Genomic DNA, 144,179 nt, shown 5'->3' with positions numbered 1-144,179 from the left:
TATGTTGATTATGATTCAACTGCGATTAAATTATTTTCTCGAAGTAATTTGATCGATTCTCTAACAACTGTTGGACCTAGATACTGTGATTGATCAATGCACAACCTATGATATTTCAATTATAAAGATAAACAATATAATGCAGAAAAATAAATAACACATATACCAGAAATTTTATTAACGAGGAAACCGCAAATGCAGAAAATTCCCGGAACCTAGTCCAGATTGAATACCAAATTGTATTAAGTCGTTACATACACTAGCCTACGACCAATTAACTTCGGTCTGAATGTATTTGAGCCCGAACTCAGTCTCCCACTGATTCAGGTACAATCGCGCTCCTTACACCTCTTGAATCCAGCAGGACTCTGAGCAATTGATTCCATTAGACGGTCTCACACCAACTAAGAGTTTATTCAACTCAATTGAAGACTTTAAACCAAATCTTCCTCTCATTGATAAAGCCTATGATTGATTTCCTTATTTACGATCTAAACAGATGATCAGATCAAACGATATATCCAGGTGATGAAAATCGATAGCAACTTAGATAAAAGTCTGGCTACACTCAAAATACGGACTTATGTAACCTGAAGTATAGCCTAGATTATTATTCACCTCACAAGTATAAAACTTGAGGAATCAACAAAGTATGAGATGAAGATACTTTGTACTATCTATCTTGATTGATAGAGCAAGGCTCTACAAACAATCAAGATCAGGATGCTCAAGTTATCAAGATAAAAGATAACTGGACCTGGCTTCACAAATTTAGATACAACTAGGACACACCAAAAAGTAGTGTCAGGATCCAAAGATCCTAGTTGCCAAGAGTTCCCCCTTATATAAACTTCAAAGCTTAGATTGCTTTAGGTTTAAGCTAAGATAGCTTTGGAACCAATCAATCAATATTCACCGTTAGATGAAAACTTTGAATCTTATTCACATATACAAGATATACACTATGGTTAGGTAAACCGTAAACGAACCATGTATAAAGACTATGTTCAACATGGTTAGCTGAAACTAGCCGATTTGAACTACGGCAACTTCCAAATTTTTGACAAAGAACTTGAAAGGCCCAGCGTCCCATTCACATATCTTAATTACGCCCGGGTTGATAACTGGACCGAGTCCCCATGCCTGGACGGGCGGAGAAGTGACTGGGTGCAGAAAGGTTGTTTAACCAGACTTACTTGTGTTCGGAATCTGCGGATGAACGTCGACGGGCTTTCTCCAGGTAATTGAGTTACATTGGTAAGTTGTTGACACGACAACATGTAATCTTCAAAGTTGGACGGCTTGTTGGAAATTCTTCCGGGTATCGACACCGGTAAAGGGGATACTCCCAATTTCGCTTTGTTGCCATGTACTTATGAGCACCCCAGAATCATGTTGTAATTTGAGAGTTCTTTGAAAATGTGGAATTTTCCATGTGTTAGAGCGTCTCTCACCTTAATTTCAAGGTTGATGTAGCCATATGCGTCTATTGCTTCTCCTTCCAAGTTTTTGACCACAATTGGGGTGTGGGTAGCCTCCTGCTTTGAAATTCCCGCAGCTCTCAGAGTATTGATGGTAACGATATTGAAGTCAGAGGCAGCGTCAATAAATATGTTATCAAGCTCGGCGTCCCTCAGATAAACCGTGGTCAGTAGTCCCCAGTTGTATTTTCCAGCACTGCCTCCTGAGAGAGCTTGGGGTTCTGGAGTGGTTTCTTTAATAGGAAAAAGTCGCTTGCCCGACACAACGCAATTAAGGGATGTAAATATATCTTGACGCTACGCCTTGGATAAATAAAGGATCTCGCGCACATGTTCCATCATGAATTGCACGGTTTTGTGAGCAGAGTCCCCAGAGAGCATGCAACTCCTGACTGGAAGAGGATCTCTGTGAACTCCCTCATTACCCAGTTTAAGTTCCCCTATCTCCACCTTTTCTTTGAAAATACGCTTTAATCTATTGCAATCACTGGTCGGGTGATGGACAAACCTGTGGTAGCGGAAATACCTAGGGTTTGCCATTTCCTCTCAAGTTGGTGGGCGCCTGATAGGAGGCATTTTGATGGCATCATCTTGGATCCATGCTTCCAAGAGTTTAATTACTTCTTCCATTGGGAACGGGAAATTTAAGGCTTTTTCTCCGTCTTCTTGATGTTGCACGGGAGCCTTAGATGTGGCCTTTCGCGGTGGAGCCATCTGATGCGCTGGCACTGCGCGCTTCGATTGTTGTTCTATTACTGGAGCCTTCCTTTTCCCTCTTTCACTTATCACGCTCACGGAGGGGCCAGTGTTATATTGGTTGTTGATGAGACGTCTATTTCCTCGAGTTTCGTGTGCATCTTCAACCTTGGCTAGCCTGGTTCTTTCCAACAAGGCTGGTGCTGTTGTGACTGACCGTTTAGCAGCCTCATGAAGTTTGGAGAACGTATGGAATCGCAGATTCTCCAGTAAGGAACGGAAGATGGGAAATATTCCACTGATGCAAGAATCCACTAATTTTTGTTCGGTCACTTTGGGTTGTGACAATCCAGCGCTTGAATCCTGAATTTTTTGACATAATCATTTGGATGTTCATTGTTTCGTTGAAACTTCCTTCCCAAATATGAGAAAGTAATTTGCTCAGACACAAAGAAGTACCATGTCACCCCAGTTGGATATGTTGCTTGGTGCAATGTTGTTGTACCAGGTGTATGCTCTTCCGGTAAGTGACTTAGAAAACTCCCTCAAACGGAGAACATGGTTGTATTCGTGCTCGCCCAAGGATTCCAAAAATAGAGAGACATGTTCACGCGCATTACCGGGCCGTCATATAAGGAGAATTGAGGAGAATATTACCCTCTCAGAAGAGGAATTCTTTGTACTTCAGGATGATACGGGGGTTGATGCTGATGTATGTCTGCAGAATTGCTTTTGTCTCGGTTTCGAAAAAGTCTTTCAAAATATCTCGTGTGACAAAATTGGATGGTTGATTCCTCTCTGTTGGAGCCCCTGAATGAGTCTCTTCATCTACAAAGGTGCGCTTTGCTGAGGCATCGGCGCCAGGAGTATTAACGGTGTTCCTCATTGGCTCTGGTTGGCGTGATTCTTGTGGTAGCCTCCCTGATAGCGTCTTGGGAAAAAGAAACACCTCTTTTTGAGTCGAAGCCATAATCATGTGAGACCTAGCAAGAACTTCCTGTCTTTCCATCAAATCAACAATGGTAATATGAGATCGGCCCATTCTGGCTCCCCAGTCTCTCGTTCTGATGGTGGAGTAGCAGCGGCTCTGGTGACGGTTGGAGGTGTCACATTTGAAGAAACGTTGGGAGGGCGGTAGCGGCCCTGGCTCTGGTGACCGGAGGTGTAGCACCTGAAGGAACATTTTCCGCGGCAGTAGCTCTGGCTCTGGTGACCAAAGGTGTAACGCCTGAAGGAGCGTTCTCCGCACCGCTGGTGTCGAGAGGTGGCGTATTAACGCCACTAGAAGGAACGCTAATACCGAGAATAGTTTCAGCACTAGTGTTTTCATGGTTTTTTCACTAGTGGAAAATGGGGTTTCTATGACCCACATCAGAGACCCTCAATAATAGTAGTTGTACCGTTGATCAAAGATATCCGTCTCTGATATAATAAAAACACGGAGAAATTCCGAGATGACTAGTAGCCGTCTCTGAATAATTACTATTTTTCCCTAAAATTGCTGCCGATCCCGCGACCCATGGAAACCTATTTAGGTGTAATAATTTTTTATTATTTGATAGAGTGTATAAATACATGTTTCTCTTTCCCATTTCTCATCTCAGTTTATCTTTCTTCTTCTCTCTCTCTCGGTCTCCTCCTCATGCGATCTTATCCATCTTCTTCATCCTCACCACCAAATCGAGACTGAAAAAACCCTCAAAAGAAATCAATTAAATCGTTGCTCTTAAACATAGCCCCTTTCCCCGTCAGGAAGAAATCCATCTATTATTCTTGAAGCATCTTCTTCTTTTCATCTTTGCGGTTAAGGAGAAAACTGAAGCTAGAAAGATCGTGACGAGATGTTGAAATTGAAAGAAGAGGAGTTGGAGATTAAAGGGAAAGAACAGCTGAAACTTAAATTGAGTTGACGAAATTGCAGAAGTTGAAGGAATTTAATCCTACTGTGGTATAGCTTTCTTCATCTCTGGTTTTTAAATTTAGGGTTCATAAATTTTTGATAACGGGTTTCCATATCTTGATCTTGATTTGCTGAATCATAGTTTCTGATTAGGGGTTTTGACTTTTAGATAAAAAGTTTTCGTTTATTGATCATGAATTGTTGAAATAGAAGTTTTGATTTAGGGTTTGAGTTTTGAGTTTTGATCTTGATATTTGATTTCTTCTAGACTTAAGGTTTGGCTAATTGATAAATTCTGGATTAAGGGTTTCAATTTCTTGATCTTAGATTTCTGAATCTGGGTTTAATTTTGATTTGGGGATTTTTTTTTTGTAGGTGCGGAGTCTTCCACTGGTTCAATCTCTGAGAGAGAAAGAAGCAGAAGAACCCAGAGATGAAGAAACCATCATCATCTTATGTTTTATGGTGTAAAGGTCAATGGGCTGAGGTTAAAAAAGAGAACCCAGATGCAGAATTCAAAGAAGTTTCAAACATTTTAGGATCCAAATGGAAGAATGTAACTGAAGAAGATAAAAAACTATATGAAGAGGAAAAATCTGATAGAGAAGCTTACTTGCAGATTGTTGGCAAAGAAAAGCGCGAGAACGAGGCTATGAAGCTACTCGAAGAGGATCAGGAACAGAAAACTGCAATGGAATTGCTTGAACAGTACTTGCAGTTCAAGCAAAAAGGTGCAGCATAAGACAAGGATGGAAAGAAAAATAAGTAAGCAATGTGAACACTTGATTACGCATTTTGCGAGAATTTTCGATATCGAGTTGAACTGTTTTTAACTCTTGTTGTTTGTAAGATTTGTAGGAAGGAGCGGGATCAATTGAAGCCGAAAATGCCATTGACAACATTCATAAGCAGGGAGCTTTACTGATGCTTAAGAAGAATGAGAAAACTGAAAACATAATCAAGGTTTGTTTGTTCATCCATTCGACGAAATTTGTAAATTGTTGTGGAATTGGAGTCTAATGCAGTGTGTAATTGCAGAAAACGAAAGTGAACCAACAGAAGAAAAAGAAGCTTAAGGGTGAAACCATTGCAGTAGACCCTGATAAACCAAAGAGGCATGCTTCCTCATTCATTCTATTCAGGCAAAATTTCGTTTGTCGAACTTGCGAGTTTCGGCTTAGATGTTGTTATATGTGAATTGGGGTTTTGTAATGGTTTTGATTTTGGCAATGCAGCAAATAGGCAAGGAAGAACTTGATCCATGACAGGAAAGGCATCAGCAATGTGACTATCAATGCATTGATTTTTTGAAAATCTCATAGAAGTTTTACCCATGAGAAAGAAAGGTGACTGATCTTTCTAACTTGGACAATCCTAATTTACGCGTATAAGACAATTATGTTTTGCAAAATAATGTTGAAATGGATTCTTGTTTTTTCTCATTGTGTCGACTGTTTATTTGCTGCACAGTAACTAGACTGAAAATTGAGCTCATATTGGAGGTCAACTGTTTATTATATGTCAACCCAGTTTTTAGTTCAAACTGGAGGTCTTTAACCTCAGATTTACTAAAATATTTTAGTCATACACCAAATAAGTAATCTTGGTTAGTCTGCAGAAAAATTAGTGACAGGGGAAAAGCTAAGACTCATACCAAAATACTGATGTCACCATGTTCCAAGAATTGCAAATTACAGAGTTACTTTCATTTTTGTCTTCTTATCAGAACCTTGCACCTGAATTGTGCAGTTAACATCAAGGAGAATACAAGGAGGTGGGAATATTGGAAATGCTTGTGCTGCTCCCTTGGGTATGATCCACAACTATAGAGCTGAGATGATTAAACTATAACATGTGGCTTATTTAAAAGATAATCTTCCTTTACTTTAATTATACTCCCATCTGGTTTGAATTAATAAGACCTTATGCTGGTATATATGCTACTTGTGAGTGAAAGTATACAAGTTATTTTTGATCTGTGAAATATGAAGGTAGATAGTAATAAATGAGCTCACTTATAATCTTTTACCTCATAACTTAACTTAACTAGTTAATAAGCTGACTGCATAACATTTTCGAGGTTTTTTGATTATTATTCGTAATTCCTACAACTGTCATGTAGCTCATTTGGACATAACTTGTCTTGTAGCTCATCTGGTAATGTTGCTTTCTAATACATAGGACCATCCATTGATCCAAATATTCCATGGTGATTACTATGGAAGTTTAGTTCTAAAACCTTGACTTACTTACATTGTACATGTTTTATTTTGATGTTTTTGTTTCATGTTAATCATGAAAGTATCATTAGAATGGTAATGCAAGTTTTAACTCTTTTTTGCTACAGCTTTGAGTATTGTGCTGGTTATTTAGATTATAACACAGACTTTTGGGTACAGGAAAGAATGGATATATAGTTCTTCTTTTGTTTGACGTATTTCTCAGGTTACTCCACTGTCCATTGTTAGGGTTCTTAGAATGAAATTTATTTTCCTAGAATATTACTCATTATTACTATTTTTCTATGATGTACTGAGATTCGTCATGGAAAATGGTGACAAGGGTTGCGAGGTTGTTTTCTCAACTGCAGAGTAAGATGTCATGTGCTTCTTTGAGAGTAATTTGTTCATCTTTGCAGCCTGTACGTATTATTCAGGACTGTTCATCTTTGCATCTTGTATTATTCAGGACTGTTATCTATCCCTTCTGAATTATTATGTTTTGATATGTAGGTTCTATTGATATCCCGGTTACTTTGGAGCTTACACCATAGTGAGAGGCATGGTATTCTCAAGGCATGTTTTATATGTTTCTTTTGGTTTGGAATTAGCTCTGCAGCTTTAAAATTTCGATTCTTGCCTATCACACATTGTCGGAACGTCGTCTATTAGTTGAGCATGTCGTTAGAACTTACTAGCTAGCTTGGACATGTGTTGTTCTGAACTAAGAATTTCATTCTTATGTGTAATTTAAACCCAATGAATGAAAGAATGGAAGTTGAATTCTCAATTGGAGTTTAAATTTGAGTTAAATTTCAATTTCAATTTGACTTCGACTTGACTTTGTTGTGACTTTGACTTCCATTTGATTTGACTTTGACTTGGACTTGAGTTCAATTTGACTTGACTTGACTTTGATGCAGTCAGATTTTTCAGATTTAGCCATTCAGGCATTTCAGCAAATCTGAATTTATATTTTTTTATATTATAATTTAAATCTGAGACCCACGGTTAAGGGTCTGTACCTCGTTACCCTTAAAATACATCATTATTTTGAGACCCACGACTTAAGGTCGTACGAGACAGCGACGCTTTATCAGAGACCCCAACAGAGACGGTTGGAAGTAGTCATATAATATGTATATATGACTTGTTCTGACGGTCGCGAAACTTCTGTTTTCCACTAGTGTTTGTGGACCCGGACCTGAGCTCTACCATCTTGAAATTGGGAATGAAAAGTGAACTTGGAAATTATTATTGCAACCAGAAGATCAATCTCCCACTGTGGTCGCCAATTGTTTGTGGGTCAAAACTGTTTCTGCTGATTTTGGTAATTTTGGGTGTGTGGATGAGAAACAAATCTAAACCCAAAACAATGTACTGCACGTGAGTACTTTTGATTTGAGAGATCAATCTGTACAATTCTGGCATAAACCAAGAAATGCCTGTTCCGGGCTTGCTTCGGTTACAAAGTGAAAGATAAGGGTTGGTCTTAGGGAGGGAAGCGAAGAAAGTGTTGAGACCAGAATCTTTGATTATGAAGGTGTGGTTTTTTATGACTTGTATCAGAAAATAGAACTGGCTAGCTGTCTGAAAAGCTATCAGGTGATTTCTGAATGTTGTATTTTTCTCCTGACCAAAACTTGTTGTTTGGTGAAAATAGGTGAAGCCTGTTTATACAAGTCATATTGAAACGTACCCTGGTCTCGTAGGAAGTAGAAACGATTAAGTGGTGGAAGAATGGGGTAACGTGTAACTGTCAGACATTATGCTTCCATGATGAAGGAAGTGAATTCGTGTAATTGTCAGACATTATGCCTCCATGATGAAGGAAGTGAATTCGTTACACCGTTACTTTTCACCGCCACTAATTGTCCCGTTTCATGACACTTTCTTGTAACGGGCGCATTTGCACGCCGCACGCTGTAAGCCGCCATACCAATACCCTGATGAGCATCCCCATTTTGTGACATGTTTGATGTCTCGAGTGTTTTCGTGGAAAACGTGTAGGAAAATAGCATCCGCCAGACCAATACCCTTCCTCAAAGTCAAGGGACTTACCGCAGGAAAATATCATGTGATGTTATTAGGCTCGTTTTGGATGGTCTCCTAAAACTTGCCACAGGCCTGTCAGTTCGATAGCGAACTCGGACGGCCGAGATTGCATCCTGTGAGGAAGGGTGGTCGTTGATTATGGCCACCATACGTTGGCGCCTGATAATGGCACAGTGATGATTTGATGTACGCCAGTGGCAATGTGGCACGACTAGCGTGTCTCGCGCATGCTAGTGGCACGGTGGTGCAAGTGGTGCCTGGCGTAGCCATGGCCATTAGATCTAGGCAGCTGGTCGCCTGAAACTTGCCAGAAGTCTGTCAGTTCGGTGGAGAACTTGAATGGTTGAGATTGCATCCCATGAGGAAGGATGGTCATTAATTATGGCAATATATTGTTGTATACCAAAGTGGTGCCATTGGCATAGCGGTGTCTGGCATAGCGACATGCTAGTGGCGTTGTAGCATGGACAAAGCTAAGATTTGGCTTCTTGGCCAAATTTAGGGCTTGGAGGCATGGACAAGGCTAGGGTTTGGCGTCGTGTCCAAAGGTTAGGGTTTGCCGGCATAGCTGTCATAGTTAGCACATGCTAGTGGCACGAAGTAGCGTCTGGCGTAGCCATGGCCGCTAGACTTTCGCACCTCGGTGTTGGACCCGCACGTGGCGTGGCAACATTGGCCATGTTGACACATCAATCCCAACGCTCTGGGAAACGTTATTTGGATTTGGTTGGCGTAACAACTTTGCCCAAATTAGGGTTTGGCATGTCGAAACCCTAATTAGTGCGTGTGGCATTCGGCCGCGGCATGGCGATACTTTTGTGAAAATGGTGCCATAGCTATCCAAAGGAGTTATGGCAAGGCCATAGTGTGGAAACGACCACAAGAGTAGGGATTTCCATGGGTGGCTATGATATAGCGCCAACCCTAGGGCTTCCTGGTCTCACACGACTCGTGGCATGTTGTGGGGTCGAAGTGGCACAATTTGTGCCATAGCTGGAAATTAGGGCTTTGGTTAATGCATAGACGTGCTTTTGACCAGAAAACCCTAATCTTAAGATTTTCATGGCGTTAGCCACGAACAGGAGGTAGGTTAGCACATAGGGCGCTTTTTATGGAATGTTTATACGAAGTGGCATGTTTTGCATGTTACTGCGAGAGTGGCATGTTGGCATACCGACCAATATGTTGTTGTGGTAGGGCGTGTTTGGCTTTCCAGTTAGTATGGTGGCACGGCAGGGTGCGTTTGGCTTTTAACGTATGGTGGCAACTTTAGAGATACTTGATTGGCCAAGAAGAAGGGTCGGACAAACATAAGGCGCCGCCACACCTCTAGTTCTTGTGGCGCATTTAAAGTGACCTGATTGGTTGGTAGGAAGGAGAGGGTCCGGACAAGCATGGACGCGGCTACACTTCTGGTGTGAGTGTGGCAGCTTTAAAGCAACCCGATTAGTCGATGGGAGATGGGGCCGGCAAGTATGGGCCCAACCACAATTTATGTGCGTGTGGCGAGTTTAAAGCGACCTTATTGGTCAAGGGAAATAGGGTCGATTTTAGGATGGGGTGTGGCCAATGGAAAGTGGCGTCAAGGCGTGGCCACGCCTCCCTTTGCTGTTGCGGCTCCCTGTTTTCTGGGCAAGGTTTTGCACCTACTAATCCATGGAAGATTAATCACCTAGTTTTCCTAGGCTTACTTTCGATAAGAAAGGTCTGGTATATTGCGCAAGGCGCAAAAGTAATTGATTGAATCCTATGTGTTGACACAGAGTTCTTTAAGTTCATTCCCAGAGAGCAGCATGCTTTCTGATCGAATACTTTATGCAAAGACCTTATCCTTGATATTTGAAAATTTGTGCTACTCTGCTATGAGTGAACACAAATTTTCATGCAATATCAACATTAAGGGTTCAGGCGGGGAACATATCATAGAAAGCATTCAAAGAAACTTATAGTAAGCGAATATAGGCAAGGCGCCGAAATTTACAGAAAGTCTGGGATGGTTGCTACATCCGCCAGTATGGATAAATTTCATGTAAGTATATTGAACGGCTCAATAAATATACCAGTGGAGAGATTAACACGCATGGATATGTTTCCTTACAGAGTGACGTCACATCAGATGTAAGGTTTTACGATTTTAACCCTAAGCTAAAAACCACCATCAACAACTTGATACAAAGATTAGTAGTGTTCACCTCAAGAATAAATATCTTCAAAACACCATTTTCCCTTGAGAATCAAACCAAATGATGAGATACGGAAGCTTATAATTGATATAAATTGAAACTGATAACTTGAAATGGATAAATAATCAACCAAATTAGTTTCTTTTATCTTTTGAATAAAGGAAAATACTAAAAATAGAGATTTTTCTCTAATAACTTATCGTTTCTCCCCAATATCAATTAGAGACTAAAAGATACTACGAGGCATTTACTTGAGGCTCTAGAATTAGATGATCTAATCCTCCCTAGAGATAAAAATTAGGTTTGAAAGAAGAGAACCTCTCATTCTTCACGCAGTGTTCTAAAACATGACTAAATTCCTTCCCTAACCTTATATCTTCTAATTTATACTAGCACCAAGGGCATACTCGGCATATTCAAAGTATTTCAAAGATGGAATATAAATGGAGCTTCAATATCTATATGAGACATCCACAATACATCATGCACTTACAAATTACCATAACCTCCATGGAAAAAAATCTAAAGTTGCACTCCATCGCAAAAAGGTGTCTTTAACTATGCCAATTAACATTTGATAAATAACATATTGTCCCAAATTATGGAAAAATGATCAAATCTTTAAATTGCTTTGAAATGACGAAGGTACTAAGTACACCACAATTTTTTCTATATCAACCTACATAAGACACACCTTTAGTAATCTAATACAGACAAGTACTCTCAAAGAGATTACTTTTCAACAAGGTAGCACTAGGTATATAAAATAGGTACATAACTTAACCTAACTATTAGGATCAAACTTGAGTGTTAGACTAACGTACTTAGTGCTTACTTTATTATAACTTAATTATAATCATAATGCGAAAAGTAAAGTAAAAGCACATAACAAGAGTTTTTTAACGAGGAAATCGCAAATGCATAAAACCCCCGGAACCTAGTTCGGTTTTGAATGCTCACAGAATTAAGCCGCTATACAAAGACTACTACAAACTTTGTATAATTGAGACCAAGTAAGCTGACTCAGTTCCTTCAGTATCCCTGTGCCTAATACCAATCTGGTTTTCGCACGTCTAAGATAGAGTCAACTATCTTAAGTTTCTTCACCCGTTGTGAAGACTTCCAGCACCCAACTCCTTTGGATCGTATTCCGAAACTGTAAATGAATTACATATTTTCGGTAAACACTCTATCAATATTCCAGATCAACAAGTTAATCAGAGATATGTTGAGTTACATAGGCTCTTCTGTTAAATCAATATAAACTCCTTTATATCAGTTTGGATCAATCCAAGATTAATATTACCGAAATAATCAAACTTTAGTTCACAATATATCATATTTGGATGTTGAACAAACTTGTCAGATTCCAGTCAATCAAGTGTGCACGAAGTATAATACAAAGATCAAAATATTAATAAAGAAAATCTTCAAATCTTCAGTCTTCAATGTACCTGCACAAACAACATGATTCTCTTGTGATTGATCACGTACAGAGCGAAGTCTATTAGCACTGGTTAACCACAAGTCATATCTTCAGATCTTCAGTGAATAAAGATCAGATCTAAAATTGTTAAACCTTGATCTAGTTCGAGTGACCTTATATCAGAAGAGAGGATCACAGGATAAACAAACTAAGTGAAATCAAGATTCAATTCTAACGTTATTCAATCAAATCAATAATAGAAAACTAAAATAACAATACGATTTAGTTTCCCACCAAAGGTACTACTAAAATCTTTTTGATCACAAAGAAGTCTTTAAATGAAAAGCACATATGATATTTTACCTCATTGGATTACTTTCCTCTTCGAGAGAGTATTACGAGAATACTACCAGTAGGATTTCCTCACACTAACAATATAAATGAAGTCTCTGTGTTACGGCACAAGTTTGCAAGAAGAACAAACTTCACTATTTTTTATGATTTCCAAAACCGAAAATATGCAAATATATGCAATAAATACCAATTTACGGTTTTCACTTAAATCCAACTATCGTCCAACTAATATACCGAAATCTCTCATGGATAACAACTCAATATTAGCTAGCACACAAGTATATTTTACTAATGTATTATCCATAAATATGCTTTAGTTATTGTGAAATTAAAGACATAAACTCCGAATATCAAAAGATATTATGGAATATTTCGGTTCAGGATCTCATCTTGAGTATCAAGGAAAATACTTGAGTATTAAGTAATAAGAGTTCAACACATATTTAAAATATTATATCGACATTAACGAACTTTCCGTATTAACCAAAACATATTTTGATGTTTATGTAAACCCTAAAGTAATAGAAAAATCGGAAACACGTTTCATAAATGGTTCAATATGAATCAGTTTTGTTATAGATCCGGACTCGTCCTAGGGTGGATCCTTGGTTAAGGGATCGATCCTGGAATAGATCCTTTGATTCCTTTCAACTACGAAACAAATTTGCAAGTCTTCTGCCAGAAACTCATGTAATTAAACATGGTTTTCTAGGCATGGACTCAACCCAAAGTTCAGCACAATAAATTAGTAACAAGAGTTATGTCGTATTTACGAAGTTCAAACAATAGACATTATACTTCGTAATTCGATATACCAAAGTTGTATGAAACAACTAGTATATACTTCCTTGACACTTTGATCATACTAGAATAATAAAGTTACCAATACTAGAAATGTATAAATATAACTTTGGATGCTATGTTTTCAATATAAATAACTTGAAAGAAATGTAAATAGAAATGGAAACAAATCAAGTCTGTATCACTAACCTCGAACACAAGGATGGTGTATACATTAATATCGATATGTCTTCAGGTTTTTCGATGTAACACGAGTTTGTCTAGATATTTCTAATGTTCATAATCTAACCTAACGAAGTTAACTCTAGTAATCTAATAAAGAAGCTTCGATTTTTGGAGCTAAAATATGATAACCAAACATGACATACCAACATTTGGCGGGCTCAACCGAGCAATATTCTAACATGTTTGTCCAATTTCCTCTTGTTAAGTGGTTTTTGCGCATACCCATGTCATCATTCGTATGAGAATCTGGTTAATTTCAAAATTTGGGTTGGTTCGTTTGTGGTGATGAGGATGGTTTCTATACTTGGTACACTGAGCTTGTTAATGGTCTCTCAAGATCTCACCAATCCCTATCAAAAGAAATTGAATTAGGGAAGCAACATATTAGGAGCTTTTTCTTCTCTTGAACTTTGTTTTTTTTATTTGTCTATTTTTTGTAGATTTTCTTTTTAGTTTTTTCTTTGTTACATATAAATTCTTTGTACATTAATAAAATCTTCTCTTCGTATCCAAGAATAAAAATATTTAGTTTTCTTCTACCGCTTGAATAGATCACGCCACTTTAAGGGCAGAGGGTTATTCGTCTTTATAAAACATGATAATATGATGGTTTTTTAACTTTAGAAATGAAGAAGATGTTTTTATTATTTATTTATTTTTTAAAGAAGTAGCTCGTTAAAACTTTAACGTCCATCAGATCAACGTGTAATAAAACAACAAAAAAAGTAAAACATGTTCACAGGTCACAACAAAAATCATAACTGAATACGCATTGGTAAGTTATACCCAACCAGAAGGACACATCTTGTCAATAGAAACTAGCAGAAAACTAAATCTCTTTATAAATCAAAGTACGAGTGTACAGCCAAAACTGGGATATGATGTTCTCAACTTTATCAACATATACGCCTTGCGCTGAATTTTTTTTTTCTCATATGTGGAAAATATCATGGAATTATCAACAAAATCACTCATATCATAATATTTTGGTAATTTCCAATCTTTAGCCTTGCATTTGAGGTTGAGAAAGCGCTGGAAAAATTAGTGCACTTTTTAATTGGCAGTAACTTACCATTATCTTTTAAAATAAATCATCTATCATGGGACTCAAGCCTAGGTAAATATCGTAATTTACAATGCATGTTCACACACGGCCATTATTATATGACAAGACTTCCCTATAGTTATAACTTTCACCTCTTCCCTTTATAATGCACTGTGCATTTTCCTTTCCTCCACACTCGCAACAACTTCATCAATTTCCCCTTGAAGTGCCTCATAGATTTGTTTGAATATTTCCAATTTTTGCTCCCACTCCTCCCCTTGAAGTAATTCTTTGTTGGGTGGCTCTATTCCTCCAAGTTTAAGAGCTTTGTCAAAAATCAGACTAATGCCATCATCGGCTAAAATCAATCCACATTCATAAGAATGCATTCCCTATTTTTATTCGAGTATTTCCCTTGAGTAATAAAATGAGGTCCTTACCCATAATTGTCAAAACCATTTGAAAACGCCAGGGATACCAAAATACACCACCAACTTTTTCTTAGGAAATCTGTATGGATAAACGCAACACAACTCTGAGAGTAAAAACTCAATAAAGAAAAGTGGCTAGAGTTATATCTCTCTCTCTTGTTGTTAGAACATTTACAGAATTGAATCTGTGAACCTAACTACAAAGAGAGTTCTTGGATGGTACAAAAGACCAATGTCCAAGGATCTATCAAGTATTATCCAACTAACATTAATAGTATTAGTTAGAGAATCGATCAAATTACTTCGAGAAAATAATTTAATCGCAGTTGAATCATAATCGACATAGTTTTTAAATATACAAAATACAATTACTTGAACCGTTCGTGAGTTGGCTGAGTATAGTATGCGTACCGGTTTGCAAACTTATATGCAATAACTGAGTTCCGGAGTCTACAGAACTTATCAGTTCATAAACCGGTTTGCAGACTTATGCAATTCCGAGTTCCGGACTATACAGAACTTTTCAGTTCACGTACCGGTTTGCAAACTTTGTTCTAACTCAAAGTTCCAGAGTCTATAAAACTTTTTTGGTTCACGTACCGGTTTGCAAACTTAGGAACTTTGCCGGTTCCGGAGTTCACAGAACATTCAGCTTGCGTACCGGTTTGGGTACTAAACTGGTTCTAGAACATAAAATTGTTTTGGCTCGCATGCTGGTTTGATTATTTAACCTGGTTCCCTTACTACAGTTCTACAATGGTTTGTATACGAATATACATACCTATCAGTATCATGAAACAAAAAGATTTTCCCATGATGTACATACAAATATGCATATCACACAAATCTGAAAGTCGATATATAGCTACTCCGCTACGTGTACGAATACATGTAATACGGCTTCAGACATATAACAGTTTTCTCAGTTTGTAGGACTGATAACACTGTATTGTATTCCGAATATAGTAGTTCTATATTTCTCTAAATCGATTCCAAACATTCCTGAATAACATCAATGACATATATCATTGTTCCAAACTATTTTCTAATAATAAACTTGAATCATAATTTGGTTCCGAACAATAAATTGTTCTCCACCGAATTTGATCAAGTATGAACAAATGTTCATTATGCTTACTCATTATATTTCTAGAAATTCGTAAACTTTCTCGCCTCGAAATTCTTGTCTGTGCAAGCTAGTCTAATTAGTTATGCGACAATCGTCTCAAAGATGGAAAAGTGAACATAACTTGAGAAATAGGTGGTTCAGTATTCACTTACCTTTTCTTGATGAAGTTCTCTAAAAGCTTCGTTTGATCTTCGCCTTCAAACGGTAGAACGCAAATGATGATTGGTTCGTTTCTCAACTCCATTATCCTAGACCGGGACTTAACTAATTGTATACTAGAAATCAAGATATAGTTTTGAAAACTAAATTTGACAACAAGCTTGATATAGCAACACTTGTGATTTCGACTGATAAGTGCTCTAACAATCTCTCCCTTTGTCAATTTTAGTAACAAAACTATTTAATATATATGGATGACAAAAATAAAGTTTTGAAAAAACTTCTCGATCCATCATGTATTCTTGATTTCCTTGGTTTCTCCAACTATTCTTGAACTCTTCGTCGTTTAAAGTAACAATGATTTTTAACGTGTTTAACTCAGCATCGTTGTTATTGAAGAACCGATTCCATAGCGATAACAACTCTTTGAAAAACAAATATTCTCAATCGTTGTTATACAGAAACATAGTATTATTATCTTTTCTCCAAAGTTCAATTGTATCTCAACTCTGAAGTAATACTATGGTGATATATTTCTCCCCCTTAATCAATACTTACATCTTTTGTTTAATAGGTAAACCTATTGCTTAAATGATTCACTTCCCCTTACATAATGATCCGTAAACCATATGTATATAGTATGAAACTACTAATAATGCTCCCCCTTTTTGTCAATATAATTAACGAAGGTACAAAAATTGCGGGATGATAATTTCAAGTTTTAAGGAAGATGGAGATACTACATAATAATATAGTTAAAATGCAACTCCTCATATTAACTTATTTAGATGGTATCACATATTAATAAATAGCTAGCGCTCATCCTAGGAGATTAAAAAGATACAAGCATCCCCTTTATAATTACACAACCACACTCCCCACAAAGATATAGCAATTAAGAACAAGTTCATTTAAGAACTCTCCCCCACAAAATGTCATTCTCGAGAGAACAACATGAGTGATCTTAATTTCGTGAAAAAGAAGGATTTTGGACATTAACAAATCACAAGGATTAGTATCAATGGTATCGAGATAAATTAATCTCAAGGCTAGTTACGAAAAACGAGAAAATTTTACTCGATTTTACTCAACATAAGAGAATATTACGGAGTGTGTGAAGCAGCAAAACACAAAAGTGTGATCAAAAAAATCAATACTGCGAGAAAAATCTCAAAGAGTTTTTTCTATTTTCCGTCTATAAAGCATAATAGATTTAACTTCTGAGCATATATGAAATATTAGCTCGATTCACGAGAACGTAAAAGCACAAATATTCCATAAGAATTTTGCAATAATTAAACAAATAATGATTACATACTGCAAGTTCATCTTCCAACAACTCTTTAAATAAATAAATATAAAAACATGCAAGATGAAAAACGTTGGAAATAGCTATGTATAATCACAATCTTTGTTATACCAAACCCTAGTTATTCTTCTCAAGAATAAATTCCTCAAAAGAAGTATCCTAGATAACAAAAGAAAATCAAGTGAAATCTAATAACAAGATCTTATAAAAAAAACTTAGACTTCGTCTATTTCATCATACTTTTCTGCAACTCTATCAAAGAATGACTCTCCAACATCTTTTACCCATTGAATGGTTAACATGTTGTGCTCCTGGCGCAGTACAGCTTCCTTTCGATTCACAATACGAATGTGCTTCTTTAGGGTTGTATATTCAGAGATCAACCTTTTATGGTTCCTAATCATGACTTTTTGCTTTTCGATTATCTTGAACTGACTATTGAAGAGCTGATTTAATTGCAACTGAAGGTTAGAAATTTCAATATTAGAGTCATGTTGACCATGAGTTATATCCCTGAAGGAATCAACAATCCAGGAGTTATGTTGTTGTATTGATCCAATCCTTTTTTCCATTCTTTCATGGCAAGAACTTCCTTCCTTAGATTCATCTTCATTGAGATTGATGGTTTCACGAGGTCTTTTTGAGCCTTCAATTCTTGTTGAAGGACGAAATTTTGAGTCTCAACTAATTATTCATTCAAGTGAGGGTACGTCAATAATAAGAGTTCTCTACCTTTTTTTATAAGGAAAACTTAACTCATTAATGAGATACGCGAACCGGTTCAAAAAAACTGGTTTGCCAACTACGGTCCGAGACTGAAGGTATTTGCAGGTTTGACAGCAAGCAGGTTTTCAACTCAACAAACTTCGAGTAAGAGTCCCCAAAGAATCGGAGCACTTGGAAGAACTGCAGAAGAAGGTACTAGAATAAGAGACCCACCAATTGTAAAATATTTAATCCTTTCTTACAAAAAGTAACAAGGGTTACTTGAACAAGAATCAGACTTGAGAAATCTCGACATCACAGATTGTAACTTTCAAGTTAGCTTCAAGGACATATCTGTTGAGATTAGCCAACAGAATGAGACAAAATCTCACCACTGGTATCAGTGGGTGATACTTCGAGATTTACTTTCTTGTAACATCTCTTGTGACTTATTTCTTTTCTTCTGTTACGTTTTTTATGAGGTTTCGATCTAACTTCATGTGCAGTAAGGAAGTTTGAAAAATCCTCCTTCTTAAAACGTTTTTTTGAAGAAAATTTTCCTTGGGAATCAAGACGAGGACCTCTTGAGATACGTTTCGGGGAATCAGAATCACTTGGATTCCATTTTCTAAACTTAGATCTGCAAGAAGTACTTCCACTATCGGTACAAGCACTGATATTTGTAGTGCAATTAGGTATTATATTATGAAAGTAACTTTGTTTATGGAGTTTTCATGTGGAATCACCCATATTACTCCTCCCATAAGTTTTGTGGTCTTTTGCGGAGACAAAATCCATTACAGACAGATTTTTTACCTCTTCGATTGCAAAGTTAAGCAATTTTTGGATATTAGAAATCAGTTTCTTTCTAAAATAACAATTTAGAGCAACATGATTGTTCTTACCACAGTGTGAACAGAATTGTGGAATATAAACCTTTGTTGCATTGTTTTTACACACAACTTCGTTAGGTGTTGGAAGGTTACGAGAACGTTTTTTTCCAGACATCTCCTCAAAAGTAACTTTACCAATGCACGTTAGTGTTACAGGAACTGTAACAACAGGCAGTGAGTTAATTCTACTTTTTAAAACAGAGTTTTCTTCTTTCAAAGCATGACACTGTTTCTGAGAAAATAAAAAATCTGCGAAAGGTTTCTCTTTATCCACACAAAGACTGTCATCTTCCAATTTGTGAGACTTGAGCAAACATTCTTCTATAATTAGACTTTCTCTAAGGGTATCTTCAAGTATACTAATCTTTTCATCCCGATCAGTAATATCTTATTCAAATCTGTGCATATCCTTGGAGAGATTGTCAATATAACCAGAGAGTTCACACTCCCTTTCAAGGGATTTATCAAGCTCATACGAAACATGAGTACATCTTCCTTCAAGATCTCTAATTCTACAGATTTGGAGATCGATGAACTCAACGGCATTTTTTAGAATTCTGGTAAGTTCCAACTCAGTAATTAAGGGAAGCATATCATCAGAAACTGGCAACATGGTATCTTTTCCTCTGGGTTCGGAAGAATCAACTAAGGAGTTATCTTTTGAGGTAAGTCCCAAGCATTTGGAATAATCAAAACTGTTGGAGACATGTTTGTACGTGAATACAGATTCTAAAAGATTTTTTCAAACAAAGACTTATTAGGTCTTAACGTGTTTTCCTGCTCTGATACCAACTGAAAACGCCAGGGTACCAAAATACACCACCAACTTTTTCTTAGGCAATCTGTATGGACAAACTCAACAAAAGTCCGAGAGTAAAAACTCAATCAAGGAAAGTGCCTAGAGTTATATATATTTCTATCTCTTGTTGTTAGAACGATTACATAATTGATTCTGTGAACCTAACTACAAAGAGAGTTCTTGGACGGTACCAAAGACCAATGTCCAAGGATCAATCAAGTCTTATCCAACTAACAAATTTGGATCTAGATATTGTGATTGATCAATGCACAACCTGTGATATTTCAATTATAAAGATAAACAATATGATGCGGAAAAGAAATAACACAGATACCATAAATTTTGTTAACGAGGAAACCGCGAATGCATAAAAACCCTAGGACCTAGTCAGATTAAACACCAAACTGTATTAATCCACTATAGACACTAGATTATTACCAATTAACTTCGATCTCGAATGTAGTTGAGCCAGAAATCAGTCTCCCACTTATTCAGGTACAATCACGCTCCTTACGCCTCTAGAATCCCAACATGATTCCCCGCAATTGATTCTCTTAGACAGTCTCACACGAACTAAGAGTTGATTCAACTCAATTGAACAATTTAAACCAAATATTCCTCCCACAGATTAAGCCTATGATTGATTTCATGATTTATGATATAAACATATGATCACATCAAAAGATATATCCAGGTGATGGAAATCGATAGCAACTTAGACAAAAGTCTGGCTATCCTCAAAATATGAACTTATACAACCCGATGTGCAACCTATATTATTATTCACCTCACAAATATAAAACTTGCGGAATCAACAAAGTATGAGGCGAATATACTTTGTTGATTACTATCTAACTTGATTGATGGAGCAAGGCTCTACAAACAATCATGATCAGGATACTCAATTTATAAAGATAAAATATAACTGGACCTGGCTTCACAAAGGGTTTCTGGAGAGGACGACTCTAGATACAACTAGAACACACCAAAAAGTATTGTCAGGACTCAAACATCCCAGTTGCCAAGAGTTCCCCGTTTCCCTTATATAGACTTAAAAGCCTAGGTTGCTTTAGGTTTAAGCTAAGATAGCTTTGGGACCAAATAATCATTATTCACCGTTAGATGAAAGCTTTGAATCTTATTCACATATACAAGCTATACACTATGGTTAGGTAAACCGTATTTGAACCGTGTATAAAGACTATGTTCAACATGGTTAGCCGAAACTAGCCGATTTGAACTTGAAAGCTTAACACTCATTTTCATGTTCACAAGACATTAATATTGATTCACAGTCATGTGATCAAATGAGTCTAGTGTTAATTAGAGATTTGATCAAATGCAAATTACTTCGAGGAAATAACTTAATCGCAATTGAATCATAACCGACATAGTTTGTAAATGTACAAAGAACAATTACTTGAACCGTCCGTGAATCGGCTGAGTCACAGTACGTAGACCGATTTGCAAACTTATATGCAATAACTAAGTTCCAGAGTCTACAGAAATTCTCAGTTCATAAACCGGTGTGCAAACTTATGCAATTACCGAGTTCCGGACTCTGCAAAACTTTTCAGTTCACGTACCGGTTTGCAAAATTTGAACTAACTCAAAGTTCCGAGTCTACAGAAATTTTTAATTCACGTACCGGTTTGCAAAGTTAGGAACTTTTCCGGTTCCGGAGTTCACTGAACATTCGTCTTGCGTACCGGTTTGGGTACTAAACTGGTTCTAGAACATATAACTTTTTTGGCTCGCATACCGGTTTGATTATTTAACCCGGTTCCCTTACCATAGTTCTACAATGGTTTGTATACGAATACCTATGTGTATCACGAAACAAACATATTTTCCCATGATGTACACACGAATATTCATATCACACAAATTTGAAAGTCGATATATAGTTATTCCGCTACATGTACGAATACATGTAATACGGCTTCATACATATAACAGTTTTCTCAGTTTGTAAAACGGATAACACTGTATTGTATTCTGAATATATTAGTTCTATATTTCTCTAAATCGATCCGAAACATTCCTGAATAACATCAATGACACATATCACTGTTCCAAGCTATTTTCGAATGATTTCTTGAATCATGATTTGGTTCCGAACAGAAATTGTTCTCCAACGAATTTGATCAAGTATGAACAAATGTTCATTAAGCTTAGTCATTATATTTCGATAAATTTGTAAACTAAATAATTAGTTCTCGACTTGAAATTCTTATCTACGCAAGCTAGTCTAATTAGTTATACGACAATCGTCTCAAAGATAGAAAAGTGAATATAACTTGAGAAATAGGTGGTTCAATCTTCACTTACCTTTTTTTGATGAAGTTCTCCAAAAGCTTCGGTTGATCTTCGCTTTCAAACTGTAGAACGCAAATGAGGACTGGTTCGTTTCTCAACTCCACTATCCTAGACCGAGAATTAACTAATTGTAGACTAGAAACCAATACATACTTTTGACAACTAAATTTGACAACAAGCTTGGTATAGCAACACTTGTGAGTTCGACCGAGCAATTCTCTAACACCGATGACCGATGACCGAAGATAAAAAGATATTTATACATATCGAGTTCTTTAAAAATCAAAAGATCCAAATGGGTCTCATAAAGCAGAAGAATAAAGAGAATTTTAATAAGGTGCCACAATTTCAATTTCATGTTTAAGAAAGTGCCATTATTTTTTTTCAGAATTAAAGTATCATCAGTTTGACCTTTTCCATCCAGTTTTTTTAAAAGTTGGTTAGCATCCGTTTTAACGCATAGGTGGCAGATATTCATTTTAGTAAAAGGTATTTATGCCATTGAATCGTCTTACTATAATCAAGTGAAATAAATTCACATATATCATAGAGAGTCAATATCGAGTTAAATTGTGAGTCGGAGCTAGGAGCTAAATCGTGACTAAAAGAAACTCGCAACCTAAGTAAAGGACAACAAACCGATGGAAATTCAACCTTTTGGTATGAGCTAAAAAGGCTTTGCAACTGTTGTACGTCAGTAGTGATTAGTGATGCATATCGAGAGAATTGATGGTGTTGGTTACTGCAAACAGGAGAGAAAATTGGTTATGGAGTTTCCACAAACAGCGGATGTGCAGAGATGATCAAGAGGTGCATTTTAGTTGTTGCATTCAACAATCAACCCCTTTTATTTATTTTTTTCACATGCAAATTGAATTTAACCACAACCCATTTATCCTAACACTACCATGACTCTTCAATTCAAGCCAATTCATTCACAAAATACTAAGCCAATTCTCTGCAAATTTCAATTATCTACGGCTTCAAATCTCCGTCGGTGGTAATCGAAGAGTAGATTTCTACTGACCTGAGATCTTAAACTAGGTACAAGTATGGGATTCACTCCATTGACTTCATCTGAAATTCGATAAATTTCATTGACGAGATCCCAATTTTACCCAATTTTACTACCAATTTCAAATTAAGAAGCTTCTTTTGTTTCCTTAACAATAGAAGAATATGTAATTAAGTCTCAATTTACATCCTCTTCACAACCTCCACCCGATCCCCACCACCACCACAACCCTAATCCTACCTTAAAATGATTCTGGTTTTTTTTGTTGATGATTTTTGTTTGAAAATTAGGTTTTGGAACTTGTACCAACTGCTCAAACTCAAAAACAACTTAAAGTCAACTTAAGAAATGTAGGGATTTTTAATAAATCAATACAGAGGGAGGGTCTTTTCATTTAAAGAGATCGGAGAAGAAGAAGGGGGGGCTATGGTACAAAGTCTCTCTATGAAGAGATATTTGTGTTGAAGACATAAACTTAATTTAGGATTTTGGTTCACCGTTAAAACCTAAGTGAATAGTGGTATCTAATGGACACGAATGAAATCGGGATTTTCCTCTTTATGTTTTTTTATGGTTGCAAGCCTTTAAGGATTGTGAAGGGTAAATAGGTGAAGATGAATAATTTCTTGACTTGTTCAACGATTATAGACGGGTTTGGTGGGCCCTGACGAAATATATAACGGTTGTGGCATTTTATTAATTCTGAAATAAACTGTGGCATTTTCTTAAACCGGAAAATGGAAGTGTGGAATTTTCTTAAAATTCTCAAGAATAAAAAGACCGGGGCTATAAGCACACCACCAACTTTTCTTTCAGCAACCTTTATGGACTAAACTCAAATACAATTCTGAGAGTTACAATTTAATGAATCTTAATCAAGGAATTATATAAAGAGTTTATATCTCTTTCTCTCATAATCAATAGTAAAACAGAAACAAGTATGTGAACCTGATTATACCGTGAAAGTACTTGGACGATCCCAAAGATCAATATCCAAGATCAATCAAGTCGTATCCAAATAACAAGGATGGATATATCTACTTTGATTGATTAACGTATAAACTGTGATATTTTAATTATATAGATAAACAAATATAATGCATAAAAGAAATAATACAAACACCGGAAGTTTTGTTAACGAGGAAACCGCAACCACAAAAAAACCTCGTGACCTCGTCCATATTTGAACACCAAACTGTATTAAGCCGCTACGGACTCTAGCCTACTATCAATAACTTCGGACTGGAATGTAGTATAGACCGAACCCACCGTCACAACGATTCAGTTAAAGTCCCGCTCCTTACGCTTCTTGAATCTCGCAAGACTCTCCGCAATTGATTCCCTGAGATGACATCCTTTACAGCTAGGGCTGCACATGGGCGGGTATGGGCGGGTATAAGCTAAAACCAACCTCGCACCCACAGACTGCGGGTTTTTTTTTCATAACCAACCCCGCACCCACAAACAGCGGGCGGGTTTTGTTACCCGCCCGCTACGGGTTGGGCGGGTATGGGTTTAAACGGGTTTAAACCCGCTTTATATTCAAGTATTTAGAGTAACTTCTATTCTCCTTGATTAAGTGAGAAAAAAAAAAACCAAAACCTCCAAAATATTCATATCTAGGAAGTTCACAGATGAATATAAGTGTTGAATCTGTTGATTTTTCGATTGTTGTCGATTTCTGGTGAAGATTCGAAGTTGTTGTTGTCGATTTCTGGTGAAGATTTCTGGTAATTGTCATTCGTAGGTAAAAAAGAAGAACTGAGGAGGAAGAAGAGGAGAGGCCGAACAGAGAGAAGAGTTTAGAAAGTGAATGAGGGTTATCAGTTATCCTATCTACTAGTATTAGGGTTTCATAATGGACGACTAGGATTAGTTTTATCTAATGGTATATAATCTGCGGGTTTTTTGGGCGGGTATGGGCGGGTATTAGCTTAAACCAACCTCGCACCCACAGACATCGTTTTTTTTTTTTCATAACCAACCCCGCACCCACAACGGGCGGGTATGGATTAAAAACCCACGGATTTAGCGGGTATGGGTGGGTTTGGGTATCGTGGGCGGGTCTTGTGCAGCCCTATTTACAGCCTTAGAGTTGCTTCAACCTAAGTGAAGACTTTAAACCAATATGTATCCCATAGATAATCCTATTTTGATTTCCGTTTGATTGTTATATCATGTGAGATAGGGTATCGTTTGCAGTAGACTAGGTCCAGCAAACCTCAAAATCTGGTACTTACGACTTCCCAGAGAGCAGTCTAGATTATTATTCACCTCACAAGAAAAACTTACTTGATATCAATTAAGAATATCATGATATAGGTAATGTCTTGCGTTATCACAAAGTTCGAGACAAAGAACTTTGTGATTTTTATCAATCAATAGTAACAAGATCAGGATACATGAACTATCAAATATAAAATAGTTGGACCTGGCTTCACGAATCCTCTAGTGAAGTCTTTAAGTCGTTAAACCTAATTATGTTTCTCTATAAAACTGGAAACCTGGGTTAAGAAAGAATTAACTCTAATTAGCAACTAGGACACACGAAAGTATCAGGATTAAATTTCCCAGCTGCTCGAGCTTCTCTTTATATAGACTTAGTAATCAAGCAAACATTTTTCACCGTTAGATGAAATTTGTCTTGAGATTCAAGCTAAAATGACTTGGTAATCAAGTGACCATCCTCCACCATTAGATGGTTTATATTGAGATAAACACAAATTTCAAGCTAAAATGACTTGGTAATCAAGTGATCATTCTCCACCATTAGATGGTTTATCTTGAGATAAACGCAAATAGAATATACACTTGGATAAGGATGAACAATAACCAAACTGTGTACAATGAGTTTTTTCAAGAAAAATTAACCAAAGTTAGCCATACGAACATAATAAGCTTAGGCATTTTTGTTAGAGAATTGCTCGGTCGAACTCACAAGTGTTGCTATCTCAAGCTTGTTTTCAAATTTAGTTGTCAAAACTATATCTTGATTTCTAATCTATAATTAGTTAAGTCTCGGATTAGGATAGAAATATGTAGTCGAGAATAGGAGATCACTGCGTTCTACCGTTTAAAGTCGAAGATCAACCGAAGCTTTTGGATAACTTCTTTAACAAAAGGTAAGTGAAGACTGAACCACCTATTTCTCAAGTTATATTCATTTTTCTATCTATGAGACGTTGTCGCATGACTAATTAGACTATCGTAAGCATATCAAGAATTTCGAGTCAAGTTTATCTTGGTAATTAGTTTTTGAAATATATATATGACTAAGATTAATGAACATTTATTCATACTTGATGAATTTCAGTTAAGAACAATTTACTGTTTATAATCTAAATTGTGATTCAATATTATCATTGAAAAATATCCTAGAACAGGGATATGTGTCGTTGATGTTATTTGGGAATGTTTCGAATTGATTTAGAGAGAAATATAGAACTACTGGAAATCTGGATACAGGACAATATGCATACCCGTTTCACAAACTGGAAAAACTGTTATAGGTCCGGAGCCGCCGTACATGTACTCAGTACATGTACCGGCACAATTATATGTCGACAGTTAGTACACATACCTGGTATCCATACCACAAAAAGTATGTGAACTCGTGAACCTGGAATGGTACACATACCTAATATGCATACCGAAAAAGAACTGTTGGTTTTGAAACCTGTGTGGTATCCATAGCCTATACGCAAACCGGAAAAGTTCTGTAAGTTGAGGAACTTCTATTTGTCTTAAGGGTACACATATGTGGTACATGTACCATGAAAAATATAGTCACGGACAAGGAAGAGTACATGTACCTGGTACACGTACTTGCCCTGTCGAATATTTTCAGATGCACATAAAATGATTTCTGTGAGATAATTAGCATTTGAATAAATCTATAAGAACACTATATAGACATGATTGATCACATTATAACCTAAGGTTATGACTCAAACTTAAAGTCTTAAATGTTATATGAAAATGATTAAGCTTATAGTTCAATCGGCTAGTTTTGGCCAACCATCTATGAAAAATGTCTTTATACACGGTTCGGTTACGGTTCATCCTAACCAGAGTGTGTTCGAGCACTGCTCGGTCAAACTCGCAAGCGTTGCTATATCAAGCTTGTTTGTCAAGTTTAGTTGGTCAAAACTATATACTTTATTTATAGTGTACTTATAGCTGTGTCTCGGATTAGGATAAAATGTGCAGTTGAGATTTAGACTTCATGGATTCATCAATTGAATAAGAAAATCTACTGAGGAGCTTGGAGGAACTTCATCAACAAAAGGTATGTGGAGACTAAAACTTATCTATCATTCATAAGTCTATTATATTCTATCTTCTCATGACACTAAGTCGAACAGATATATAGACTTTTTCATTATACACATTTGATATTTCGATCCGAGTTTAACTCGCTTATTTATTTCTGGAAATATGTGTTGGAAGTTTTTCGCTTTATCTATGTTCATCATATTCTTGACGAGTTTAGTCGGAAACAATTTATTTGTTGGAAACTAAATATTATGTCAATAGATGATCATGTGAAAATTACCTTGAACATCTTCTATGATTTGCGTGAGATAGTCATTTCATGTTAACTTGGGAAATTTCATATTGATCATTCAATCACTTGAAAATTACTTGAAGCTAATGGTTTGTGTGAGACAACCATTGTCGTCTTCCAAGGATATTACAATGATTGAAACGAGAGTTTAGAACTATTACCCATGTCTGGATACAACATGCTTAACTACAAAGTTTTCTGCCAACTATGGAGCCAATTGTCCTGAAAAGGCCTCGGCATAATGTAGCGTTCCTTGCCTCTTGTGAGACTAGTTTCTGGCATAACAGCCCAGCATACTATCCTGCCCGAGTACAAGTGAACCATCCCTAGTTACTCTTAACTACAAAGTTTTCTGCCAACTCTGGAGCTAATTGTGCTGAAAAGGCCTCGACATAATGTAGACGTTCTTTGCCCTGAATTGATTGATATGAAGGATGTGAATTGCTTTAATTCTACCCTTTCACTGTTTGTACAACAGTTGAAGAAAACTCTTAGACGGAGAAAAAGAAAGTCTCGTAAAAAGTCCTCACCATCAATCAGTGAAATGGATAAGAAAGTTCACAAAGACTATGATAATAGAACTTGTTCCAAGTGCTACATATGTGGTCATCATATCTCTAGTTTTCCCAATAAGGAGGTTTGTGAGAAAAACAAAGCATGGACGGAAATTCTCGACTACTGTCCCGAGGAAGAAGCCTGTGAATGTTTTCTCACATCCTTTGCTGATAATCACACTTGTCTTTCCAACAACTCTGATTATTCCATGATAAAAAATATAACTTCCCCAAAAGAGAAGATTGATCTCTTGACCAAATATTTGTACTCAATGAAGAGTATGTTTCAACAGGAGAATGAAGCCTGGATTAAAAGGATCGAAAATCTGGAATGTCAACTGAAAAAATTAAGACAAGCAAATGCAATATCTTGCAACCCTGATTACAATAGGAAGAATCGATTCACCTCGAAAAACTATTTTAAGCTCAATCAATATATTACTCCTAATAACATGTCACGTTCAAGCTTTTCTTTTAAAAAGAAAGGCGTGATAAAATACAAGGGCACAACAAATCCTGAGTCTTCCTTGTGTAAAAACCAGGATCACCTAAAGATGGATTGCATAAAGATTCTTGAAAACCTTCTTCTATTAATTTACTTTATCAGAAGAAGAGAAGGAAATCTCATAAGAAATCAACATCACTTCCGAAAGATATATTCAGAATCATTCATATTTTGCAAAAATCGATAAACAGAGCATTCAGAACATTGCAGGAAAGGAAGATGTTCTCTTTTGGACATTCCTCCATAAAGAGAAATCAGAGACATGGAATAAGGAAATTATCCTCACCTCCTGGATGGGAGAAATTACAAGTTGTAATATTTTCTGAGATTTTTCTTGTTTTTACCTTGGACAAGAACCATAATCTTCAAGAGGGGTGTGGAAAAGGTTCATGATGGTTCATCTTGAGCTAAACGAGAATTTATTCTCATGATTAACTTTTTTGTGTATCTTCTTCTTGTGCTCTAAGTTCGCTTATTGAGCGAAGAACCGGTTCCTGTATTTCTGTTCGTAAAAATTGCATGCACACATCCTGGGTATGTGTATAGAGTTTGATTGACGAAGCCCTGTTGGGATATCCAAAATTCTTTTAGGGTTTTGGTCAAGGGTTATTTTGGAAATTTATTCCTTACTTTTTTCCTTTTTAAGGTTGAAGGTTTCATTTCTTCAACAAGAATTTCATTTACTTTTAATCATGTCCTCATCAATTCTTTCCAGTAAAGAAGATGATGTCTGGACTGTTCTCTTTCCCTCTAGGAAAGTTCGTTTTGATTCTCCTGATAGTAAGTTAAGTCAAGACAAACGTGATTCCTCTTCTAATATGAATCCTTAAATCTCGCAATTTGATAAGCTCTCACTAACTATGAATCTTGTTTTGGAACAAGTACATGCCTTGAAGAATGAAATTGAATCTTCAACCAAAAGACTTGAGGATAAGATCGATAATCTCGAATCCAGGATTGATCTAATTGAAGATGATCTTGATGAATATAGGGAATATGAGAAGAGTCTTCAAAGTACGTGAAATGTCTTTTGTTCATTGTTAAAATAATGTCTGGCTAGGAAACTTCTTATGAGAATTTATTCTTATGTTTAAGAAGGATAACTAGGGTTTGGAATAGCATTACTTGTGATTACACATAGCTATTTCAATGATTTTCATTTGCAATGTTTTTAGATTTATTTATTTAAATTTTAAAGTTATTTGGAAGATAATTTTTGCAGTATTTAATCCTTTTGATTTCATATATTGCAAATTGCTTATGAGATATATGTGTTTACGTTCGTGAACTGTGATTATCTCGTATATGCTCAAAAGTTAAGTCTATTGTGTCATTATGCAAATATTGATAAAAGATAGAATGAACTTTTGAAACTATTCCGCAGTATTGATCTTTCCCCGATCTACTTTTATGTGAAACTATTGTATGGCTCCGTAAGTTTTCTTATGTTGAGCGTTTCCGATTAAATTAATCAATAAGGTCTTCTTATAGTTAATTTATTCGAGTTTACTGGATACAAATCCATGTGATTTGTTAATGTCCAAATAAATCCTTCTTTTCTTGTAAACGTAAGGTCGCTCGTGTTGTTCTCTTGGGAATGACATCAAATGGGGGAGAGTTCTTAATTGAACTTGTGCTTAATGGCCATATATTTGTGGGGACCGCAGCTGTGGAATATTGTAGGAGTTATCTTGTATCTTTACAAACTCCTAGATGAATACACTCAGTTCCGACTATGTGAAATCTTCGAAACAAAGTTGATATGTTCTCTTTTAGTCGTGAAGTATCTTTTTGAAAATTTTATTATGATCCCGTAGTTTTCGTACTTTTCAGGGGGAGAATTATTTTGTAGTTCACACTACATACATATGGTTGACGGATCATTACGTAAGAGGGAGTGCTTTTCATTGTAAGATGAAGTATTGACTAAAGGGGAGTGATACATATCACCATAGTATTATTTCAAAGTTGTGATACAATTGGACTTTGATTATCTATAATAATATTATGACATTGTATAACAATGATTGAGAATATTTGTTATCTTATTGTTATGGCTACGGATCTTCAACAATGATATTTCTGAATTGAACACGTTCGGAATCGCTGAAGTACTTGGAGTAGCGAAGAATTCAAGGAATGTTGAAGATCCAAGGAAATCAAGCATGATGGATGAGAAGCTACAAAGTTTATTTATTTTGTAATCCATATGTATTGATAGTTTTGTCACTAAAATTGATAAAAGGGGAGATTGTTAGAGCACTGCTCGGTCGAACTCTCAAACGTTTCTATGTCAAGCTTGTTTTTCAAGTTTAGTTGATCAAAACTCTATACTTGATTTCTAGTCTACTTATAGCTATGTCTCGGATTAGGATATAATGTGTAGTTGAGCTTTAGATTTCATGGCGTTCACCAATTGATTACGAATATCTACTGAGGAGCTTGGAGGAACTTCATCAACAAAAGGTATGTGGAGACTAAAAATTATTTATCACTCAGAAGTCTATTCTATTCTATCTTCTAATGAGACCAAGTCGTATAGCTATATAGGCTTTTTCATTATACACATTTTGCAATGACCTGTCCCTCTACTGATAATGTTCCCACTTAGCCACTGCGGTTATCCGGTAGTGTGGGGTTTTCAACGGGCATCGTTGTAGTTATCCAGCAACAACTTCCCAGGAGGTCACCCATCCCTGGATTTCTCCCGCCCGAGCACGCTTAACTACAAAGTTTTCTGCCAACTCGGGATCCAATTGTCCTGAAAAGGCCTCGGCATAATGTAGACGTTCCTTGCCTCTTGTGAGACCAGTTTCTGGCATAACAGCCCAGCATACTATCCCGCCCGAGCACAAGTGAACCATCCCAAGTTACGCTTAACTACAAAGTTTTCTGCCAACTCTGGAGACAATTGTGCTGAAAAGGCCTCGGCATAATGTAGACGTTCCTTGCCTCTTGTGAGACGCCTCTTATGAGACCATTTTCTGGCATAACAGCCCAACATACTATCCCGCCCGGGCACAAGTGAACCATCCCTAGTTGTATCCCAATTAATACTGATATTGTTCCCACTTACCCACTGCGGTTATCCAGCAGTGTCGGATTTTTTAACGCAAGTTGTATCCCAATTAATACCGATATTGTTCCCACTTACCCACTGCGGTTATCCAGCAATGTCGGATTTTTTAACAACACTACTACAGTCATCCAGCAGCAGCTTCCCGAGATGTCACTCATCTTGTGACTACTCCCGGCCGAGCACGCTTAACTGAGAAGTTTTTTTTCCACAACTTAGTCAAGTGAACCCATCAGGCCTCGGTGTTAGGAAAGGACAAATCATTACTTATATTCCATTCGACCAACCACCGCCGAATATCTGGGTATTACACATTTGATATTTCGAGCCGAGTTTAACTCGCTTATCTATTTCTCGAAATATGTGTTGGAAGATTTTTACTTTAGCTATGTTCATCATATTCTTGATGAGTTTAGTTGGAAACAATTTATTTGTTGGAAACTAAATATTATGTCAACAGATGATCATGTGAAAATTACCTTGAACATCTTATATGATTTGTGTGAGACAGTCATTTGATGTTAATTTGGGAAATTTCGTATTGATCATTCAATCACTTGAAAATTACTTAAAGCTAATGGTTTGTGTGAGACAACCATTGTCGTCTTCCAAGGATATTACAATGATTGAAACGAGAGTTTAGGACTATTACCCATGTCTGGATACAATACGGTATGCATACTATATTGTGATGATCCAGGTCCAGAACTCTTGTTTGCGTACCTAGTATGTGAACGGATTTACCTGAGAAGGTACGCAAATCTTGTTTGCATAGATAGTATGCAAAAGGGGTTTACCTGAGTTGGGTCCGGAGCGGTTGTTCGCCAACCGGGTTTGCGAACGGCTTGACTATGCCAAGGTCCAAAGCTGTTGTTCGCGTACTTGGTTGGCGAACACAGTGGTGAAGTTCTAGAATCTGTTATGTACAATTCGCATACTCATGAACTAAAATATTTATGATCTAGGGAATGCAATCTTTGCAAACCGTGGAGTAATGTTCATGAATTGGTTCTTGTATAAGTACTTTTTACGATTACGAATTAAACCGATTTCTATTCATTTTTTTCATATATATTTCTATGAGATAGTGAACAATTGAACAACTCTAATTGAAACACAATTAGATTCATTTGATTATCTTTCATGATTGATTTATATTCATATTTGATCTAGAAGTGTTAGATAAATACGGCTAAGACAAAAGTGTTCATAAGGCTAACTTCGGTTAACTGTTATTGATCCAACTCAATGTACACGTTTAGGTACGGTAACCCATATCTAAATGAAAGTATATTTCATTTGTGTGTAACAATCTAACCATCTAACTTTGGATATTGATTGATTTATTTTTAAGTAGACTTAGCTTGAATCTTAAATCAGGTTTTCATCTAATGGTGAATATTGAATGTTTTGTTACTAAGGTATCTTAGCTTTGTTTAAAAGACTATATAATGGAGAACTCTAGCAACTGGAAAATCTAATCCCCACACTTCTTTGTGTTCCTAGTTGCGTACTAGAGTCGATTCTCTTTTAACCTAGTTTTTCCAAAACCATTATAGGTTAACGGCTTGAAGATTTCATTGGGATTTGTGTAGCCAGATCCAACTATTTTCTCTGTACTTGCGTGTTCTTATCTTAATTGTTCTATCATATTGAGTTTTATCTTCTCTAATATTTACTCGAGATTTATCTACGATAGGTAAGATATAAAAAGTAATCATAACAGTTATTCGTCTCAAAATCTTGTGATTTTGTAATAACTTTTCTTGTTAATCATTTGGGTTACTGTGAGGTGATTAATATTTCTAGGATGATCTTCGGGAGTATAAGACCGGATTATTAATTGGTTCATGTTCACCTTGATTTATCAAAAGAAGGAACAAAAACCGAATAAAGAATAAACATATTTGTGGGAGACAGATTTGTTTATAAATCTTCGACTTTGGATCGTAGAAACTCTTATTTATGGGTGAGATCAGCTAAGGGAATCAAGTGCGCAGAATCCGACGTGGTTCTAGAGGTGTAAGGAACGCGACTATACCTTAATCAGTGTGAGACTTGGTTAGGGCTCAACTACATTTCAGTTCAAAGTTAACTTGTAGTAGGCTAGAGTCTGTAGCAGTTTAATACAGTATGGTGTTCAAATCTAGACTAGGTCCTGGTTGTTGTTTTTTTTGCATCTGCGGTTTCCTCGCTAACAAAACTTCTGGTGTCTGTGTTATTTCTTTTCCGTATTATATTTTTATATAATTGAAATATCACATGTTGTGCGTAGTTCAATCAGTTGATAAATCCGACCTTGTTTGTTGGATATAACTTGATTGACACTTGGGCATTGGTCTTTGGTAACGTCCAAGTTATTTCTCATATCAATCAAGCTCGCAGATTTCTATCTGTTTGATTTTCTGATTGTATTGAGAAAGAGATATAAACTCTTTGATATAATTCTTGATTGAGTCTCGCTTTTAAGTTGGTGCTCTCCGAATTAAGTTGGAGTTTGGTCCATACAAATTGCCGAACTAATTATTGGGTATGGTTGTTATAGCCCCACTTTTTCAGAGTGTATATCTTGATATGTCAATCACATTCTAAAGATTCATCTGACGGTGGATATTGTTTGCTTGGTTCCAAAGCTATCTTAGCTTAAACCTAAATCAACCTATATTTTGAAAGTCTATATAAGGGGGACCTCAATCAACTGGAATCTTTGAATCCTGAAACTATTCTTGTGTGTCCTAATTGTAAACTAGAGTCGTCATCTCCTTCAAACCCTTTTCTGGTTTAGCGATTAAAAATACTTCATAGGGATTCGTGAAGTCAGGTCCAACTATCATTTATCTTGATAGTTCGCGTATCCTGATCTTGTTTGATTGTTGAGATACTCTCTCAAACAATATAGATAGAAATCGCAAAGTTCTTTTAGTATCAGACTTTGTGATTCCACAGGTTTAATACTTGTGAGGTGGATAATAATCTAGGATGCTCTTCGAAAGCATAAGTCCGGATTTTGAGGTTAGCTGGACTTTGTCTATTGCTATTGGTTTCCAGTCTCACCTTGATCTACAATCAACAAATATATAACACATATATGATTATCTGAGGAAGGAAGTTTGGTTTAAAGTCTTCAATTGAGTTGAAGCAACTTTTAGGTAGTAAATGACATCAGCTAAGGGAATCAATTGCGCAGAGTCCTGCTGAGATTCAAGAGGCGTAAGGAACGCGACTGTAACTGAATTGATGTGAGGGTTTAATTCAGTCTCAAATACATTCCAGTTCAAAGTTAATTGTTTTAGGCTAGTGTCCGTAGCGGCTTAATATAGTTTGGTGTCAAATCTGGACTAGGTCCTGGGGTTTTTCAGCATTTGCGGTTTCCTCGTTAACAAAATTTCTGGTGTATGTATTATTTGTTTTCCGCATTATATTGTTTATCTTTATAATTGAAATATCACAGGTTGCACATAAATCAATCAAAGTAGATACATCCATCCTTGTTTTTTTGGATACGACTTGATTGATTCTTGGATATTGATATTTGGAATCGTCCAAGTACTCTCACACATAAATCAGGTTCACGGACTTGTGTCTGTAAACTTTCTGATTGTGGGAAAAAGATATATAACTCTAAATATTATTCATTGATTGAGATTCGTTAAGTTGAACTCTCAGAATTGTATTTAAGTTTGTCCATACAGGTTCCCAAAGAAAAAATTGGTGGTGTATTTTGGTACCCCCGCGTTTCAATTTTTATCAAACACTTTAGACTTGAAATTTTCAGGGGTACCAAAATGCACCACTAACTTTTTCTTAGGAAATCTGTATGGACAAACTCAGCACAACTCTGAGAGTTAAAACTCAATCAAAGAAAGTGCCTAGAGTTATATCTCTCTCTCTTGTTTTTAGAACGTTTACAGAATTGAATCCGTGAACCTAAATACAAAGAGAGTTCTTGGACGGTTCCAAAGATCAATGTCCAAGGATCAATCAAGTCTTATCCAAATAACAAGGTTGGACCTAGATAATGTGATTGATCAACGCACAACCTGTGATATTTTAATTATAAAGATGAACAATAATGCGGAAAAAGAAACAACACATGCACCAGAAATTTTGTTAACGAGGAAACCGCAAATGCAGAAAAACATCGGGACCTAGTCCAGATTGAACACCAAACTGTATTAAGCTTCTACAGACACTAGGATACTACCAATTAACTTCGGTCTGGAATGTAGTTGAACCCGAATTCAGTCTCCCACTTATTCAGGTACATTCGCGCTCCTTACTGTTAGAGCAATGCTCGGTCGAACTCGTGCTATCTCAAGCATGTTTTTCAATGTTAGTGATCAAAACTATAAGTCTTGATTTCTAGTCTACTTATATCTAAGTCTCGGACTAGGATGGAAAGAGACTCCATGGTAATCATCATAAAAAGACGAAGAACTACTCAAGGAACTAGTGGAACTTCATCGAATAAAAGGTATGCGGAGACTTGAACTTATCTATCACTCAAAAGTCTATCTACTTTATCTCCTATCTTGAGACAAAAGTCGATTTTCTATATAGACTTTGATTATGCATATTTGCTATTTCGAGCCGAGTTTATATCTCTTATATATTTCTCGAAATATGTGTTGGTAAGCTTTCGCTTTGGCCAAGTTCATCTTTACTAGTGACAAAAATCATATTAAGTTTCAATTACTTGAAAATTTCTTTGACGAATAATAGTGTGTGAACAACAATTATATAACGTCCTCTAAGAATGTTTCAATGATTGAAATAAGAGTTTATATTACATAACCATGGTTGGATATAAACACTGTGCGGTAACTCATACGTGTATAAGTCCTTATTCCTTGAACCAAAGTATGCGTACTTTCCTGCTCAGGAAAACCGGAACAAGAGTCCGCGTACGAAGTCCGCGTACTGTCGGAGGTTCTCATCCAGAGAATTTCTGCTGGAGTTTGTGATAGACACATTTTTGTGTCTGAATTGTCCCCAGTGTCTCTATTGCTAGTGCTTGATTTTGTACTTATTATGGTGTTTTTATGTTTGTGTAGGTATTTTTGGAGAAATACACTTGTGTGGAAAAAGTTGCTCAAAAAGTGTTATTTGGACCCCTGGAGGACATTTGCTATACGGACCCCAGATTTGGCTAAGGGTCACCCAAGGTTATACGTATCCCAAATTCATCCTCAACACCAAAATTTGTCCTCAGCACCTCATTTGAACACCTACTATTTACGTTCCACGGACGGATATGGGGCGACCTTCTTCTTCTTCCACATTTAAACAACAGAATTTGGCGGGAAATTTGGCAGCGGAAGAACAATATTAGGGTTTGAGATTTGACCTTGTTTCAGTGAGATTAAAGGGCTGTAATCAAATGGGTTTAATCCTTTGGGCCAGACAGGCGTGTTATGGGTGCTTAGTTTGGCTGGATATTCCGTTCGAAGTGAAACATGGAGAGTTAACCAAGTCACCTGCGATTTCTTCTGGCACTGATTCAGACGAGATTCCATTGGATTTTTCTCTTAGTTTGGATATATACCATCCTGTTACATCACAATAGGATTGGTAAGTGCTTTGAATTCGATCATAGGGGAAGATTTCATGTAATCTCGACTAAAACAGGGCATGCACATTCTCGGGAAACTTCTGCGATATTTTGAGAAGGTCTGTGTGTATTTTCAGCGTGCTAAAACTCTTATGGAGCGTGTATGATGCTGTTGGGAGTGTATAGAGTACATGAAGACGCGTATATGAGCTGCAAAAGGAAATTATTCTCGTGACAGGAAGAAGAGAATAAATGGAGTTAATGAAGATTATATGGAGTTATTACAACGATTTTTAGGCCCTGTATAGTATATAAAGAGTGTTCGGTGGTCATAGAACGGGAACAGAGAGTTTGGGAAGGCTTTGGAACATCACATAGGCGAAACACGATCATAAGAAAAACCTGCTGCTGCTGCTGCCATTGAAGAACACGAAGAACATAGACCCACAGAAGCAGTCATTTTTGCTACAGTATTTGCGGATGCTCAGCGACAGTCTTAGAGCTACAGTAACAGTGACACATCCTATGTATCGTTCTTTGGTTTGCAACAAATATAAGCGTCACAAACCCGGTTTTGAATTATTTCTCCCTTTTCACCATTTGTAAACACCATTTGAGCAATGAAATTAACTTTTGAGCGTGTTTCCGACATGACAATGAGCTAAATCTCTCACAACCAAGGCAATGAGGAAGCTATTTACGCATGAATAATTGGTAACTATTTTATTTTCTCTAATTTATAATTTATAATTCACTCAATCACTTGTTTTGCGGAGTTTTAAATTGTTTGCATAATTTTCTTAATTAGTTGTGATTCAATCTGATAGGTTTGTTTAGTCAATTGATAATCTATGCTTAGGGAATACAATTGATATTTGAGAATTTGCCTGATTATTTGTGAATTAAGAAATAAGGGATTTAAAAGACAATTAGAGTTTTGAATTATTTGCCATAATTTATTCATGTGTGATAGTGGAATAAGTGTCTTGGTTATTCCTAATAATCTTGAATTGAGTTTTGTTTGTTTTTAAGTTTCATTAAATCTAAAATCTTTTGCTTTCACAAGTCTCAACGAACCTATTACTACTACAACAATATGAAATCACATCAGTTTGTGGACTGAAAACAAACTTATTCCGGGTACTTAAGTTCGCGTACCACGTCCGCGTACTTAAGTTGATTATTTTCTAAAAGAAGATTATTCGTGAACTTAAACTTATATAAACTAAGGAATGCAAGTTTGCAAACCGTGGCTAAAGAGTTCATGAATCGATTCGAGTGACTCAAATCGTTTTTGCTTCGATTGTGTCTTGTATACTTTATAAGATCTAAGCAATTGAACAACTCTATAACTAGTTTATTTGAGTCATTTGAACTAGTTATGGTAAAGAAGAATATGGTTGATATGAAAGTGCTCATATGGCTAACCATTTGGTTAACTACTGTTGAGTCAACTAGATGTACATGTTTGGGTACGGTTACACAAACCTAAATAAACGTGCATTTCATTTTTGTGTAACAAGCTAAATTTCGATCTAACGGTTTAAAGATATTAGCTTGAGTCTAATCAGGTTTTCATCTAACGGTGAATATTGAATGCTTTGTTACTAAGCTAACATTGATTGCAAACCCTGATTTGAAAGACTATATAAGGGAGAACTCTAACAACTGGGAAGCCTAATTCCCACACATCATGTGTGATTCTAGTTGTATTATCTAGAGTCGATTCTCCTTTAACCTTAGGTTTCCATCGAGACCTTGTAGGTTAACGACTTGAAGACTTCATTGGGATTGTGAAGCCAGATCGAATAGTACTTTATCCGATAGGAAATATATAAAAGAAGTCACAAACATCTTCGTCTCATCGTTTGTGATTCCGCAATATCTTCTTTCTCTAGTCGATTAAGATTATTGTGAGGTGATTGATAACACTGAGTTGTTCTTCGGGAATATAAGTCTGGTTTATCAATTGGTTCTTGTTCACCTTGATTTATCAAAATACGGGAAAAAAAATCGTAGGTATTTCTGTGGGAGACAGATTTATCTATTATCGTATACTTTTTTGTGTGATACATATTTATTTACTAAAGTCTTCGACTTTGAGTCGTAGCAACTCTTAGTTGTGGGTGAGATCAGCTAAGGGAATCAAGTGCATAGTATCATGCTGGGATCAGAGACGTAAGGAGCGTAACTGTACCTTGGATCATGTGAGATTGATTGAGGTTCAACTACAGTCCAGGCCGAAGTTAGTTTGTAGTAGGTTAGTGTCTGTAGCGGCTTAATACATTGTGTGTTCACTCTGGACTTACCGGGGTTTTTCTTCATTTGCGGTTTCCTCGTTAACAAAATTTCTGGTGTCTGTGTTATTTATTTTCCGCATTATATTTGTTTATCTAATTGAAATATCACAGGTTGTGCGTTGAGTCGATCAATTGGGAAATCCAAACTTTGGTTGTTGATTGAAATTGATTGATCCTTGAACATTGGTCTTTGGTACCGTTCAAGTGATTTCTCTTGTATTAAATTAGACTCGCAGATTTCTATTTGCTTGAGTAAGTATTGAATCGAGAAAGTGAGATATAACTCTTTGATATACTTTTATTAAGATTGAGTATGACTATCTAGTTGATTCTCTTAAAAGTATATTAGAGTTAGTCCATACAGATTGCTAATCGAAATATTGGGTGTGGTTGTTAGACTCCCACTTTTTCAATTGGTATCAGAGCAGGCAAAAACGCTTAAAGACCTTACAAGTCTGTGTTTGTAGCGATCTGACTCTATGGACAGGAATTATATCTCCATAAACGCACCACCAGTCTTCGATGGCTCAAACTACCTATGGTGAAAAATTGTTATGCGTGCTTTTCTTCAAGCTCGTGATTTTCAAACATGGGTACGTGTTGTTAATGGATATGATCCTCCGGTTAATATAAAAGGCGATGTATTTATACCCAAAGATATTGGTAGATATATTCCATAAGAAATCCTTTCTACAAAGAAAAATTTTGACGGCTTAAATGCTATCATACATGCCATTACCCCAGATCTTCAACACCGTGTGACTACGTGCACTAAGTCTAAAGAAGCATGGGTTATCTTAGAAACTGTATTTGAAGGACCAGTGAGAAATAAGCTAGGCTTCAAAACCTAAATTCTTATTGGGAAAACCTTCGCATGGCTGATGAAGAAACTTGTAATGAGTTTAATCACAAAGTGTCTGAAATTGTTAATGCATCTTTTGCATTGGGTAAGACCATTCCTGAAAAAGACATTGTGATGAAAATTCTCAGATGTCTGCCATATATATATGATTCTAAGAAGCATTCCATAGTTTAAGGAAATAATCTCGCAACTCTATCTAGAAATACTCTGGTTGGGAAGCTAAAGATCTTTGATCATGAGCATATGTCCAAGTCCAGTAAGGATGTTGCTTTCAAAGCACTAAAGAACACTAAATTACTTGACAAAATTAAAAGTGTTTATACCTCTGAAGATGATTTTTCAAAGGCTGATTCATAAGATGAAGATCTTGACAAGTCAGTTTCGTTGATCACAAGACAATTTAGGGATCTTCTTTTGAAGAGAAGTAAACGGTTATCCAGAGATAAATCCAAGTAATCAGATAAACCACATAATCGTGTTCCTCCTAAAATTATGGATAATGATGAAACTAATGACGAGGATATGCCTCAGTGCTTTAAGTGTAAAGGCTTTGGTCATTTTTCTAATGAGTGTCCAAATCGAAAGAAATACACTGGGAATAAAGGTCTTTCTGCAACTCTTGATGAAATGTCTGACAACTATGATTCTAATGAAGACGAAAAATCAAGTGTTGCACTTCTTTGTGAAAATATTTATTTTGATAATTGTAGCAATACATACATCAATCTTGATATTCTTTCAGAAAAACACTCAACCAATCTGGAAGACGAAACTGACCTTTCTGTTGGAAACTCTGTGAATAATGTTTCAGGTTCAACTATGTGTCTAGCAGCTTGCACATCTCATATGCCTGAGTTATATTCAAGGTTGACGTGCTTGTACTGTTCATTCAAAGGTCACGAACTATCAAAGTGTTACAAGTACAAACACAAATTGAGACATGTCAACAAACTTCAACGAAGAGAAAATCGATTAGCAAACAAGATCAAACTTGTTCGAAAGACCGCTGAGGTATGTAAGATTTTATCTTCGTCTAAGAAGTTAGTTTCCAAGAATAAAACAAGACCATTAGAGAAGAAAGTATGGTTCAGTCGTTTTGATAGACAAAGGTATATGGATTCCTCGCAAGAGGAACATAGTGGAAAGATTGTTGTTCACAGCAACACAACTTGATTGTGTTGATTTGTAGATCTTGTCTCATGTACCTGATCAAAAGAGACAAGGTTGTGCACCTCTCAGGTTTTAGGAAAAGTTTGCTTTCATCTTTTCGTAGTATTGTTTTTGGAATTCCCTGTCTATCAATAAAGGAGGGTTATTCTTGATAATTCTACTCTCTCTAGGGTTTGTGACTTCCTCTCACAAACCCATACGCTTATGGATACTCCAAGCATCATGTCTTCTGATGGAAAAGATGTTAATATGATTGTCAATCCATAAACCATGAAGGAAAAAGATAAATCTTTGTTTCCTCCAACTTTGAAAAGGAAAAGAAGGAATGTGATGAAGCCAAGAGTTGTTCCTTCAAATTCTCAGAAGTTTTCTGATGTTCTTGAAGTGTTGAAGGAGACACGAAAGGAGATTCAAAAAATAAAGGTTTTTTTTCTTAAGACTCATGAGATTCAGAAGGCTCTGGTTCAACATTAGTCAAGAAGGTTTATTGATATTAACTCCTATTTTCATGAACCTTATGTCCCAATGGCTGTTGACGACAAGGAGTTCGGGGACGACAAAGAATTCTTCAAAGGTCTTAACATCTAGTAAATCTCCTTATGAGAATTTTATTCTTGTGTTTTTTAGGAAGAATAACTAGTGTTTGGAATAGCCATTATTGTGATTACACATAGCTATGTCCAACGTTTTCATCTTCATTGTTTTTTAGGTTTATTTGTTTAAATTCTAAAAGTTGTTTGGAAGATGATTTTTGCAGTATTAATAGTTATGGTTTTATATATTGCAAACTTATTATGGGATATGTGTGTTTGCGTCCGTGAACTATGATTGTCCGATACCTTGTTAAAAGTTAAGTCTTTCGTATGTCGATATGCATGTATTGATAAAAGAATGAATGAACTTTTGACATTACAAAAGTTTTAAGCCTATTATATGTCATTATGCAAATATTGATGGAAGATAGGTTGAACTTAGGTTTAAAAGGATTATGTCTATTGTGCAAATAGTGATGGAAAATATAATGAATCCTTGTCTATTTCGCAGTATTTATCTTCCCTGATCCATATTTTATGTATATATTGTGCGGCTCCGTAAGTTCTCTTATGTTGATCATTTTCGATTGAATTAATCATGGGTTCTCTTGTGGTTAATCTAATTGAGTATTTTTGGATTCAAATTCATATTCGTATGTGATTTGTTAAGTCCAAAGAAATCCTTCTTTTCTTGTAAAAGTAAGGTCGCTCTTGTTTTTCTTTCGAGAATGACCTTTTATGGGGGAGAGTTCTTAATTGAACTTGCGCTTATTTGACAAATCTTTGTAGGGAGTGCTGCTGTGGAATATTATAGGGGTTATCTTGTATATTTATAAACTTCTTGATGAAAGCATTTAGCTTCGGCTATACGATTACATCTAAAAAGTTTATATGTGCTTTCTTTTGTTCATGAAATGTCTCTATGAAAATTTCATTAGGATCCCACTAGTTTTTATACCTTTGCCAATTTTATTGACCAAAAGGGGGAGAATTAATGTGTGGTTCACACTACAAATACATATGGTTTTCGGATCATTATGTAAGGGGGAGTGGTTTCCATGTGAGATGGAGTATTGACTAAGGGGGAGTGATACATATCACCATAGTATTGTTATCGAAGTTGTGTTACAACTTTGATGTCGTGTAATAATACTATGACATTGTATAACAATGATTGAGAATTATTGTTCTCTCATTGTTATGGATACGGATTTTCAACAACGGTGATATTATACTTACAACCTTTGGGATCATTGGAGTACTTGGAAGTGACGAAGATTTCGAGCAATGTTGAAGAACCAAGAAGATCAGGCATGTGGGAGAAGCTACAAAAGTTTATTATCTATTTTTGTATTTCATATGTATTGATAGTTTTGTCACTAAAATTGACAAAGGGGGAGATTGTTAGAGCACTGCTCGTTCGAACTCGCATGTGTTGCCATCTCAAGCATGTTTGTCAATGTTAGTGATCAAAACTATAAGTCTTGATTTCTAGTTTACTTATAGCTAAGTCTCGGACTAGGATAAAAAGTGTAGTTGAGCTCAAGACTCCACGGCGATCATCATACAAAGACGAAGAACTACTCAACTAACTAGTGGAACTTCATCGACTAAAAGGTATGTGGATACTTGAACTTATCTATCACTCAAAAGTCTATCTACTCTATCTCCTATCTTCAGACAAAATTCATTTTGCTATATAGACTTTGGTTATGCACATTTGCTATTTCGAGTCGAGTTTATCTCGCTTATTTCTCGAGATATGTGTTTGTAAGCTTTCGCTTTTTCCAAGTTCATCTTTACTAGTGACGAAAGTCATATTAAGTTTCAATTACTTGAAAATTGCTTTGACGAAAAATAGTGTGCGAACAACAACTATATAACGTCCTCTAAGAATGTTTCAATGATTGAAATGAGAGTTTAGATTGTATAACCATGGTTGGATATAAACACTGTGTGGTAACTCATACGTGTATAAGTCCTTATTCCTTGAACCAAAGTATGCGTACTTTGCTGCTCAGGAAAACCGGAACTAGAGACCGCGTACCAAGTCCGCATACTGTCCGAGGTTCTCTTCCCGAGAATTTCTGCTGGAGTTTGTGAATTGGAAACAAACTTATTCCGGGTACTTAAGTTCGCGTACTTAAGTTGGTTATTTTCTAAAAACGATTATTCTTGAACTTAAACTTATATAAACTAAGGAATGCAAGTTTGCAAACCGTGGCTATAAAGTTCATGAATCGATTCGAGTGAATCAAATCGTTTTTGCTTCGATTGTGTCTTGTGTAATTTATAAGATCTAAGCAATTGAACAACTCTCTAACTAATTCATTTGAGTCATTTGGACTAGTTATGGTAAAGAAGAATATGGTTGATATGAAAGTGCTCATATGGCTAACCATTTGGTTAACTACTGTTGAACCAACTAGATGTACATGTTTGGGTACGGTTACACAAACCTAAATAAACGTGCATTTTATTTGTGTGTAACAAGCTAAGTTTCGATCTAACAGTTGAAAGATATTAGCTTGAATCTAATTAAGTTTTCATCTAACAGTGAATATTGAATGCTTTGTTACTAAGCTAACATTGATTCCAAACCCTGATTTGAAAAACTATATAAGGGAGAACTCTAGCAACTGAGAAACCTAATCCCCACACCTCATGTATGATACTAGTTGTATTATCTAGATTCGATTCTCCTTTAACCTTAGGTTTCTATCGAGACCCTGTAGGTTAACGAATTGAAGACTTCATTGGGATTGTGAAGCCAGACCGATACTACTTTCTTGTAGTTGTGTGATCTGATCTTGCTGTTTCTATCGTACTAAGTAAAATCGTAAGATTGGCTTGAGATTGATTTATCCGATAGGAAAGATATAAAAGAAGTCACAAACATCTTCGACTCATTGTTTGTGATTCTGCGGTATCTTTTTTCGCTAGTCGATTAAGATTATTGTGAGGTGATTGATAATACTGAGCTGTTCTTCAGGAATATAAGTCTGGTTTATCAATTGGTCCATGTTCACCTTGATTTATAAAAAGACGAAACAAAAGCTCGTAGGTGTTTCTGTGGGAGACAGATTTATCTATTATCGTAGTCTTTTCTGTGTGATACATATTTATTTATTAAAGTCTTCGACTTTGGGTCGTACCAACTCTTAGTTATGGGTGAGATCATCTAAGGGAATCAAGTGCGTAGTATCCTGCTGGGATCAGATACGTAAGGAGCGCAAATGTACCTTGGATCAGTGTGAGATTGATTGGGGTTCAACTACAGTCCAAACCGAAGTTAGTTTGTAGTAGGCTAGTGTTTGTAGCGACTTAATACAGTGTGTGTTCAATCTGGACTAGGTCCCGCGGTTTTTCTGCGTTTACAGTTTCCTCGTTAACAAAATTTCTGGTGTATGTGTTATTTCTTTTCCGCATTATATTTGTTCATATAATTGAAATATCACAGGTTGTGCGTTGATTCGATAAATTGGGTAATCCAACCTTTGGTTGTTGATTGGAATTGATTGATCCTTGAATATTGGTCTTTGGTACCACTCAAGTGATTTCTCTTGTATTGAATTAGACTCGCAGATTTCTATTTGCTTGAGTAAGTATTGAATCGATAAAGTGAGATATAACTCTTTGATATACTTTTTTTAAGATTGAGTCTGACTGTCTAGTTGATTCTCTTAAAATTATATTGTTGTTAGTTCATACAGATTGCTAATCGAAATATTGGGTGTGGTTGTTATACCCCCTCTTTTTCACTTACGCCTCTTGAATCCCAGCAGGAATCCGTGCAAATAATTCCCTTAGACGGTATCCGACCAACTAAGAGTTGCTTCAACTCAATTGAAGACTTTAAACCAAATCTGCTTCCCACATATTAATCATATGATTGATTTCCTGATTTATGATTTAAATGGATGATCAGATCAAACGATAGATCCAGGTGATGAAAATCGATGGCAACTTAGGAAAAAGTACGACTACCGACAAAATCCGGACTTATGCAATCCGAAGTGTAGCTTAAATTATTATTCACCTCAGAAATATGAAACTTGTGGAATCAACAAAGTATGAGACGAATAGACTTTGTTGATTACTATCTATCTTGATTGATGAAGCAAGGCTCTACAAACAATCAAGATCAGGATACTCGAGTTATCAAGATAAAAGACCTGACTTCACGAATCCGAATGAAGTCTTTGTATTCGCTAAACCCTAAAAGGGTTTCTGGATAGGACAACTCAAGATACAACTAGGACACACCAAAAAGTAGTGTCGGGATTCAAAGATCCCAGTTGCCAAGAGTTCCTCTTATATAGACTTCAAAGCTTAGGTTTCTTTAGGTTTAAGCTAAGATAGATTTGGAACCAAGCAATCAATATTCATTGTTAGATGAAAGCCTTGAATCTTATTTACATATACAAGATATACACTACGGTTATGTAAACCGTAACCGAACTGTGTATAAAGACTATATTCAACATGGTTAGCCGAAACTAGCCGATTTGAACTTAAAATCTTAACACTCATTTTCATGTTCACAAGACACTAATATTGAGTCACAATCATGTGATCAAATGAGTCTACTGTTAATTAGAGAATTTATGAAATGCAAATTACTTCGAGGAAATAATTTAATCGCAATTGAATCTAATTGAAATTGTTTGTAAATTTACCAAGTACAATTACTTGAACCATTCGTGAATCGGCTGAGTCACAGTACGAGGACCGGTTTTAAAAATTATATGAAATAACCGAGTTTCGCAGTGTCAGAACTTCTCAGTTTGCAAACTTATGCAATTACCGAGTCCGGACTCTACAGAACTTTTCAGTTCACGTACCGGTTTTCAAAATTGAACTAACTCAAAGTTTCGGAGTCTACAAAACTTTTTAGTTCACGTGACGGTTTGCAAACTTAGGACCTTTGCCAATTCTTGAGTTCACAGAACACTCAGATTGCGTACCGGTTTGGGTACTAAACTGGTTCTAGAACATAAAATTGTTTTGGCTCGCATACCGGTTTGATTATTTTAACCCGGCTCCCTTACCACAGTCCCACAATGGTTTGTATACGAATATACATACCTATTTGGATCATGAAACAAACATATTTTCCCATGATGTACATACGAATATGCATAACACACAAATCTGAAAGTCGATATATAGCTACTCCGCTACGTGTACGAATACATGTAATATGGCTTCAGATATATAACATTTTTCTCAGTTTGTAAGATTTATAACACTGTCTTGTATTCCGAATATAGTAGTTCTATATTTCTCTAAGTCGATTCGAAACATTCCTGAATAACATCAATGACACATATCACTATTCCAAGCTATTTTCGAATGATAAACTTGAATCATGATTTGGTTCCGAACAACAAACTATTCTCCACCGAATTTGATCAAGTATGAACAAATGTTCATTAAACTTAGTCATTATATTTCGAGAAATTCGTAAACAAAATAATTAGTTCTCGACTCGAAATTCTTGTCTATGCAAGCTAGTCTAATTAGTTATGCGATAATCGTCTCAAAGATAAAAAATAAAAAAAGTGAATATAACTTGAGAAATAGGTGGTTCAGTCTTCACTTACCATTTTTGATGAAGTTCTCCAAAAGCTTCGGTTGATCTTCGCCTTCAAGCGGTAGAACACAAATGATGATTGGTTCGTTTCTCAACTCCACTATCCTAGACCGAGACTTAACTAATTGTAGACTAGAAATCAAGATATAGTTTTGACAACTAAAGTTGACAACAAGCTTGATATAACAACACTTGTGAATTCGACCGAGCAATACTCTAACAAGACTAACTTGACATACAACCATAACTTAATAGGTGATCAATTATATCTTTTATATATTTTAGAGAGTTATTCAAATGCCAAATATCTCATAGAAATACTTTGAAATGCATCTGAAAACTGTTTGAATGGGTAAGTACGTGTACCGGGTACCTGTACAACTTCCAGTTCGTGAGACACTCTGCCAAGGTACGTGTATTATGTGTACACTTAAGGTAGTTAAAATCCAGGGTTGTTTCAGTATGCATATTGAGTACGTGTACTACCCTTGTGTTCACGAGCAATAGAACTTTTTGGTATACATATCAGGTATGTGTACCAAGAAGTCATTGTCGAACTTATTATACCTACGCATGTACGTGTACTCAGCATGTGTGCCGCTGATCCGGAACCAAACAGTTATACCAGTACGTGTACTGTCTCTTTATCCGGAGTTCAGTAGTTCTAAAACTCTCAATAATCAATTTGAAACATTCCAGAATAACATCAATGATAATCTTACATATATCAGTGTTCCAAGTTATTTTCAAATGATTAACTCGAATCATGATCTAAGTAGTTTAAAAACAACAAATTGTTCTTAACTAAATTCATCAAGTAGATGATTGGCTTATAGCTTAATTCATATTTTGAGAAAAAATATTCAACAAGATAAACTTGGCTCGAAATTTATATCGTGCTATAATTTAAAGTCCACTTAGTCATACGACTTAGTCTCATAGATAGAATTGTGAATACTTGATTAAATAGGAATGGTTCAGTCTTCACATACCTTTTGTCGATGAAATCCTCCAAAGTCTTTAGTTGATCTCATCTTCAATTGGTGAACGCAGTGAAATCTGGTACTCAACTATATACTTCTAACCTAATCCGAGACATGACTAAAATGTAGACTAGAAATCAAGATATAATTTTGATCAACTAAATTTGACAACAAGCTTGATATAATAACACTTGTGAGTACGACCGAGCTGTACTCTAACGAAGGCAAGAAGCAGAGGAACAAACTTAGAGAATGGAAAAAGAAAAAAAGAGGTTGTGTCAGAAGACAACATCAAGAATAGGGTGGGTGAAAGTGTCATTGTTATGGGAAGACCATACGAAATCAAAACATGTGGTTTTCTATTTTTAAACATATTTGTAGTAATTTCTTATATTAATTAAGTAATGATTATATATTTTAATTGACGTTAAGATGGACCTTCTCAATTTTTTTCACTCCCATATTGAATCAGAAAAGAAGTGAAAACTTAGAGTATTTTGGTTTAAAACAATGAGCTAGTGTTCACTCATACTGAAGCTAATAATTTAATGTCCCCCATTAAAGAAAAGTATGAAATATATGAAAAGTATGGATACTTTTTTTAGCAAAAATGTGCATCTCGAGATTTGTGTTTCCCAGAGTAGATCTCTCAATGTAAAAAAGACGAAGAAGTAAACCTTAAGGACAAATATTTTGGCATTCCCATGTTTACTAATATAGATAGGATGTTGGCCACAGTCTAATAATTATTATTTTCTGTTAAACGTTCTTATAAACTTTCGACCGGTGAATATAATTGTCAGCAAATCTCCCAATCTGATATAACCCTTTCTATAAAGCCCTATGAAAAATCCATGTTCGTTCTAAAATCCATTTTTTCATTTAGAATTTTTTTGGAATCATCTTACCATCAAGAAAAATCTATCCCATTATGCCAATATCCAGAATTCTTGATGTAATATTTGTGATACTACTATCATAAATACAAATGAGAACATTATCTTGCATTGTCCTTTTCTAGTAGAAGTTTGGGCATATACTTCTTTTGGTAATTCGGTGTTACAAGATTCAGGTTCGGATATCATAATCCATAATTAAATTAAAAAGTGTTTATCCAGTAACCAAAATTTTGTTCAACTCAACTCCATCTTCACCAATGTTTGGTGTATTTGAAGGGACAATTGTTTTAAAATGTTTCAAGAGAAAACTTTAAATTCTCTTAACATTGTTAGATATATTACGATGTTAATAGCTGAAACTGATATTTCTCATACACGAGATACAAGTTATATCCTGAAATCCCATCGGTAATGTCAACAACAATCATTGATGATCTTCATAATAATCAGTTATATTGTGACGCCTCTTTCAACAAATAAACTAATCATATCATATAACTGAGTTGACAGCTATTTATATAGGATACAAGACCATCAAAGGTATAACAAGGTTAAGTGAAGAGATAAAATATCTTCCAATACTTGAAGGCATTAGGTTAACAGCAAGAATATTGACAAATTATATATGTTTCATATTACATGCAAAGAAAGTTAACTCCTAATAATCAATAGAGTTGGTTTAGTAGTACTATTTTAGAAAATCACAATTTACTTCTTTAACTCTTTTTCTAAGATTAGAGTATTTGTGTAGAAATCATAAAAGAAAATTCAAAATATCGCAGCTAATTATTGCAGAAGGTATAATGTAAGTGGTGAGCGGATGGGAAATACCCCGATTAATCTCAAAAACTGTATAGTATTTCCGCACTAATGTTTTTCTTTTCTTAGCAAAAAAAATAAAAAGATAAATAAATTAAATCCAAGGAAGATAAAATAATACTATAGATACTCTATGCATTTTATATTTTTAAAGCTCTATAGCGACACATTTTTGCACCTACGGGTTGACAAATATTACAAATAAATTCTATCTAAAGCAAGCTACCTTAGTTACGAAGTCCGTCGCCCTATCGACCTTTGGGGTTTCCATTCAGTCGTCAAAGGGTGAACACACCTTGTATGTCCCCTTCTTTAACTCTTTATCTTTTTCTGAGAGTAAAGTATGAGACTATAAATCATTACTCTTTGGAAGATATTGCAGGTAAGTATTATAGAAGGTATGATGTAACTGGTGAGAGTATGAACATAACCCCTGATTTCATCCCACAAACCGTGTAACTGGTGGAGTAATCACTCTAATAAAGGTTCTTAATTCAAAGTTTAGGAGCGTTTTTGTTCCCATAAAATTCAGGATGGCTTAGGTTTTCGCAATAAAAAAAAATCTACTTAGCTTTACCGTGAAAAACAGCTTGGAATTTAATACATTCTTCCGATGAGCTATGCATGATAATTCTAAAATGTAAATATTTTAGTAATTGTCTGCCTTTGTTCTACAGGAAAGTCAAAAACCCATCATGGGTATGGACTAATATCCTCTTTAAGATGCCTTTGATGATAATTAGATTCAAGATGCTTCTCTTCCACTTTGTGTGTCTTATCCCAATCCTAACCATCAAGTTGCCTATTTCATTGATCATGAAATTCTAAGTTGGAAATTAAATCTGGTTGAGTCTTTCTTTACGTAAGATAATAGTCGTAAAATTCTGAATACTGAAATCCTCTTTCCGCTCAAACAGGCTCATTCGACCATTCACTAAACAGGTATCCTTTTGGTTAAGTCAGCCTATAGGTTATTGCCTAATGGTTATCCTTGTAACTCTGTTGGTTATCGTTTATCTTCTATGTACCGAGTCATTTGGAAAGCACATATGATTCCTAAAGTACAGATTTTTCTCTGGAATGTTTTGAAAAATCCATCCCATCAAGAGTTATGTTCCTGACCAGAATACTTTGTGTAGTATGTGCAATGATAATCAACAGGAAACTATATAACATATCATTCAGATTGTAATTTCTCTAAACTTGTGTGCTCGCTTGTTCCTTATGGAAAGTTAGTCCTTAGATATTCCAACTCTGATATCTCTAATCATGATTGGCTAAGCAATTGGCTCACGGGTAATGGTTTTAAAAATCAATTAAGTTTTCTCTTATGTATTGCATGGAGTATATGGAGGGAAAGGTGTTGCAATATTTTTCAGGACAAAGAAGTGAATCACTTAACAGTAGCCATCCAGGTTATGAAAATGCATACATAATTCACAATATATTGGCATCAAAAAATTCTATTACCGTTTCACATGTTTCTCATAGTGTTGTTAAAGAATTAAGGGATGAGCTGCCTCCTGATTGCTTGATCATTCATTGTGATGCATCGTTTAACTCTCATAGACATAAATTTGGCATTGGCTTGATCATAAATGACACCGCAGGAAACTACAGGATCTTCAAAACAATATCATGTGTAGTTAGAGAAGCGTAGGTAGTAGAAAGCACATCATTTCTTGAAGTCGTAAAAATGGAGTAGAAAACTTGGTCTCTCCAAAATCTATATTAAATTGAATGCTAATAATGTTATTTCTTATTTGCAAAAAGTTCTAACGAGATTAGTTGGTTTAATGGAACTATCTTAGATGATTGTCTGTCACTCACAGACTTATTCTCCTATTTAGATTTCAATATATTCGTAAAAATATCAATGGAAAATGTAATCAGGCAGCAAAATTCAGTAGGAAACATAATGTAACAGGGCAATGAGACAATTATGTTCCCCATTTCCTTTGTGAGTCTCTGTAAACTCTATTGAAGTAACGAATTACATTTTCCTATAAAAAAAATCTTTATACCCTTTCTTCACAAATCTGTTCTTTCTTTGAGCACAAAAATATAAATAAAAATAAAAGTGAAAATAAACAAACAAACTCCAACGGATATATATATTTTATTGATGGGTAAAAAATTCGGTGCTGGTGAGTTTCGAACTCGAATCGCTGGTACCATCACCAGTGACTTTACAATTATACTACAGTGACATTACCATTATACTACAGTGACACCGTATTCAACGGATATAATACAATGCTATAAATATTTTATTCATCCATACTTCCAGAGCTCTTTCACGGTATATGTTGCACCTGCAAGTTGACAAATATTATAAACAAATTCTCGCCAAATCAAGCTGCATTAGTTACAAAGTCCATCGCCTTATTGACCTTTTGGATTTCCATTCAGTCTTCAAAGTTTGAAAAACTTCTAGTATATTTCTATATCGATGCCCTAATGATGTTCGAACCAAAAATTTATTAGGTTGAAGGCAACTAATTATTAATATTAAAATAAAAAAAAGGAGGATTCATAATTTTATTCGGACACTATCTTATAAGATTTAGAATGATTTTTTTTAGAGTCTGAACGACAACGAAACTGAAGATAATATTCTGGTGCACGTTCCTCTTATCAAACGCCACACAGTTATATCACCACGGCGAGTTTTCGAGTGCGAATTCGTACACACTCCTTAATGAGTGTATATTTCACATTTTAATTTAGAGTCTGAACGACAACGAAACTGAAGATAAAATTTTCGTGCACGTTCCTCTTATCAAACGCCACATAGTTATATCACCACGACGAGTTTTCGAATGCGAATTCGTACACACTTCTTAACGAGTGTATATTTCACATTTTAATTTTTACCCTTGATTTAATTTAGGGAGTTATTTGTCGTGATTCTATACATCAAAGATAATGGAACCATCATTAAATAATCAACCAATCTGAAAAAAAATATATACACTTTAAAAGAGTGTGAACGGATTTGGACTCCGAGTTTTGTGTAATTTTTGGTTTCTATCTACCACTTCAACCTGAAAAAAAAAATATATACACTTTAAAAGAGTGTGAACAGATTTGGACTCCGAGTTTTGGGTAACTTTTGGTTTCTATCTACCACTTCAACCAGGAGAATGCACACTTGTACAGTATTCTGGGTTTTCCAGGTCCATGTGATTTCAGCATGTGTGATATTGTACGGGGTTTAAGCTTTTTCTTCATGAGTTTCGTCTTCCCCAAAACCCTTGGGGGAAATCTCTCTCAAATTAAACCTCCAATTTTCACCTGCAAATCTCCCCAACTAATTAAACCCTAACTTGAAACCACTTCTATCACACTATGAAATCCCTAAAACCAAAAACCATTTTCATTTTCCCCACTTCTCATTGTCTCTCTTCAATTTATACAAGAGTTTCTCATTTCTCTTCGTCCCAATCTTCAATCTCCGATTCTCATTCTACTGTACATTCTCCCTCTTCTTCTTCTTCGAGGACAAATCAAGAAGAAGAAAGAAGAAACGTAAAGGCATCAGTTTGGTGGGATTTTGAGAATTGTCAAGTTCCTAATGGAGTTAATGTTGCTAAAATAGCACACAGGATTACTTCTGCTCTTAGAATCAATGGGATCGAAGGACCAGTTTCGATTACGGCATTTGGTGATGTTATCAACTATCTAGGGCTAATCAAGAAGCTCTTTCTTCTACTGGAATATCCCTTTATCATGTTCCACGTGAGTACTAGTGGTAGTTTATTTTCACAATTTCCATTTCTGATTAATACCAAATGAAATTGTTATCATGAATGGTAATCTGATTAATACCCATGACAGTGTTGGAATTTGGCCTGCATTTCATTGCACTTACTCTTAGGCATTTAGCGTCTTTTCTTGTTTCATTGTTGCTTATGTTTTGCTATCCGTGTGTGATCGGCTCCTGGTACAGATGGAAAGAACAATGCTGACAGATCACTTCTTGTTGATCTTGTCTATTGGGTGTCACAGAACCCCCCACCAGCACATGTCCTTTTAATATCGAGAAACCGAGACTTTGCTGATGTTTTAAATCGTCTAAGAATGAGCAATTACAATGTATTACTGGCAAGTCAGGGTAATCCTCCAGATGTTCTTCGCAGTTCTGCGAGTATCACGTGGTGCTGGAACGGTCTGGTTAGTGGGGAAAAACTTACTGGGATGCGCTTTAACCAGCCTCCCGTTGGTTTTTCTTCTTTGTACGGGCAGTACAAGGATCCTTGGAGGATCCATTTCTGGAGACACAGACAACTTCGCAGAATGTTGCAGATTTTAATACAAATGGTCATCTCCGTCCAGTTCCCGAGGATTTAACAAGCAAGATTTGTCAAATAGTGGACTTACATGCCAATGAAATCTAAATTTGCAACCTGAGAAGCCTGGTGTATGTGGATAAAGACTTCTACGGGCATAAAAAGTTTTCTAAGTTACTTATGTCTATGTCAGATCAATTGAAACTCATTAGAGCTAATGATAGCAAGATTTTTGTTCATCGCGCCCGGCCAAAAGCTGCTACTTTCGTCGACCATGAGTCGAGCTTGCCAAAGGGGTTGGAGACAGATAAGAATGAGAGGTATCAAAATAGCACCACAGACCTAAAAGGGGAAAATGCAGAGAGTTCTGTATGTGTTGATAACTATTCTGGTTTCTTTGGCAAGATTGTAAACTGGTTCAGAGTTTGGATAACTGGTCCCCAAGCTGATCAATCTAACAGAAAAGCTACTGAAGACAAAGGCGAGATAAAGGGAAAAGCTGGAAGCCATGAAATATTGTCCACAAGTACTGATTATGCTATTGAACAATATAGGAAAGCAGTAACAACTATTCAAGCTGAAAAGTGTGAAACACTGTCCACAAATTCTGACCTGGCTAATGAAAAATCTAGCAAAGATGTGACCGCGAAAAATATTCAAGCTGGATATCATGAAATTTTCTCCACTAGTTTGTTTTGGGAAGAGATTGAAGTATTTCTGTGCTCACAAAAAGGGAGGTCCCTCATTAAGCAAGCAATGATCAGGTACTTTATTTTGTAATAATCCTTTTGATTTCTGTGAGCTGCTGACCGTTTTGCTGCTGATTCCTGTTTTGTTCTTATAATACATTCTTTCTCTCTCACTGATTTTGGTTTCCATGGCGTTTATTCAACATGATACGCCAAAAATGACAGTTAATGGGAGTACGGCACAATGCATGAATACCTAGCCTATGATGGCATCATGAGAACCACTACCCTTATTGGCTAGCCAACGCATGACAACCTATGATAGTATTTGCTAGTTATCACATTCTCATCCCAAACCTGAAGTAGCAGGATCATATTAGGTCTTTTAGCTTTAGGCTTTGGACTCAATTAGAATGATAACTTATTTCTGAATATTATGGATGAAATTATCATTCATGAGTGGATGAGACATTTGTGGAAGTATCTTACATAAGATGATTATTTTTGGGATCTTTTAACATTGCAGGTGTAATGGATATAAGAAAACAATGTAGGGACATGATGCTACTGATCTTGTGCATAGAGTAGTCATCTATTGTACTATACTATGTCCAAGTCCTGCAATGGCAGGGATATGTTACAATGCTATGCTAACTCCTGCAATTAACTCACAAGGCTGCCTAGATCCAACGCACCGGCGAAGTGACTTTAGTAACATAAAATATTCCATTCCGGCTGTATTATTAGTCACGCATTTTCTATTTGGAGCTAGTGTCTTTGATCGTCTCAGTTTAAATTTAAATAATGTGAACCTGCGGTAAATATCTAGGCTAAATATAAGTACCCGACTGTATTAAAAATTGGTTTAGGTGTAATATATTATGAAAATATCTATACAAGTGTGCCCATTCCTATAATATATTGACTCCATTGGGAATTCTGGTTCTGTTTTTAAGAATTTCACCTAGTGTTTTACTCTGGTTCTGGTTTCCGTTTAGGCAGTGTTTGTAACTTGTAAGATCTTAGGTTTGTCCACAGACAGCACTGCAGGATTCCAGTTATTGCCAGTTACATCCAAGCAATGTGTTTGCGTGGTAGATTTTGTAGATGTATAAAACTATTAATCAGATGATAGTTTTACATTAATCTCCTCTTTCATCCATTTTTCATTCAGAAGTTTTTATAGTCAATATTCCATTGCCTTTGAAGAAACATGAACTTTCCAGCTTTCACGGAACAAAAATATGAAGCCTTTCTCAGATTTATATATTTCACTATATGGTTTTGAACTATTCTTTGTGTTTATTGTTGTCTGCTTCAGGTTACAAATTGCGGAAGAGCTAAAAGAGAAGGGACCTGAGGTTCTTAGAACTCTCTCTGTCACCGCTCTCAGTCACTTGATATATCTATTAATTTCCAAGAAGAAATGGATAGAACATTGTTCTTCCCAAACTTTTCCTTTCAGAGTCATTCATTCGCAGTTATCACCTCATCATGGTATAAATGGGTTAAGTGCTATCGTCTCCCCTAAGTCATCTTCTCAGGGAAGCTTGCCGAGATTATCAATTCATGGAGGAGAGAAAGAAAATGGAGATGTTGATACTGCATGGGAGGAACTTGGGCCTGTTTGCAACACGAATTCTGATAGAAATGATACAAAATATTCTGATCAAGATATGAAAACAAACCTGCAGTTATCTTCTAACCACAGTACTAACAGGTTAAGCACTATCGTATCCGCCAAGTCATCTTCTCAGGGAAACTTCCAGAGATTATCAGCTCAAGAAGGAGAGATAGAACATCCGAACCACACGGAGTGGGGCGTGGATATTGATAAATCAGCAAGGCAGATGCTAGGGGACTGTCAGAAGCTTGTAACCGAAATTTTGGAGAAACATCCGGAAACATTCAATATGAGTGTCATCAAGGGTTTGTTTCTCCAGAAATATGGATATTCTCTGGAGCATCAAATTCTTGGGCACTCTAACCTATCATCTCTAATACGGTCTATACCTGGGGTGAGAGTGGAGGGAACTTTTGTTGTACCTTCTGGAAAATTATCTTGTGATTTCAGTGTGGAAAAGTTAGGTAACTCGGATAACAACGACAACAGTAATAAAGATATCGACATATCTGATTCGGTAGAAAATGGAGATGATGATTCTGTATGGGAGGAACTTGGGCCTGTTTGTAACATGAATTCATCTTCTCCTGGAAACTTGCCAAGGTTATCAGTTCATGGAGGAGAGAAAGAAAATGGAGATGATGATTCTGTATAGGAGGAACTTGGGCCTGTTTGTAACAAAAATTCTGATAGAACTGATGCGGAAGATTCTGAACATAATAGGAAAACTAACCTGCGGTTATCTTCTAACCACAGTACTAACATGTTAAGTGCTATTGTTTCCGCCAAGAAATCTTCTCAGGGCAACTTGCCGAGATTATCATTTCACGAAGGAGAGAAAGAACACCTGAATCAGACAGAGAGGGGCGTGGATTCTGATAAATCTGCAAGGCAGATGCTAATGGACTGTCAGAAGCTTGTGGGCGGGGTTCTGGAGAAACATCCAGAAGGATTTAGCATGGATTGTATTAAACATTTGTTTTTCGAGAGGTATGGACATTCTCTGAAGTATCAAATGCTTGGACACAGTGAACTAGCATCTCTGATGCAAACCATTCCTGGAGTGAGAGTAGAGGGGGATTTTATTGTACCTTCTGGACCTCGTGATTTTGACGTGGAAAAGCTAGGTAACTCGAATAACAACGACAATTACAATAATACAGATAGCGGCGCATCTGATTCTGTAAGAAATGGAGATGATGATTCTGTATGGGAGGAACTTGGGCCTATATGTAAGACGAAGTCAAATGGAAATGGTGCAGAAGACACTGATCACAATAGCAGAACAATTCTTGAGAAGCCAGACCCTGATTCTGATTTCTCCGACGCAAAGTTTTCAGATTCAGAAGCAGCCAGTAAAGATTTGCAAGCGAGACTGCAAAAGAAGGGAGGAAATGACCAAGAGGTTCTTGGTTCGTTGCACACTGTCAAGAAGAGTGGTCAAGCTAGGTTGAAAAAACCCCAGCATTTAGGCTGTTCTACAAATGATTCAAGGCTTATGGTCTTATGGATGTAGATATTGGTACAGATTCTGAACCAATTATCAAGGCTCTAAGGAGGGCCACATTGGTTGGCAAAAATGTTAGGAATGACAGGAGCAAGGTTGTTCGTACCATACTTTGGACACGTGAAAAATAGTAAGAATGGTGCTTTTTTTGGCAAGCTTATTATTGGGCGTCATGTTTTATTAGAGGGGCGGCAGTGTGATAGTAATGTCTCTTTAGTTGGTTAGAGCATCCACAGTGGGCGAGTATAACCAAAAATTTGGGATGAGATCGTAACACAGTGGGACGGAGTAAAGATCAAATCCCAACCAAAGATCAAATTCCAGACCAAATATGGTCGCGACCAAATCCCAAATTCTAATATAGTCGGGCGTAAATTTAAAGTACGCTTGTTGCTGGGCGTAAATTTAAAGTACGCTTGTTAACAGGCGGAGATTTAAATTACGCCCGATGAAAATTCAAATTAAATAAAAAAAAAAAAAGAATGAGGCGGACTTTTAAAGTCCGCCTGATGAAAGTTACAAAGAATGGGACGGACTTTTAAAGTCCGCCTGATGAAATTTTAATGGGGCGGACTTTTAAAGTCCGCCTGACGAAATTTTAATCATGTACCGTTGCGTCACAACACGGACTAAACCCAAACTTTGGTCTTTTTTTTGATCTTTGATCTTTGGTTTTGATCGCACCACTGCAGTTGCTCTTAGGGATGTCCTAAAGGGATGTAAATTGACTAGGTTACCCTCCCCATTTTTTAACCTAAATCAAAACTAAATTGAAAATTTGTTTTTTTTTTCTTCTCTTCTCCTCCTCCCATCAACCATAACCTCCATTAGAACTCATAATTTCATCGTCTTCGATTAATCGACGATTCGAAAATTAATCAAGTGTAGTGTAATGGCTTATATGAAGTATGTTTTGAAAAATCCAATTAGGGTTTAGTTTATCTTGTTCGATTTAAGTTTAATTTCTATCAAAAATTAGGATTTTAGATGAAAGTTTCTGGGTTTATGTGAGTTACGGTTGATTTTAACTTTATGACGAACCGTAACTGGATATTTTGATGTTGTTACGGTTGGTAATAGTTCAACTACCAACCATATGTTCTTGTATTTGAGAATTTTATTCAGTTACGGTTGGTAACCATTTTAGTTTACCAACCGTAACTCAGTTACGGTTGGTATATAGCATTTGGTTACCAACCGTAACCGTTTTACAATTGGGTTTTCCCCAAATTTAACCAGCTACGGTTGGTAGTTCATCTTTTACGAACCGTAACTATGAATTACGGTTGGTTACGAGCAAAATGCCAACCGTAATTAGCTCTGAAAATGTAAGAAATTGAATATTTTTACGTATTTGAGCAACAAAAAGCTAGTTGGGACTAATTTAGAAGTATACCTGGTCATTTTCAGGCATTGGGTTTTCACTTTGTTGGTTAATTTCTTCAATTGATTGAGATTGAGATTGACCTTCACTTTGCGTTGAAACTTCTCTACCATCTCCAAACTTCTTTTTTTAAACTCTAAAATTTGATTTTTTTTTTGTTTTTATTTTGAGTTAATATAAGTGAAATTAATCATTAACATTAAACTTGATTATCATTACTAATCTATGTTATCAATTATGATGGTTAATTTATCATTTCCAATTTTTTTGGATAAGGGATATCTTGAATGATCATGTAATGATTCTTTTTGTCCTATTAGAATGCCGCTCCTCTAATAAACTTTGCCGCCACTATGATAAGGTTTTTTTTAGAGTAAGAGAGTCACAATTGTCATAAGAGCTTATATAACCACAGGGATCAAAATGGGCATGTAATTGTTAGATAGAAAACTCAATTCAAAGTTTCTATTGTGTTCTTGGCCAGCATTTCGCCAAGCACCAGTTTTTCCATATTAATGAGAAAAATAAAAAAGCTCATTTAAAGGAAAGTTTCGTGGCCATGAAAAGTTCCAACCAGTTTGAAGGGTGAATGCCATAATCGGACGATCATGAATCATTGGTTTCCGGGTGACCGGTGTTGTGCTGCGGAGCAAAGTACCACACGTGACTTCCGTACGTGTAAATCAGTAAGGTTTTAATAGGGTTTAAGCCCTTCTCTCTTCAATTCATCCGCCTTCTTCTTCCACTAAAACCCTATGGAGGAAAATCAAATCTCTCCCAAAATTCACCTCCAAATCTCCCATCAAACCAAAACCCTCGTTTGAAATCAGCATGAGAACTCTAAACCCAAGATCCATTTTCATTTTCGCCACATCTTCTTCTTCCTCATCTTCTCATTTATTGTCTTCGCTGAGAAGAGGTGTTTCTCATTTCTCATCATCTCCAAGCTATGACTCTCCTCCTTCTTCCTCTTCGTCTTCATCATCTGAAGAAAGAAGGATGTTGTGGAAGAATCACGAAGAACAAAGAAAAACTGTAAGGGTATCAGTATGGTGGGATTTTGAGAATTGTCAAATTCCTAATGGAGTTAATGTTACTAAAGTAGCACAAAGGATCACTTCTGCTCTAAGAACAAATGGGATCAAAGGGCCTGTTTCTATTACGGCATTTGGTGATGTTTTGCAGTTATCCAGGGCAAATCAAGAGTCTCTTTCTGCTACTGGAATTTCCCTATATCATGTTCCTTGTGAGTATTTGTAGTTTTTTTTCTCATAATTTGGTTTCTGATCATAAATGATATCTTTTTGCTAATGGTTTCAACTAACATGACATGAAAACGCTGCTAAGTGATCCCCTTGAATATATTAGCAATTTGTGTAAAATTTGGCTCTACATGCCCAGCAAATCATACTTGATAGGACACACATCCAGTGACTTAAGTATGTACTAATTTTTGACACTATAGACACAGGGCGATCGATTTATCTTGCTGCTTTAAGCTGCAATAGCAATTACATTCCAGCTTCTGCTGGAAGGTTTTGTGTTTGGTGGTAGTTTGCACAAAAGTTTGTTTCGATTGAATTTGCAGCGTCTGTTCTGCTCCTCGTATATAAAGGGATGTTAACCTTTCTGCTTATACACTTATGAATTTAGTAACTACCATTCATGTCTAAGAAATATGCAAACTTTGTTTTTTTGTAGCGGGTGATCTAATTAAATGTATGGTAACCCCTGTTAAATAGGTCTGGGTAACGTTGTTTCTTCAAACTAGTCGATGTTCTTGAGAATTGGGAGCATTTGGTGTGTGCCAATATTAGACTTGCCTGTGTTTTTAAGCCATAGTGGGAGAAGTTAGTGTTCTAAACTTTGGTCATGCTTGGGTGCTACCAATACACACCTGCCAAGATTATGACTAGATGGCATGCTCCTGGATTGGTTTTTAATTCTGGTGTCATGTCTGGCTGGATATTACTTAGTGCATAGAAGTTGACAAAATGGTCACATTTTTTATGAATAAGAACACCTATAAAAGTTGATATTTCAGATTTGCTTGAGTTTCTCTTCTTTCCTGCTTACTTGTGTTCATCTGTAATAAATTCATTCGACTGATGCAGAAGAGGAAATCTATTTGTGTTTTGTCCATATTCTATTCTTTAGCAAGTGTAACATCTATTATTAAATGATCAGGGAATTAGTTGATAATCCATTTTTATCAGTTATGAGAAACCAAAAGATTAATGGAGGAGCTATCAGCAATTGCAATCTTCATTTGAAGGCTAAATAGTTAACACCCAGGACTGGCATTCCGTTTTCTACCTACTATAGTACATATAATAGTTCTAGAGTCTTAGCCTTTTAGGCTATTTACTCTGCTTCTTAATCTTTTGCTGTAAGGTGTTAAAACGTTCGTAGGTGATTTGACTCCTTTACATGATCTCTTCCTGGTACAGGTGGAAAGAACAATGCTGACCAATCACTTCTTGTTGATCTTGTCTATTGGGTGTCACAAAACCCCCCACCAGCACATCTCCTTTTAATTTCGGGAGACCGGGACTTCTCAAATGTTTTAAATCGGCTAAGAATGAGTAACTACAATGTATTATTGGCCTGCAATGATACTCCTTCAGATGTTCTTTGCAGTGCTGCAAGTATCATTTGGTGCTGGAACGGTCTGGTTAGAGGGGAAAAACTTACTGGGAGGCACTTTAACCAGCCTCCTGATGGTACGTATTCTTGGTATGGGCACTATAAGGGTGTCTTAGAGGATCCATTTCCGGACACTGAGAAACCTTCTTGCTCAAAGCTTGAGAAATGTGCAGACCCTAAATCAGATGCTGACCCCCCTACACTGCCTGAGGCTATAACAGACAAGATTTGCCGAATAGTGGACTCACATGCCAATGGAGTTGAGATTTCATTGCTCTGCAACGAGCTGAGAAGCCAAGTTTCTGTGGATAAAGACTTCTTCGGACATAAGAAGTTCTCTAACTTGCTTATGTCTCTGCCAGATCTTCTGAAACTAAGGAAAACAAAGGATGGCACGATTATTATCCATAGCGTTCGGCCAAAAGTTGCTACGTTGGTCGACCACAATGTGAACTCGCCAAGGGGGCTGGAGACGAGTAAGAATGAGAGTTATCAGAATGGCTCCGCAGATTTAAGTGGGAGTGAAGGTGATACGACTGCAGATGATTCTGAGAAACTAAAATTACAGTTAGTGGATCCACAAAAGGAGCTTCCCTCAATATCTGCTGATGAAATTGGTTCAGATGCACCTTTGAGTAGCTCAAATTCTGTGAAAAAGGGGTTAAAGCTACGTCATTCAAAGGAGAATATTTCTAATCCTGCTGAAAAATCTTCTGCAACTTCTGATGTTTGTAAAATAACACCGAAAGTGGATTCTTTGGAATCAAGGAGTGACCATCTTAGTCCATCAGATACAGAAACTTCTGCAGATGATGATAAAAAACCGGGAATCTTTGGCAAGATTGTAAACTGGTTTAAAATCTTGATACATGGTCCTCAAGCTGATCAATCAAACAACAAATCTGGCGAAGACGAGAGCGAGAAAAAGGGCAAAGCTGAAAACCATGAAACATTGTCCACAACTACTGATCATGCTAATGGAAAATCTGGCGTTGTCCCATCAAATATTCAAGCTGAAAACCATGAAACCGTAGCCAGAAATACTGATCATGCTGATGATAAATCTGGCAAAGATGAGACCCCGAAAAATATTCAAGCTGAATGCCATGAACTATTCTCCAAGAGTTCTTTTTGGGATGAGATCAAAATGTTTCTGCGCTCACAAAAAGGTGCATCCCTCATTAAGAAATCAATGACAATGACCAGGTATCTTGCTTCTTGTATTCCTTCTATCTATTCTGCTGATTTCTAGGTTGTTCATCACTTGGAAGACACTCTTTTATGTCGTTATATCTGGACGTCTCAACAGAAAGAAATATGAAACAATGCTTAGGTTTATGAATTTCAGCATAGATATGGTTTATTTATTTATTTTGGTTGACTAATAGAGATTCAAAATTGTTCATAATGTTTGTGTTATTGTTGTCTGCCTCAGATTACAGATTGCGGAGGAGCTACAAAAGAAGGGACCTGCAGTTCTTAAGACTCTCTCTGGGGCTGCCCTCACTCACTTAACACATCTACTAATTGTTGAGAAGAGGTGGCTGAAACACTACTCTACCCAAACCCAATCTTCTCCTTCCAATGTCATTCATCCACGCTTACCTCCTAGCCACGATACAAATGGATTAAGGGCTATTCTTTCCGCCAAATCAGTTTCGCAGCGCAACTTGCCTCCTGAAGGAGAGAAAGAACATTCGGACCACACGGAGAAGGGTGTGAATTATGGTAAATTAGCAAAGCAGATGCTAACACCTTATCAGAAGAAAGCAGACCAGATGCAGAAAGACTGCCAGAAGCTTGTGGCTGAGATTTTGGAGAAACATCCAGAAGGATTCAGTATTGGCTCCATCCAAGATTTGTTTCGCGAGAAGTATGGATATTCTCTGAAGTATCAAGTGCTTGGACACTCTAAATTAGCATCGCTGATGCAAAGCATTCCAGGGGTGAGAATAGAGGGGGCTTTGATTGTACCTTCTGAAAAATTACCCCGTGATTTCAGTGTGGAAAAAATATGTCATCAGGATAACAACATTGGCAATAACGATACTAAAGATGTTAACTTGTCTAATTCCGTTGGAAATGGTGATAACAGTTCTGCATGGGAGGAACTTGGGCCTGTTTGTAACACAAAATCTGATGGAAATGTTACAATAGATTCAGATTACAACAGGAAAAAGAAGCTTGAGATGTCTGGTTCTGGAGTTTATAACTGTGATTATGATTTATCGGACACAGAGTTCTCAGATTCTGATTCAGAGTTGACCAGAAAAGATTTGCAAGAGGGACTACAGAAGAAGGGAGGAAATTACAAAGACGGTGCACTAATTCAGATTCTTGATACATATTACACTGGCAAGGAGGGGAACGATGTAGGTGGTTCTAGAAATGATGCAAGGATTACAGATTCAGATATCGAGACAGGTTTTGGACGATCTTCAAAGGCTCGAAAGAGTTTTACTTTTGTTGAAGACAAAGCTGAAAATGACAAGGGAAAGCTGATACATAGCATACTAGGGACCTTGCAGAAGTCGGACAGGAAATAGCAAAGCTGGTATTCTGGAGAGAGACTGAGACATGTCAATGCTCTCATATAGGGATCAAATGAATGTAGCAGAGTTTTGGTATTATTTGAATAAGCAAGTAAAGTGGGTCGATTTTTGCTTCTCCAGTTGCCTGCAGAGGTTCATGGAATATTTGAACTTGAAAGGATCACCATTCACCAACTATCACCACACATGTTCGTTCAACTTGAAAGTTCATTTAGCCTTTTCTTCTGGAGTCATGTTCTGAATCCATGAAAGAGGTAAGAAGTTTTTGTGCTTCTTTTACAATTGCTTTTCTGCGTAAATAAGGAAACATAGCATTGATTTCTCTCTGTAAAGTGCACGATTAAAAGAAAAAAGGTTATCTGTTTCTTGGTTCCGGATTTTGGAGTTGTGAAAGATTATCACGTTGAACTTGTATTTCCTTGCTGTGTTGCCTAGCCTAATATGAATCCTGCAAACCTAGTTTCTGCGAAACTATTGGAGCAGAAATACAGAATACTAGCCTAAGATTTGTTGGAAATCTTTGCACAAATGAAACGTGGAAGCATTTTAGGAACAGGGTTTAACGAATTCTGGGATTTTTGGCGTGCATTCTAGTTAACCAAAGATCAATCTTCCTCCAACCAGTGCGCTGCCTGCTTTATGCAATGCTTAAGTTGGTATATAACACCAAATTTCTGGTTTGGCTTGATCATTTTTAGTCATATTTATGTTATTATGGATTATTTATTTTTTTATGGTTTACATGATAGGATAGTCGGAAAACGTTCTTGAATCGTCGACTTTAAAACTAAGTATCGTTCTTCCTGTAGTTTCTTCTAATGATAAACAAGATTTGGCTGAGCCCACAACTTGTGAATTTGAATTGAACAGCCAGAGGGATGAAAGTCATCGTAGGGTGCACCGTTTCAAGCATTCAATCGTCTCTGAAACCTTTGTTAGTATTGATAAATTGCACACTACATGATGTGTATCCAGATGCTTCAGATCTTCGAAATAGCAATTTAGTTTGGATGAATGTCATTATCATAATATGAATTGAAGACTAGTTCAGAACTTTGACTTGAATGGTACAACGGATTTGAAATCGGCAACAAACCCTAACAATCTACAAATTTCAGGAAATGAGTTCATCCGAATATCAGCGTAGACTTCACCGTTCCATTTGTTGGATCCCAATTTCACTGCCAATTTCAAAGCAGCTTCTTTTGTTTCCTCGGCAGTATCATAAGCAAAATCAACTATCCCCATTTCCACAGCCTTATCTGCCCTAATTTTCATACATTGAAGTAAAACATCTCTTCGAACCCTGGAAGACGGAATCTTTGATTTCACTAAAGCCATATAAAAATCAGGAAAATTTAGCCCAATATTCAGCTCACTCATATACAAAACCCCCCTGTCTTTCCTCATCAATACATAGTCATGGCTCAATGCAAGAAAGAATCCAGCTCCGGCAGCATGACCAGAAACTGCGGCTACAGTAGGCATCGGAAGCGATAAAAGTTCGGCAACGACGAATTTGAAACCGCCAAACACCCCACCAGACTGATTGTCCGACCTGGTGGCAGATCCTGTAGATGCAGCATACTTCAAATCAAAACCGTTGGAAAAGAATTTTCCTTGTGCTGTTGTGATCAAAACTGAACCAGGTTTTGCATTAGTACGAATTTGTTTGAGAGCAATGTGGATTGATTCGATTAGCGTTGGACTTAACCGGTGTTCATCGTCTTCGCCGGTTAAGGTGAGAGTGAAAATGTTACCACTCTTCTCTAAACTGCACATTGTGCTGCTGAGAAATTGATCTTGTGAATTACACAGAGAGGAGAGGACCACATATATTGCTTTCCATTCAAGAACATCTCGACCACTCATGTGCAACATGTATTAAATTTATTTATTTACTATTAAAATCAACTAATCATATATTAAAGTTTCAGCTTGCCTCTGTTGACCTGGTCCAGTTAACCTTTTTTTTTTTTTTTTTTTTCTTTTCTTGAAAGGGGAATGTTATATTAAAAAGGAAAAATATTTACAAAGAGAAGGGGAAAACAGTTCACAGCATCACACATGCAACACTATTTGCCATTGAAACAAAATTTGATTAATAGCAACACCTTAAAAACATCCCTTTCACTAAGCCAAAGAATAATAGATTGCTTGATATGCATGATAAATTCATACATTGTCATTGCTCTTCCTCCAAATACTCTTTTGTTTTTCCAATTCCACAAATGCCAAATCAAATTCCACCAAACTTCTTTACATCTTCTTTTTATATTGTTCATTTTCCAAGCTTCAAAATTGCCTTTTACAGTATTTAAAAAATTCCAAGAAATTCTGAAAGACTTAATAAAATGAGACAAAACCTCAAAAGCATAAGAACAAGAAAAAAATGATTTGATGTTTCCTCTTCTTGATGTTTCCTCTTGCAGAATGGGTATTTTTCATCTTGAATATCAATCCCTTTATGTTTAAGCATGGATAGAGTAGGAAGAGAATTATGGAAAGTAGCCCAAAACATAAAACTAACCTTTGGAGGGATTCCATTTTTCCGTAAGAATTTGTTGAAGTCACATACTGTATCATCCTGCACCAGCTTCTCATAACATTTCTTAACTGTAAAATCATCCATAATTTCCACATTGTCATCTTCCTCCACTAATCCATGAACTGTCCCCAGCTCATTACATAACATATCCAATTCCATCTGTTCATGATGATAAAACCTTCTTCTGAAATTACAGTACAATCTACCATTCTCCACCATGTCAGCAATTGAACCAGTAGGAAACCTATTCTTGAAAGAACCAATAGAGGTCTAATTATCCATCCAAAACCTATTTGACTTCCAAATATTCAGCTTATACTTTACATATTCATCCACAAAAGCTGTTGACTTCAAAATACCCTTCCAATAACTTCTCCCTTGAGTAGAGTTGTCATCTGTTGGTAAACAAACCTCAATGTTATTATTGAGCTTCTGTTGAACCACTTTCCTCTAGAAAACTTTCTTCTCTCTAGCATACCTCCAAATCCACTTTGCTTTCAAAGCCTTACTTGTGCATCTTAGATCTTTGACACCCAAACGTCCTAAATTTTTTGGCTTGAAAATTTTAATCTATGACACCCAACACATTTTCCTTCTATCTTCATTTGAATCCCACAGAAACCCCCTCATCAAATGATTTAACTTATGCTCCACACTAACAGACAAATAAATAAGAGAAAGAAAATAAATAGGTAAGATTGTCAAACATCTTCTAATAAAAACTAACCTCCCAGCTTTAGATAAAAATTTCTTCTTCGAAGATGCTAACTTCACTTCCATTCTCTTAATGACCTCCTCCCAAACTGAAGTACACTTATTTTTGAACCAATTGGCAAACCTAAGTATTAGTAATTTTTCCACCTTACATGCCAATTTCATTGCCAGAGACCCCACAACATCATCTGCACCAATACTAATCAATGTACTTTTCTCCAAATTCAACTTCATACCTATCAGTAACTCAAAAGAGTTAAGAATGGGAAGCAATCTCCTAGTTTCATCCTCATTGGCATCCTCAAAAAGTAAAGTATCATCTGCAAATTGAAAATGAGAAATCATACTACCCCCATCTACAACTTGAAACCCATGAAGTTGATTTCTCATTGCTGCATCATCCACCATCTAGGAAAGAATTTCAACCACCAATAAACACAGAAAAGGAGATAGTGAATCTCCCTTCCTTAATCCCTTGGAAGGCTTAAATTTCTAAGTTGAACTTCCATTTACCAGAACTGAGATATGAGAAGTAGATATACACCACTTCATCCAAGAAATCCACTTCCTACCAAAACCCCGCTTCTCTAAAATCCTCAATAAAGAACTCTATCTCACATTATCAAATGCCTTCTCGATATCCAATTTACACAAAATTCCTGGTGAAAAGACGAGGGTACCCAAATACACCACAATCTTTATTTATCCACCTATAAGTCCTCTACTAAAAGAGATTGTCTATGGACTGAGTCGAGAAAATACAACAAATCGGTTCACACTTCGTGTGATCGTCTATGGATACGAGATCGAGACAATACGACAACAAGATAACCTGTGTGATTGACTATGGATACAAGATCGAGACAATACAACAACGAAGTATGATACTTGATAATAGGTTCGGACTTAACCGAACTCTATAGGATCACTATCAAGTATATACGGAGTTAACGTTTGTGTATTTTACTTTTAATTATAATAACAATTATAATTGCGGAAATTAGAAAAGTAAAAGACACCGCAAGATTTTGTTAACGAGGAAAACTGCAAGTGCAGAAAAACCCGGGGAGCTAGTCCAGAATTGAATACTCTCAGAATTAAACCGCTATACAAAATCTACACCAACTTCATATAGTTGAGACCAAGCAACTACCGCTAGTTCACTTAGTTTCGTCAGTATCCATGCGCTTCCGACTTCAATGAGTGTACGCACTGGAACAATTCCACTGGACCGTGTTCCAAACAGTAAAGGAACAACAAATCTGTTTGGTAACAACTCTTTTGATTCTTTCAATATAAAGATATATCAAGTCATACGCAAAGCCTCTTCCGTTTAATCTAATAAACTCCTTTGCCTGGTTAGATCAATCTATCTAATAACTACCAAAGTAGTCAACTTTAGATTCGTACTCAATCAAAATAAATCTCAAAGTGATATATTAAGGATGTCGATCTCACGAAACTAATCAATCGAATAAATATGATTCTAGTTGGACCTCAGCCGATCAAGGTTTGTGCACACACAAAGATATGAGAACTAAATAAGAAATCTTCTTTGATCTTCAATAAAAACCTACAACAACACCACTTGAATCTCTTGTGATCAATCACACACATAACAGAGTCTGTTAACAATGGATTATCACAAGATGTCTTTAAATCTACAAACATTTCTAAATATCTAGTCGATACTTTGATCTAGTTTGAGTGAATCTTATTTCAAAAGAGAAGATTCTCAAGAATAAACAAACTAGGTGCAATCAAAGTTTCAACAACCGTTAGTCAATCAAATCAATCGAAAACTAATAACACTACAATTATCTAGTTTCCCACCAAAGGTACTCGTAGAACTTCTTGATCCCACAGAAGTCGTTAAACGAGTGGTCGTAAGAGATTTCACCTAATTAGGATACTTTCCTCTCCAAATAGATGGCTCCACCAGAAACAACAAGAATGAAGTTTTTCTGGCTCTTAGGATAGTTTGCTAGAAATGCAAACTTAGGTATTTATAGACCAAGGAATGTTTGGACACAAAGGAATTTCCAAAACCGAAAATATTCTCAAGATATGCAATGAATAACAGCTGAAACATACCTCCATAAAATTATTATTCATTGCCCGCTCTCCAGCACTGATTAAAGCCATCACTTCTGCCAAATAATTTGTGCAATTCCCAATCCTTCTGACATTGCACCAATAAATCCACACTAACTATCTCTACCAATAAATCCACATACATCTTGACTATGATTTCCTTTTGCAGCACCATCACAACATACTAACACCTGGTTGACATTTGGTAATTTGAAAAAATATTCCTTCATCGGATTATTATGAACTTGGATTTCATGTATTCCAAAAGCATTCAAGACTTGTAAGTCGTATAAGGAGCTCCATCTAGTGCCATTCATTCTTATACCACATTTCTTAGTATAAATCAAAATCCTGCTTTTGATTTTTACCCAATTTGGTTTCTCATCTTCATACATTCTTCTAAACCATATCTCCACGGTAACAGTAAAGGAACTAACATACCAGATTTTTTTTCCAACAGAATTTGTCTGTTTTACTAGACTAATTACCTCCTAAAAATTTGCAGGAAGTTATATTTAAATGCCCGTTTCGGAAACAAAAATTGGCTTGAATAATAAGTTTAAGTCCCTTAGGTAAAAACCTATGATAATGCATTTTGCTTTGCTATAACTACATTATAATGAAGTCCAATCACTATAATTTCTTTGGGTTACCTATAGAAACGAGTATTCACGTTAGCTAAGAGAAATAGTAGTATTAGAATGGTTGCAATGCTGCTCTCTTTTTGCTCTCTTAGCAAAACAAAATGGCCAACCATAGTACTTGGCCTTGGAATATACAGTCGACAATCCCATAGAAATGCTTATATGATATAGTAGCAGGTGAATTCTAGTTTTGGATCGCTCTTTTAATTGGTCATGAAAATTTACCATCTTGTTTTTTTTCGTGTACATGAAGATTTGTACCAGAAGAAAAATACAAAGGAGGGAGAATAAATAGTCCGTAGGATAGCTAAACTGCATGAGAGGAAGACGGGAGATTTCAACCAAGCTATATGTGTCAAAGATGAGAATAATCGACTTTCAGAAATGGACGCCGAAATAAAGAAAAAATGGAGAGAATACTTCAACAAGCTTTTCAATAGAAAATAGGACAACACCACGATTGAGCTAGATGACTCTTTTGATGACACCAAAAAAAGATTTGTTTGGAGGATCAAAAATCGGAAGTAAAAGAGGGTGTTAAAGAGGATGAAAGCGGGGAAGGCGTTGGAGCCTGACAACATCCTTATTGAGGTGTGGAAATTCCTTGAAGATGTAGGGATAACTTGTATAACCAAGTTGTTCAACAACATTTTCCGTTTGAACAATATGACAGACCAACAAATTTCTCCTAACCACGCCATGACGCGCAGGTCATAACTCCATGATGCACTACTCTGATACTAGTAACCGGGTCATAAGGATTCTTTTTTAGCTTCGCAAAATGCATGTCCATTTTCTTTTGCAAGCATGTTTCCTTAAAACTCAGCTTCCACGCCGTTCCAACTTGACCTTGTTCTGCGAAGGGTATAAAGCCATAAAGCTAATGCCGGTGCATTATCATGCATCAGTGGTTTCCGATTCTTTTTTAGGCATAAGGCATACCTTGTACTTGCGCATAAGCCATTTCAGCCCATTTCCAGCTACCATACTTATCTTAGGCATTGCTGAAAGCATGCATTAATCTTGCTCGTGCCAAGGTTGCATCAGTCAGGCTCATGACGTACTTGACTTGTATCATCCCTTGTGATGTCAATGTCTTATGCAAGATCCGCCAACATGCATTCCGTTAACTTACTTTCCTGGACATGCCTAATGTGTCATTGGTGCATACCTACGTCGAATGACTTGATATGAAGTATGAGTATCCGAGAAATGGAATGAAACTTGCCTCATCAAGTATGGAAACAATCATCTCTTGCATCGTCTTGCCGATCCATATGATATGAGACGCCAATATGTTGATCATCTAGAAATTACATGATATGGGCGAGAACATGCTAGACCATCAATGTTGTAACTCATTGCGGCTGCCTACGTACCCTTAGGAGAGGAGATCAAGCACTGACCGTAGTTCATCCACGTGGGGACAAGCAACTAAACCCAACTCATATTATGAAGCCAAATCCAAGTAATAGGCCTAGTCATCATAGGCCATTGAGTCCTTCACAACTAATGAGCAAGAATGTGCATTATTGGCCTTTTCTTTGTGTTGCACCATGGTGGTGCATCACTAGTTAGCAACGCTGCAACTTTGATGCCTAAGCATCATAAATATCTCTTGACCAAGCGATGTGCCAAAATAATGTTTCGGCATCATATAGACCAAGCTATGAAGCTTTAGGCACATCTCCGCTAAATGCATCCTCAAGCAACTACCCTCCCTATATACGATTTATTGACATTTCTACAAATCGAAGTTGGGGAGCACTTTGACGTGCTTGCTTCACTATTCATGATCGTTGCCATGTATCTATGAATAAAGCGCCATGATGGTTTTGATCCTATCTCTGGCCCATAAGCCTGCTCTGGCCTGACGCACCTTAGTGGTGGGATATTGGGCATTGGACAATGTAGCCTCCGTAATGCGCCACAGTACTTTGTTCTAGGCCACCCACCGAACTGGCGTGACGCACCATGATGGTGCAATATTATCCCTTAGCCGATATAGCCTAAGCAATGCGCCATAATGGCGCGATATTAGCTCTAGGTTAATGTAACCCACGTATTGCACCATGATGGTGTATTATTGGTCCTAGTCCAATGTCCCTCTTAATACGTCATATAATCTTAAGATTGAGCTTCGTATCAAGCCAATGACCATATCTTTGAGCACGCATCATGCTGAACATGCGGGTGTTGGAAACAAGGTGTCAGACGAGTGAAGTAGAAGCCAACAACCCAACCGCTTACAGGTGGATAAAAGAACTGGACAAGGACGGGGATGATGCCTGCCCCATCTGGAAATCCAGTTTTAGTACCAATATTCAAGAAAAAAATATTTAAAGTTGCTCAAATTATAGAGAAATCAAACTTATAAATCATATGATGATGTTTTGGGAGAAAGTAATTGAACATCGCTTAAAACTGGGGGCAAGCGTCACAGACAATCAATCTGGTTTTATGCCTGAGAGGTCGATTATTGGTAGGCCTCTAAAAGGGTATAAAAATGAAGCAATAATAACGGGGGCCTACAGTAATACCGCAAGTGCACGGTCGTCAGTTGTAGCTCGTGCAAGTACGGGTCGATCCACTGAGATCGGGTGTGTTTTGGAGTGTTTAGCTAATTGGTTTCCTAAATTGCTATTGGGCTAGAAGCCTTTTGGCTTAAATTGGGCTTGAGTACTAATGGGTTTGTTCACAATAAAATGAACTGAGCTTGGGCTCAGTTTGGTCTTTGAAGTGCAAATGGGCTTTGGCTTTAAACTTAGGCTTTTGATTAAGCCCACAGGTTGGTTGAATTGGGCTTTGATTTTTAATGAACTGGGCTTCAACTTTTGGTCTTTAAACAACTGGGCTTTGGTTAAGCCCACAGTTGACTGAATTGGGCTTCAGTTTGAATTGAGATTTGGTCTTGAGTGCACAACAATGAACTGAATTGGGCTCAGCTGGCTTTGGCAGGCAGCAGCAGTAGTAAGACTGCACAGCAGAAGGGCAGCAGCACAAGTGAAGCAAACAATGCAGTAGAAAAACAGCAGCAGCTGCAGGCAGCATATATAATGCAGCAGGAACTGCAGGAAGGCAGCAGCAGCAGCTGCAAGGGAAGAAGTGACAGCAGCTTGGCAGGAGAAGTAAGGCAGCAGCACAAGTGCTGCACAGCAGGTGAAGGCAGCAGCAATACTGCACAGCAGATGAAAGTGCACAGCAAGGCCAAGGAAGGCAGCAGCAACAGAGTTGCAGCAAGCCAAGTGCAGTAACAAGAAAAGAAGTAGCAGCAGGGGAAACAAACAATGCAAAGCAAAGATGAACAAAAGCAACAGAAAACAACACGGATGAACCAAGGCCTAAGCCAAGGGCAGGGATGTGGTGAAGCTGAAATGAAGCAAGGTTAGGCTAAGGCATTCAGGAGATATACTAAAAGATGGGAAGAGAACTAGCTTGCTATAAGCACTAGTTTCTCCCCAATGCACAATCAACACTACAACCTAAGCATACAACAAGAATGGCAAGAAAATCAGCTTGCTATGAGCACTGATTTCTTCCATTACACAATCACATCAATGCTTCAAATGTATCTAGCCTAGCATTCCATCATGTAACTGACAGTGACAGGAGCAACAACAAACATGAACACAACTAACTGAACTAACAATGAATAACATCTAAACAGGACACATGTTAACAGGAGATGAAAAAAAACATTAACAGAACAAAGTAACAAACATTAACATGACAAATTAACAGTGAACTAACATGACATTGCACATTCAACAGAAACATTAACAGGATATTGCAACTTAACACATTGATATTAACAGAACATAGTGATCATGAACTTAAATTGAGCTGAAATTGAACATTTAACAGGACATGAAAGTCCTGGATGTTGGCTAGTCCAAACATGGTTTCTAACACAACCGATAGTCCCAATTTATACCCAATTACATCATTAGGGTTTTCCCCAATTTTCCCCCAAATTCAGTGAAATTAGGTTTTGCAAATTACCTAATTTTATGGCACAATTCCTCCCATGTGCGACGACCCATCCTTCCTCTGACGCTCCTGCTGCTATCCACGCCTCCAATTGCTTCATCTATCAATCTAATTCACCAAATCCAATCCTAACAGTGAAGAGGATGGTGGAGTTGTTGAAATAGAGTAATAGGTGATAGGGGTGATAGTAGTGATGGGTTGTGGTTGTTGTGTGAGAGTTGGTGGTTTGGTGGCTGTTGCAGGAGTGGTGGTGATGATGGTGGTGCGGCAGGGAAGGAGGTGGTTCTGCAGAGAGGGGGTGATGGTGGTAGATGGGTTCGATAGAATGGGAGAAGGGGGTTGTTTGGTTAGGTGGTAGGGCTCGGGTGATAGAGTGTTGAGCGAATCCATCTAGTCTTGATGTTTCGTGAGATGGGCCGCGAGATGCGAAGCTGGTAGGTGAATCAGACGGTGATGTGAAGTGAAGCTTGTAGCGACCGTCAGATTTTTTTGATACAACGAAGTTAACGGCTCTAGATGGGGTTAGGTGTTGTAGTGTAAGGCGGAGATATCAAACGTTGATGAACAGCAAGAGAGCGACCGTTGGATTCAACTACCATCTAATCTGAAGGCTTGGAATTTCAGCGCTGTGGTGCTCGGCAGAGACTTCAGATTTTGATGCTCTATGAAGGAGCGACCGTCGGATGCTTCTGAGAACTGATCTGATGGCTGAGAACGGAGGCGCTTTTGTGTGTAGAAAATGAGGTTGTGCGCACCATTCTTCGCGGCTTCCTTGCGTAATTTCTCCCGGCTTTTCACTACTTTTCTGCTCTTTTTCTGCTCTTTCGCTCCGCGACTCATCCGAACTTTATTTATTACCTAAAAATGCAAAATTAATTAATAAAAATATTTATTCTTGAAAACAATGAAAATACAGAATATGGGATAAAATGTAGAATTACTGCACAAAAGATGAGTTAAATGCCAACAAAAAGGGATAAATATATACAATATTTGGCACTCATCAAATAACCCCAAACCTGAATTTTACTTGTCCTCAAGTAAAACAAAACTAAGGAAATCCTAAATATACCACTGTCGCTGGTCTCTCGAATGCATTTAGCGTATGCACTAAGCCTTTTAAACCACTAAGTGTCCCTAGTGGACGAGTTGAAGTCTCGTGAAGGTTTACCAGAGGTGTGCCTACAAAACCTAAGGACAAAATATAAGCTCAGATTCCATCAAACGTGACATGTGCAAAACAGTTAAGCTCACAGCAAAATGGAGATGTCAATCTAGCTATCGAAGGCACAATCCTAGCACTGATAACAAATAAAGACATGTGATAAGAGTGTAAAGTGTATCTACACATGTGTAAAGAAAGATCTGAAGTCATGACTACTAATCACCAAGAGATAGTTTCTCAGGCTAAGAACTGAGGTCGAAATCTAGCTAGCTGTCCGGACTTTACGAGAATTGTGAATGAGTTGGAGGTATTTCACAATTTCTCGCGTTGTACATCAATGGCATACACCCTCCTTGCTTATTACAACGAAACAACAAAAGATGACTAATTACATGACTCTTATTTACATTGACTATTCTCTCTTTTATTTTTGGAACAAGAGAGGATGAAATTGAACAAATACTTGATTTTTTTGGTATTTTTCTGATATTTTTTTCTCTTTTTTTTCTGAATATATACATCGATTTTTTTTTTTTTTTTTTTTTTTTTTTTTTTTTAAACAAGGAAACACTTTTGATACATATTACAAAAGGAACAAAAAAATTACATGACACTTTGCAAGAGGTAGCCCTTTTTGATGCACCCAGTTAAATTCGATGGTTGTTTTTCTTAATGTAACCTCCATCTTCTATCCCAACCAACCAAAGAACAAGCTAGTCAAGTTTCGTTCAGTATTCTAAAGTGATTGGCAATCGTAACTTCCTATCCAACACCTTGAAGATCGAGGCCATACATGTATTTGTAGATCGTGCGCGTGCAAATTTCTTATCACTATGTGAATTGTGCTAGAATCAGGGTGCCTAAATATCTAGACTAAGACTCCTAAAAAAAATACATATTTGCACAAGAGTCAACATTTCAAGGTAAATGAGCTCCATTTTTATGATTTTTCATTTTTTAATTTTTTTGGATTTTTCAATTTTTTTCAAAAAGAAGGAGTTCTTGTTTTCAATTATGGCAAATTATCATGGTATCTACTCTATACCCCCAAACCTAAACTAAACATTGTCCTCAATGTTTCAAAATATGGAAAGAATTAAAATGCAACATATGGAAAGGGACATGCTGAGTAGAGTAAAAGGAGAGAGAATACCCGATTTCGGCGAAATCAGAATTAAAACTCCGTTATTCAAGGCAAAAATCCAACATATTTCAGCCGAGATCATATTGGATTAGCAAAATATATACAAAAGGAACAAAAGGGTTTTTAAAATTTTATCTACTGGATTATATACAAAAATTCACCATACACTAACAATCTAAAGAGTTGAGGATCAACCCAAAAGACAAAGTGTAGAGACAGAGAAAGTTTTAAAACACTAAAATTGGACTTAAATGGGAATGAGAGTGAAAAACCGAATGAATCACCCCTAAACCAAAATTTTTCAACAGGTTTACTTTTAAGCACAAAATCTTTTAATTTTAAGGGTTCAGGATTCAAAAGGTCTAACTCATAATGGACTGTTTTCGGGATGGGCAAACATGCAATTTCCAACTGTGGCTCTTTAAAAGTGTTATATTTGGAAGCAAAATAGTCCAAGAGGACTTGGGAGGCACACAGTTCCAATCCTAGATTAGGAATTTTCAGAAAAATCGGTTTGACAATATGGGTACAAACCAAATCTAGGTTGGGTGGAAGGCCACCAAATTGTGACTTAGGTAGAAGAATAGGCATATCATTATCAATCAAATCAAAATCTTCTAACTCATCTACACATGTCACATCATGCTCATCATCAATCACATTGGCAAGATTACAATCAGAATTATCATCAACAGATTTATTTTCGTGTATCACACATCAGGGGAAACATCACATGGAATACTAGAAGAAATATCATGCATTAAGGTCGGGGCAGAGAAGCCTAATGTATTTGAACCCAAAGGTTCCATAACATTTTCAGTATAGACATGTTCTTCTAACATAACATCATAATCATCATCATCATCATGATAGGCATTTTGCAATCTAGGATAATTTTCAATCCTAAGGTCGGAGCTATTACAAGAATAAAACTCTAATTCATGGGGATGACTCATATCATGTGGTGTTGTTCCTGTTTCCCTAACGGATTCCCATTGATGGGTTTTCTCTGCAATCTCGGCTAAAAAATTCCATGCATCATCCACAGATTTATCAATAAACTCACCATTACACATAGATTCAACCATGGTTCGAGATTTAAAGTCTAGTCCCTCATAGAGGATGACGACAAGTCTCCACTTCTCAATTCCATGGTGTGGACATTCACTCAACAAATCATTAAAACGTTCAAAATAGTGAAAAACAGTTTCCTCATCCAATTGGACAAAACAATTGATATTTTGACGAATAGCGATGGTCCTATGGTGTGGAAAATTTTTTTGGAAAAATTGATTAGTGAGTTGTTCCCAAGTGGTGATTGATTGTGGTCTCAAACCGTAAAACCATGTTTTGGCCCTTTCTTTTAAAGAAAATGTAAACAAACGCAATTTCAGAGAGTCTTCGGACAAATGATCAGGTTGCATAGTCCGACAAATTTGTTCAAACTCTCTTACATGAGTATAGGGGTTCTCAGAATCGAACCCTCGAAATATAGGAAGTATTTGTATCATGTTTGCTTTTATTTTAAAAGGGTCATTGGTTTGAGGTAATACAATACATGATAATGGAATTTGTATTGATGGATACATGTATTCATGGAGAGCACGAGGTTGGTCCATTTTGAAATGACACAAAGCCCACTATTTGGTTTTAATGGGTTTTCAAAAATTTGGTTTTTGATGGGTTTGGATTTTTGGGAAAAATTTGGTTTTGGTGGGATATAAAAGAAATTTGGTTTAAAATTGGGAGCAAAAGAAAATTTTGTTTTTTTTTTTTTTTTTTTTTTTTTTTTTTTTTTTAAAGAAAATAAAATTTGGTTTTTGAAATGGGAGCAAGCCCACTGTTTGTCCTCTTAAGTAATGGAAGGAAGGTTGCGGCCCACGAAACACTAAGTTTTAATTTTGAAAGTTTAATTTGGCCCAGTTGGTTAAGGCCCGACGTTTGTTTTAAAACTTTGGTTTCGAGGTCTACTCTTGAGTGGAAGCAAGCCCACAATCGGTTACAAGCTCAACTGGGTTTAAACCCAGAGTCCAAAATACAAGTCCAATGAAAGAATTTAAACAAGCCCACAAATTAAACAAACAAGCCCACAAATAAATTATTACAAACCCAACAGAAAAAAAAAAAGATAAAAAGCCCAAAAAAATTGGGTTAATTATTACAAGCCCACAATTAAAGAAATTTGGAAGCCCACAGGTTGGGTTCTCTCAATGGAATGGGTTTAGGCTTACCTTTTTAGCACAGCCCAGCTGCTCTGATATTGTTGCAAAAACCCAGTTGGGTTTTGGTTCTTTTCCTTGGTGGCGTCCCAGCAGAGGAAAAACAGGTTCAGAACAGCAGGTCCAACAGCAAATGAAGTGAAGCAGATGCAGATGCAAATGCTATGAAATTAAATACAAAATAGCTAAAGAAAAACACAGATAAAACACAGCACCAATCCCCGGCAGCGGCGCCAAAAACTTGGTAGGCCTCAAAGATGTTAAATTTAAATGCAAAATGATCCCCGGCAACGGCGCCAAAAACTTGGTAGGCCTCTAAAAGGGTATAAAAATGAAGCAATAATAACGGGGGCCTACAGTAATACCGCAAGTGCACGGTCGTCAGTTGTAGCTCGTGCAAGTACGGGTCGATCCACAGAGATCGGGTGTGTTTTGGAGTGTTTAGCTAATTGGTTTCCTAAATTGCTATTGGGCTAGAAGCCTTTTGGCTTAAATTGGGCTTGAGTACTAATGGGTTTGTTCACAATAAAATGAACTGAGCTTGGGCTCAGTTTGGTCTTTGAAGTGCAAATGGGCTTTGGCTTTAAACTTAGGCTTTTGATTAAGCCCACAGGTTGGTTGAATTGGGCTTTGATTTTTAATGAACTGGGCTTCAACTTTTGGTCTTTAAACAACTGGGCTTTGGTTAAGCCCACAGTTGACTGAATTGGGCTTCAGTTTGAATTGAGATTTGGTCTTGAGTGCACAACAATGAACTGAATTGGGCTCAGCTGGCTTTGGCAGGCAGCAGCAGTAGTAAGACTGCACAGCAGAAGGGCAGCAGCACAAGTGAAGCAAACAATGCAGTAAAAGAAAACAGCAACAGCAGCTGCAGGGCAGATAGTAATGCAGCAGGAACTGCAGGAAGGCAGCAGCAGCAGCTGCAAGGGAAGAAGTGACAGCAGCTTGGCAGGAGAAGTAAGGCAGCAGCACAAGTGCTGCACAGCAGGTGAAGGCAGCAGCAATACTGCACAGCAGATGAAAGTGCACAGCAAGGCCAAGGAAGGCAGCAGCAACAGAGTTGCAGCAAGCCAAGTGCAGTAACAAGAAAAGAAGTAGCAGCAGGGGAAACAAACAATGCAAAGCAAAGATGAACAAAAGCAACAGAAAACAACACAGGATGAACCAAGGCCTAAGCCAAGGGCAGGGATGTGGTGAAGCTGAAATGAAGCAAGGTTAGGCTAAGGCATTCAGGAGATATACTAAAAGAATGGGAAGAGAACTAGCTTGCTATAAGCACTAGTTTCTCCCAATGCACAATCAACACTACAACCTAAGCATACAACAAGAATGGCAAGAAAATCAGCTTGCTATGAGCACTGATTTCTTCCATTACACAATCACATCAATGCTTCAAATGTATCTAGCCTAGCATTCCATCATGTAACTGACAGTGACAGGAGCAACAACAAACATGAACACAACTAACTGAACTAACAATGAATAACATCTAAACAGGACACATGTTAACAGGAGATGAAAATAAAAACATTAACAGAACAAAGTAACAAACATTAACATGACAAATTAACAGTGAACTAACATGACATTGCACATTCAACAGAAACATTAACAGGATATTGCAACTTAACACATTGATATTAACAGAACATAGTGATCATGAACTTAAATTGAGCTGAAATTGAACATTTAACAGGACATGAAAGTCCTGGATGTTGGCTAGTCCAAACATGGTTTCTAACACAACCCATAGTCCCAATTTATACCCAATTACATCATTAGGGTTTTCCCCAATTTTCCCCCAAATTCAGTGAAATTAGGTTTTGCAAATTACCTAATTTTATGGCACAATTCCTCCCATGTGCGACGACCCATCCTTCCTCTGACGCTCCTGCTGCTATCCACGCCTCCAATTGCTTCATCTATCAATCTAATTCACCAAATCCAATCCTAACAGTGAAGAGGATGGTGGAGTTGTTGAAATAGAGTAATAGGTGATAGGGGTGATGATAGTAGTGATGGGTTGTGGTTGTTGTGGAGAGTTGGTGGTTTGGTGGCTGTTGCAGGAGTGGTGGTGATGATGGTGGTGCGGCAGGGAAGGAGGTGGTTCTGCAGAGAGGGGGGTGATGGTGGTAGATGGGTTCGATAGAATGGGAGAAGGGGGTTGTTTGGTTAGGTGGTAGGGCTCGGGTGATAGAGTGTTGAGCGAATCCATCTAGTCTTGATGTTTCGTGAGATGGGCCGCGAGATGCGAAGCTGGTAGGTGAATCAGACGGTGATGTGAAGTGAAGCTTGTAGCGACCGTCAGATTTTTTTGATACAACGAAGTTAACGGCTCTAGATGGGGTTAGGTGTTGTAGTGTAAGGCGGAGATATCAAACGTTGATGAACAGCAAGAGAGCGACCGTTGGATTCAACTACCATCTAATCTGAAGGCTTGGAATTTCAGCGCTGTGGTGCTCGGCAGAGACTTCAGATTTTGATGCTCTATGAAGGAGCGACCGTCGGATGCTTCTGAGAACTGATCTGATGGCTGAGAACGGAGGCGCTTTTGTGTGTAGAAAATGAGGTTGTGCGCACCATTCTTCGCGGCTTCCTTGCGTAATTTCTCCCGGCTTTTCACTACTTTTCTGCTCTTTTCGCTCCGCGACTCATCCGAACTTTATTTATTACCTAAAAATGCAAAATTAATTAATAAAAATATTTATTCTTGAAAACAATGAAAATACAGAATATGGGATAAAATGTAGAATTACTGCACAAAAGATGAGTTAAATGCCAACAAAAAGGGATAAATATATACAATATTTGGCACTCATCAATTATGGAGGCAGTCTTTATAACAAGACAACTTATAGAAAGATATGGGGTACAAAATAAGTGTTTACACATGATATAGATTGATAAAATCGAGTATATCATATGTGGGTTTACCTATGTTAGATCCGAGGGTGGGGAGGTCACTTTGGTAGGATAAGCAGTGCCTGCACCTTTCGATATTAAAAGTCGATGAAGCAGAATGATGGCGAGATTGATGAGGATGTTAGCCATAAGATTCGAGCGGGATGGGTAAAATGGCGATACGCACCTGTCATCCTATGCGATATAAAAGTTCAGCAAAACCTCAAAGGCAAGTTTTATAAAATAGCGACTAGACCTGCACTGATGTATGGTGCGAAATTATGGGTTACCAAAAGGCAACACGTTCAGAAGATAAATGTAGCATATATGTGTAAACTACGATGAAGTCGTGACAACACTAGATGTGACCGAATTATGAATGATGATATACGTGATAGACTTGGAATAACGGTAATCGAGAAAAGATATGGATCCGTCACCTTGTGCATATTAAGGACACATCATGAAATGAGGTTATTGTGGGAAAAAACATTCCATCCAAAGATAACTTTCATGCTTGTTTTTAAAATCTTTTGAACCAAAGCTGAAACAATTCCTACATTAAAAAAAAACTTTTTTTTACATATATAATATAAAGAATCATCCAAATATGTAAAATCTTTCACCATTTTAGGCATTCAGTTCTCTTTGAAACCTTTCTAGGGTGCACACCACATGGTAACTACTTAGTCACATCCATGATGGATCTGGATGCCTTTCATCTTTGAAATATGGTCAAGCATAATGCTAAGTCATTTCGTCTCGCTGTAGCTTAGTTGTTGCGAAATCGAATTATTATGGTCTTCCGTTTCGCTATAGTGTAGCAAAATCCCTTAGATACTCTTAAAGTTGATCAGATATGATCCCCTTTGAACTAAGGGAAATCACACGAAACTGAGTCTACGTTGAAAAATTCACTTTACGTAAATTGAGTATCCGTGTGACTTTGAACGGATACTTAGTTTCTATTTCTAAATTTTCAGTCTTACTCCTACTTTTTCACTTTTAATTCTTTTATTTTACTAAAACTCCTTTTTTCCTAATATATTTCTTTTTTTTTCTTAAATTTTTTTACCATAAATAATATTTATCCAAGTCGGTTGAAATAAAATTGGGAGCAAAAAATGGATTGTTCATATGAAAACTAAGTTTCCGAGTGGTTAAGCTAAGGGATACCCCTCGTCCATAATGAGATATGCCTTCCACCCATTTCGCTTAGCATCAAATAAGCTATTGCCGAAGAAAATGCATTATCATTGTGTTTGGCTTAACAAATCAATCTAGGTGAATATCGTAAGATATTGAGCCACGTCACCGAATGCGGTGAAGTGCAACCTATATTCTAAACATTTTTCACCTTTCATTGTCTGAGAGAAAACACCCTTTATGGAGCACGCTTGCAAGCCAGTAGCCACCCGTTAGTCACCATGAATCTAATGGAATTCACCCAAGATTTAAGGCATTCACCCTAGTGTCAGGCATTCAGTCGGTCTTCCCTAGGACTGCACACTAACCGAACCGTAACCGCACCGAACCGATGATCCAATGGTCGGTCACGGTTTTTATTTTAATAACCGTTAGATCTACGGTTAGGTGAACGGTTTACCTATAACCGCACCATAACCGAAGTGAATAATCGATTAATATAAGCCTTTGATTTATTTTATTATAATCAATCCTAGCCGTCTAATTTCGAGTCACCCTAGAGTATATATACTAGAAACCCTAAACTGTTAAGCTGCAGTTTCTTTCCTTCATTTCATTTCCTCTCTTAGACTTGGTCTCTCTGACTCTAGTCGCCTCCATCACCGATTCACCAACACCATCAAGATTCAAGACTCAAGCGCTGAAGAACACCATCACCCTATGATCTAGTAACTAGTAAGTGTTTTCCCCATCATCGATTCACCACCTCCATCATCGATTGGGTTTTTTTATTTTTAGGGTTTTCTTTTGATTCACTATTTCGATTTAGGGTTATAATTATCTCTTTTTTTTTTTTTATGTTCTCAGACCTTGAAGAGCAGGAGCAGCAGTTGCAGTTCTTCATTAAAAGATAGGGAGTACTTCTAGAGAGCTCAAACAGGTAACTACTACTACTGCTTCATTTCATTTGAGTTCAATCTTCAGTTCGAATTGTTATGTTTGTTAATGAGTGTTGATTTGTTGATTATGAAATTGAGTAAAAGAGTTTGTTGAGTAAAATAAACTAATGGTATGAGATATGATTGTTAATGGGTGTTGATTGATATGAGATATGATTGTTAATGATCTGTGAGCAAAAGGGTTTTAAACTCTTAAATTTTTAATGGGTGTTGAACTGTTGATTTATATGAGATACGATTGTTTTAGTCATGTTTAGTTCAGATCCATCATCCATGAGTTGATTAATAATCTGTAACAGCCTTTGCTTGTGAAATTAAGACATTATGAATTGTATGAGACTATGAGCTTGCTTGAAATTGTCCATCATCCACGAGTAAGATAAATTAATGGTATTAGAAATTATGAACTGTTGCTTGTTGATTAATGATCTGTAATGATCCATGAGCTTGTTTCTTTTTAGGGTTACGATTGGAATCTGCAATACTGATTAGAGCTGACTTGAAAAAAAGAAATTTGCTTACTCAGAACTGATACCATTAGTAATTTCTTGGAACCTTATTTGACCTACCAATAATGTCTGGTGTTAATTTACATGCTTATGCATAATGCCTTACGAAACCAAATGGGGGAGATATGATTATACATGTATGTTAAGTATTCATGTTTGTAGTGGCTCAGGACTATGGACCTAGCACAGTTTGATATGAAACATTCCAATTTATGCTTGCATTATTACTTGTTGATCATTTTGATTGCACAAGAGAACATGTTCTTCCCCACACTTTTGATTCTGTGAATACTTGTAGAGAACAGATTAACTATAATGAATTATAATGATTTGATATAGTAAATGAGTGTGCAATCTAGGACAGAACAGATCAACTCTAATCAGTATTGCAGCTTGGTGCTTGTTTTCTTTTAATCTGACTTGATTGTTTATAGAATATGTGTGCTTGTATTAAGAACTAACTTGTTTACCTTTGGCAGGGTAATGTTTGGATCAAGTTAAGTTTCATTATCAAGCTGCAAGATGGCAAGTGCATCTCCCTCTCCAATGACTCCATCCCCCTGTAGCTGGGTCTACTAATGTGAAACTCTCCGTAACACCTCAAATTGATGTTGCACAAGAAACACAAGCTACACAACAGGCTACTGAGGACCACCCTGCACTTGAAACTTCACCAAAGAATAAGGGAAAAGTTAGATCAAAAGTTTGGAATGATTTTGTAAGGCTCAATCAGAAACAAGCACATTGTAAGCATTGCAAGAAGAAGTTGAAAGTCGATAGTCGAGGAAATGGCACTTCAAGCATGAAGACACATTTAGGCACATGTCCTGAGAATCCCAACAAGAAGCTGAAAGGACAAAACAATTTGATGTTTCCACCACCAATAACTGGACAGTCATCGCAACTGGTTGTTGTTAGTTATGACAAGGATATGTGTAGAAGAAGATTGGATGAGTTTGTCATAATAGATGAACTGCCGTTTAGAATTGTAGAAAGATAAGGGTTTAGAAGATATAGCGAACCGCTCGAACCTAGATTCAAGGTGCCAAGTAGGATGACCATTTACAGAGATCTTTTAACCATCTACAAAGATGAGAAAGAGAAGTTGAAGAAATACTTCAAGGAAAGTAAACAAAGAGTCTCTCTCACAACTGATACATGGACCTCTCCAAACAACTTCAATTATATGTATGTGACAGTGCACTTTATTGATATCCATTGGAATCTTGAAAAGAGGATCATCCAGTTTTGCTTGATCAAGGGTCATACTGGAGTGGAGATTGGGAAAATGCTTCAGAAATGTTTGCTGGATTGGGTGCTAGAAGATCTTTTTGGCGTGACTTTGGACAATGTCAATGCAAATAGTGTGGCAATTGAGTATCTTCAAACCATTGTCATCAATTGGACAGGAGCAACTGTGAGATCTCAATCCATGCAGGTATAATTACTTTTCTTAGCTCTATTGTTATGTTTATTCTATACTTCTAGTAGGTTGATAGCATATATATTCAATATGAAACTTGAAACTGATTCATACTTATAGTAGGTTGATATCTTAAATCTTTTCTTCAGCCCTGTGCTCTTTATATTGGTGAACTGAATCAATATCTTGCATAGTTCTGAGTTCTTTGTATTGTGCTTGTTATTTTGTGCTTGTTACTGCACTTTTATGCTTGTTGCATAGTGCTATGCTCTTTATATACTTTGCACTTAAATGACAACACTATGTAAACAATTCTTTGATAAATTATGTATATCTTGTGCTTGTAACTGATTCTTTCATGCTTTTATTGTTAGATGAACTAGCTAGGAAACATTTCTTTGATGAACTAGCTATGCTTTTATTGTTTGATGAACTAGCTATACTTTTATTCTTTGTGCTTGTTACTGATTTTTTGATGATATTTCCTTGTTTCATTCTTACCGGGTAAGGTGTGCTGCGCATGTTCTTGCACTTGTTGTCAAAGATGTTGTGTTGTTGTATCACAAGTCCATTGACAGGATCAGATCAGTTATCAAGTTTGTTACCGGTTCTCCACTAAGTTGGCCAAATTCAAAGAATGTGCTGCTCTCGAGAAGATTGATTGTAAGAAGATGGTTTTCCTAGATGTGAAGACCAGGTGGAATGCTACGTATTTGATGCTTGAAGCTGTCATTCCCTGGGAAAAGGTCTTTAAGAGGTTAGAAAGAGAAGATAGGATATTTCGAGATAAGTATATTTTCAAAGAATCTGAATGTAAAGCTTTACTTAATACTGATGATGATATTGTTGTAATTGATAATGAAGATTATTATCTTAGTTCATCTAGTGAATCTGAATGTGAAGGAGATGTATCTAAAAAGAAGAACACTAAGAAAAAGAACAAGCCCCGTCATCATGCTCCATATGCTGCAGAATGGTCATATGCTAGGTGTCTTGTTAAGTTTTTAAAAATATTCTTTGATGTTACTGTTAAGTTCTCGGCTTCAGTTCAGGTTACTTCACATGAATTTCTATGGCAGTTGGCATTGATACATGAACAGTTGGTTCGTCTTAGAGCTTTAGGAAACCGAGATCCTCATATTTCTACGATGGCAGAAATAATGTTTAAAAAGTACAACACATATTGGGGGGATTATGAAGATATGAACTCTGTTCTGTATTTTGCTAAGTTGCTTGATCCTCGAGAGAAAGAATCTGGTTTGAAATTTAATCTTGAATGTTTGTATGAGCAAGATGATTTTAGGGTTACGACTGTTTTGAAAGTTGTGAAACAAGATATGGGGAGACTTTATGATGAGTACAACATCATGCATTCAAATGACAATGCAGAAGAAGGTGACATCATTACTTACTATTGATCATCATTAGTTCATTACTTATATTGCTTATCTTCTTTTTATCATCATTACTTACTATTGATTGTTCTCATGTTTTAGGTACTGGCTCAACATTTGTTGCTGGTTTGATGACATGGTTTTTTGTGTGCAAGAAGAGAACATTAAGGATATGCTTGAGTCGAGGAAGAAAAGGCGAAGAATGAATGTTCACAGTACTCATCCAAAGTTAAAGCTTGAAAGGTATTTGCTTGATGATTGTGAAGCATCTGCCAGGGAGTTTGATATTCTGGCATGGTGGCAGGATAATAGTACCAAGTATAAGGTACTATCACTTATGAAAAAGGATATTTTGGCAATACCAGTGTCCTCTGTTGCTTCGGAATCTGCATTCAGTACCGGAAAGCGCATTCTTACTCCATGGGGAAGCTCGCTATCTTCCAGGACAGTTGAAGCACTTCTCTGTACGCAAAGCTGGTTGCAGAAACCTATCTCTCTTGATTTCTTATGTGACTATGTACCTGATGACAATTCCAACATTGAAGATGGTAATGGAATCTCTTCTCTTTTGACTTGAAATTTGAATGAATGTTATCTTCTTTTATCTGTTAGTTTATATACCTTTGTCATAGTACTCACCTGTTGTAACAACAACAACAACAATCATGATTCATATTCAGCCAAGTGTATGTGTTCTATTTTGCATTCTTGTTGTTTTTCTTCTTATTTGTTAGTTTCTCTTATCTTATTTGTTGTTTTTCTTCTTTGCATTCTTGTTGCAGACATTTTGAGGAATGATGAAGATTAAGGGGATGATTGGCTTGAGAGATGGATGGACTGCAATCTTTTATTGGTCTACTACTTGAGAAATGAAGATCAAATGGATGACTGCAGTCTTTTTCTTTTATTGGCAACTCTTCATACTACTTGCTTTTTAACTTTGGTTTCATCAGACTTTGGTTAATCTTTAGACTTAAGACTTTGGTTAACTTGTTTATGAACTTCAACTCTGTTTTTAATCTGTAGACTATAGGTATCTTGTCAAGACTTAAAAGTATGGAATGTAGTATCAGTTTATTAAGAAATTCAGAAATTCAGAATGTATTTATGTACAGGTGCAGGGTATAGGTGAAAAACGAACTGAACTGTAACCGAATAGTATCGGTGCGGTTAAAAACCGAACCGAATAGTAAACAGTTCGGCTACGGTTTTAATTGTGATAACCACACCGAACACGGTTAGGTGAACGTTTTTACCTATAACCGCACTGAACCGAACCGTGTGCAGCCTTAGTTTTCCCATCCAATCATGATTGTGGCCTAGCGTGCAGTAGAACTCTTTAGAAATAAACGGTTCTATTGATAATAGGAAGCTGACAGTTGAACAAATCCCACTCTTTTTCCTTCAAGTTTTTCAATGGAGTTGGATAAAATCAAATCTAAACTCAGTGCAGCCGCAGTACCGCAGCATATTTGTGAATTGTCAACCAATGCCACTGTCAGCAGCACAACTAGAAGATAGATACCTAGTTAGTAAGTTCGCGAATGATTCGTGAATCATTCGCGAATTTTTCCGTATCACGAATTTTACCGTTTTATTCGCGTATGTTTGCAACTCCGAATCCAAGTCGCGTATTATGTGGCATTCCCGGATTATTCGCGAATCGTTTATGAATTTTACGTATCCCGAATGATACGTCCGCTTAATTCTCCATAAATTCTTTAGCTTTTACTTTTCAAAGACTCCACTTTTTGGGCTTTACTGCCTCCCGAACATACACGACCGAATATTAGACGTGTTGTAATTTTTATGAAACAAAAACGACTGAAGAGATTTGAAGGTGAAGGTGAGAGAGATCTCAAACTCACTAACCAAGCATCTAAACCACCATACGACGTCCTTTTGGATAACTAATGTTGTATATATTATTAATATCATCATATTGAGTTTATTTTTTCCTTAAATAACTCACACATATGCATAAAAATTGGTCTATGACCTTATAAATACAAATTATTTGTTATATATAGATACCGAATTTTCAGAGCCGAACTCACATTTATAAATCGAATTATACACGTACGTATACCGTTCCGAATTAATGACGAATCACGTCCCGTTGACCGAATTTTAGATCGAATCTGGATTTTACAAAACCGTATAATACTTGTACGTTTGCCGTTCTGTACGTTTGCCGAATCCGAATTGCTAACTAGGGATAGATACAGATGTTGAAAAAATCACCCACAGAAATGATATTGTATTGAAATGGGCAAATTGGTAGGAGAAGCGACAAATAGAGTGGACTCCTGGGTTAAGAGATAAGCTTCAGTCCCGTCCATTCTTTCCTTTCCAGGGCAGTCTCCTCCTCCTCCCCACTGACGAGATTCACATGGGCCTAGGGAATATTTATTATTAGCAGCAGCAGAAACAGAATTTACTAAAATCACCCCCCAGATAAGTAAAGTACAGAAAATCTTATGTATGCAACGCTCAAGAGGACCACACACAGAGGTCTTTCCGATGGAAATGTTGTCATTTATGAACATCATTTCTCTGGTCAACTTTGTATAGTTCCCACCACCATGTGCATCTGCTTCATATCTTATCTGCTAGTAGTTATTATCAGGGATCATAATTTTAATTAATTTTGTACATGATACTTAATTAAAATAAAATCTTAAGCACGTTTCGGAAACAGAAGTTGATTATTTAAATGATAACCACGTTTGATCAGGAAAATTTAAAGTTAGAGGTGGATTCTAGTTTTTGGAGTATTTTACCGGTCACTATAATATTTTCAGAAGAATTATTATTCCACATTTTTTTTATTTAGGTAAAAATGAGAAAGTGAAAAATGAAAGCTCATTTACTTCTCAAACAGGCGTAGCGGTTTTACTTACTTGATTTCCATTTTGTCATGCACCCAAAAATAGTTTTAGTTGATGTATTAGAATTAGTGTCAGGTAATGTATGTATTTATCTGTCACAATTATTGTAGAAAATATCTAATCCAGGTTTCTTTTTGTTTCCCAACATTCCAGCACTTGTTTGGTTCATAATTTTAAATGCTTAAATTAGAAATGGGAGGCCCTCATGTGATAATTCATTAGCTTTTAATCCTTACCTATTGCATTGTGCTTATTATCTCTTTTTCTTGTTTTTGGCTTGATTAGGTCCCTTTTTTCGCATATATTTAAATTTTAAACCAGAGTCTTAAAGATGATGACATTTGAGGGTACACACATTACAATGCACCATTAAAGGGACACCTAAACTAAACTAAAATTAGATAAATGACCATCACACTAAGAAAGTAAATGCATCAAAAGTTTACCCCCACCGATTTTCTTGATTACTAGTAGTAGTACAAGTGATTACAGCTTTGATGTCCTTTCCATGCTCGGGTTAAACCGTGGAGAATTGGAGATGGCGGAAAACATACCACTTCATCACAAGCAAGATAAGTGGCATACCGTTTTTCTGTTTAAGAAGAATGTACAAGACAGTCCTACTATTAAGATCCGATTCACAGAACCATCCTACTGTTACAACTTATTAACAAAATGATCATGCTTTCGTTAAAAAGAGAGTTATATGGTGATTCATAGTTAAATATGCTGATGAAATTATTTATGTGTCCTCCGTATACAATTTTTAACTTTTGCTTTCATTATAATTATTTTGACAGTGTAGTTATTTCTAGGTGGTAGTGGTGCCGCTTACATATCGCTACACCGGATTCAGAATCGTAAAACCGTATTCAGGTTCGTTACACCGCATTCATGATCGTTGCACCGCACTCACCCAAAGGGTTCACCGCTTCTCCTTCGGGTTTAGTAGAGGTTCTTATGCTTCCACCATCACCACCACCGCTTCATCACCACCACTTCAACCAATTAGTTAACTAGAAAGGATATTTTAAAAGAGGATATTTTCGAAAAAGATAACACCGTATTATTTAAAAGTGTTAAATCGGATGGAAAAGACATTTTGTAAATGAATTACAAATTTATGATCGCTTTGCGACCATTCTGTAATTAACCCTTTCATTAATGATCCAGATGTCTACGTTAAGGCGCTATCATCACGACTCTCGGAGGAAATAGTTGGTGTTTCGGTGGGGGACCTCAATGGATTTACATAAACCTCAAACCTCACATGATCTCAAGTCATAAGAAACGAAATCTCAAGTTAATAAAAAAAAAGGACATTAGAAAACCAATACACTATTCTACCGAAAACTACTAGTCACATAGGTGTAGCTCTTATATTGATCAACAGCTTCGTGACTTTGTACTGTGGTGCATGCGAGTATTTATTTTCGGTTGTCCTAATGCTTCCCTGCGCACGATTTTTTAGTTGGAAAATCGATGGTAATTGGCCGCCGGAATCAACAAACCAGCTTAAAAAGAGCTCAGAGATGTTTACAAAATGATTCAATCCCGCAGCAAATTTTTTTGATGCACCCAACTAATTTGCTTCTCCTAATTTTCCGCCTCACTAAATGTATACGTAAGAATATCCATCAATCACGTGGCCAAAAGATCTCCATCATATCTCTTCTAGGTTCTATATCTAATCTCCCCCCGACACCCAACAACACCCTAGCCACATAATTTACCTCCCACAAAAATAACCATTTTTTTTCTTTTTAAATCATAATTTTCATCACAAAAATCTTTTTTCTTATTTTTTTTTCTCGGAAAATAAAGCCGCTTTGTTTTCTTCTTTCAATACCGTTACCAGTGAAGAAAAGAAAGCCTGCAACCCATTTACAAGATGACACGTGTACGAGCTTTTTGAAAAAACTGTTAAAAAGGAGTAAGAGAGGGATCTATAAACTGTACTCCAACTACCAATAAGAAGAATAAAGTATAAGAACCTAAAAATCTCAAATTTCTTTTTTTACTTTTTTTTTTTTTTGAGTCCTAAAAAACAAGAAAATCTCAATCTCCACATTAAACTGAGAATCCATTCAAAAGATAAAAAGCAAAGAAATAGAGAGTTTTACAGGGTAGAAACCATTTGTAAGTCTATCTCTCTTTTGCTCCCTGTAAAATTTATATATGTATAGTGGTTATGGTGGTGGTATGGTAAAATGGAGGTGGTGCTGGTAATGAGAATTGAGAAATGGGGGGTGGTTTTGTATTTGATTTCATCATTCATTATAATCATGACCAAATCACCAATGCTTAGCTTGAAACCCGCCTTTGTTCTTAGCAAAGAAAGAGTTCTTTGGCTTCGGTATCTCGTGTATGTTCATCACTTGAATCGTTCTTTGCTTTTTAGCTTTTCAGAACAAACACACACACAATCACAAAATACAATTAGTACTATGAAACACAAATGTAGTAAAAGTAATTGAAGATTTGGCGAAAATGAGACAATTGCAATGCAAACCATTTTGTGCTTCTTGATAATTCTCTTGAAGTCTTTTTGTTGCTGATGCTAATGTCTTTGGATCATTTAGGTTCACCTTTTGTTCTCTTTGTTTCTGCAATAATCAAAGCACCAATTCCATTACAATTAACAACAAGAAGAAGAAAGTACAGACAGGAGAGTTGAGAGTGAGAGGACTACTTACACTTGGAGCAGAAGAAGAAGCATACAAGTGTGGACTTGGTTTAGGAGGTGGGTCTCTTCTTGGAGGAACTGTTTTCACTTTTCTTTCAGGTTCAGAATTGTACTTATCAGAACCAGAGCTTCCATCTGCAATTCAATCACAATTCATTGTCAATAACTATGTTTTCTCAATAGTCTGAGCAGCTAGGAGTAGGGTTTAAGCTGAAGAACTTACTGTTAGGATTGGGAGAGTAAGCAAAATCAGGAACCTGAAAAATGAAGGAAAAAATTGGCAATTAAGAAAAAAAACAATTAGTTGAAGAACTAATTTTGAAAGTGAAGATAGTAACGTTATTCCTGAATCAATCTTTTACCTGATGATGATGACCATTTTGATTGCTTTTAAGTTTATTATGGCTGTTCTGAACAGGTGAATCTTCATCTGATCAAAGCAAGTAGTATAACTATTGATGACACCATTTTTTTAAGAAACAATCAATTCTCTGGAAAATTGATTTCTATAGTATACAGCAAATTGATAAAATTACCAATTAGTGTAGAAGCTCCACCACTACCACCGTCACCACCACAATCACCATTAGGTGTATTTGATTTCACCCATTCATCAACTAATTCCTTCCATTTCCTGAAAATAAAACCATCAAAATCAATCAACTTATTTCTCTATCCATATATCAAATTTCTTCTGTTTCTTTATATATAGGATTTAACTTGACAAACCTGACTAATTGTTTCACCAATTTCCTAACTTCATTAGATGGATTCTTCCTCAATCGATTCACATGCCTCCCAATATCAGTTTCCTGCAACACACAGAAATCAAAGACTTAGATTTCTACCAATATCAGTTTCCTGTAACACACAGATAGTAATGACTACTACCTTGAGAGCTTTGAATGTAATATCCATATCTGCTAAACTCCCAAGAAGATGAACCAAATTTTCTTCAGACTGATACACAAAAGAGCACAAAATCATCAATCAAAACAATTAAGAAATTTTGATTTGAGAAAAACTCAAGAGACTATCATCTTAAGTTTCAAACCTGATCAGGTTCTTCAAGATGATCTTTGATATCAAGAATTCTAGTTTGTTCGTCATCAAAAATCCCTTCAAAAGCATCAACATCAACTGATTGTGGAGTGTAAGGAGAATCATCTCTCTTATTAATTCCTTCATCCACTTCCTGATGATGATGATGATTGTTACCAAAATCATTCTCCACAATCCTATTCTGAATTCCTCCATTACTGACTCTTGGTGATGAATGACGATGAAGAACTTCATTATCATTATTATCACAATTCCTACAACTTAGATTACTAGGTAAATAAAGTTTCTCAACAATTCCATCTCTTCTTTCTTTCAATTCATCTCTATAATCTAATGAAGCTACAGATATTGCTGTATCTATAAAATTCCACACATCTACTCCAGATTTCCTTAATATCATCCTAAATTCATCCAAATCCATTTTTCTAATAATACTCTTCTGCTCCCTTCCTAAAGAAACTCCAGATAGTGCTGATTTCTAATTCAGAAAAAATCAATACCAAAATCTAGATCTACAAATTTATCGTCATCATCATCGCAACAATCACTCAGATCTAAGAATGCCGTCACTATTCAAAACCAACAAATCGCAAAAAAACTTCTATAATAAACTCAGAATCTTCTAGAGCCTACAAAACCTAAAAATATTAAAAAAATTTCTTTCCAAATTAATGGAGTTTTTGCTGCTCAAACTTCTCTCATTATCACCATCTACAACACCGATGAAGGAAAAATAAATAAATATTCACGTTAATTTTGTTCCAATTTTAATTGTTTTGATTTAATTTAATAAGGTTATTTCTATTGATTCATTCATTCGTTGTTTTTTCTGAGACGATGATGAAAGAGAGAAGATGGAAACCAGAAAGGGAACAGAAGGAGAGTGAAAGTGAGAGAAGAAAGAAGAGAAGAATAATCGGGTCTCTTTCGGCGGTGAATATTTCCTCTATTTTTAGGGTTTTTGTCTATTTAGCACATTCTTTTTTTATTTTTGAAAAATATGAAATTACGAAAACACCCTGTTAAGTTTTATCCACCCGGGAAATTTATATTTTTACACACGTGTTTACTTACTTGTCGTTTAAGGTGGGGTTTAATGGAGCAGCACATGTGGGTCCACTCCCGTTAGCTAAACAAAACCTAAAGATGCTGATAAGGCCTATTTCTATGCACATGCCAGAAAAATGGTGTTTGGCATACCAGGTGGCATGGTAAACCATCTGCGCCACTATGGGAAAATTAATAAGTGACTGACTTTTCTAGCGAGCGATATTCACAATATCTCCAGCGATATTCACTTTTATCGCTGGAGATATTGTGAATATCGCTCGAAATTTACTCCACCGCTGACGTTATAATCAATATCGCCATCTTCGAGCTTCTGACGCCTAAAAATACCGCACCTATCTTCCCAACTCTTCTCAATTCTTCTTCTCAAAACCACTAATTTTCTTAAACTTCTGTTATTTAAACTTAAACGATTATTTTTTGATTTTCTTGAACAAATATGGAGAGAAGAAAAAGAAACAGAAAAGCGAAAGGATGTACTAGTACCCCAGGAAGTGGAGTAAGTTTTGTTGTGGATACAAATTATGAGTTTAATAATGTTAGACAAGTAGCCGGTGAAGGTGTATTCTCTAATCACCTTTCTGATCATGAGGAGCGATCTAACTCGATAACTCTAAGAGGTGGATGGACTGAGTTACGTACAATTTTTGAATTACTTCCCCATCGTAGTACGTGGTGGTGAAGAAACAACTCCTACACGTATGTTTAGTCATATGCAAACTGACATAATGATTACAGGTGGTGGTGTGAACATGGAAGTAGTTAGGCAAACGAATCTGTATACCCTAACTGCCTCAACCTCATCAACATTTCAACCATTCCAGCAACAATATCAACAACACTTATTTCAAGATTTGTATCGTGTTCCCATACCCCCTCAACCCATTGCTTATCAAGGTTATGGTGATTCTGATGAGACTCAAATACCAAGTGAGTCTCAAACCTGCACCATAACTGATTTGTTGAACAACTCTATGGATCCAGAAAATGCAGGCAATTGGATCTTTGGTCAGGGAGGAATTGGACAAGGAAATAAGTAGTTTAAACTTAATCTTTTAGTTGAAATGTGAAATGTAATTTTTTTTTAAAAAAAAATTAATGAGAAACTATCTTCTATGAATATTGTAGAGTTCATAACATTTGTCATGACTACACTATCTTCCATCGTCTTCGACGAATTTGGTACGAGCTCTAATTTTTAGTTCTTCATTTGATAATCCAGGATTATCCCCTTTTTTCAACCACATAATTTGCTGATACTTTCTAACATTGTCATTGATGAAACAATAACGATTTTGAAGACACTCATTTGTTCTTATTGGATTTACATGACTTAACGCCATAAACCTTTGAAACACAGTATCCCATAAGTTAAAAGTCTCTAAAGTGAAATCTATATCTCTTGCAACTAAAACCCAACATCGAATTATAGAAACATCTTCCTCTGGAGTAAAATCCACTTCGGTTATGCGAGCACTGGGCATGGTGAAATGAATTTGAAGTCGGGTTGGAATTGGTAGAAATCAGGTATTTATAGGGGGGAAATAGTAGTCGTTCGGTGAAGATATGATGAGCGATTATCATAGTAGCAAGCGACAGCTTGACTATCATTGTGGATTTAAAGACCATCGACAGATAAATTGACCATCGAGCGACCGAGACTCTAACGCTCGATGGAAACTCTGTCGTGTATGCCTATATGCCAGGAAAAACATATTGGCATATGAGTTTGGCAGTTTGGCATACCCATAGTGGGTGCATATATGCCAAATATCATGTTTTGGCATTGCATAGGAATAGGCCTAATAATCTTAAGAAACAAAAATCAAGGCTGTTCATGATGCCTGGTTTAGTGGGGGTGTACCAAGCCAGGGAAAAAACTGTTTTGTCCTATATGAAAATCTATTTTGTCTTATTATAGTTTTGGTACACCCCCACTTAATTTGGTATCCCCTATTAGCAATGTTGACAAAAATGATTAACGCATAAGGAGATTTGATCGGTAGAAAATTTGGTGGTGCCGAGTCGTGAGATTTGCTATTGGGAGGAAGAAAAAATGTTGTGGACTCAAGTCATTCGTGATGAAATTATAGATTTGATTGGTAAAAAATTCGGCGGTGACAAGTTGTGGTGAGAGTTAGAGTTCCTCGTTCAATGACATTATTCACTGTTCACTGTATTACATTGATATCGGCACTAATTGTTATTTTTGATTGTTATTTTTATATCACGTTTTTGTAAAAAAAAAAAAACGATAGTTTAAGGGGACATATTTTATTCTAAAAGATCATAACAAAGGATATAATTCGAAAAAATTCCATGCACCAATATAGAACTAGGTTAAAATTTCGTAAAGTTCATTCAAACCGTAATGTATACATAACCAAATAAAACATTTTAGAAAATTTTATTTTGCTATTAAGTAAGATATGCTATCATGGAATTGAGAAAACACAGCAGAATGCTATTTTCCGAGAGCGGTTTGGTTATCAGTGCCAGGAACAAGCCACGACATATATCAAAAAGGAGGTAATGTAGTAGAATTGATAAGTTGGTTTCATGATAAAATGACCATTATAAAAGAAGATTGGATAGTGAAAATAGCCAGTACGACATAGGAGATTTAGATAGCCAGATGTAGATGCATCCTTCAGAATGTCAAACTAAATCCAGTTAGAGTATTAAGGCTTATCCAAATATCGAATGATGTCACAAAAGACAATGAAACATAAGAAAATTCCCACATTTTTCACGCAACTGGGTTCGAGAATCCAATATCACTGGCTACCACCAGGAAATCCATTTTATTCAATATGGTGTGATGCATCTTATAAAAAAATAAGTGTGCATATGAACACAAGATGTATCTACGCAGATCGATACACAGGTGCGGAGCATGTCGAATGTGGTGGACTGCTACTTGCAATGGAGTAGGCTGAGAAGACGCAGATTTCAAGCTGGATGCACGGTTGGTTGCTGATGCAATTAGCGAGGTTTACCAGAAAGTGGAGCGGAAGAATAAATCATTTGTTTTAGATATTAAGTCTAAACTTTGCAATAATCCACTATGGCATTTTAAAATTAGCTGATAGTCTGACTAGGCATGCTAGGATTTTCAAAGTGCCGAGGGTATAGTCTTCATATCCACCAAGTTTTATTGCAAATGCAATAGTGGAGGATGCAAATTTTTTAATTTATTATTCTCAGTAATGAATTCTTATCTTGGTATCATGAAAAAAACAATATCAGAACAATCTAAGTTTAAGTATGTCTTCTGTTCTCAAGGAGAGCATGAAATATGTAATAAATTCTTTAAAACTGCATCAGGAACATATGCAAAATATAAAGATATTTTCATATACTCGTAATTTTGTAGAGTCTTAAGAGTGGTTTTGATCAATAACTATTTGAAAAGATTTAGGTGTTTATTCAATCTCAAAAAAATACGGGGGCTTACACGACCACACATATTCTCCTTCGAATTCGCATTTGTAGGTACATCTGACTGTTAGTTGTAAAAATCCAAACTTATTAGTTCACAACTTTTTAAAGTTCATTTTAGACCACGTCTCGGTAAATAAAAAACACAAAATTGGTTTAAAAGACCAAAATCAACAATTCCTGGGTGAAATGGACAGTTAGATTTTAATACTGTTTAAATGGACAAAAATGTAAAAATAGGCATGATGTAACCAGTGTCATCGTGCTTATTTTCAAATATTTTTTCTTATTTTTAATTTACACAGGATGTATTCAGTTTCATCCTTGCTATTTTTTAAATTTAAGCTAGGAAAAATCCAGTTTCATCCTTGCTATTTCTTTTTTGGCCTTTTCACCAAACTATTTTTTACTCGTCCATTTGAACCGTGATTTAAAAATATTTGGACGAATAACCCATTTTCCGAATAAAAAAATATACAAGAAGGAAAGTTGATACTAAATTTTAAATTCATCTTGATTACTCTGATAGATATTGGTATTGACAAAACTAACACACGCCACAAGAAAAGATATTTTATTATCATTATTATAAGATTGCTTTATTATTGTTATTATTACTATTATTATTTTATTTTTTTGAACGTATAAGAGTCGGTTACAGATTATAGGGTAAAATTTTGTTGTACATCAGTAAATGTGATTGTTAGCTGTGAAAATCTGATTTTAAAGGGTCAAAGCTTCGGTTGAATTTTATATATCATCTTTACGATAAAATTACTGGAAAACTTTCAAATTATTTATCGGGATGTGTAAAAGAGATATTAAACTCCTCTTAGTTACAATAATAGATATTGATGCTATAGAATCAGCATAGGGCACAAAAAATATCCAAGCCTTTACGAATGAGAGCGGATATTCTTTTCCCTTGATCATTCCAAAATTTTGGATTTAACCATTGTACATCAAAACAAAATGATCTCTTATGTGGAAATGTTGGTGAAAGTCACGCTGTACTAAATTAAGGTTGTAGTTCGAACAGCTAAGTAAAGCATAATGTCAATGTATATCTTTGAGGTGGTTTAAAGTTTGAGAGGATTTCATGCGTACAACTTTGGCATTACATAAGCTGGAGTTTGGCAATTGGTTTCTACTTTGATATATCAAATTTGATCCAACATTTTGTCTTAAGCTGCAATGAACTCATTTCTACATACGTATATGGGCTAATGACTCATTGTCCATTTTTAGGCCTCTTTTCTGCTGGTTCTAGTTGGAAATTAGAAGTGACCCAAAACAAAACATTTAGCTAAGAAAGTTGCTCAAATTTCAGAATGTGAGATTTCATTGGATGATGATTTAAGACCCCTTGTTATTAAATTCAAGAACAAGTAATTTAGTAGTATATCCATAGGGTATAAACTATAAACTAGAAGAGCATAGACGAATGAGAAATATATGCAAATATTTTACAGAAACATATCATATCCAAATCATGTTGCTTGTAAGAAAGAATATGATATCCAAGGCACAAAACAAGATCAAGCAAAATCTTAATTAGGTTGCCAAGCAAGCATTAAGGACATCACATCATAACTTACTAATACCGGGGATATAGTTGTGGATTTGGTTAAGTAGGGACTGACTAATTGTAGTTGATTAATTAATTATGTTTAGAAAACGAAAGCATATGGTCCATATAAAAAATTATTTACAGTTTTAGAGTAAAATTTGTCGAGCTCAATGCAAGGTAATAAAATAATTGGATTATCAATCAACAATCGGCTCTGAGGTGCCATTCTTTAGCTTATTTTTACAATTTAATTTAAAATGACGGCGACCTGAACGGGTCCCTTCGCCTAAATTAATTATATTCAGGGTGACTTCTTTGGAAGACCATTGCATTTGATGATGCCGACTTTGCACTTAACTAATTTTTTTCAGGGTCCCTCGCCCCCACTTGAGGTCCACCGTGCCAGAGATTTCATGGCTTCGGGATGGGTTTCACGGTTTCGGTTCGTTAAATGGTTTGTAAATAGAAAAGGCCGTCTGTATAAAGCCACTTTTCTCATAAACATCTAGACCCACTTGGAATATAGTGCTTTGATTTTCCTTCCGAGGTCCCCTCCCCTGCCCAGTTTTGAGATTTTAATTTATCAAGCACTTGGTTTCTTAGCTCCAAGGTTTTGTAGTTCTTTTCGATGCAAATTAGTTCTCTGATTGTGGCATGATAAATGAAGGCAGTGACTAAATATGACCCACATTTGAATTAAATGTAATCCCGACTAAATGCAACCCATAGAAAAATGTAATTTGCTAAATACAAGCTAATCAGTTTTTAACAATTTGTTATATACAACCCAACCATCGACCGATCCGATCCAACCTAAAATTTAAACTCTTAATATTCCTTCCTTATTCAAGAGAGAAGAGAAGACCGAGGAAGATGAAGTCACCGTCTTCCATGGAGTAATTCATTTGAAGAAAACAACAGCGGACACCGGTGTAATAGGATTCCGACTTCTAATCCGTTTTACCCGTGGAGCACCAGGGCAACTTCTTAGAACTGGAACCTTCAGATGTTGGTGTTACATATCCATCTTCATCATCACCATTACCATGATGATGACAGTCTTCCTCCTCTTTCACATGATCATCTATCAATTGAATGTGTTCACTACAACCAGTAATATTACCCACTTCTTGACTAGTAACAACATGACAACTGCCTTATAATTCTCGGACATGAAACAACACTAGTTGGAGCCACCGGTGAACCAGTTTGCGGTGGTGGTTGTGGTCAGGGACGGACCCAAGAACTCTTAATTTTTTTTTGTTCGGACTAATAGCCTTGTCGAGCATAACATTTCACATTTTTAGGTTTTTGGACTGTGACGATTACCTGGGCTAAAGCACAGGTTAGCCCACTGTAGGTCCGTCAGTGGTTGTGGTGTTCGACATTCATGAACATCTAACAACTCAATTGACTCGTTACTGCAACCATTACTAACTGTTGTTTGATTGGTCACGTCGATATTAGGACTAAAACTACCGTTAATTGACTTGCACAAAGCAATGGAAGTACTCGCAGTTCTCTTTCACCGCTTATTTTGGAAGCTCTCATATAATGTCAGTCAGAAATTCCTGACTCATTGCGTTTAAAGTCGACCAGACTAGACTGACTATTTCAGCTAATGGTCGACCAGAATAGACCGAGCAAAAGTTAACAATTAGTGTGAAAAAAAGTATCCAAAAATAGAGGGTCGACCAGATTAGACTGACTATTTCACCTTATGGTCGACCAGACAAGACTGACTGTTGCTGCTAATGGTCGACCAGACTAGACTGACTATTTCATCTTATGGTCGATTAGACAAAACTGACTGTTGCTGCTAATGGTCGATCAGACTAGACTGAACCAAAGTTACCAGTTAGTGTGAAACAAGGTTCCTTATCTCTTCATTGTTTTCATAAAGGTTTTCTTCCGTTTCATTTGAACAACTTAGATATTTTTTTTCCGATTCATCTTGGGTTTGGCCTAGATTTTCTAAACTTGAATCACTCATTCAATAAGTGTTATGACTACGTTTTACAGTTTATTAATTTAGTGAAGAAGAAGAAGAAAAACAAACCTAAATATGAACTTACCGTAATGGAAAAGGCATGGAAGACGGGTAATTATTTTTGGGTGGTTATTTTGGATTATGAGTTGGATTTGACTTGACTTTTTAAAATTGCATTTAGTCACTTTTAAAAATAATGTATATCAGAATTTCAAAAGTGGTATCAGGATTACATTTAATCCAGATGTGGATTGCATTTAATCACTGCCTAAATGAATCTTGCCCCATATGCTAGCTACAAGCAAAAAAAAGAAAGAAGAAAAAAACTTAACTAAAATTTAGTAATAAATTTACGCAATAATTCTATACCATTGTGCGATATTTCATTTACTAGATTCTTTAGTAAGAGAACTTTGCTAGTGGAATAAGCTTTTTTTTTTCCATGCGAATTATACACCGGTCAAGGTGATATTTTGAAGTCCCTATGGAACGGATTTAAATGTGACAAGACCCACCACGACTGTACCATTAGTGGCTCACAATAATTAGAACTGTTGCACTTAAATGTCCACCTCTTATAATTTCACATGTACTCTAGTAGTACTGTAGTAGTATAATTCAAGGCCATCTATCAGCCGTAACTTCAAATAAAAGCGGTGAATCAGATACTGTTTTATGCTTGTCTTTTATGTTTAGATTCTCGCAATATAACGTAAGTAAACTTTCACGTTAACAATGTCGTTGGTGACTTTTCGTCCACATTTAGTTAAACTAACTTACAAGTTTAGAGTTAGAATAACATCAAGTATCAAGATTTCTTATTTTCTTAATTCGGGTTAAATTTGTAAAACAAATTAGGTGGCTGCTGCATTGGCCTCACAGCCAGGCATTGGACCGAATTATAAAAAACACAAAATTTGTTAGAAATACCAAAATCAATAATTTCTGGGTAAAAATGACATTTAGATTTTGATACTGTTTAAATGGACAAAAATGTAAAAGTAGTCAGGATGTAAACAGTTTCATCCTACCCATTTTCAAATACTTTTTTTTATTTTTAATTTACATCAGGATGCATCCAGTTTCATCCTTATTATTTTTTAAGTTTAAATCAGGATGAATCCAGTTTCATCCTTCCTATTCTTTTAATATCCATTTCACCCATATTAATTTTCACTCGTCCATTTGAACCATGTTTAAAAAATATTTGGACAAATGACCCATTTTCCGATTATAAAAAATGTAACCATTCCGTAATTGGCCCATTTCTATTTTACTTCATCGATGTACTTTGGTTTCGGCCTTACTTGACCCGGCTGGCGTTCGGTTAAGATGTGGTCCTCGGTTAGATAGACGCGTTATATTCCTCAAAATCATTGAACCCCAGAGATTTTTAACATGTTTAAAAGAAGTATTCAAATCCAAATAAATCAATAAAAATCTCCAAATGTAAAATTCATTCTAGAGTTTGACTTTGTGTATTGGGAAGATTAACAATAAAGTACGTCTCTTTTGATTAAATTCTTGTTTGTGTTTTATTTATGTGACAGAAAAAAGCGCAAGCATCTGCATCTTCATGGAGAGTTGGCAACTCTCACATAATAATGCGCACCTAAACGAAGAAACCACTTTACTAGTCAAACAAAACAAAACAAAACACTTAAACAGGCAACTTAATGGCCTTTCAAGTTTCAAGAAATTGGAAACCAAAAAAAGGATTCTTTTAGAAAGTATAGGGCTAAGAACTATAGAAACTAGAAACTAGTACCTTCTATGAAAAAAACAAAAAACCCACCAGGATAACCGAAAATCTCCAGCCAATCCAGATTTAGTTCCGTCATTGTCGGATAATTGAATTATTGTCTCAAGTTGTTCCATGATAATAAAGCTACCCAAAAATGTATATGAGATTTTGTAATCTTCCAATTGATATTCACGGAGTAAGTTTCCAAACATGTTGATCTCCAGCATTCCATTTTTGTGGAAGTAGAATTCCGTATTAGATGTGCACAAGCTTCAGAATCAAGAGGATGTTTAGATATATCTTGAAAAATAACATTTTCATTTATTAAATTGAAACATCGGAAACTAGAGGGCAGACGGAATTTTAAGATGACTTCAAAAATACTTGGCTGTCCCTTTTATTCCAGAAAGTGCAGTTACAATTGGCCTAGAAATTTTGGTCCCGAAATCATCTGGTTTGAAAAGAGGTTACAGATTCTTATAATACAAAGAGCAGTTGTACATTTCGTATTTGATAATAGTAAAACATAGATACATATTAATTATTTTGGTCTTTTTTATGGTAGCAAAAGGTGGATAACGCCTCTAAAAGAAGAAATTTGAAAAAAAATTCAACCGGTCAAGAAAAAATTGATTGAAAAAAGACACTTGTAAGGGGTACCTCAACCAATGATTACAAATGGATAAATATGGGGCTAAAAGGGAATTCGGCTACCCAATTAAAAAACCAAAAAAAAATTCTGAGGTGGGTACAAGGAGTCCCATAAAGAAATCATTATATTTCCCGTAAGTCCTAACATCCTTGTGTTTGGTTCGGCCCAAAAGAATGCTAGTAATTTGATATCTCTATTGAGGTTTACAAAAGTTTTCTTTTTGTTATCCAAGATTCTTGCATTCCGGTTTTTCCATATGCACCACCATATAGCAACCGGGACGTTATTCCATATTCGACTAAACATTTTATCTCCCCAATTAAACTTCCAAGCCTTCATAGATGTAGTGACACCAGGGTCATATGTCCATAGATGTTGGAACTAGTCTCAATTACAACTTTGAAACCCTTATCATCTAAAACACCACAAGAAACAAGATTTTTGCTGATGTCTGGAATATGAAGAACTTCATTCAATGTGAGAGTTTCCCAGAAGTGAGCTTCAGACCAACTTTTCCTTTTCCGACAACCTCTGTTGTAGATGAGTTACCCATATAGAGTTTATCGCCTTCCCATATCTTATAATAGGAGGTGAACATGTCTTTGCTTCCGTAGACATGTTTGGTAGCTCCAGAGTCTGCCCACCAGTCTCTCACATTGGTTACCGAATTAACTTTAGACACCGTACCAGAAAACTCTTCCCTGTTGTTTCAACCAAATTAGCATTATTTTTATTTTTATTATTAACGTCCTTACGGTTTCCATTAATTCCACAAACTTAACGGGGACCCTTAATTTTATTAATGCTAGATTCAGGTTTTTGAAACGTACTTTTCTTGAGAGAAGCATTCTTGGAGTTGTGTTTGTTCTTCTCACCTTTTTCAGCATTGGAGGCTTTGTGTTCAATCACATGAGTTTTGTTAGACATGTCCCTTGCAGAAGGCATATTATTGTCTTTGGAACACAACAATTCTTCTACTTGAATCTTCTTACCGAAACAACCATAGTGACTTCACCAGTTTCATGTCTCAGTTTTCTTTTGTACTCACACCAGGAAGAAGGAAATTTCTCAATCACAACAGATACTTGAAAAGTCTCTAAAAATGCGAGGGTATAACAACCACACCCAACAATTCGTTTGGAAATCTGAGAGGACTTACTCCAATATACTTTTTAGAGAATCAATTAGACAGTCAGACTCAATCCAGAATAAAGTATATCAAAGAGAATAATATCTCTAACTCTTAATTCAATCCGAAATAAAAAAATAGAAATCTTCGAGCCCGATTGAATATAATATGAGTTACATGAATGGTACCAAATACCAATGTGTGTCAATCAATGTAAATCAACAACCAAAGGTTGGATATTCTAATTGATTGATCTTAACGCACAACCTGTGATATTTCAATTATATAAAAAAATATAATGCGGAAAAGAAATAACACAGACACCAGAATTTTGTTAACGAGGATTGCAAATGCAAAAAAACCTCGGGACCTAGTCCAGTTTGAACACCACACTGTATTAAGCCGCTACAGACACTACCCTACTACCAATTAACTTCGGACTGGACTGTAGTTGAACCCTAATCAATCTCACACCGATTCAAGGTACAATTGCGATCCTTACGTCTCTGATCCCAGCAGGATACTACGCACTTGATTCCCTTAGCTGATCTCACCCACAACCAAGAGTTGCTATGACCCAAAGTCTAAGACTTGATAAACAAATCTGTCTCACACAGAAAAGTCTATAAGATTGAATAAATTTGTCTTCCACAGAAATACCCAAGAATTTTTGTTTCGTCTTTTGATAAATCAAGGTGAACAGGAACCAATTCATAAACCGGACATATTCCCGAAGAAAAGCCTAGTATTATCAATCACCTCACAATAATCTTAATCGACTAGCGAAACAAGATATTGTGGAATCACAAACGATGAGACGAAGATTTTTGTGACTACTTTTTTATCTTTCCTATCGAAGATATAAATCTCAAGCCAATTTTACAATTGTACTCATACGATAGAAAGAGCAAGATCAGATTACACAACTACAAGAGAAGTAGTATCGGTCTGGCTTCACAATCCTAATGAAGTCTTCAAGTCGTTAACCTACTTGGTCTCGAGAAGAAACCTAAGGTTAAAGGAGAATCGACTCTAGAAATACAACTAGTATCACACAGGAGGTGTGGGGATTAGGTTCCCCAGTTGTTAGAGTTCTCCCTTATATAGTTTTCAAATCAGGGTTTGGAATCCAAGTTACCTTGGTAACAAAGCATTCAATAATCACCGTTAGATGAAAAACCTGATTCAACCAAGCTAATATCTTTCAACCGTTAGGTTGAACTTAGCTTTTTACACAGAAACGAAATGTGCCCTCATTTAGCTTTATGTAACCGTACCCAAACGTGTACACTCATGTTGGCTCAACAATGGTCAACCGAAGTTAGCCATATGGTTACTCTCATATTAACCCTATTCATCTTAACCATAACTAGTTCAAATGACTCAAATGAAACTAGTTAAAGAGTTGTTCAATTGTATATAAGACACAATTGAAACCAAATCGGTTTGATTCACTTGAATCAATCATGAACATTATAGCCACGGTTTGCAAAGATTGCATTCCTTAAGATTTAAATGTTTAGGTTCATGAACAGACTGATTTGACAAAATAACCAGCTTAAGTATGCGTACGGGTATGCGTACTTAAGCAACCGGATTTGAGTTTGTTAAGTTTCCAAACTCAGCAGAAATTCTCGGTTTGAAAACTTCCGCCAGTATGCGTACGGGTACACATACTTAATGTGACTAGTTTAGGAGTTTTTAATTCCAAACTCAGCAAATATTTTTGGTTCGAAAACTCCCTCCAGTATGCGTACGGGTATGCATACTTAAGGTGACTAGTTTAGGAGTTTGTAATTCCTAAAGACAGCATATATTATCGGGTCGAAAACTTCTACCAGTATGCGTATGGGTACGCATACTTATGTTGTCTCCTTCACCAATTTTGTATACACACATATGCATATACTTGGTTCCCGGTTCATGGGTTTATACACTAATGTGCAAACACACTATATATGCTTATATCCAAGGATGGTTATGTCATAAACTCTTAATTTCAATCATTGAAACTTTCTTAGAGGACGTTATATAGTTGTTGTTCACAAACTATTTTTCGTCAAAGCCATTTTCAAGTTATTGAAATTATCATAATGAAACATTCCAAGGCTACACCAAATGATTGTATCACACAAACCATGTTAGATATAACTCGGCAATTTTCATATGATCTTATTCGGACTTTCGTCACGAATGTAAGATGAACATGGCTAAAGTGAAAGCTTGCCAACACATATTTCGAGAAATATATAAGCGAGATAAACTCAGCTCGAAATCTCAAATGTGTATAATAGAAAACTATATCGTAACACGGCTTATGTCTCAATATAAGAGATAGAGTAGAAATAGACTTTCCAAGTGATAGATGAGTTTAAGACTCCACATAACTTTTGTTGATGAAGTTCCACAAGATCCCCTTAATAGTTCTTCGTCTTCAAATGATGAACCCTGAGAGATCTAAGCTCAACTACACTATTTATTTCCTAGTCCGAGACATCTATAATTAGGCTAGAAATCAAGACTTATAGTTTTGATCACTAACATTGACAAACATGCTTGAGATAGAAACGCATGCGAGTTCGAGCGAGCAATGCTATGACAATCTTCCGCTTTGTCAATTTTAGTGACAAAACTATCAATACATATGGATTACAAAATAAATAAAAATGAATCTTCTCATCCACATGCTTGATCTCCTTGGCATCTTCAACACGACTCGAAATCTTCGTCACTTCCAAGTACTCCAATGATCCCAAAGGTTGTAAGTTTAGCATCATCGTTGTTGAGGATCCGTAGTGTGACGCCCCAACTCTTAAACCTGCTTATCTATAAGATTACAACCTAATTGAAGCATCAAATCCATATTATCAATCTTAAGAACCATGTACACATAATGTGCTAATAAACAAACCCAAACTCTCTGATACAGTATGTTTGAAAGTCTCTCATGTTATATAAACATATAAAATGTTGTTTTACAGAATAAAGAAAGAATACATATAATACAGATACACGACAACACTAATATTCGGTAGAGCACTAAGCTATGAAAATAGATATCTTCGCACGCTTCATTCCTTCTGATTACTGAAACTGAAGTGCGAACAAGTGAGCACATCGTCCCAAAGGGTGCCCAAAGAAACATATAACTTCCAAGTAATCACTAACATGATTCACAGTTCTAAGAACATAAATTGAAAAGGAGAGTAATGAATCTAAGCATTCAGCAATTCATGCAAAAAGAAGCAAGTGTTATCCTAACCTCGCCAAACTCATTGGAGAATACAACGCGAGAACAACCCTAATCAATAATAATAACATCGTCCACACAGAGTGCCCATATGGTAGGCTTGGAAAGATGCCTACAACTATAACTGCAAGTGCACAGTGTCACAATGTAACACAGGGCAAGCACAGGTCGATCCTCAGGGACAAGGTGGGTGTAAGTTGATGCTTCTAATGGTCTTTACTAACTGATTATATGTGACAAAGTGACAGATAATGATTTTTCTGTTGTGTTGAAACACAACTGAGCTGTTTTGGTGTAACTGAAATAGTGACAGAAAGTAAAGGTAACAGTGGCAGTGGTATATACAAAGGTAGCAAAGGTATGTACAAGGCAACAAGAAATCCAGGATGCATATCTACAATGACAGTGAAGGTGATATATTTACAGTGAGGTAGTGATATAGTAACAATGTGACAAAACAAAGACAATGGCCAAGGGCCAAAGGCAGTGACAGGGAAACAAAGTGGAAAAGTAGTGAAGAAAATGAAAACAGTGGGAATGGAAGTGTATGGAGATGTATGAGAATTCTCTTTCACCTAGCTAGTTAGCCTGGGATAAATCCTTGTCCCTAATGGACAAGAGGGTCTAGTTCAAGCTAGTCTCTTGGCCAGGGCAATTCATGTGGCAAGTTATCTAACCTAAAATCCTTAGATTAACCCCTAGAATTTCCTATATGATTAAAGCATAAACAATCACAAGTCATTTAGGTTTCTAGGTCTCTAACCAATATGGCTGGTTAATCCCTTAGAACTACCACTAACCCCTAGCATTAGTGGTCTTTTTACAGCACCACTAATCACAAGTCAGTGAGGCTTTTAGGAATTTAGCTAGCCTAGACTATTTTGAGTTCTACAAGAATCAACCTAAAGGCTAACCAACAAGGCTTAAGGGTATTCTCACCCTAGTGGTGGATTTAGAACATGCTGAACATAATAAATATTTGAAATTGAAATTAACTGAATTATGAACTTGAATTGAAATTGAACAGAATTTAACAGTAGATTGAGAAGTGATAGTAGAGAGCACTGGCTAGTCCAGGCCTCTAATGGGTTGTGCTCTGGCTAATCCAGGCATACTTTCTACATCCCTAACACTTCCCTTTTATAGTATTACAAAATACCCAAATTTTCAGAAACCCTAAATTGGAAACCCTAATTTTTAAATTGGAAATTAAACTCACTGATTCTCTGAATTTGTCTCCCCTGTGCTTGACCCATGCTTCCTTCTCGTCCTCTCCTTCTTTTCCCATACTCTCTGGTGCTTCTGTCGACTGGTACTCAAACCCTAGCTCTCTTAGATTTATCTCATAGGATGAATGAGATAGAGGTGAGAGAGATAGAGTTTAGAGTGATGGGTCTTGGTTTCTGGGATGTCGGGTGAAGGTGGAAATGGTGAAGCTCGAGGTGGAGGCAGAGAGCAGTTCTGCCATGGTCGGGGAAGAAGAAAGAAATTTGGGGAAGAGAAGATCGATGGGAAGAAGGGAAGGGATTGTTTGGGTGAAGGGTATAGGTTCCGATGCTAGGGTGTAAAGCGGGGATAACGAACTTTGATGAACAACGAGTAAAGAGCGTTGGATGATCCCATATAGATTGAATCGAACGGCTACGATGGAGAGGTATGTAGCGACCGTTGGATTATGAGATACAACAAAACTGACGGCTTCAGATGGAGTTAGGTACTATGGTGTTTGACAGGAGCTTCGGATTTTGATACACAATGATGAGGCGGGCGTTGGATGATGAGATGGATCCAATCTGACGGCACTCATTGAAATGGGTATGGATGATGGAAATGGACTTGGGCAAGGGTTTTGGGTCTTGGGTATGCCAAGCCCATATCTTCTTTAAGAACAATTCTTCCTCTTCAAGACCACTTCTAGTTGATCCGTCTCTTGCAAACATCATTCTTCGCTTCCTCCTAGCGAGAGTCTTTGCCGTTCCTTTGCTCTTTTCGCTCCGTGAGATAACCAGGCTTTATTTAGTACCTAAAAATGCAAAATTAATTAAGAAAAGTATTTATTCTTGAAAACAACGAAAACACAGAATATGGGATAAAATGTAGAATCAATGCACAAAAGATGAGTTAAATGCCAAGAAAAATATATAGAAATATGCACTTTTTAGCACTCATCAAATACCCCCAAACCTGAATTTTACTTGTCCTCAAGTAAAAAAACACTAAGGAAATCCTACCTATACCACTGTCGCTGGTCTCTCGAATGCATTTAGCGTATGCACTAAGCCTTTTAAACCACTAAGTGTCCCTAGTGGACGAGTGAAGTCTCGTGAAGGTTTGCTTAGAACGTACCTACAAAGTTCTAGGACAAAATATGAGCTCAGATTCCATCAAATGTGACATGCGCAAGTCAGTAGAAGCTCACAGCAAAATGGAGATGTCAATCTAGCTATCAAAGGCACAATCCTAGCACTGATAACAAATAAAGACATGTGATAAGAGTGTAAAGTGTATCTACACATGTGTAAAGAAAGATCGGATGTTATGACTACTAATCACCAAGAGATAGTTTCTCAGGCTAAGAACCAAGGTCGAAATCTAGCTAGCTGTCCGGACTTTACGAGAATTGTGAATGAGTTGGAGGTATTTCACAATTACTCGCGTTGTACATCAATGGCATACACCCTTCCTTGCTTATAACACAAAAACACAAAAGATGACTCTTTACATGACTCTTATTTACATTGACTACTCTCTTTTTGGAACAAGAGAGAATGGAATTGATAAATACTTGATTGATTTTTTCATTTTTTTCATTCTTTTTTTTTTTTTTTTTGACTTTTTTTTTTTTTTTTTGAAAGGAAACACTTTTGATACATATACAAAAGGAAACAAAAGATTACATGACACTTTGCAAGAGGTAGCCCTTTTTGATGCACCCAGTTAAATTCGATGGTTGTCTTTCTTAATGTAACCTCCACCTTCTATCCCAACCAACCAAAGAACAATCTAGTCAAGTTTCGTTCAGTATTCTAAAGTGATTGGCAACTAAAACTTCCGATAGAACACCTCAAGGATGAGGCTATACATGTATTGGTAGATCGTGCGCGTGCAAGTTTCTTATCACTATGTGAATTGTGCTAGAATCAGGGGTGCCTAAATATCTAGACTAAGAATCCTAATAATTACATATTTGCACAGGAGTCAACATTTCAAGGTAAATGAGCTCCATTTTTATGTTTTTTTCAATTTTTAATTTTTAATTTTGATTTTTTGTTTTTTTTCATTTTTTTCAAAAAGAAGGAGTTCTTGTTTTCAATTATGGCATATTATCAAAGTATCTACTTTTCACCCCCAAACCTAAACTAAACATTGTCCTCAATGTTTCAAAATATGAACAAAATTATAATACAACATATGAAGAGGATCATGTTGAGTAGAGAAAAAGGAAAGAGAATACCCGATTTCGGCGAAAGCAATATTAGAACTCCGTTATTCAAGGCAAGAATCCAACATATGTCAGCCGAGATCATATTGGATTAGCAAAATATATACAAAAGGAACAAAAAGGTTTTTAAGAAATTTTATCTACTGGATTATATACAAAAAATTCACCATACACTAACAATCTAAAGAGTTGAGGATCAACCCAAAAGACAAAGTGTAGAGGTTTCAACAGCTTCACACAAATATAACAGGAAAGAAACGCAAGTGAAACTGTGAAACAAAATGAGCTACCCCCAAACCTGGATTTTTCAACGGATAAAATTTTGGAAACAAAATCTCGCAGTTTCGGGGGTTCATCATGCACAAGGTCTAGCTCGAAATGAACTTTTCTAGGGACGGGCAAACATGCTAATTCCAACTGTGGCTCCTCAAAGATATTATACTTAGATGCAAAATAGTCCAAAAGGACTTGGGAAGCACACAGTTCCAAACCTAGATTAGGGACTCTCAGAAAAGTCGGTTTGACAATATGGGTACAGACCAAATCTAGGTTGGGTGGAAGGCCATCAGATTGTGACTTATGTAGGACGATAGGCACATCATTACTAATCACATCAACATCTCCTAAGTCTTCTACACGTGTCACAACATGCTCACAATCATCAAACAAATTGGCAAGATCACAATCAGAGTCATCAACATCATCAACAAATTTATTCTCATGCATCGGCAAATCAGGAGAAATATCACAATGTGACCTAGGTAGAGAATCAGACACATCAAATATATTTTCATGCATATTAGCATTAATGTCTACAGAAGATTCAACTATTCCTATGTCATGCTCATCTTCGCAGAATAATTGTACGAATCCCATGTCAATATCAAAATCATATGAATTACAATGAGTATTAGAAAAAACAACATTCATGAAGGTCGAGGGCGAGAAGCCATATGTTATTGAACCAACAGGTTCCACAATATTTTCATGTTCTTCTAACATATCATCATAATCATCATCATGGTAGCATGCATATTGGTCCTCATTAACAGTGGTGGTGTCATTAGTCGATTCATGTTCCTCTAAATTAGGTTCATATTCAACATCATTTACATGAATGGGACTAGACACTTCATTAGGGACAACATACATTTCCTCATGAATTTCCTCCTTTTGTAGGTGAAGCAAAATCTGATCTAAATATGCATGAATTCGTGATGTAGATCTATCAAAGTTTTGCTTACTGAGTCTTAAAGCTTCTGTGGTGGAGTCTAAATTCATGGGAGTACAAAATTCTTCATGTTCAAATTGTGGTGAATGGTACATGTGTGCATGATCATTAGGATTTACAAAATATTGATCGCAACCCTCAAAGGATTGATTATGGTCCCAATGACTACCATTCTCACAATTTATGGGCATTTCATACCTTGGATTTTCTCTAGATTGCCTAAAATTATGCAAAATATGAAAATTCTCAACAGGGTGGTCTAAACTACCACATGCGGTACGTGCATAGATTTCAGGTTGCCTAAGAAAATTAGATGTGACAGAATCCTCATGTGATTGCATTTCTAAAGCTGCGATTCGAGCTTCTAATTGATCGATCAGTGATGATTGTGAGAGTGAGGCACTAGCAAAATGTTCATTTTCACGTTGTGGTGAATGATGCATGTGTGAATAGTTATTAGGGTTCATGTATTGAGGCTCGGGACTTTGAAAATGTCCATAATAATTCCTATAACTATTGACATCATGGTCTATGGAAGGTTCATAACGTGGAGTATGTCCATACACAAGTTATCTAAGGGATTTGTTGTATTCCCCAACTGTAGACCAAGATCCAGACATGATTTGGCTCAAAAGCTAAGTAACTATGTTACAAAGCCCAAAATTTGGTTTTTAATGGGTTTGGATTTTTGGGAAAAATTTGGTTTTTATGGGTAACATTTGGTTTTGTCGGGTTTTGGAAAAAATTTGGACTATAATGGGTTCGAAGAACTTTGGTTTATTGGGTTTTGAAAACTTTGGTTTTAGACTTTGAAGGCAAAGCCTATTTGGGAGCTTTTGGTTTTGATGGGAGCAAATTTGGTTTTAAAGAGGTAGAAAAATTTGGTTTTTAATTGGGAGCAAAAATTTTGGTTTTAGTATTGGGAGCAAGAATTTTGGTTTTAGTGTTGGGAGCAAGCCCACATTAGTGGGAGAAATTGCTTTGCCAAGGGAAGGTGAACTAAGCCCACAATGTGTATGCAAACTGAAGCCCAATGTAGCTTTTGAAATAGCCCAACTGTTGCTTGTTTGGTCTGAGGCCCAGTTGGGCTTTCAAAAGTTCAGTTTTTCTAATTTAAAACTACAGGCCCAAATCAATCTAACACCACAAGCCCACAAGCAATTAAACAAACAAGCCCACAAGAAATTAATTACAAACCCAACAGAGAAATGGAAAAAATTATTACAAGCCCACAAATTAAAAATGGAAGCCCACAGGTTGGGTTCTCTTAATGGGTTTAGGATTACTTGCTTAAGCAGAGCCCAGCTGCTCAGTTTGGTTGCAAAAGCCCAGTTGGGCTTTGGATCATCCTAAGCTTTGGCTTCAACACTCAAGGCCCAGTTGGGCTTTGGTCTTTCTTCTTTGACTTGTATTACAGACCAGTTTGGCTTGGGTTCTAGCTGCAGCTTTGGTTCAGCAGGTTTCAGCCTTAGCAGCACAGCAACAAGAGCAGGCTTTGAGTCAGGTCTCACAGCAGCAGGTGCAGAAGGCAGCAGCAGGCAGCAACAGGGAAAGTAATAGCCTCAGTTCCACCAGTTCACCAGCAACAGCAGAGGCAGTGCAAGCAGCAGCAACACCAGGTCAGTTTGTGGCCCTCACAGTAAGGTCACAGCAACAACAGCAGGGGCAACAGCTTCAGCAACACCAGCTGTTGGCAGCAGCACCACAGGTTCAGCAGCACCACAAGCAGTAGCTGAACAGGGGCAATGTTGCAGGCTTGGCAGCAGAAGCTCTACAGGTTCAGCACAGAAGCAAGCTGCACAGGCCAGCGGCACAGGGAAGAGGAAGAAAGTAGCAGCAAGTGGCAGTCCCAGCTGCAATTCAATCAGCAGCACCAACAAGGGCTCAGCCAAGCAAAACAGAGTCACAACAGCTCAGCAACAGGAGCACCTGGAAAGCTCAACAGAAGCTGTCAAGAACAACAAGAACAGCAAGGGAAAATGATGCAAAGATGAAAAATTATGCAAAGATGAAAATGCAAGTCATGATGCACTAAATGCTTACACTAAATGATTATACTAAATGCAAGATATGCAAGTGAATAGAAGCAAAAGAAAGCAAGGAAAAATAGCAACCACACAATGCCAAGTCCCCGGCAGCGGCGCCAAGAACTTGGTAGGCTTGGAAAGATGCCTACAACTATAACTGCAAGTGCACAGTGTCACAATGTAACACAGGGCAAGCACAGGTCGATCCTCAGGGACAAGGTGGGTGTAAGTTGATGCTTCTAATGGTCTTTACTAACTGATTCTATGTGACAAAGTGATAGATAATGATTTTTCTGTTGTGTTGAAACACAACTGAGCTGTTTTGGTGTAACTGAAATAGTGACAGAAAGTAAAGGTAACAGTGGCAGTGGTATATACAAAATTAGCAAAGGTATGTACAAGGCAACAAGAAATCCAGGATGCATATCTACAATGACAGTGAAGGTGATATATTTACAGTGAGGTAGTGATATAGTAACAATGTGACAAAACAAAGACAATGGCCAAGGGCCAAAGGCAGTGACAGGGAAACAAAGTGGAAAAGTAGTGAAGAAAATGAAAACAGTGGGAATGGAAGTGTATGGAGATGGATGAGAATTCTCTTTCACCTAGCTAGTTAGCCTGGGATAAATCCTTGTCCCTAATGGACAAGAGGGTCTAGTTCAAGCTAGTCTCTTGGCCAGGGCAATTCATGTGGCAAGTTATCTAACCTAAAATCCTTAGATTAACCCCTAGCATTGCCTATCTGATTAAAGCATAAACAATCACAGGTCATTTAGGTTTCTAGGTCTCTAACTAATATGGCTGGTTAATCCCTTATAACTACCACTAACCCCTAGCATTAGTGGTCTTTTTACAGCACCACTAATCACAAGTCAGTGAGGCTTTTAGGAATTTAGCTAGCCTAGACTATTTTGAGTTCTACAAGAATCAACCTAAAGGCTAACCAACAAGGCTTAAGGGTCTTCTCACCCTAGTGGTAGATTTAGAACATGCTGAACATAATAAATATTTGAAATTGAAATTAACTGAATTATGAACTTGAATTGAAATTGAACAGAATTTAACAGTAAATTGAGAAGTGATAGTAGAGAGCACTGGCTAGTCCAGGCCTCTAATGGGTTGTGCTCTGGCTAATCCAGGCATACTTTCTACATCCCTAACACTTCCCTTTTATAGTATTACAAAATACCCAAATTTTCAGAAACCCTAAATTGGAAACCCTAATTTTTAAATTGGAAATTAAACTCACTGATTCTCTGAATTTGTCTCCCCTGTGCTTGACCCATGCTTCCTTCTCGTCCTCTCCTTCTTTTCCCATACTCTCTGGTGCTTCTGTCGACTGGTACTCAAACCCTAGCTCTCTTAGATTTATCTCATAGGATGAATGAGATAGAGGTGAGAGAGATAGAGTTTAGAGTGATGGGTCTTGGTTTCTGGGATGTCGGGTGAAGGTGGAAATGGTGAAGCTCGAGGTGGAGGCAGAGAGCAGTTCTGCCATGGTCGGGGAAGAAGAAAGAAATTTGGGGAAGAGAAGATCGATGGGAAGAAGGGAAGGGATTGTTTGGGTGAAGGGTATAGGTTCCGATGCTAGGGTGTGAAGCGGGGATAGCGAACTTTGATGAACAACGAGTAAAGAGCGTTGGATGATCCCATATAGATTGAATCGAACGGCTACGATGGAGAGGTATGTAGCGACCGTTGGATTATGAGATACAACAAAACTGACGACTTCAGATGGAGTTAGGTACTATGGTGTTTGACAGGAGCTTCGGATTTTGATGCACAATGATGAGGCGGTCGTTGGATGATGAGATGGATTCAATCTGACGGCACTCATTGAAATGGGTATGGATAATGGAAATGGACTTGGGCAAGGGTTTTGGGTCTTGGGTATGCCAAGCCCATATCTTCTTTAAGAACAATTCTTCCTCTTCAAGACCACTTCTAGTTGATCCGGCTCTTGCAAACATCATTCTTCGCTTCCTCCTAGCGAGAGTCTTTGTCGTTCCTTTGCTCTTTTCGCTCCGTGAGATAACCAGGCTTTATTTAGTACCTAAAAATGCAAAATTAATTAAGAAAAGTATTTATTCTTGAAAACAACGAAAACACATAATATGGGATAAAATGTAGAATTAATGCACAAAAGATGAGTTAAATGCCAAGAAAAATATATAGAAATATGCACTTTTTAGCACTCATCACCATACGAACCATGATTCACAATATTACCATCAAGATCATATAGTTAGACAAACAAGTATAATATACACGAGTGATTTCCCTTAAATAGAATAGTATATATAATATCATAACGGATGAATTACCGCCACCCCTTAACCATGTATTTTCTAAATAGCTAATATACCTTTGTTTAATTAACACTGAAATTCTGATTAGGTTAATTAATTGAGTTTAGATTGATTGAATAGATTAAAACCTAAGAATTTGAGTTATGAAATTCTGTTTTTGATCGAATTTATGTGGGAAGATTTTGATGAAATTTTTTTGTTTTGAGAATATCTTTTGCAAAGGAAATGAAAACACACTACCCAAACACTTCTAAAAAGGGGATTGCAAAGTTGTTATATGAAATCATACTCAAAATTAAAGAAAAAAAAAATCAACACTTTCAATTCTGAAATTATGAAAAGTCGGCAAGGTCTATGAATGAAAAATATGCCTACTAACTTTGGCCGGCAGGGTCTGCGAATGAAGAGGATGCCGACTATCTTTGGCCGGCATGGTCGATGAATGAAAAAGATGCCGACTCGATTATTTTTGACACACAGGAGACTGTTGTAAATGCTTCACTAGTCGGCATATTATTGATTTTTTACCTTGCCGACTAACTTATAGTCGACAAGGTCGACAAAAAAATACCCTGCCGACTACAAGATTTTTGACATACAGAGAAAGGTGTTACAAATGCATGATTAGTAGAAAGGTATAGGGATGGATACTTTGCGACCCTGTAACTGCTAATTTCAGAGATGAAAAGTCGGCACGGTATTCAACCTTATACCCTGCCGACTATATTTTAGTCGCAAGGTCGACAAAACAATACCCTGCCGACTTTGATTCCTTTTGATCCTTTGTTTTTTTTATTTCATCATGTATAGTTAGAGTTTAAAGGAAAGATTTTGAATTTTTTTTTGAATATGTTTTAGTCGGCATGGTTTTTTAGTATGGGCAATTTGATCTTTTAACACCTTTTAGACACCTTGAGTACACTAGTTTGGATGGGAATAAAATGGGTATACCCTAATTAATCTGGTATACCCCAATCTAGCAAGCATATATAACTCAAAATCTCAAGACAATCCAAATCTAATTTGGTCATTGTCGGATAATTGACCTATTGTCTCAAGTTGTTCTTATTCCATGATAATAAAGCTACACCAAAAATGTGTATAAAATTTTGTAATCTTCCGATTGTTATTCACGAAGTAAGTTTAAAAATGTGTTGTTGATCTCCAGCTATTCCAATTCATTGGAAGTAGACTTTTGCATTAGATGGGCACAAGCTTAAGAGTTAAGAGGGCATTCTCATGTACCTTGGGAAATAACTTTTTCACTTAGGCTTCGTTTACCCGGTGTCCATGATTCAACATTTATACCCATGACATGTCATCAAAATTCAATACCCAAGTGTAATGGGAATTCAAGATTCAAAACAAATGTGTCAATCCTAATGACGTATGATGCCAACCCTAATGGCGTTTGATGTATCAACCGTTAGATCACCAATAAAACTATGAATCTTACGGTCTATATCTTCCTGATATTAGAATTTACATAAAATATTTCCTAGACGCCAACCCTAATGGCGTTTTGGAACTTTTTGGGACGCCAACCCTAATGGCGTTCTGGTGTTGATTTCATCTCACGTTCTACCAAAGTAAAGACCCTTGCTGAATTCAGCCTAACTGCTGATTTGACGGAAGGCAGTTGAATCTTACCTCTCCAATAGAGCCAGCCTTATTAAGTCGAAAAGTGAGAGACTAGATTGGAGATCGAATTTTAAAATGACTTTTAAGAAACAAAAGGATATACTTAGTAGTTACTTCTGTTCCAAAAATTACAATCATAGTTGGTTTAGAAATTTTGATCTCGAAATGATCTGATTCAGAAAGAAAGATTTTCAATTCTTATAATATAAAGAATAGTGGTGCTACATTTTATTTTTGACAGTAGTAAACTACAAGCTCTCTATAAATATTAAATCACAAACTACCGCCTTTTGATCCTGTAGGTTAGAGAGTTTCCCAATCAGTGGGTGTTTCATCAAATATCTCGACTATAATCTTCCTACACAAAGCATCTTTCTCTAAACCAATTCGGCACCACCATTTTTTTTACCAAAGTCTAAATCACTTTCTTAGTCATTCTAATACCTAAAACACCTTTTTATTTTGGTTTAGAAATCATCGTTTACTTGATATTATGAACTCTTTTCTTGTTAGAATCGTCATCCTTTAAGAAATCTCACAACTTTATCAATTTTCTTAGTTGGAGCAAGGTGAAATGACAAGGGTACCCAAACACACCAAGTTTTTAGTTTCAATCTATAAGTCTGATACCAAGTGTGATCGTCTACGGACAAAGTCGAGACAATACAAAAACTTGATATTCACTTGACAATAGCTACAATAAAGACCAATTCAATATAGGATCAATGTCAAATGATTAGGATTGACGTACAAGTGAATTTGTTTTAATTATAATAAAATAATTATAATTGCAAAAAATAAAAGTAAATGACACAACAAGATTTTGTTAACGAGGAAATCGCAAATGCAGAAAATCCCGAGACCTAGTCCGGTTTTGAGTACTCTCAAAATTAAGTCGTTACACAAAAGACAATGCCAGCTTCGTCTAGTTGAAACCAAGTAATCCATCCCCAGTTACTTAGTTCCCTCAGTATCGCTACGTCTATGACTGTTTGGTCATGTATGCGAATCCCAAGACAAATTTCACTATCTTGAGTTGCTTTACCGATGTAAAGTCTTAAGCACTCAACTCTTTTTTATCGTCTTCCAAACAGTAAAGGAACAAAGTTGTTTGGTAATTACTCCAATAAAAATCATTGATGTTATGCAGTTTTGTTGGAGTTTTCTTCCGTATACAAAACTATATGGCTGAATCTGGACTTTAGGTGACAGTTTTTAAAGAAGAAACTATGATCTAATGCTGTCAAAACAGTTGATAAAAGGTTATTTCGGGTTTGGAATGTCTACAAGGTTTGTTTGGATTAGGAAACTTGTTTGATGGTTTGGAGGAGTGTTTTTCAAGTTTAGGGTTTCCTAATTAAGGTGTAAGACTATTTTTAGGAGTTCTAAGAGTTGGGGAGCAAGGACGTAAATACTATATAAGAAGGCTTATATGGTGGAAAATAATCACTCTCTCAAGAATGAGAGTGATAGAGGGTCACAACAGTTGTGTCTTACAATGGTTGGTGATGGGGAAAATCTATGTGAGAAGAAAGACATTTAGTAAGAGCGGGCATGAGAGAAATCTAGGGCTTTAGGGTTCAATGAGGGAAGTTGGAATTCATGATGTTCTTCATGTTCTTGTCTAAAGTCGAAGCAACCATGGCGGTGAAGGTTTATGGAAGAAGCAGAACAAAGGAAGAGATAAACTCTTTGTAATATGTCTTGTTGTTTCTAACGTTTAGCTCTAGTGGGTTACATAACTAGTTGATTATATGATGTGTGTCGATGTAATAACTTGTTATGATAATGAAAGATTCTCGGGGTGGTTTTGGACGTGGATGTAGCCTATAAAGGGTATGTGAACCACGTAATATTTGTGTCGTGTGTGATTGTCTTTTATCATATTGATCATACATTCATGCTAGTATTATTCGATCATGCTAATCTATAAATGTAAGAGACATAATCGAGATAAGTTATATAAAGTAGGATGTTTCATGGAATTAACCTCTATGGGAACATTCTGATTCGAGATGAATGTAACCTCGATTTCCCAACAGTTTTTATCTCCCAAGAAGAATGGGATACCTTGGGGTGAGCCAAAAGATCGATCCCTACGTATTGTTTGGTTGCCAGTCATCATGGGATGTTAGGATTTGTGCCGCAAAGGTAATAAATAAAATTTAATGTATGTTATATTAATTTTAGATTGTTAATTGTGATAACCCAACTTTTTTGTTGGTTGTTGTAATGACCCGTCCCTCCACCGATACTGTCCCCACTTAGCCACTGCGGTTATCCGGCAGTGTGGGGTTTTCAACGGGCATCGCTGCGGTAATCCAGCAGTAACTTCCCGGATGGTCACCCATCCTTGGATTGCTCCCGCCCGAGCACGCTTAACTGCAGAGTTTTCTGCCAACTCTGGAGCCAATTGTGCTGAAAAGGCCTCGGTGTTAGGGAAGGACAAATCATTACTTATATTCCATTCGGCCAACCACTGCCGAATATCGGGGTATTACAATACCACCACCTTAAATTGGAGCCGTCCTCGGCTCCAGAATATATTCGCAAGCTCAGATCTCCGACGTTCCCTACCTCTCATGAGAAGCACCTGGAACAACCCCGTCCAGCGTACCTTCTCACCCTCGGCAGGTGAACCGTCGTCGGCTCTGATACCATTTGTAATGACCCGTCCCTCCACCGATACTGTCCCCACTTAGCCACTGCGGTTATCCGGCAGTGTGGGGTTTTCAACGGGCATCGCTGCGGTAATCCAGCAGTAACTTCCCGGATGGTCACCCATCCTTGGATTGCTCCCGCCCGAGCACGCTTAACTGCAGAGTTTTCTGCCAACTCTGGAGCCAATTGTGCTGAAAAGGCCTCGGTGTTAGGGAAGGACAAATCATTACTTATATTCCATTCGGCCAACCACTGCCGAATATCGGGGTATTACAGTTGTAGTTTCCCGATAAAGCGGTCCCTAAACTAAAACACCAAAAAAAAAAATATTTTTGTTGTTGGATAGAGAGCACCCAGCTGTGGTAGCTTTGGTAAAAGCTTCGTGTTTATGATGTGTAATCGAGACTTTGAAGAAAACCTATGATGTTATAACTGTTTATGGGTTTAGAGAAAGATTTCTGGCTCGAAACCATAACTTTTCTACCCTCGTTCGACGAGATGACTATCACTCCAGATGATGCAAATAGAATTATCGATCTTGCTTTGGAAGGAAACCTGAGGGTGTCAACTATTATATTCCGAGCTTTATGTCTTGGAGAAATAGTGTCTTGGGTGGGGAAAACTTGAAGCGGAAGAAGAGTTTGATATAGGTGGTTGAGTGTTTCCTAGAGATAAAAGGTCATTCATTATACCGGGTGAACGTCAAGAATCAATTAAGATTGCACAAAAGATTAGAATGGTTCGTCTGAGGGAGAAGTTTGAGGATTCTAGCCCCAAGACTGCTAGTAGAGCGGTGGTGGTGGATGAAGCAAGAGATACACATACATTTATAGCTTACTTGTTGCACTCCCTTGCATCGTATTTTCCCCCGATGTTAGAGCACTGCTCGGCCGAACTCGCTAGCGTTGCTATCTCAAGCTTGTTTATCAAGTTTAGTTGACAAAACTATAAGTTTTGATTTATAGTCTACTTATAGCTAAGTCTCGGATTAGGATCGAAAATGTAGTTGAACATTAGACTTCACGGTGTTCATCGTTGAAGACGAAGAACTACTAAGGGGATCTTGTGTATTCATCAACAAAAGTTATGTGGAGACTTGAACTCATCTATCACTCAAAAGCCTATCTACTCTATCTCCTATTTGAGACAAATGTCGTATAACTATATAGACTTCAATTATACACATTTGATATTTCGAGCTGAGTTTAACTCGCATACATATTTCTCGAAATCTGTTGGTAAGCTTTCGCTTTAACCAAGTTCATCTTATATTCTTGACGAAAGTCAAAAGATGATCATGTGAAAATCGCCTTGTAACATCTTACATGATTTGTGTGAGACAGTCATTTGATGTAGAATCGGAATGTTTCGTACTGATTATTCGATCCCTTGAAAAATTTCTTTGAAGCTAATAGTTTGTGTGAGACAGCTATTGTCTTCTTCCAAGAATGTTTGAATGTTTCAATGATTGAAATGGAGTTTAGAACACTTAACCATGATTGGATAAAGCATATAGTATGCCTAGTTGCATATATGTAATCCAAGTCCGGGAACCATAGTATGCATACCCGTATGCGTACTGTGGTTGGTTTAGTGAAAGTCCGGGAACCTTGTACGCGTACTGGCGTGAGGTTCAGGTACGGAAATTTCTGCTTTGTTTGGAAAGTATGCGTACCTGTTCGCATACTGGCGAACCCAAACTAAGTCCGGCTACTTAGGTATGCGTACCCGTTTGCATACTTGAGTAGGTTATGTTATAAAATTTGTTAGTTCATGAACTAATACATTTATTTATATAATAAGAAATACAATATTTTTCAAACCTTGGCTATAATGTTCATGACTTGATTCAAGTGAATCAAAATCGATTTTGCTTCAATTGTGTGTTGTATACTTCTATGAGAATATAAACAATTTAAAAACTCTAGAACTAGTTTCATTTGAGTCATTTGAACTAGTTATGGTTAAGATGAATATGGTTCATATGAAAGTGTTCATATGGTTAACTTCGGTTAACTATTGTTGAGCCAACAAAGGTGTGCACGTTTAGGTACAGTTACTCATATCGAAATGAAGTCACTTTTCATTTGTGTGTAACAAGCTAAGTTTGATCTAACGGTTGAAAGATATTAGCTTGAGTCTAATCAGGTTTTCATCTAACGAAAAATATTGAATATTTTGTTAACAATGTAGCATTGATTGCAAACCCTGATTTGAAGACTATATAAGGGAGAACTCTAGAAACTAGGAAACCTAATCCCCACACCTCATGTGTGATACTAGTTGCGACTAGAGTCTATTCTCCTTTAACCTTAGGTTTCTCATGAAACCCTGTAGGTTAACGACTTGAAGACTTCATTGGGATTGTGAAGCCAGACCCATTTTTTTTTTGTAGTTGCGTGTTCTGGTCTTGCTGTTTTCTATCGTGATTGAGTACTATATTCTCCAAGATTTGCTCGAGATTTAATCTCTGATATGCAAGATAAAAAGTAGTCACAAACATCTTCGTCTCCTCGTTTGTGATTCCACAATATATTGTTTCGCCACCATACGATTAATATTATTGTGAGGTGATTGATATTTCTAGGTTGTTCTTCGAGAATATAAGTCAGGTATATCAATTGGTTCCTGTTCACCTTGATTTATCAAAATACGGAACAAAACTCATAGGTTTATCCGTAGGAGACCGATTTATCTATTCAATATACTTTGTTGTGTGAGACAAATTGGTTTATCAAGTCTTCGACTTTGGGTCATAGAAACTCTTAGTTGTGGGTGAGATTGGCTAAGGGAATCAAGTGCGCCGAATCCGGCGCGGTTCTAGAGGCCTAAGGAACACGACTGTACCTTGATGAGTATGAGATTGGTTAGGGCTCAACTACATTCCAGTCCGAAGTTAACTTGGAGTAGGCTAGTGTCTGTAGAGGCTTAATACAATGTGATGTTCAAATATGGACTAGGTCCCGAGGTTTTTCTACATTTGCGGTTTCCTCATCAACAAAACTTCTGGTGTCTGTGTTATTTCTTTTCCGCATTATATTTGTTTACATAATTGAAATATCACAGGTTGGGCGTAAGTTCAATCAATTGTGAATCCAACCTTTGGTTATTGATTTAATTGATTGACACTTGGATATTGGTTTTTGATACAGTCCAAGTTATTTCTTGTATTCAATCGGGCTCGCAAATTCCTATTTGTTTGATTGCGGATTGAATTGCGAAACAAAGATATAACTCTTTGATATATTTTTCTTAAGATTGTGTCTGACTGTCTAGTTGATTCTCTTCAAAGTATATTGGAGTTAGTCCATAAAAATTGCTAATCTAAATATTGGGTGTGGTTGTTAGACCCACGCTTTTTCACCCTATTTCTCGAGAAATATGGTAAATTCTTATTATTTGCAGTGGTTGAAGTCTCTCAGTCTCGATCCGAGGACAAACGAGGTACCTAGGTACTCGTGGGGCACCACCCTCCTTTCTAGTGTGATGGACTATATATCTTTTCAAAGCTTCTAGGTGGAACGAAACAAAAATTGTGGGATGCGTTGCTCTTATCCAGATATCTTTTTTGTTTTCATATAAAAATATGTTTTTTTACTTCTCTATTTTGTGCGTAGTATCTTATTTATAATTCTTTTTTTTTTCCGTAGTCACGGGCTTACGAACATTTTAATTACTTGAGGCCTTTTCAGAATAAGAATTGGGCTCTAGAGAAAGATACATGAGGAAGATACCCCTTTCGAGGAACCCAACATAAGGTTAAAGAGACATAAATGGTCGACATGAGGAAAACGTTGGATGCTTTGACAATCGATGATGTGGTTTTTGATCAATATTTGAAACTTGATGAGAATGGAGAAGATGAACTGGTGATAGAGTATTTTATGATGTGGCGACCTGCGTAGGACCTTTGTTTCATCCAACTGGTTTCGTCATTTTAGATCCTCGTAAAACGATTTGTCAAATTGGTATTGTCCAGAAAAGAGTACCCGAAGCCTCTCATTTTAAACTGAAGGTAGGTGATTCCTAACTTAAGGACAAAGATGTCAAATTGACCTATGAACCAATATTGTCGATCGATCATTGGCATGCTCGTTCCGAAAAAGTAAACCAAATGAGTATAAGAGGGCTTGAAGCGTTTCATGACACTACCGATGCAGATGCGAATTACATGGAATGGTATCAAGAATGGTCTCATCCTTATGTGAAAAATTTGGATCCGGAAGTGATGAAATACTTCAAGAAGAGAGACCGTTCGACATCAAGGAATGATAAAAGTGATTGAAGGGAGATGGTGGTACGTATAAAACTAATTATGTTTCTATATGTTTTTTTTTTAAATTATCTATGAATAATTACAATTTGTTTATTTAATATGAAAAATTAGGTTGAACAAGTTAATTGGGTGGTCGGGGACCTGACCCGTAACATCAATTCAGGTGAGAATATAATGTTCCCGGATCTCCGGAATTGATTTAAAGGCATAAAACCCTGACAAATGAGGTCTATATGCATATGAAGAGGACCAACCAAAGAATGAGGCATCACGATCGACTTTGGAGTCTGGATCAGGTGAGTAATCCAGTGAATGACTAATGGATATATTTATGAACTTTTTGGTATTTTGCTTCATGGACTTTTTTGATCATCTAAGACTTTTTCTACTTAATATTTTCGATGTTTGGTTATGGATTTGAACGGAATTTTTATACCTTTAAATGTATAATGAATGTTAGTATTTGTGTTTTTCTAAATCTAAGTACAATGATGAAAAAAATCAACATAGTGAAAATTGTTGAGCACTTATGGCTGGGTCGTATATTCATAATACCCGTCGTAAGTGCCTATAATTATAATCTAAAAACAGACCTCCTTCTTTGGACTGGGTTCCCGACCGTAAGACTTGTTACACAGTTATGAATCATATCTGTAAACGCAGAAATGGTTAGGGAAAACAACTACGTTCTGTTTACGGTTGGGAAATACCTAGTCGTTTCTTTCACTGATAACAAAAAGATTGTCAAAAAAAAATGTCATAGAATTTTGGTTAGAAACTCATGGCTATAATAGCCGGAACGGATAAGTAAAGCCAAAATGGATAGGTAAACCAACCGTGTTCCGTTTGCGGTTGGGAAATACCTATCCGTTTCTTTCACTGATAAAAAAAATTGTGAAAAAAAAATGAATAAGAGTTTCTGTCGGAAACTCCTGGCCGTAATAGCTGAAACGGATCCAACTGTGTTTCTTTTACGTTTTAGGAAGTACATAGCTGTTTCATTCACTGATAACCCAAAAATATTTAGGATACATGTTGCAGTTAGATATACAGGCTGCTTGTCGATATCACCGCCAGGACTCCAAGACGTAAATCCGACATAAAATAAAAACCCAATTCTACGACATAAATTCCTAACCGCAAATATGACATACGCAAAAACCTACAGATTTATACTTACTTATGGCTTGGTTGACATAACTATTTCCTAGCCGTAAGTACCAGAATTTCCTTTTGTACCGCATAATATATAAGCTGGAGTTTGGTAATCGGTTCCTACTTAAATATATCAAATTTGATCGAACATTTTGTCTTAGCTGCAATGAACTCATCTTTACATACGTATATGATCTAATGAAGCTCATGCTCAACCGTCTAATTGTGCTTTCTTAGGTCTCTTTTCTATTGGTTCTACTGTTCTAGTTGGCAATTTAGAGGTGACCCAAAACACATTTCTAGCCAAAAAAAAGTTGCTCAAATTTCAGAATGTGAGATTTGATTAGATGATGATTTAAGGTTGTTATTAAATTCAAGAACAAATAGTATATGCCGGGTGGACTACAAGATTATTGACGAATGAGAAATGTATGCAAATATTTTACAGAAACATATCATATCCAAACCATATTGCTTGTAAGAAAGAATATGATATCCAAGGCACAAAACAAGATCAAGCAAAATCTTAATTAGGTTGGCAAGCAAGCATTAAGGACATCACATCATAACTTACTAATACCGGGGATGTAGTTGTGGATTTGGTTAAGTAGGGACTGACTAATTGTAGTTGATTAATTAATTATGTTTAGAAAACGAAAGCATATGGTCCATATACAGACCCTAGCTATTATTTCCAACAAGGCAAGCAAGAACGGGTCCGGACTTAGAAAAATTGTTCATTGACTACTGAAATATAGGTTGAGCATGCGATTTTGTGCATCGAAGCAACCACCATGTTAATTTTACAAGTAGAAATGACTAATGAGTTGTACGTCTTTTTCGGTGCATGTTCCGAAAAATAATTCTATCAAGCTGAATGTAAGTCAGAAAAAAAAAAACATGCCACCGCTAACAAATAGTTAATTGTCAGGCGTTGTGTTTTCTATTATTTTTACAACTTAATTTAAAATGATGGTGACTATACCGAGTGCCTTTGTCTAAATGAAAATTTCATTCAGGGCCTATAATTTAGAAGATCATTCAATTTGATGATGCCGACTTTGTACTTAACTAATCCTTTTCAGGGTCCCTCAAAGTCACCCCCACTGGAAGTCCAGTGTGCCAAAAAAAATGCATGGCTTCTGGATGGGTTTCAGTTTCACGGTTTCGGTTCGTTAAATGGCTTGTAAAAGGAAAAGGTCACCTGTATAAAGCCACTTTTCTAGTAAACATGTTGACCCACTTGGAATAGAGCGCTTGATTTGTATTTTGAGGTCGCTGCCACCTTGAGATTTTATTTATCGATGGTTTATTAGCACGAAGGTTTTGTAGTACGGAGCCAGAAATTTATTCTAAGGGTTCTAATTTACAAAATATATATTTTAGGGGGCTGGTTAAGAGATTTTTATTCCAAATAATAAAAACATCAAAGGATTTTTAATGAATTAACAAAAAATAGGGGAGGCGGGGGCCACCCCTAAACTGCACTTATCTCCGTCCTGGTTGTAGTTCTTTTTCTTTAAACCACGTGTCATTGGAGGATTTTTAATATCAAAATTTGCATGGTTTCTAATGGGTCTACTGGGATACCATTTTACAGTAGAGTATATCAAATCCCATATAAGACAAATATAAAAAGTGGTTAGTCTTGCATGCGGTCTGATACTTTTTACGGTAAAATGATACCCTAATAACAATGTTGAAAATTAGTTTTCTGGTGGTGCCATGATAGGTGAATTTCGTCTCAATCGCTAGCTTTAAGTAAAAACTCTCAAAAATTTATAATAAATTTACGGACTTTAAACAATGTTATTTCCAAAAACTCTGTTCAAGCTTGGAAAGTTTTACAGTATCATGACAATTTTCAAAGCGTGCAAATGAAAATATCATAGACAAATAAATGACATTCATAACCTAAATTTGAAATCATCCTAATAATCCTTATTTTTGTAGGATCTATAATAAATGTTGTAGTTTTAGCTTTAGCAATTCCAACCATTTCGTGAAAAGCTTCATGGTGGTGTGATTGCTTTCTAAAGGTTGAAATGGATATCAAAGATCCACCATTTAATGAAGGGATTTTGATCTAAGGATGTCTTCAAAAACAAATAGCCCAACCATTAAAATGTAACTTTTCTCGGGAAATGTAGCATAACTCTTTGAAACATACCCAAATTAATTTGGATCATTTGATATCTTCGATGTGCATAATAATATTATAAACTTACTTCGTTCTCAATAGTAACAGAAACTCCAATGGGCACCATCTAATTTATTGATATGCCAAACCAGGTGGATGAAAAACTGAGTTTTGCATAGTGGGGAAAGGGTCTATCAAAGCAAAATAAGCCGGTCGGCGCAGTTTGAGACGACCGACCTACATTGAGTCGAGAATTAGAGACGAGACTCGGCCCAATATGGGTCGGTCATCTCTAACTGCACCGACAACTGTCAGATTTCCAACGGCTATTGCCCATTATAAGTATTCAACCCATTCAAACATTCAGCTCACACAAAAATTCAATATTCTCTTGAACGTTTTCCCACTAATAGTTCTCTCGAAATGTGTCATAAGGAAATTTCTCTTTTCAGTGAAGAAAAACTTGAGGCTGCTGTAAATAAGATATGTGATAATTTAAAAAAAAAAATGAAAAATGGTAAAAAGGAAAGAGCAGTGCAAGTTTTAGAAGTTAAACCAGGAAAATGTTCTGTTAAAAAGCAAAGAAAAGCTCCAGTTTTGAAAGTGAACAATCGAAGTTTCAAAAACAAAGGAGAAACAGTTCACAAGCTTGTTGAACGAAATTTACGTCAAATGAAGAAAATCAGGAGGCCAAAGATTGTACCAGATTTTTATTGGTGTAATTATTTAAGTTCTTATTATTGTCTAAGTTTATATATTGTAAAAGGAGTGGCAGTAATATTAATTAATGAAAATATTTAGACCAGAAAAGTTGACTTCTATTTTATATTAAGCGATACTTATTGCATTTATACTTACATATATAATAACTTGATTTCATAACGACAACAATAACATCAAGCATTCGAAATGCTTAAACTCTCTTAAATTTTCTTCAATAAACTGGGTTTGAGACATGGTTTCCTGAAAAACAGATAAACAACAAATTATTCAATATGATTTTAATTAAACTATGATGTAGTTTTTCAATGAGGACAAAGATATTAAAATACTCACTAGTTCTTCGTTGGACAATCCAGAATTATCAGAACTATTACGCTGAACCATCCATAAAATTTTTGTATAACGTTAAACATCCTTACCGATGAATGCAAATCTTAGTTCTAGGATCTCGCTGATTCTTAAATATTCATTTCGACACGCTATAAACCTTTACAACACTCCTTCCCCAGAAATAGTCACTGGTCATACTTATCGGTACAATATGTATCCAACATTAAATATATCAGTAACATCTTCTTCAATAGTAAAGATAGGGAGAGCCCTTCGGGTGTAGTAAAGATGTAATTGAGATGGACCAAATCTAAGGATGTTGAAACAAGCTTCGTAAGAAAAATGTTTCATGTTAGTTTCCTGCCATTCATCCAGAACTTTTTGGATCACTTCATCTTCAAATATACCGTTAAATTTTTCTCGATCAATTTCCCTTACCCGTTCAAGGAATCACGGGACCTCGCAATTAATTGATTGAAAACGACCATACAAACCACCAGCGACTCGATTTCCGGGGTTTCCCGCTTCCGAAACGAATATTGTAAAAATGTTTTGCCAAAAAGACGTGTCTGACATGTCTTGATCGCGCAGAACATTCTGTATCCTATGAAAAACGTAGGCTTTGCATATAGCTTAATCCTCTTCTTCAGTAAATTTGGGACCACGAATTCTAGCAAATATTTTTTTGAAATTTTTTGGTATAGAAGTTTGAGAATGAAAGATTAAGATAGAGAAGGTGTGGTTTTGAAGTCGTTTAAATTTTATAGGGAGTGGTATACGAGTCGTTGGATGAGACTGGCCGTTGATGGCTCAACCAAGGTTGGTAGGCTCTATGTGAGATGAGATAACGACTTAATTACAACAGTCATACATTCCCTTATATAAATCATACATTGTAACCAATATTTTCCAAACACAGCCACAAACATTCTTAATCAAAAACGTTCTCAACCAACACCATGTTTTCTGAAAGCAAAGGAAAACAAATAGTATGTGTGGAAGCAAAAGAGGTTTGTCCATTATGTTTCATGGATGACCATGGTTTGATGCAATGTCCTTGGATGTATCAAAAATGTCCACAGGTTGGTTGTTCAGCTAATATAATGGTCATTGACTCACAACCAAAAAATCTCAGGTATTTGCAATGTCAAGATCCTAACTGTCGTGAAGAACCACGAGTGTTAGCTGAAGTTATGAAGGAGAAAAAAGATAAAATGATAACATAATCATGGAAAAACACAAAACTTAAAGCCAGTTTGAAAAAGCCACGGCACGACCACTGCAAAGATGCAACGTCGTGGAAAAACTTGAAGTTTAAAGACAGGTTGAAAAAGCCATAGTACGACTACTGCAGAGAAGTAAAGTTTTACAAAAAAGATGATTAGTGAATACTCAAGCGTTGGTTGAATTTTTTTAATGCATTTACACACTTCTACAGAAGAAGACACATATGGAAAACACTTTTGGGAATGTCCTTCGTGTTTTAAGTTGTAGTGGATCGATCAAGTGTATAAGATGATTCCATCACCGTTATGTTTTCATTAGCTTAATTAATGTAAAGGTCTTTGTATTTGCACCGCTCTTATGTTTATATCAAACAACATTAGATTCCATTGTACGTTAGTTAGTCTCACATTAGCTTTTATTAAACGTTACATTTGACTTAACTACTAAATCAATAAAACAAGATAATAGAACATCCTCCTTCATGGAGTGGCTGGTGGAGTGAATTATGGAGCGGCTGGTTGAGCATCTAGAAGGCAGAAGAGGTCGGACCTGTGACCTCTAAGGATATTGAAACAATCTACAATTTGAAAAGGTCTCTCGTTGATTTCCGACCACATCGTTGCATCTTTTTAAATCAATTCATTTTCAGTTTCACCGTTAATCCTATTTCGGTTAACTTGCATTACCATACCAAGAAATTGGTTGACAACATCACTAATTGATTGAAAATGAGCCGACATTCTAGTGACAACATGGTTTCTCAAGTTTCCTGTTTTTGTAGCAAACATTGCAAAAGCTTGTTGCCAGAAAGTCATTTGCATAAATTCGTACCGTGCATATTATTTCTTGTTTGAAAAACATAAGTTGTGCAAATTGATGAATCTTCTTCCAGAGAAAATTTAGGAACACCAGCTCTGATATCCATTTTTGAGATTGAAAGATTTTGAGATTGAATGATGAAGATTGAAGTGAAATTATGAAGAATTTGTAGGTGTACAAGGTGGAGAAGTTGTGATTTTGGAGTTGAAACCAATTCAATTTATATGGAGTTGATTCATAGCCGTTGGATGGATTAGCCGTTGACGGTTCAATCTGAACCGGCCGTCTATGTCTGAGACGATGCTCGTCTCTGCCAGAACCGAGTCTCGACAATATGAGCTGATCGGTGCTGTTAGAACTGATCATTTTAGATTGAGTCGATCGACTCTATATGAGATGCTATGAACAAACCCTTTGATTTAAAGATTTTTCCATCCGTTTTAATAGTTTGATAGTCCCATTATAGGTGTATAATCTACTATCCTGTTGGTCATATTGGAGTTGCTCTATTACTGTTTTTTTTTAATGATCAGGAAAATAAGAACACATTAAGAAAAAGAACATAGAGCTAAAGCGTTGTTGCTATAACGGATGTTGCATGAATTATAATGTGAAAATTTGGTGTTGAGAATTATTTCGTTTTATATAAATTTGATAACCCTGATAGACTTTGGTAGACATAGATTAGTGGAGGCAACAAGGGAGAAGATAATTAAGAGACTTAAAAACAGAGACGAAAAGCAAAAAGAAAAACAGATGATGCATCTCATAAGAGCGGTCGCGGGGAGGTATGCTGTCCATTGAGAGAATTGCTAGTGGAATAAGCTTTTTCATGAGAATATATATATACACCAGTCAAGGTGATATCTGAAGTTCCTACGAAACGCATTTAAATGTGACAAGACCCACCACCACTGTACCATTGGTGGCTCACAATAATTAAAGTCCTGTGTGCCACTTAAATGTCCACCTTATAAATATCACATTCAGAGGATGTACTACTACTACAGTTAATTTCTAGGCCACATCAAGTGCCATTTCTAGGCAATAACTTTTGATAAATGTGGAGAATAAGATACTCTTTATTTCTTGTCTACTTGTCTTTTATGCTTAGATATTCAAGAAGATTTCACAATTAAAATGGGTCGGCAACTTTTCGTTTACATTTAGTTAAACTAGCTTAGAAGTTTACCAAGGGTTATAGAGAGACAATGAAAATGATTCTTAATCAAGAATCTGTTAACTAACAGAAAATGCTAACGAACCAATTAACTGACGGCTATCTTAACTCATTAATATGATGTTTTCTTTTCTTTCTACGTGGACCCGACTCGTTTGAAACTAACTTTTCTAAATGTAACTGAAATCACCTGATTCAATTGGATCTAATTTAATATATTTATTTTCTGGCTAACTCATTCGACTCAAAAAATACATGAGTCAACGGCTTAACCCCTAAGTTAGGAATGTTTTGTTAACTCAAATGTATCCGAATCGGGGTTGGTTATCAGTCAGTTAACAAGTTACAACTGACTAAATTTAAAACGTGCACGATTTGACATCTGACTCGTATCTGAGCTATGAATCGATTCAGATCAAGATCACAAATTAATTACAAACAAATGCTGAAATATGACATTGTATTTACATCTCTGGTTATGATGCACTTATACCTCAATTATTAGAGCTAGAAAAACACTGAGGTATGAAATTGTTGTGTTGGTTTGGTTAAATTTCAGGAGCAGCCATTTATGACATAAACGAAGCAGAAAACACAAGCATACACTGCCGCTATAGGGGAGAACAATCATTGAAGATTTGTTAATTTTGCGTAAATAAAGATTTTCTTAATTTAATATGAATTGGGAAAAATATCGTTTGGTCCCTTTTTAGGTGGGCTCATGTCTGTTTAGTCCTTTGGTCAAACGCCTTTACTGTTTGGTCTATAATTATTTAAAAATATTTAAATGGACAAAAATACCTTTCCGTGTTTTTTTTTGTAGCAGTTCATTCTTCAAAATGAACTCCTGTTAATTTCTACTTATTTTTCAGAAATCATCTAAAAAAACAGAGTTCATTCCTAGAAATGAACTCCATATAAAAACCTAAAAAAACAGAGTTCATTTCAGAAATTAACTCCATATAAAAACCTAAAAAAACAGAGTTCATTCCAGAAAGGAACTCAATATAAAAACCTAAAAAAACAGAGTTCATTCCTAGAAATGAACTCCATATAAAAACCTAAAAAAACAGAGTTCATTCCAGAAATGAACTCCATATAAAAACTTAAAAAAACAGAGTTCATTCCTAGAAATGAACTCCATATAAAAACCTAAAAAAACAGAGTTCATTCCTAGAAATGAACTCCATATAAAAACCTAAAAAAACAGAGTTCATTCCAGAAATGAACTCCATATAAAAACCTAAAAAAAAAACAGAGTTCATTTATGGAATGAACTGCAGCAACATCATCATCTTCATCGTCTTCAACAACAAAGCACGAGTTCATCTTCACCAACAACATCTTCATCACAAATCTTCGTCGTCTTCATCATCTTCATCGTCTCCACCATCTTCAACAACACTAGTAGCAAGAAAATCAAGAAAATCAAGAAAAAAAAACTCGTTTTCATCGTCGTCTTTATCAAACAGATGCATCAGCAGATTAAAATCAAGAAAAAAAACTCGTTTTCATCATCGTCGTCTTCATCAACGCGTGTTGTTTCTTTATCAAACAGATCTGTTTTATCGTCATCTTCATCAACTTGTGTTGTTTCTTTATCAAACAGATCTGTTTCATCGTCGTCTTTATCAAAACAGATGCAACAACAGATTAAAATCAAGAAAAAACTAGTTTACATCTTCAGCAGCAACAACGAAGATGAACTTCAACAGTAGCAGCATCACAAACCAGAGTTCATTCCTGAAAATGAACTCCGCCATTTTCATCTTCTTCATCAGCAGCAACAACTCATCTTTATCATCTTCATCCTCTCCATCATCAACAACAACAACAGACGAAAAAACATCAAAATCTTCATCACAAACCAGAGTTCATTCCAGAAATGAACTCCGTCATATTCATCTTCTTTTATAGATCCGAAACTTACCCAAGTATGTGAAGATGATAAAGGTTCATCATCATCATAAATAGCAGCAGAATCTTCAACCTCACTGTCTTCTTCATCAAAACAGAGCAAAACAGCAAAAAGAAAAAAGAAAAAAACGCAAAACCTTCATTGTATTCATCGTCATCATCATCATCTTCATATTCGTCACTAGCGGAGAAAAAAATAGAGAGAATAGAAAATCGTTCATCTTCTTCATCACTAGCAGGAAGAAAATAAAAAAGAGAAAAAAAGATAGATAAATTCTAGATCTGAAAATATAGGAGAGAGAAAGTAAATCCGAGAATGATTTCTTCTCTTTTACTTTTTGACTATATATATGGTCCTTATCCAAAAGGGTATTTCTGCCACTACAAGATGGCATTTACATCATCCATGACATTATCGTAGGACCAAATTATAATTTTTAGGACCAAACTATAATTTATATTACCAAATAAGACCAAACAGACAATTGACTAGGTCAATTGGACTAGACTCTCTCTAATATATTATTCATAGGACTATATGGTATTTCCTTGATATAAATTTTAGTGCAGTTAAATGTAAGGTCAATTAGGTGGCTGCTGCATTGACCTCTCAACATAACGCAACATCATCATGTTTTTCCGCAAATCCGCGTTCGATTTCTTTTACCAGACATCTTACCTATGATGCAAGAGCTCACAAACCAAGGAGATATTCCCTCCAAAGAAAATACTCGTCAGTTACGCTGAACTTACTTACAACTCTTCTTCCTTGTATATAGACGCGTTAAGTTTCTCAAAATCATTGAACCCCAAAGAATTTAACATGTTTTAAAGAAGTATTCAATCCCAAATGAATCAAAAAAAAGTAAGTAAAATCCAAATGAAAATTCATTCTAGAGTTTGACTTTGTATGTTGAGAGATTACCAATCAAATCCTTGTCTGTGACAGAACGTATTAAATTAGCGTAATAAGAAAGGAAAAAGCGCAAGCATCTGCATCTTCATGGAGAGTTGGCAACTCTCACATAATAATGCGCACCTAAACGAAGAAACCACTTTACTAGTCAAACAAAACAAAACACTTGAACAGGCAACTTAATGGCCTTTCAAGTTTCAAGAAATTGGAAACCAAAAAAAGGATTCTTTTATGCTGCCTTTGACATGGATGTAGTTTGAATTCTAGGGAGTTCCAACTACCTAGAAATTGAATTCCATCTTTCAAAATTTATATGTTTGACATGATTATTGATGAAATCGATAACTACGTCATTCATTTTTTTCAAATGTTAATTAATATATTATTCATTAATATATTATTTCCTGATAAATTTATTTGTGAATCACTAAATTTCTTTAGAAAATTATTTTTAATTATTTTTTAATTTAATTGTATGCAATAATGTATATTTTAATAAATAACTACATAAAATACTAGTGAACCAATAATTTGATATTCGTAATGAAATAAATATAATATTATTTAACTGAATTTTAAATATAAAAATATAACATAAATATAAATATACTATTAATTAAATATAGCACAAATACGATATAATATTAATTAAATATATTATAATATCAATATAATATAGTATAATATTAATAAATAATGTAATATTACTGTAATATAATATAATATTAAATAAATAAATAAATAAATATATAATATAAATGTGATTTTTGAAGTGAAAAATTATTTAAATTATTATTTTAAGTAAATATAATATTAATAATAATCATTCTTAGAATTCTTATAATAAAACTACTATTTTTTAATGAAAGGAATAATTTATCAACAATAATAATTATATAAATATAACTTTAGTGGAAATAATGTTATATTGGAATTGAAAAATTATTTACATTATTAATTTAAATAAATATAATATTAAATAATAGAGTTTTGTTATTTTAAATAAAACTACTATTTTAAATTTAATAATTTATCAATAGTACTAATATATTTAAATAACAAGAAAAATATCTTTTTTTCCACTTTTGAATATGAGAAAAAACAAAATATTATTAAAGTATTAAAAATTACTAATTAAAAAACATTATAAATTCTAAAATAATATAAAATATAATTATATTTTAATTACCAAAGTAAATTTATAAGTATATATAGGAAATTAATTATTGTTTAAGGAAAAAAAGAATTTAAATAAGTTGAAATGTCAAAATGGTCAACGGGTGGAGTTGGAAGGATGGAGTTCCAACCCTAGTTAGTAAGTTCGTGAATGATTCGCGAATCATTCGCGATTTTTTCTGTATCACGAATTTTACCGTCTTATTCGTGTACGTTTGCAACTCCGAACGCAAGTCGCGTATTATGTGGCATTCCCGGATTATTCGCGAATCGTTCACGAATTTTACGTATCCCGAATGATACGTCCGCTTAATTCGCCATAAATTCTTTAGCTTTTACTTTTCAAAGACCCCACTTTTTGGGCTTTACTGCCTCCCGAGCATACACGACGAATATTAGACGTGTTGTAATTTTTATGAAACAAAAACGACTGAAGAGATTTGAAGGTGAAGGTGAGAGAGATCTCAAACTCACTAACCAAGCATCTAAACCACCATACGACGTCCTCTTGGATAACTAATGTTGTATATATTAATAATATCATCATGTTAAGTTTATTTTTTATTTAAATAACTCACACATATGCATAAAAATTGGTCTATGACCTTATAAATACAAATTATTTGTTATATATAGATACCGAATTTTCAGAGCCGAACTCACATTTATAAATCGAATTATACACGTACATATGTCGTTCCGAATTACTAACGAATCACGTCCTGTTGACCGAATTTTGGACCGAGTCTGAATTTTACAAAACCGTATAATACTCGTACGTTAGCCGTTCCGTACGTTTGCCGAATCCCGAATTGCTAACTAGGGTTCCAACTTCCATGGGGGAGGTGTGATTTCAATTTCCATTGAATGAAGTAGTTCCAACTACCTTGAACTCTAATTCCATCCATGCCAAACACACTACGATTTGAATTTTATCCTTAACTCCTCTAATTGACTGAACTACACCCTCAACTACTTCCGTGCCAAACACACCCAGAAAGTTTATAAAAGTAGAACTATAGAAACTAGAACCTTTAAAAAACAAAACCCACTAGCACAGCATAACTGAGAAATCTCAAGCCGATCCAAATTTAGTTTGGTCATTGTCGGATAATTCACTTATTGTCTCAAGTTGTTCCATGATAATAAAGCTACACCAAAACGGTATATGAGATTTCTAATCTTCCAATTCATTTGCTTTTTAAGTGATTTCGAAAATTTGAGTCTCCTACTGTTAGAAGCACAGAGTCGATGGAAAAATGCTCTAATGTTTTTTTCGTTACAAAACCAGGAAGAGTACAACTTATTTAAAGAACATGAAGAAAAGATTAAAAGTCAACATGACAGCTCACTGTAATTACAGTTTGTAACTGCTATTAGCCATCAGGTGGAAAATCATTTTGTAACTAATTGATGATACTCTATTACTGATTGCACGTTATTATTGCACCCCCCCTCCACACACACACACCCAAGAGAATGACATATGGAACAGAGACATTAAGCTTGTCACGGATAAACTCAAATCTCGACGAGGTTAACACATTTGTCAGAGTGTCTGCAAGTTGATTTTTAGTAGATATGTGGCAAACCTGCAAAGCTTTCATAGCAACTAACTCTCTAACAAAGTGAAAAGAAATTTCCACATGTATCATGAGATTGTGAAAAATGGGATTAGCGGATAAGTGTGTAGCACCCATATTGTTACACCAAAGAGTAGGAGTACCTGAAACTGGAAGATGTAATTCACCAAGAAGAGATTGAACCCAGAGAAGCTCAGAAGTTGTTCAGCGATAGCCCTGTATTCTGCTTCAGTGCTGGAGCGAGAAACAAATTTTTGCTTGCGAGAGCACCATGAAATCAGACTAGGTCCTAAGAACAAAGCCATGCCACTGGTAGATCTTCTATAAATAAGATCTCCCCCCCAATCAGCATCACAAAACATTTGTAGAGGAAGAGCATAGGCTCTCTTGCATTGCAAGCCATGAGATCTAGTGCCATTTAAATAGCGCAGGATTCTCTTAACAGCACTCCAGTCATCAACAGATGGACTATGCATGAACTGACAAGCTCTATTGACTGCAAATGAGATGTCAGGCTTGGTGATGGTTAAGTATTGCAAGGCACCAACAATACTTCTGTAGAGATGAGGATTATCAAATGCTGGTGGAGATGATTTAGCATGAGTGTTGGCAAGAGCAATGGGAGTGGATATCGACTTAGATGATAAAAGTTGAGTCTTCTCAAGAAGATTAGTTACCTGCTGTTGGCTGAGATGAATTCCTGGGGCAGTATATGTAGCATGAATACCAAGAAAGAAACGAAGAGGACCCAAGTCTTTGATAGCAAATTCAGAGCTCAAAGAAGCAATAAGTGACTGAATTGCGGAGTCAGAACTGCCTGTGACTAATATATCATCAACATAGATGAGAACATAAAGAGAGGCAGCAGACGAGACTTTGAAGAACAAGGAGGTATCTGTTTTAGAAGAAATAAAATCCCTAAGAAGCAAGAAATTGGATAAGTCTCTCAAACCAAGCTCTAGGAGCCTGTTTGAGACCATAAAGAGATTTCTTTAATGTACAAACATGAGTGGGATATTCATTGTTGATGAAGCCAGGAGGTTGCTGCATGTAAACTTCCTCATTAAGAAATCCATGAAGAAAAGCATTCTTCACATCTAGTTGCCTGATAGACCAACCTTTAAATAAAGCAACAGAGATCATTAATCTAATGGTAGTTGGCTTCACTACTGGACTAAATGTGTCCTCATAATCAATGCTCTCTACTTGGGTATAGCCTTTGGCTACAAGTCTGGCCTTACATCTCTGAAAAGTACCATCAACATTCTTTTTCACTCTAAACACCCATTTGCAGCCAATCACATTCATGCATGATCTAAAAGGTACATAATCCCAAGTACCATTTTGAATAAGAGCATCTATTTCCTCACACATGCCAGTTCTCCAAACTGGAATTTCGTTGGCTTCTGCAAAGGTAGTAGGAGTATCCATAGTTTCAGCAGAGATGGATGTAAATGCTGAGGGTTTTGAAATGCCAGTTTTACTTCTGGTAATCATAGAGTGAGAGTTAGTAGTTGAAACAGGAGGTGCAGGTGGTGGAGATAAAGTTGGTGACTGAGATAAATTGGGTGGAGGGGAAGATGGTGGAGGTACAATTGGTGGTGAAGCTGGTGGTGGAGTTGAAGATGGTAATGGAGATGGTGATGTAGGAGGAGGTGAAATTATAACATTCTGATCCAAAGAAAGAGATGATGAAGATGATATGGAAACAGAAGTTGAAGTGGGTGCCTGTGTAGGAGTATCAAAGAAAAGTTTTTGATAGGGAAACTCAGACTCATCAAACACTACATTGCTTGAAATGATAAGTTTATTTGTAGAAGGATTCAAGCATCTGTATCCCTTATGCATAGTGATGTAACCAAGAAAAGACATTTGACAGATCTATCCTCTAGTTTATGCTTGTTGTAAGGTCTAATACATGGATAGCAGGCACATCCAAAGATTTTAAGAAAGTTGTAATCTGGAGACTAATCATAAAGAGACTGTAATGGTGTATAATTACCAAGAACTGGAGTTGGAATCCTGTTGATGAGATAACTAGAAGTCTCAAAGGCATAAGACCAGAAGGAGGAAGGCATTGAAGCATGATTGAGTAAAGCAAGTCAAGTTTCCACTATATGCCTGTGCTTTCTTTCTGCAGTGCCATTTTGCTGGTGCTCATGAGGACAACTTACTCTGTGAAGGACTCCACAACTTGTTAGAAAAGAAGAAATATTTCTATATTCACCACCCCAATCAGTTTGTAGCATTTTTATTGATGTACCAAAATAATTTTCAACATGAGCTTTGAATGTTTGAAAAGTAGAAAAGAGTTCAGATTTATAAGCCAAAGGGTACAACCATGTAAATCTGCTAAAAGTATCAACAAAGATCACATAGTACTTAAAACCATTGTCAGACTTCACAGGATAACATTATACATCAGAATGGATGAGATCCAAAGGACCATATGAAACTTTATTGACAGAACTAGGGTAAGGTAGACTATGAGACTTAGCCAATTGACATTCAGTACAAATTTAAGGATTCAAATGAGTTGATATAGAAGCATCAATTGTAGATAATATGTGCTTTAATGTTCTGAATGATGGATGTCCAAGTCCAAGCTGTTGAAGAAGAAGTAGTTGAAACAAAAGTCGTAAAGGTGGGAGAATCAAAGTTGAGGTCATATATGCCATTCCTAACACCTCCCTGTAGTAGTTCCTTGTGAGTATGAAGATCATTAACACAAAAATGAGAAGGATGAAACTCAAAATAACAGTTATTGTCTTTTGTAAACTGAAGAACAGAAAGCAGATTTTTAGACATATCAGGCACATGAAGAACATTGTTCATAATAAAGTTAGAAGAACTAGTGGAGAAATGAGAATTCCCAATGTAGTGAATAGACAAACCTTCGCCATTGCCAACTTTCACCTGCTCTGCTCTTTAATACTCTGAGTGGAGATTGAGACTACTCAAATCATTGGTAATATGATGAGTAGCTCCAGAGTCTGGTGCCCAGTTTTCACCACTAGTGGAAGGAAAAGAAGATGAGTAATCATCATTGTAAACTTCATAAGCTTCAGGTTCTGAAGGCCAATAATCATCATAGAAAGTGTCATAAGAACCATCATCAAAGTAAACATTGTGAGCTTGTGTGTAGTCTGAGGCACCTTTGTGATACCTAAATTTACATTCAGGTGCAAGATGACCAGGTTTGATACAGATTTGGCAAACAACCTGTGATGAGGAAGAAGGATGAGGAAAGAAATTGGAATGTCTAGCACCATAACCACCACAAAAAATTTCTCTATCAAATCTACATCCTCTAAAATTACCACGAAAACCTTCTCTATCAAATCTGCCTCCTCTAAAACCTCCTCTGTCAAATCTTCCTCCTCTAAAGTAAAATTCACCAGTTGAATTACCAGAATGCTAATCAGAAGACACTCTAGATTGTTGATTTGATGATGAATATGGAGATTCAGATGAAATTTGTGAGGGTACATTATTATGATCAAGATTTGCAGAAGCAATTGGAACATCAGATTGAGAATCAAGTACTAGATGTTCTTCACTTAAGAGTAAACTTAGAAGATCATTGGATGAGATTGTTTCAAGACTCTTAAGTTGCTGAGTGTTGATTGCAGTGCCGAAAGCGTTGAACTCTGATGGTAAGCCATTCAAAATATGAAAAACAAGATCTTCATCAAGAACAGGTCTACTTACTTGAGCAAGTTGATGAGCAATAGGCTTAGCACGACTGAAATAAAATTTCATTAATTCATTTCCTTTGCGTAAATGTTGTAAATCGTTCTTGGGTTGCATCGGACGAGATTTTACAAATGAATTATA

At 36.3% G+C, this 144,179-nt stretch overlaps 4 protein-coding genes and 2 pseudogenes across 5 annotated transcripts; 4 read left to right on the top strand and 2 right to left on the bottom strand.

Moving 5' to 3' along the window:
* LOC113290628 overlaps nt 1-5,002 on the top strand; it is a 10,492-nt pseudogene extending 5,490 nt beyond the window's left edge.
* Nucleotides 5,003-53,772: 48,770 nt separating this feature from the next.
* LOC113290627 lies at nt 53,773-58,807 on the top strand (annotated as a pseudogene).
* A 1,993-nt stretch (nt 58,808-60,800) lies between these two features.
* Nucleotides 60,801-66,239, top strand: LOC113287149. Of its 2 annotated transcripts, XR_003329759.1 has the most exons (4): nt 60,801-61,301; nt 62,506-63,907; nt 64,137-65,507; nt 66,124-66,239. XR_003329759.1 is itself a non-coding variant. In XM_026535830.1 (3 exons), the coding sequence occupies exons 1-3, from the start codon at nt 60,887-60,889 to the stop codon at nt 65,245-65,247; spliced, it is 2,928 nt and encodes a 975-aa protein (XP_026391615.1). In that variant the 5' UTR covers nt 60,801-60,886; the 3' UTR covers nt 65,248-65,687. The 2 variants fall into 2 exon arrangements, 1 of the variants encoding a protein (XP_026391615.1); XM_026535830.1 differs by lacking the exon at nt 66,124-66,239 and having other exon boundaries at nt 64,137-65,687.
* LOC113287150 (enoyl-CoA delta isomerase 2, peroxisomal-like) lies at nt 66,174-67,121 on the bottom strand. The gene has a single exon (XM_026535831.1). The coding sequence runs from the start codon at nt 67,033-67,035 to the stop codon at nt 66,301-66,303; it is 735 nt and encodes a 244-aa protein (XP_026391616.1). The 5' UTR covers nt 67,036-67,121; the 3' UTR covers nt 66,174-66,300.
* Nucleotides 67,122-86,340: 19,219 nt separating this feature from the next.
* On the top strand, nt 86,341-88,309 carry LOC113290626 (zinc finger BED domain-containing protein RICESLEEPER 2-like). The gene is made up of 3 exons (XM_026540209.1): nt 86,341-86,724; nt 87,288-88,104; nt 88,206-88,309. Exons 1-3 carry the CDS (start codon nt 86,341-86,343, stop codon nt 88,307-88,309), a joined length of 1,305 nt encoding a protein of 434 aa, XP_026395994.1.
* Nucleotides 88,310-92,222: 3,913 nt separating this feature from the next.
* On the bottom strand, nt 92,223-95,675 carry LOC113287148 (probable mediator of RNA polymerase II transcription subunit 26c). Its single transcript, XM_026535829.1, has 9 exons — nt 94,735-95,675; nt 94,572-94,640; nt 94,410-94,492; nt 94,217-94,314; nt 94,043-94,110; nt 93,904-93,937; nt 93,691-93,815; nt 93,507-93,600; nt 92,223-93,395 (listed from the first exon to the last, which is right to left on the bottom strand). Exons 1-9 carry the CDS (start codon nt 95,161-95,163, stop codon nt 93,289-93,291), a joined length of 1,107 nt encoding a protein of 368 aa, XP_026391614.1. The 5' UTR covers nt 95,164-95,675; the 3' UTR covers nt 92,223-93,288.
* Between the last annotated feature and the right edge of the window lie 48,504 nt (nt 95,676-144,179).

This window comes from Papaver somniferum, chromosome 6 (genome assembly GCF_003573695.1).
Source record: "Papaver somniferum cultivar HN1 chromosome 6, ASM357369v1, whole genome shotgun sequence".
NCBI classification, from domain to species: Eukaryota; Viridiplantae; Streptophyta; class Magnoliopsida; order Ranunculales; family Papaveraceae; genus Papaver; species Papaver somniferum.
Note: the sequence above shows the minus strand (reverse complement) of the source record. Positions and strands in the feature narration are given on the sequence as shown.

Coding starts and splice junctions, on each gene's coding strand:
- LOC113290626 (XM_026540209.1), top strand. CDS start 86,341: ATGACCATTTACAGAGATCTTTTAACCATCTACAAAGATGAGAAAGAG. Junction 86,725..87,287: donor TGAGATCTCAATCCATGCAG/GTATAATTACTT, acceptor GTCCATTGACAG/GATCAGATCAGTTATCAAGT. Junction 88,105..88,205: donor AAATGACAATGCAGAAGAAG/GTGACATCATTA, acceptor CTCATGTTTTAG/GTACTGGCTCAACATTTGTT.
- LOC113287149 (XM_026535830.1), top strand. CDS start 60,887: ATGAGAACTCTAAACCCAAGATCCATTTTCATTTTCGCCACATCTTCT. Junction 61,302..62,505: donor TTCCCTATATCATGTTCCTT/GTGAGTATTTGT, acceptor TTCCTGGTACAG/GTGGAAAGAACAATGCTGAC. Junction 63,908..64,136: donor AAATCAATGACAATGACCAG/GTATCTTGCTTC, acceptor TGTCTGCCTCAG/ATTACAGATTGCGGAGGAGC.
- LOC113287150 (XM_026535831.1), bottom strand. CDS start 67,035: ATGTGCAGTTTAGAGAAGAGTGGTAACATTTTCACTCTCACCTTAACC.
- LOC113287148 (XM_026535829.1), bottom strand. CDS start 95,163: ATGGATTTGGATGAATTTAGGATGATATTAAGGAAATCTGGAGTAGAT. Junction 94,111..94,216: donor TGGAGCTTCTACACTAATTG/GTAATTTTATCA, acceptor TGCTTTGATCAG/ATGAAGATTCACCTGTTCAG. Junction 93,396..93,506: donor TTATCAAGAAGCACAAAATG/GTTTGCATTGCA, acceptor TGTTCTGAAAAG/CTAAAAAGCAAAGAACGATT.